The sequence below is a fragment of the Rhinolophus ferrumequinum genome, chromosome 9, assembly GCF_004115265.2.
Source record: "Rhinolophus ferrumequinum isolate MPI-CBG mRhiFer1 chromosome 9, mRhiFer1_v1.p, whole genome shotgun sequence".
Classification (NCBI taxonomy): domain Eukaryota; kingdom Metazoa; phylum Chordata; class Mammalia; order Chiroptera; family Rhinolophidae; genus Rhinolophus; species Rhinolophus ferrumequinum.
This window is the reverse complement of record NC_046292.1, coordinates 108,853-225,323: the sequence shown is the minus strand read 5'-3', so window position 1 is coordinate 225,323 and position 116,471 is coordinate 108,853. Positions and strand designations below refer to the sequence as shown.

The following is a 116,471-nucleotide window of genomic DNA, read 5'->3' as shown; positions in this document are numbered from 1 at the left end:
CCAGGGGTATGTCACTCACGTGTCTGGCAGCTGAGACCTCAACAGGGATGCCAGCTGCCATGGTTATCCCAAGCCTCTCAGGGCCACTTTGGGATCCCTCACAGGGTGGCATCTGGGTTCTGAGAGTGGCCCAAGGGAGCAAGGTGGACATACGGCATTTTTCAGATCCAGCCTCAGAAATGCTAGTGCCCCTGTGCTTGCTGGTCATTGTTGTCACAGTCTTATCAAGGACACTCCATAAGGGCACGTGGAGTGGAAGAGACTCTTGTGTCCATCTTTGGAAAATGCACTCTGCCCACCAGTGTCTCAGAACCATTTCCCCACTGCAGCCCAGAACCCTCCTACAGACCCAAGAGCCCCGTGGGACCCACTAGAGACTAAGTCCAGATGTGAAAGCCAGAGAGCAGAGGGATGGTGGCCTGGAGATACATACAGTGGGGGTGCAGCCCTGGGGGAAAGACACTTGGGGGTGTAGGTGACGACCCTGGGGAAGGAGACAAGGAACCAGGAGTAAAGCCTTAAGGAAATGAGGGGAGACCCCCCGGGGTCGTGTGACCTAGAGGGCTCCTTGCTGGGGCTGGGACTGCGGGGCCCAGACACCGGACTCTGAAGATTTTGGGTGGGAGGCACTCCTCCCTCTCTGGAAGATGTGTGAGCATGAGTGTAAGGAGCACGCAGACGGGAGGAGTACAGGCAGCTCCTCCCTGCCTCAGTCTCCCCTCTGCTCAATCCTCTCCCTCCGGCTTCCGCTTCCGCTTCCCGGACGGTGACAGCTGTAGCTGACATATACCCAGTTCCACGCACTTCCAAAGTGGGATCTCATTCATCCTTCCAATAACCCTGGGATAAACAAAGATTAACTATTGTAAGGTGAGGAAACAGGTACATCTGACAACTGTGAGGGAAAGAATGGTCAGGAACATGGTTCCTCAGGCCTGTCCTTCCAGTCCGAAGCCCCAGCCTGTCTGGTCTCCGCGGGAGGCTGGGGGCGGTCCAGAGCCCACCCAGACCGTGGCCCAGCGCCCTGGCCCTCGCTGGGCTCTGAAGGCTCAGGTCTGCAGTTTGCCGCGATGACTCCTTGCGGAGGGAGGAGGCCCCCTTGGCCACTGGGGGCGCTCGCGGGCGGGGATGGGGGCAGAGTGGGGGCCCCACTGTCGGGGGGATCCGAGCGGCCCTAGCGCCGGACCAACCAGTGTTGCCAGGACTTTCTGTGCTGGCAAAGTCCCCTCCGCAGATCCTGGCCGACCCCTGCGGCTTTCCAGCGCCTATCCCCTAATCCACAAGCCCCTCGGGGGCGGGCTCACCTCGGTGAGTGACAGCTTGGCCTTGAGACCGGTCCCGAGGCGCGCACCCCTACGTGGACGCGCGTGTGTGGCATGGAGGATCTGAGCCGCCTCCCGCTCCACCTGGCGCCCTCGGGGGACCGCGGAGGGATCGGTTTAATTCCAGGATACGAGGGAGGTGGTAGGTACCATACTTGGCACCAGACTAGGGCCCGACTTGGGACCTGTCTCTCACAACGGAATGGGTATTTTGTTTGTTTGCCGTCGCTTCCCGCGCGGGATTTGAAGCTCCAGGACAGGCTTCCCCAGCCTGAACGGCAGATGGGGCCCTGTGGGCCTCGGAAACATCTATGGGATGGGCACCGGCTGCAGCCAGGCCGTGGTGGGGAGGGGCCCCTGAGGACTCAAGACTACCGTGCCCCGTGACGTAATTCAAAATGAAAGCATCAAACACGAAATAAGCAACGTCCTTTTACCCACTGTGCAACTTTGAAATGAATAAATCTTAACAATTGTCCCTCATTTTTTTGTGAGCCCTACTTTGCTGGCGCTGACCTGATGTAAGGTAATCTAGAAGGATGTGACATCACCAGCCCCATGATGTTATCCCACCTGGCTTGTGTCGTCATCCACCTTCACTCTGAGACATCACCTCCGATTATCTGGTGACATCGCAAGTCTGTGACATTCTTACATTGTCCCATGACGTCATCCTGCCGGACTGGTGACATCACTTTACCTGCCTTGCCGGTATCACCCTCACTGGTTTTAAGTCATCATTTAATTGTGCTGTGATGCCGCCCTGACTGCCTCGTGACCTTGTCCAGCCGACCTCCCTCCTGTCCAGTGGCTGGTGTTCCACGTCCACAGTGTCACAGGTCTTGCCTAGATGCTGCAGGCGGTGGGGGTCCCCGGAGACTGAGCACGCGCGGCAGGTCCCATTCCGAGGCTGTGTAGAGGCCCTAGGCCCGGGCGGGGACCGGGGACGGCGGGGGAGGAAGGAGGCGTGTTGGCCGAGGGTCGCCCACTCCTTGAGGGCGCCTGACTCGGTTCCCCTCATGAATTTTCCTCTCCGATTTCCCGCGCCGCCCGCGTTGAGCTCTGCGCCCTACTCCGCCCTGGGCCCAGCTCAACCTGAAGGTGAGCCTCGCGACTCCGCCCAGCCCGGGGGGTCCGCGGCCCGGGCTAGCCGGGAAAGGCCTCTTCCTGGCGCGCCCCTCGGAACGCGGCGGCGATGGAGGCGGCGCGGTGATTTTCCCGCCTCGTGCAGGCGGTGCCAGCGGCGGGCGCGGGCGGGGTGTTCCAGCTTCCCTTTGTCGCCCGCGGGCTTGGTGGGCCGGGAGCCGACGCGTGACTGACAGTTGTCGGGGGCGGTGGCCGGGGGCGGGCGGCTCCGCGCGCGGTTGGGGGAGTGAGGGAGGAGCGCAGCCGCTCATTGGCTGGCGCGAGTGTGGGAAAGAACGCGGAGCCCAGTTCACACACCCCGCGGCCGCTCTTCTTTAAATAGCCAGGAGGCTGGCTACCCGCGCGGGCCTGACGCCTGGGACCCGCTAGATAGGGACAGGGGACGCCGCGTGCTCTCCCTCGGCCCTTGGCGGCACGCTCCGCTGGGCCCCGGGAGGCGCGGGGGCGCACCATGCCTGCAGACACAGCGGGGAAGCCGAGAGCTTCGCCGCTGGCAGGAGCGCCGGCCAGCGCCAGCCGAACCCCAAGCAAGCCCCGGAGCGCGGCTGAGCACCGAAAGGTGAGACGTGGAGGGGTGTGGGTTGGGGGGGTGTGGGTTGGGGATGGACCCACGCTGGACTGAGCCACTGCCCGACCCGCAGTCCTCCAAGCCGATCATGGAGAAGAGGCGCCGAGCGCGCATCAACGAGAGCCTTGCTCAGCTCAAGACCCTCATCCTGGACGCCCTCAGGAAAGATGTAAGTTGTGGGTGGGGGGTGAGATCGAGGCGCCGAGGCGAGGAGCCGGGAGTTTGGGGGCTCTACTGGACTGCAAGCTGCCCATACCGGCCCTGCCCCCAGAGCTCCCGCCACTCGAAGCTGGAGAAGGCCGACATCCTGGAGATGACCGTGAGGCACCTACAAAGTTTGCGGCGCGTGCAGGTGACAGGTGAGGCGCGGGCGGCAGCCGCGAAGGGGGGGCGGGGAGGAGCGCCAGACCACTGCCGCGGGCACCGACCACCTGTTCCCTACTGCCCCCGCAGCCGCGCTCAGCGCGGACCCCGCTGTCTTGGGAAAGTACCGCGCCGGCTTCAACGAGTGTCTGGCCGAGGTGAATCGCTTCCTGGCCAGCTGCGAGGGCGTCCCGGCCGACGTGCGTTTTCGCCTGCTCAGCCACCTGGCGGCCTGTCTGGGCCAGCTGGGGCCCTCGCGCTGCGCGGCCCCACCGCCCCCAGCTGCAGAGGTTCCGGCGCCCGAGGCCTACGTGGGCCGCCAGCCGCTGCAGGCATTCGATGGCCCCTTCCCCCTGCTGCGCCCCGGGGCCACCTTCGCGCTGCCGCTCCTGCCTGGCCTGACTCGGGCGCCCCACGCGGCCCCCAGGGCGGGGCCGCAGAGCCCCGGCGTGCCCTGGAGGCCGTGGCTGCGATGAGACCGCGGCCCTCGGACTGTGGCGGAGGCCGCCCCGTCCTAGGGCCGCGGCCTTTACTGAGACTGTTCCAGGGAATATTTATTTCCAGAGGCCGCGTCGAGAGTTTTGTTTGTTTTTGTCTTTTCTGTGAAGTGTAGTCCTGTAGCGCCTGCGGCTATGGTCCCTAGCGGTGGGAGGTGGGGGGTGGAGTGTCTGCTGGTCCTGGTGCCTGGTCCCGCCCCTTCCCAGGCCCCGCCCCCGCACCCCGCCCAGCAGGTGCGCCACCGCGTAGGTCCGTCCGCCGGTGGCGTTTGCCAGCACCTGCGCAGGAGCCAGCGACCCGCCTTGAGGTGGGGGTGCGAGGTTCCTCAGGAGGTTCAGGCTGGAAGGTGACAGTATCCATTTTTCAGAATGCATCCGTATTGGGATGCTCTCGTGCAGCCTCACTGGGCAAGTTCTTTTCAAAGCATCTTTCCACTCCCACTCCTGGGGACCCTAGACGGTGGAGACGTGTCTTTTCACGTTGTTGGCCCCGGGCCGCTGAGCTGTGCTGAGGGGTGAACATACCCTGAAGCTTCCGTTCTGGACTGGTCCACCTCCTGCTTTGTTCTTACGGTTCGGAACCAGGCCGCCTGTGTTCCCACCCACCCACCCCAGGCCAGCGTCTGCCCTGGAGGGAGGTGCCAGCAGGAGAGGGCATCAGAGTCTCCAAGGCAGGGGACTGGGGCGAGGCTGGCACAGGGCGCTTTATGCTGGGGCTCAGGGGTTGCTCTCCCACCAGGGTCCAGTCCTGTGTGGCCGGCCCTGCCCTGGGAGGGGAGAGCCTCCTAGCGGCAAGGGACTGAGATTTCATCTGTCCGTGCTTGTCCTGAGTACCTGCTATGTGTCAGCGCTACCATACCAGGCAGCAAAACTAGGCGGCATTGGACATTGGCCCTGGAGTCACTATCCTGCAGTCCCAGGTGTCTCCCAGTTGCTGCTGGGGGCTGGGCTCCAGGTGCAATGAGGGGGGATGGGAGTTACACAAGCCGAGACTGGAGTGTGTCATGCTGAGCACCCCTGAAATCGAGCCAACATCCGTTTCCCAGCCACCAGACAGGACCCATCAAGGAGGAGGAGGGTGAGTCACTGCCAGAGGCTGTTCTGCTGTCCTCCAACTGCTTCCGCATCTGTGCCATGAGCAGGGTTCACCTGGGCCCTCCTGGATGAGGCCATGCTCACCTGGCAGGGACCTCCAAGTCCCCACTAACAGCCACCCCCTGCTCTCTGGCTGCCATCTATTTCCCTGAGCGTCCAGGGCCTGGGTCAGTGGTCCTGGATGGTGGCAGCAATGTGGGCCAGGTGTGCACCCTTGGACAGATACACTCAGTGGCCCTGTCCCTGGGAGGCCCTCCTGAGCAGGAGCCTTGCAGAGGGTCTGTACTGGGGAGCTGGCAGCTCAGTGTGGCTGGGGGAGGGGAGCTGCTTAGGGAGGGCTTCAGTGCAGAAGGGGGTAGGGGGGCCTGGGGCTTTGTGAAGCCATTGGGGATAGTCAGGGCCTACTCAGAGCTGAGCCCCACACGTCCTGCAGGAAAACGAGGGACCTCCCCTCCTGTGTAGTCAAAGGGAGAAGGGCCCCTGGGAAATCTCTTGGAACTTGGGTCATCATGCTGTCCCTCCTCCCACAAGAGTGCAGCACCAGCTCTAGACCAGACCCCTGGCCTCCAGTCCCCTCCCTGCCCCCCAACCCTAAAACCCCCCTCCTGTCTGCCCCCACCCCATCTTACTCCCTGTTCTCCATAATCGTCATCGTTCACACAGTTGCCAAAAGGATCTTTGCAGCCAGGACACCCTCAGCCCTCAGGGACCCCTCAGGCTCTGGGGACCACACAATTCCTCACACAGGCAAGCTCCTTCCCAGCTCTGTCCCTTGGTACTCAACCTTCCCCTGGAATTCTCTCCTCACTTTCCCACCTCTGTGGCCTCTAGAGGCCAGGGCCATGTCTGTTCCTCACCTCTGTCCCTAGCACCCTCGTGGAACAAATGAGCTGTTCCATACTGACCTAATTCATTAATTTGAGTGAAAGATGGAGCCGGGAGATTTCGGGAGAGGTGTAGTCCTTGGTTAGATCAGAGAGGTCTGAGGAAGCACAGCCCTGCCTGAGGTTGGGCCCCTATGGTGAGGGGCTGTCTCAGCCCCCTCCCCAAGCTGCCCCTTCCACGCTCCTCCCCACACCCAGCATGGACATCTGCTCAGGCCAGTGGAGAGCTCGAGCGGACCCCGTCAAGGGCTTTTCTACAGGCCCAGTGGTGGGAGCTATGGCCCAAAACATGGGGTACTCCCCTTACACTGGGGTCTCTTCCTCCTCCCCACTCTTCCACCCATTCCTGCCTGTCCCCTGCTTCCCATGGGCTCTGGGTCATACTCCTTACCCCCACCCCTATTTTTATCTTGGCTTTTGTCTTGCAGACACTTCCTATTGAGTCATGGATGAAGCACCTTCTCCTGGCCCGGCCCTGTGTGTGTGGGGCGGTGGGGGGGTTGAGAATCAGGACTTTCTCCTCCTGGGGGAAGACCTGCTGGTCACTTCCCCTCTATGGCAGGCGGAGTCCTGTTCATCTTTGGCCTCCTTCCAGCCCATTCTGCAAAGACCAAGGGTCAACAAATGTTTGTGGAATGCAAGTGCACAGTCAGCTGACCTACCAGCCTCTGTGGGTGTGACAGCCCTGCCATCTGGGTCCGTCTGTCTGCCTGTGGGGCCAGGGCTTGGAGACCGGACAATGACAGCAAATCATAGGTGTTTGAAATCTGAAGAAAGAATTGGTCTCCATGGTGACAGAAGTCAGCCTGGCCAGGCCCTTGAAACTCAGGGTGGGGTTGGGCCTGCTTGGAGCCCTGGCTTGTGAGGCCTGAGGCTTTGGGTCCCCACCAAAGCTCCTTGGTCGCCAGCAACCTCCTGCCCTCCCCGACACCCTGGCTCCCTGTTGCTGTGCCCACTGCTGTCTCTGCTTCTTTAAGGAGGGGCTCTCCCTGTCATGGGATGCAGCCTCGGGCAAGGAGCAGGCCCTGGGCTCCTCCCAGGAGGCCCCCAACAATGCCTGTCCTGGGATGCAGCCTTGTGAATGTACCCAAGTTGCCTGTGTGACCCATGGGGTTCTGCAGAATTGATACAATGTGTCATTGAGATGAGGTTGCTAGGGCAGCCTGCCTCTGTCTGTCCGTCTGTTTCTCTCACATTCACTCAGGGGGAGACCAGATGTGCTTTGCTGTGGAGAGGCCAACATTTGGCCCTGGGGCCTCCGAGTGCGGCTTTCTGAGAGACCCTGAACCAGGCCCACCCAGCAGAGCCTCCTCCCAACTCCTGGCGGTCAGAAACTGAGATAGTAAATGTTTGTTGTTTTAAGCTGCTACATTTTAGGTTAATTTGTTATGCAGCAATAAATTACAGTAAATCTTATGTAAGATTCAAGATAAATATAAATAACAATAGCAATAAAGAAACAACTAACGAACTAACATGCCCATGGTCACCTAGGGCTCACCACCACTTGCGGTCATGATGATGGTTAGGGAAGAGGTGGTGTGAGGACTGGAATGGGGTGGGAGTAAATCCAGAAACAGTTCTGCAGCTGTGGTTTGTAGACTGATTTGGAGGTGGTTTCTCAGTGAGCCCGACCTGGGTGGAGCCCCTGCCGTGCTACTGTTCACCAGCCACAGCCCGTAGCCACAGGTGCGGGAGACACTCCATGCGGAGACCCCAGTGTCCACCGCCCTAGGTGGGCCTGGCCTCAGCTGGCCCAGCGACCCTCAGCACAGACACTGACATGCCCGGACCCCGCTGACCGTTTCTGCAGCCTGGTATCCATAGTTACCAAAAGCACCTGGCTGCCGTTGCCCCAAAGGTGTCACTTTCTGGTGCCCACCTGGCCCTGATACCCACCTGGTTACTTGGTGGTGTTGGGCTCACGTCTTGGGCCCCCACTGCGAGTGAGGGGTCCTTCCTGATGTCTGTGTGGGGGGTGCTGACTTAGCGAAATGTAGAAGGTCAGCGTTGGAAGCTGAAGCCCTATGTTCAGCCCTTACCAACCTGAGCTTACACAGCGAGGGAGGTGCACACACCTCAGCCAGCAATAGCTTTCCACTTCTGCAGTCCAATCCTTACCCACATAGTGGACCCAGAGCAGGGACCTCCCTAAGACATGGCTGTCCAAGCCAGAGTCTGGTGGGGGAAGGGCTTCCCCATGGCTCCTTCCAGTACCCCTTGCTCTGCCTAGCACAGTGAGGGGAAGGGCGCAGCAGCCCCAGATGTGGGGAGGTGCCATTGTCCTCTCCTGGCCCCCACCCCCAACCCCACCCCGCAACCTCTGAGCTGACCACAGCCTGGGCCAAACACCCACACCCAGAGGGCCTGAGCACCCCCAACTCCTGACCCTGCCTTCCCACTGTCTCCCAGGGCCCCAGGCCCTGGACATCAGCTCTCCCTGCCAAGCCAGGATCAGAAAAGTGTTATGAAGGCCCTGGCCAAGCTCGTTCCTCTGTCCGGGCCCAGAGGAGACTGGCCCCTAATGAAACGCTAGGTGGGATGGTGGTGCTGCCGTTTCCTCCAGGAATATGTCCCGAGGAACTTGGTCTGCTAACCTACGAGTTGAGGGTAACCCCGACTGGAGCTGAGCCACTCGGACTTGGCAATCTTTGGCCAGACTTTTCCTGATCAGAGACCAGGTGCTCTGGACGGACTGAATCCCCTGACAAATGCATCACCCCCAAGGTGACGGTGTGAGGAGGTGGGGCCTTTGTGAGGTCATGAGGTCATGAGGTTGGGGCTCGGGACACAGGTCAGACTTGCTGGCTCTCTGCCACGTGAGGACACATAAGGAGGCGGCCCTCACCAAAACCAGACAGTGCAGGCACCAGATGTTGGACTTGCAGCCTCCAGGACTGTGAGAACTCCTTCTCTGTGGTTGATAAGCCCAAACAGACTGAGATACAGGGCTTTGTGCTACCAGCCGACTGCAGGCTAAAGCTTCGGGTGGCTGGGCTGAATCTCCATTGTGCATGTGGCCCCTCTCTGGCACTAGGCCACATGTGGGGACTTTCCCCAGGGCACAGGCACACACAGCCAGGGGGCGGGGCCTGAGGACCTGCAGGAGCCTGGATAACCCCCCGTGAGCCTTACCCTCAGACTCCAATTTGACTTCCTGTCCAAGTCCAGCAGGGTGGGGAGACAGGCTGCACCCAGCACACGGCCTGGAACCCTGGGGAAAGCCTGGGCCACCCAGCCTGGAGCTTGGGAGCGCGTGGGGTGAATTAAAGTGCCTCTGACGTTCCAGTCCCCCTGGCGTGTGGTGCTCAGGGCCCGTGCTCTGACTTTATCTGTGTGTGTGACCAGGCCGTGGGTTTCTTGGCTGCTACCCACTGGAGTCACAGGTGCACAGCCCTCTCAGGTCCATGATGTGGTGTTGAGGGAAGTTTGGAGGATGTGGGGGAAGGGGAGCAGTTACCACCCATTCCTGGAGCTCCACCTGCCTCTGCGCGCCCAGGAATCAGCCCACTCAAACTAGGCTCACCTGGGCAGGTAAGTGAGGCCAACAAACATACAGATCCAGAGGCACAGTCATGGAAGGGTGAGATGCAGAGTCGGACACAGAGACCCCCGCAGAGACACAGACTCAGACCCCTTCAGTCTGCTCTGTGTCTGGGAAGTCCACAGACACATCTCTTGCACCCACTGCTGCAGCCTCATGCTCAGGTTAGCACACGAGTGTTTCAGGGAAGGCTTCCAGCACTGCCTGGGGATGACCCTACTTCTGTTGTCACTTAGTTGTGTGACCTTGGGCAAGTCACAGAATCTCAAATGTAACATGGGATTCGTAATACATCTGCCTTAGTGCCGGGTGGGTGAGACAATCAAATAAGATAAATTATCTGTGTGATTTACAATTGCTTTCAGCCAAGATTGATTAGCTGGGTCAGATTTACCGCCTGCTTTAGTCAACTAAAAACACTAGCAAATATATATGCAATAGCACGCAGTGAAAGACAGAGGTCCCTGAGAAGTGGAAAGCAGATGAAGGGAGCCATGTATCGCCCAGGCTGAGTCCTTAGAGAGGGCTTCCAGGCCATGGTGCAGACACAGGGGAGCCGGGGAGAGCAGGCAGCCTCCCTGAGCTGAAGAGCTGAAGGTGACAGTTGGGGGAACCAGTGCAGCTAGACTTCATAGGGCAGAATATCAGAGAGAAGAGGGATGCCAGATAGAGAGTTCCAGAGAACTGCAGAGGCCCCTCAAGTCTGATTGGAGCTGCTTGTGAGGGAACTCCTGGGAAACCAGGAAGGAACCACCCAAAAGGACTAGAGGTAAATGTCCTCTGAGTTCACACAGGATCAGACCTAGTCTCAGGTCTCCACCAGCCAGGATGGAAAACCTCATAATTCACAGGGCTCAGAAGGGCCTTGGCCCAGTAGTGAGGAACAAGTAGCTGCAGACTAAGTGCCATTCCAGTCTTGCCTAACAAAGTTTATAAACAAGCCCTGAAAGCATCAAACTGCTTCTAAGTAATTCAACCACACCCAAAACAAAGCTCAAGAATATTCACAGGAATACAAAAATATCCAGCCCCCAACACATTAAATTCACAATGTCTAACATCCAGTAAAAAATTACCAGGCATACAAAGAGGCAGAAAAATATGACCCAGAAGGAGGAGAAAAATAAATCAATTGGAAACAACCCAGAAATGTCACAGAAGATAGAATTAGCAGACAAGGACGTTGAAACAGTCACTACAGCCTCAATTCATGTGTTTCATTCAGAGGGAAGACTGAATGTGTTAGAGACATTGAAGGTACAAAAAGCCAACTGAACTTCTAGAGGCGAAAATTACAATGTCTGATATGAAAACTATATGGGAAGGATGGGAAGAAATAACAACATTTGAAGAAATAATAATTGACTGGAATTTTCCGATCTTGATGTAAACCATACACCAACAGATCCAAGAAGCTCAATGAAACTGAAGCACAAGAAGTTTCTAGAAAACTACATCAAGGAGCATTGTAATCAAACTGCTAGAAAACAGTGATAAGACAATAAAATCTGCTCTCACTACTTCTATTCAACAGTGTAGGAAGTTCTAGCCAGGTCAATTAGGCAAGAAAATTAAACAAAAGACAAGATCAATATTTTAAAAATCAATTGTATTTCTATATACTGGCAACAAACAATCTGAAAATGAAATTAAGAAACCTGTTCCATTTATAATAACATAAAAAAGAATAAAATCCTGGGCCGGCCCGGTGGCTCAGGCGGTTAGAGCTTCATGCTCCTAACTCCGAAGCCTGCCAGTTCAATTCCCACACGGGCCAGTGGGCTCTCAACCACAAGGTTGCCGGTTCAACTCCTCGAGTCCCGCAAGGGATGGTGGGCTCCGCCCCCTGCAACTAAGATTGAACAGGGCACCTTGAGCTGAGCTGCCTCCCGGATGGCTCAGTTGGTTGGAGCACGTCCTCTCAACCATAAGGTTGCCGGTTTCGACTCCCGCAAGGGATGGTGGGCTGTGCCCCCTGCAACTAGCAACGGCAACTGGACCTGGAGTTGAGCTGCGCCCTCCACAACTACGATTGAAAGGACGACAACTTGACTTGGAAAAAAGTCCTGGCAGTACACACTGTTCCCCAATAAAGTCCTGTTCCCCTTCCCCAATTAAAAAATCTTTAAAAAAAAAAAGAATAAAATCCTTAGGAATAAATTTAACAAAAGGAGTGTAAAACTTATACTTTGAACAGTGTTGAAGGAAATTAAAGAACACACAAATAAATGGAAAAACGTTCCATGTTCATGGATCAGAAGGTCTAACATTGTTGAGATGACAATACTTCCCAAATTGATCTCTAAGTTCAACTCAATGGCAACCACATTTCCAGCTAACATTTTTACAGAAATTGACAAGCTCCTCCTGAAACTCATGGAAATTCAAGGGACCCAGAATATCCAAAACAATCTTGAAAAAGAACAAAGTTGGAGGACTCAAGCTTCCTGATTTCAAAACTTACTTCAAAGCTACAGTCATCAATACAGTGTGGTACTAGCATGAGGTTAGACATATTGATTGAGGGAACAGAACTCAGTGATCAGAAATTAGCTTTCACATTTATAATCAATTGATTTTCAACATTAGCCAAGACAATCCAATGGCGGGAATGATGGTCTTTTCAACAAATGGTGCTGGGACTCCTGTGTATGCACGTGCAAACAGTGAAGTTGGACCCCTTCCTCACACTATGCACGAAAATCAACTCACAGTGGATGATACACATAAGTGTAAGAGCTAAAACCACCAAATGATTGGAAGAAAATACAGGAGTCTATCTTCATGATCTTGGGTGGTGAAACATCTTAGGCAAAGACTTCACAAATGTGATATCAAAAGCATAAGTGACAAAAAGTATGTATGTATATAACTGGACTTCATAAAAATTAAAATGTTTTGTGCTTCAAAGGACATTATCAAAAAAGTGAAAAGACACTTTTTGCAAAACATTTGGGCAAGGGACTTGTATTTAGAATATATTAATAACTCTCTCAACTCAATAATAAAGAGACATATAACCCAACTGAAAAATGGGTAAAAAATCTGAATTGACATTTCTCCAAAGATATACAAATGGCCAATAAGCACATGAAAAGATGCTCAAGGTCATGAATCATGAAGGAAAGTCAAGTTAAAACCACAATGTGGTGCCACTATACACCAGGGGTGCCAAAAAAATGTATGCAAGTGGACACTTTGGTCAACGTTGCTCAAGCAGTCGTTTGCCATAATCAGAAGTGTCTGGACGCTGATGGCAACCACTTTGAGCACCTCTTGTAATTGCAGAAGTCAAACGTGACTTGTATTCATCTCTTGTACTGCCCAAACGGGTACATACTGCGTGATCCCATTTATATAATGTTCTAGACAATGCCACCTGACTATAGTGACAGAAAGCAGATTAATGGTTACCTTGTGTGTGTGGGGGAAGGTATTTCCAAGGGCACAGGAACCTTTAGGGGTGATGGTTTCCTGGGGTTGCACATGTCGAAACTTAGAAAATTTTGAACTTTAAATATGTGCAGTGTATTGTATGTACATTATACTCATTGAAACTACTTAAAAAATTAGGTTGGTGCAAAAGTAATTGGGGTTTTTGCAGTTATTTTTAACCTTTTAAACCGCAATTACTTTTGCACCAACCTAAAAATAAAAAGCCCATAATCTGTGGAAAGCATTTAAGACTGTGTCATGCCGGGTAGCATGCGGGGTCTCAGCTCCCGCTCCCCACATAAGAACGCAGGACATGGTGAGGCCAAGAAGGAACACCCATGGAGCCACAGATAGGGGAGTCATACCACTATAGTCTCATTGGCGGCTGGGTTGGAGACACAGGAAGCAGGAGCCACACAATCTGCAATCTGCCGTGCACTTCTCTGTCAACCAACCCCACTTGCTAACTGCAATCCGCACTTGCTGGCTCAGCCACCACCTCCTTGCTAGCCCCCCTTTTTCTGCCAGCGTAGCTACGGCAGTTATATTAGTGGCCAATGGCTCACCGGTTACAGCTGACGGCCAACTAGCCACAGCTGATGGCCATCCAATCACAGTTGTTGGCCATTTACTACCTGAGCCAGCACCCTTCCACGTGAGGCTGAGAGCCTGGAAACTGCACTCCTGGCTCTGTCCCCACAGATGGCCTGGCATGTAATAGCTGCTAGTTGAAAGCTGGCTCTTATGTTTGAGTGCTTACTGTCTCAAGGTCAAGGCTCAAAGGCAGCTACAAGGCTTCGGGAAGGGGTCCTGGCACCTCAAGTAGCGTCCTTCCCCCAAACCCGGGCAGAAGCAGCGGAGCGGTGGCTCTGTTGGCTTCCGGTGGGGTCCTGGTGCCCTCTGGTGGCGATCAGTGGTACCGCAGGCTGCGTTCCCGTTTACCCCTCCCTTTAAGGTCTGGATTCTGCTGCCCACTTCGCCCCCGTCACGTGTCTCCCTGCCCATGCGAACCACCCACCCAATAGCTCTCTTCTCCCAGGGCAGCTGGGGCCATTGCTGCAAGCCCTCCAAACCTCCCCGTCTGGTGGCAGTCCATGCCTGCAGACAGATCCACACGTGAGCACCCCCGGAGCCAGCTGTCCACATGGAAACAAAAATATGTTACACCCCCCCCACCACCACCCACGGAAATCAAGACCAGGTGTGTCGCAGGTCTAATGTGGAAGGTAAAACAATGGAGCTTTACACCACGAGCAAGGCCATCTTCCCAGACTCTCCGTGACTTTGGGGCAGGCAAGTGCTTCAGGACAGAGAAAGTGACAACCATCCAGGAAATTGTTGATAACTTGGGCTGTGTTAAAATGTAACACTTGTTCATCCAAAGACAGAGAGAAAAGGCAAGATGGAGAAAGAACATACTCAAAGTCCAACAATTCCATGAAGATTCCTACCCAGAGTGTGTGGCAGATGCCTACAAATCAATGAGAAAAGTGGCAGAGCACTGAGGAGACACACATCTTCCCAGAAGAAGCCGCACCCACGGCCAGGAACTCCATTCTTCCTAAGGAAATGTGACGTTGAAGTTCGGGCGCTAGCCCCCGAACGCCAAGTGACAGAGAGGCCACCGTGGTGGCCAGGACCAGCAGCACAGATGCACCCTGGGTGTCCTACCGCTGGAGTGAAGGCACAAGCATGGGGACCACGATGGGTCAGGACCTTCTAGAGCTGACCGAGCACAGCCCGTGACCCAGCCACTCCCCACACTGCGTACATAAGTCTACCCGAAGGAATGTTCCAGAATGTTCACAGCATCACTGCTTATAACAGCTGCAAACTGAAAACGACCCAAATCCCCATCCACAGGAAAATGATGCCTCAGCCCCCGGGCCGCCTGGATGAGGCTGCAGGAAGCAGACGGTGAGACAACAGGAGGTGGGTGTGGTCTCTGCCCAGGTCCTGGCCCAGGGATCCCGAAACCCTTGTGGATTCCTAAGTGACGCAAGCACTGGGGGCATCTCTGGTTCTAATGAGGGGACTCTGGGTGGCCCCTGGATGAGGGCTGGTCACAGGACGACAAAGCCCTGAAGCTCGGAATTTTCAGTCCCTCCCCCATCCTCCCTGAGAAGGGAGAAAGCTGGAAAGATGGATCCCAAATGTGAAGAAGGCTCCATGAAACCACAATAGTTCAGGGTGCTCAGAGCTTCGGGTTGGTGAACGGGAGGCAGGGCGAAGACATGGACGCCGCACATCTCTCTCCTGTCTGGACACTCATCTGTGTTCTTCAGCACACCCCTTTACTACAAACTGGGGAATGTCAGTGTTTGCCTGAGTCCTGTGAGCCGTTCCAGCAAATTACTGCTTCTGGGCTCCCTCCTCAGAGAGGTCTCAGCCACCCGGCCACCCCTTCCCTCCACAGTGCTTCCTTCTTAGGATGCGTTGCTATGGAAATGGTATTATTTACCTGTCCATTTAGATGTTTGCTCTCTGACCCCACTACTCCCTCTGTGTGTCCCCAGCAGGGAGGCTGGAGATGTGTGTGTCACACTGACCTGCCCGAGGATGGGCAACACAGCCCCAAGGTCAGGTCAGGATGGCCCGGAGCACCCCCCAGAGCGGGGCCTTTGGGACCCAACCCTGCCACTTATTAGCTGTGTGTCCATGCACAAGTCACTAACTCTCTGTGCCTCACCAAGCTCAACCATGAAAGAAGTGTCCTCCTAGAGCCCCTTCTCGGGGTGGATGGGCTTTTGGAAAAGTGCTCTGGGGGGCCTTTGAGGGGCTGTTCTCCAGCCCACCTATCTCCTCTTGGTGACTGGTTCACCTGGGGGTGGCAGCACCAGACCCTTTCCTAGAGGGACAGACTGCACTGCCATCCCCATCTTGGAACCTAGGTGGGGAGTGACCCACTTTCCTCCTCTGACCCTCCCAGCCCTCCCCAGAGGCCCAGTTGGGGTGCCCGCCACCGAGAACCTTCAATGTCCCCGTGTGTCCCCAAAGCCCCATCGGCAGTTCTGTCAGGGGTGGGGCCAGGTGCGCCCCTTGAATCCAGACCAGGGAAGTGTAAGCCCTGCCCCCCGGGGTCTGTGAGACCCACCTCCAAAGACCTCTAGGAACATTCAGGAATCAGTCATTTCCCAGCTCATCACTCTAACCCTCTCTGTTATGCAGGCGTCAGGGTAAGGCCCTAAGACCAAAGGGCTGGACTGGTTTTTGGGGGCTGCTAGTAGGCGCGGCCGTGGGAGAGGTGAAGTCTGAGCTTCTACAGCGGTGGGGCCGCTTTTCGCAGAAAGGACAGCTGCAGCCAGGAGGCAAGGGCAGGCCCACCTTCAGCCTGGAGAAGGAGGCATGTGCTGCCGACTGCTGGTCAGCATTCTCTGGCTGGCACCGGACCCCGGACCTGACCAGGAAGGCGTCCCTCACGTAGCTGGAGGTCCCTCAAATGCCATCTATTTGCGGCCTGGACCCTGATGACTGGCAGGAGACATGTGACACTGGGATGGGGTATTTTTGGCAGTGGGGGTGGGGCCTGCATGATGAGCCCAGCACCATGCCGCTCTGGGACAGGCAGCTCGGACTCCCAGCTCCACTGCCCCGGCTGGCTGCAGGGTCCCAGGTATGACACCATCAGCCCCTCATTCCTGTCCTAGGGGGCCCCACAGGGGACAGCCCCCACAGGGACCTTCCCCAGAGCCAGACAGGAGGGCAAAGTTCAGTGGGTCAGGAAGCCACGGAGTCCTGGGCTCATGCCACCTCCCACTTAGGACTGGATTGGCCAGAGTGACCTCCCACCCCCTGGGTCTGGTGGTAGCTGACCAAAGACCAAAGGGCAGCACCCCCCACCCCCCCCCCACAAAGGGCTGAGAGGTTAGAGGCTCGGTGGGTCCACTGACATGGGGCAGAAGAAGGGTCTTGGCAGCTAGGCAGGCCTGGGTCAGGGGCACAGACCTGGGGATGGCCCGAGGGTCCCCTGGGAGTCAGGAGCCTCGTTTCCGTTCTGTGACCTCCTGCCCAGGCAGGGGCACAGCCAGGCTTTCCCTGATGACCTGAGTTCCCTCTGACCAGCACCAGTATGACCTTGGTGAGCTCAGAGGAAGCCCGGCAGCCTGACCCAGCCAAGCCTGGTGGAAGGTCATAGCCAAAGGTTAGTCACCTGCTGGACACTGTAGCCCCTCCCCCATGGCCAGCTGCCACTGGGGGCATGCTGGGACAGGCAGGGCTGACCACCACCAGGTGAACTGACCCCAGGGTGGTCTTTGACAGGGGCTTGGCCGCTCTGGAGGAAAGTTGGAGGGTGAGGCTGGCCCAGCTGGACAGAAAATGCTCGGTGATGTGAAGGAAAGCCACTTCTGGGGACGGAAACTCAAACACAAAGACCCTATTTCTTAGTGCACTTCACTAATCTAGAGCTTTCTTTGGTGGAAAGAACCTGACACTATGTCTTCCTAAAGTCACCATGTGGGCTCAGTTTGGAGACAGGGACATGGGGCTGTGGATATTCTGACCTGGAGGACGCCGCACGGCCCCCGCACCCCTGCTCTGCTTTCTTTCAGGATGGAGATGCTGTGCCAGGTCCGAGCCAGGGAGGAGGGGGTCCCCGGGGGGCAAGCGGGCGGTGGCAGTGCCTGAAGACCCTGAGCTCTGCTGCTCATGTGCCTTTGCTAACCCGAAATGGAAAACTTCCAGTACAGCATCCAACTGAGTGACCAGGACTGGGCCGAGTTCTCAGCCACGGCTGAAGAGTGTGGCCTCCTGCAGGCTGGCCTGGCCTCTGGGGATGAGCTCTTGTCCAGTGACATTGACCAAGGGGACAGCAGTGGCAGCAGTCCCCCCGAGCACCTGCCCCTTCTTGGGAGGCAGCTGGCTCCCAGAGGGCGTGGCTGGCCGGGCTTCGAGGAGGAGCATAAGGAGGCCACACAGCAGCTGGTCAGCAGGTCTTGGCAGGAGCCCGTCCTGGCTCTGGGGGCAGGTCAGCAGATGCCCAGCACGTCCGCACCGTCAGAAGCTCAGCCGTCTCTCAGCCCTGGAGACGCCCCTCCCGGCCAGAGCCCTTCCCTCCTAGGGCCAGTGACTTCCAGAGACGAGATGCAGAGGCTTCTACAGGGCCCAGCCGCCCGGGACCCTGCCCCTAGTGTCCCTGGTGAGACTCCTCGGAGCCCCGAGGCCCCTGGCCGCAGCACTGCCTCCCAGAAGCCCCCTGGCAGCCCTGGAGCCCCACCACGCAGCAGCCCTAGCCGGAAGAAGAGGCGGGCTGCAGGTACCAAGGGGGGTGGGCGCCCGGGTGTCGCAGGCTCGGCTCCCACTCAGCTGGGCTCCCCACGGCTCAGTGAGGCCAGGCCCAAGGAAGGCCTTGGCCCAGCTGGGTCCAGGGGGAAGGGTCTCTCATCTGGGACAGCAGAGCAGACAGCAGGACCCGGGCAGGACAAGCTTGGGCCACAGTCTGCAGGAGCCCATGAGCAGGTGGCCAGGCAAGGGCCCAGCTTGGATCTGTCTACAACTGAGCAAGGTACAGACTTACTTGGAATGACCCCCAGAGCTGAGCTACACACTGTGTCCATACCTGCCCAGGAGACTGGTCCAGATATCTCAATGGCTAAGTCAGACATGGCTCTGTCTCCACCTGCCCGCGAGCCCCAGGCTGACTCAGCTCTGTCTACACCTGCCTGCAAGCCCCAGGCTGACTCGGCTCTGTCTCCACCTGCCCGCGAGCCCCAGGCTGACTCAGCTCTGTCTACACCTGCCCGCAAGCCCCTGGCCGACATGGCTCTGTCTCTACCTGCCCTCAAGCCCCAGGCTGACACGGCTCTGTCTACACCTGCCTTCAAGCCCCAGGCTGACTCAGCTCTGTCTACACCTGCCCTCGAGCCCCAGGTTGACTCGGCTATGTCTACACCTGCCCACAAGCCCCAGGCTGACTCGGCTCTGTCTACACCTGCCCTCGAGCCCCAGGCTGACTCGGCTATGTCTACACTTGCCCTCAAGCCCCAGGCTGACTTGGCTCTGTCTACACCTGCCCGCAAGCCCCAGGCCGACATGGCTCTGTCTCTACCTGCCCTCAAGCCCCAGGCTGACTCGGCTCTGTCTACACCTGCCCGCAAGGCCCAGGCTGACTCGGCTCTGTCTATACCTGCCCGCAAGCCCCAGGCCGACATGGCTCTGTCTCTACCTGCCCTCAAGCCCCAGGCTGACTCGGCTCTGTCTACACCTGCCCGCAAGGCCCAGGCTGACTCGGCTCTGTCTATACCTGCCTGCAAGCCCCAGGCTGACTCGGCTCTGTCTACACCTGCCTACAACTCTAGACTGGATGCGGACCTGCCTGCGCTGGGCCCAGTGGTCAAGCCAGAGGTGGATTCATCTATACCTGTGTCAAAGGCCCAGTCTGAGGTGGGCGCATCCACATTTGCCCTCAGTCCCCAGGCCGAGCCTGACATGACGGAGGCAAAGGTTGCCCCATCAGCCAAACTGGATTTGAGCTCTGCTGTGTCTTCAGGGGGCCACCAGGAGAAGCCCAGAGGGCAGCCCTCTGCAGGTGACCCTGAAAACCACTCAGGGGAGCCCCCACCAGGCTCCATCCAAGCCCCCAAGAAGAAGAAAGTGCGATTCTCGGTGGCTGTGCCTAGTCCCGAGGAGCTGGGGTCAGGAGAGGCCTCGGGCCCACTCTCGCCAGCTACAGCCTGGCCATCTGCCCCCAGGACAGCAGCTGGGGCCCGTGGGGGGCCTGGAGTTTGGGATGCAGTGGCAGTTGGGCCCCGGCCGCCCCAGCCTCGGATCCTCAAGCACCTGCCTCCCCCTCCATCCGCTGCCTCCGGGGGGCCTGGGTACAGGAGCTGCTTTGCAGTGACCCTCCCAGAAGCCTACGAGTTCTTTTTTTGTGACACTATCACAGAGGAGGACGAAGAGGCTGAGGAGGCAGCCGAGGCTAGCCAGGTCCCCGCAGACGTCCAGTGGCCGGACGTATGCGAGTTCTTCTTCCGGGACTGCCAAGCCCAGACGTCTGGGCTCCGGGCACGCCGCTCCCCACCCCCACCCCCGAAGGCTGAGCCTGTGCCAGCCCCTGTGCCTGGAGACCCCATGCCTATCTCCATCCCTGAGGCCTACGAACACTTCCTTGGGGAGGGCAGGCTGGGGGAAGAGCTGGGGCAGGCTTCCCTTCAGCTGCAGGCTGCAGAGCTCCCCAGGCCGGCCCCCCAGGGAGTGGAGTCTGGCACCCCCACAGAGACCAGCCAAGCCACAACAGAGCAGCTCGACCTGGTGGTCAGGCAAGCAGGTGCGTGTCACGTGGGCCTGGGACATGGCCTGTCCAGGTCCTGGGAACACACTGTCCATGGATTTTTGCCAGCAGGGCCGTTGGGGAGGGCCATGCCAGGACCCTGGGTCATGAGCCAGTGGGGGGGGGCCTCGGGGATGATCTGAAAAGGAAGTAGCAGTTCCTGGCCATCCCAGGGCACAGTCCAGGGGGGCTGACCAGGCTAGGTCATCAGGGGTTTGGCTGTGCACTGACCCTCCCCCGTACGCAGGCCCAGATGGCACTAGTGCCCCAGACTCTAGCAGGGGAGGCTTTGCGGCCCTCGGGAAGATCCCTTAGGAACCAGGAAACGGGCCCAAGCCAACCTGACTCAACTATGCCACACACTGCCCGATGTCTTGGGACAGAGCTGTCATAGGGAAGATGTGACTCAGAAAATATGTCCCAGGTCAGACGTGTCCTCAGATAGATGTGTCCCCAGACAGATGTGTCTATGGCAGACATGTCCCCAGACAGCCATGTCCCCAGAGTGGAGTAGCTGGAACTCAGAGTATGCTTCTCTTTCCTAGGGGAGCCTCGGGGTCCCCTCACCGCCTTTACCTTCAGCCAGAATGACATGTGCCTGGTGTTTGTAGCCTTTGCCACCTGGGCTGTGAGAACATCAGACCTGCATACCCCAGACGCCTGGAAAACAGGTTTGGGGGCCCTGGGGGACAGGGAATGGTGCCCAGAAGTCGAGTGGAGGGACAGTGGTGTTGTGGGCCAGCAGGGATGAGGGGTGCTTGGGGAGGCACAGCTTTCTGCCCTGACCTTGCTCCTCCCATTGCTGACCCACTGCTCACCCCACTGGCCTCCTCCTGCCCTCTGAGGGCTATGCCAGTGGGCAGAAGTTGGTGATGAGGCCAGGGAGCTGGTACTCAGGAGGCCCAATGCTTTTCTTGCAGTCTTGCTGGCCAACATCGGCACCATCTCCGCCATCCGCTACTTCCGCCGGCAGGTGGGGCGGGGGCGCCCCAGCCCAAGCCCCAGCCTCAGCCCCAGCTCCTAGGACCCAGGCTTGGCCCAGGAAGACGCCAGACAAGGAAATGGCCACAGGTGCTCAGGACGAGACGCTGCCCTCGCCCTTTGACCCTTGTGTTCCACAGCGTCTAGGAAGGAGCCATTGTCCTCGGTCCTGGCTACTTGGACTGTACCTGAGGCTCTGGCCAGGCCGAAGCCAGAGCTGTACTCCACACTTGGGAGGGGAGATTCGGAAGGCTGGTGACAGGGGCCGAGCAGGGAGCAGGGAGCAGGGAGCTACTTAGTAAGGTTGCCAGATCAGCAACGAGAAACGGGGCGTCCAGTAAAACTGGAATGTCAGACATGCAATATTTGAGACGTACTTATACTGAGAAATTATTTGTGGTGTATCTGAAATCAAATCTCACTGGCCGTCTGATTTTATCTGGTGATGTAGTTGAGGGATAAGAGGCAGAACGAGGCATTGGAAATTAGAGAGTATCACAGCAGCAGCAAGGCCCCAGCTGGACATCTGGGCAGGGGGCAAGGGTGAGGGGACTGGGTGGCCTCGACTCTGGGACAGGGGATCCCAGGGACTCTGCCCTGTGCACAGTGGGCCTCTTTGACCCCTGAGTCACAAAGGCCTGTGGCCAGGGCCTCCTTGGCTCCTGCCTGAGACAGTGAGCAGGTATCTACAGGGTTTGTAGGAGGCCCAGGAGGGTGTGGGTCTACAGGGCAGAGCCTGGAGCCCCTCCTCTAGGGAGCCCTGGACGAGGGATGCAGCAGAGGGTAGAGGTATCGGGCAGACGGATGGGACACCTGGGATTGTCCCGGGGCTGAGAGGAGCCAGAGATGGGGCAGGAAGGTGGGTAGGGGGCTACCAGGCTAAGTGCACAGGGTCTGCGGGTGGCAGGCACCTCCTGGCTGCTGAGTGAAGGATGTGTGGACACAGCACAAATACAATTTCCTTTTCTTCTTTCCTGTTTACTCTCTCGTCAGTCTCTCTGGAACGGCCCCGCCCCACTCACAGGTGCCCAGGCAACCCTCCCACCTCTGCTTGTGATGCCTCAGACCTGCTGACCTCTGACCTCATGCCCTCTGACCTCATGTACTCTGACGCTCGCTACCCTGACTTTCTCAGCCCTCTGACGTCACCCCTGTGCCTTTCTCCCACTCCCAGGTGAAGCCCCCGTCACGTCTCCCTCATTCTTTCTTTGGGGGCAGGCCACGATTTGGCCCCTCCAGGCATCCCGTCAATCTGTGGTCAGCAACACCGGCCACGGCATCCTCAGGATGGGGCTGAGAGGACCCAGAGCCTAGAAAACTCAGGATTCTGGAGACTCCCCCATCTATCCCGCTGGGGTCAGACCTTGACTCGATCGGTATTGGGTCGGGGTGGTTGGCCTGTGGCCCCACAGAGAAAGACCCAGGCCTTGCTGCAGACCCCTCCAGGGTCCATGCCGGCAGGTGGTCCTGAGAAGCATCCATTAGATCCACTGGATGAGCCCCGCCTCAGCCTCAGTTGCTCCACGGGGCCACCGCTGGTTGTGGGGAGACACAGCCTTGTCCCAGATGTTGTCGTAGCTCCTGGGGGGACCACCATCTGGTGGAAAGGGCAGAGGTGCATGTAACTTCAGGAAACAACAGCCAGAGCTCCCTTCTCCCCCCAAAAGAGGTAGGGTCTCTCACTCACCTGGGGGAGGCGGCAGGGGGCTGGACGAAACCTCCCTTGCAGGGGAGACCTGGAGATCCCAAACACAAGTGTGAGAGCCAAGCTTCCAGGAAGACACGTGGAGACCAGCCCATGAACTGCCAGAGCCCATCCCCGCCTTTTCTTTGGACCCCTCCCCTCTCCCTGCTGGCCTCTCTTGCCACTGCCCCGTTCTTGGTTTCCACTGCGCCCGTTGTCCCCTGCCGCCACCTTTCCTGTTCCCCGCCCCCACAGCAACCCTTGCCCAAGGTGGGGGCTGCTACTCACGAGCTGAGGGAAGTTTGGGGGCCGGGACCCACGGCCCTTGGCAGAGCCCCGAGGCCGCTGAGAGGGTCGGGGCTGCTGGACCCCCTTCTTGGAAGGCAAGTGGTGGCCAGAGGGTCTAGAGCTGGGGTCGGAGACAGGCACAGACACGGGGATCGAGGGGGACGGGCTTGGGGTCTCGGGTCCAAGCGAGCTCTGCACTGCACTGAGGAGCTGCCAGGAAAGCATTGTTGACTGGAGGACCTGGGCTGGGGCCTCCGTGGAGCTGAGACCCCTCCCCCACAAAGCCTCTTAGTCTCTCATGGCCCAAGCAGACCACGGGCTGTGGGCACGTCTGACACCACTAGGGCACTGACCTCATCCAGGCCCTGGACGTCTGTGATCTTGTGGTGGGAGGTGGCAGGTGGAGTGTAGGGGTCGGCATAGAGCGGGGAGTGTGGTGTCTCCAGAGCGTGGTCTGGGGGCTCGGGGCCACCCTCCAGGCTCAGCCTGCTCAGCTGCAGGCAAGAGGCAGAAGAGAAGGGCTTCCTGGAGCTGCCAGATGCCCGTGTCCTCCCTTCTCCGTGCAAGAGGCCTCTGGGTGGCTCCCGGATCACAGAGGCCTAAGAGACAGAGGCCAGGGAGGAGGAGGGCATAGGGACAGCCAGGCCAGGCGCTGGGGTCAGTGTGCTGGGCCCACCTTGGTCAGGTCCAGCTGCAGTGGGGTGGCTGGGCCGGGCCCCTCACCCCGGGCCTTGCTCCTGGGTGACCGACTGCTGCCGCCTCGTCTCAGCTCTGCCTTCGGCGCACCCATGCTGGTACAGCCAGGGTTGGTCTGGTTCTGTGGGGATCGAGGACCTTCCAGAATGTTCTCTGTGGCCCTCTCCCACACAACCCTGAGGATGCACAGAGCTTCCTCCTCCAGTCTGAGTCCCCTCCCCTGAGCAGCTAGAGTCCCTCTTGGGATGGGGTGGCATGGGGACAAAGGCTCCCCAGTACAAACTCACCTCATGGCCCTCTGCCTCTTTCCCCTGCCCATCTCCCCCTAATACTCACTGGTGCAGGCTGGGTAGGGCAGCCTGCAGTGGACGGCACTGAGGACTCAGGGAGGGAATGGCTGGTGCGGGTAGACGGGGGTGCTGGGTACCCCGAGTCCCAGCTGGTTCGTCCATCTGAGGAGAGCGAGCCTCGGCCACTGCCCAGGGCCTGGGCCGCCAAGGGTGGGTAAGCTGGATGGCAGATGATGGGAACCCTCTCCCCACCTACCCATGCTCAGCCCCACCTTCTGCCCTGTTTGACCACTGCCCAGGACCTGAGCTGTGGGCAGCCTCTCCCTCTGCGGACCCCTCACCTGAGTAGGCACCCGCAGCTCTGGGAAGCTCTCAGGGCTGGGCAGCAGAGGGGCCCCTTCCCTGCGGGAGACAGTCTGCAGGCAGAGCAGCCAGTGGCTGTAGTCCTCGTAGCTGGCACATACCACGCGGATGGTATTGATGAGGTGGCCTGGCACACAGACACTGTGAGGGGGCCGCTGAAGGCTGGGGCACCCCCAGGCTCAGGAGCTCCCTCGGGGGCACCCCCAGGCTCAGGAGCTCCCTCGGGGACCTGGCCTCCACACCTTCAATCAGGAAAGAGCGGATCTGCTTCTCCTTCTCCTCCAGGTTGATGTGGATGGCGCCCAGCGGGAGCTCCCCCTGCAGGGGCAGCAAAAGTGGGGGGTCCTGAGCCTGGGGGCAGTCCTGGGACTCTGCCTGGGCCAAGAGCGAGGTAGGGCCAAGGCTGACACCCCTGAGTGGGGCCTTCATCAGCCAAAGGCAGACACAGACAGGTCTTGGGGGGCTTATGGGGACTGATCCCCTCGGTCACCTGCTAAGTCTGGGGGACTAAGGGGAAGCCCCATGTATGTTTCTGATCAAGTGAGGGCCACGATCACCTCAGGTGATGGTGGCTGAGGACCCTGTAGGATGATAGGGGTGCCCAGGCAGGGGCCCCTCCTTGCCCACATCAGAGTGGGGACCAGACTGACCAGGGCAGCAAGCTGGGTGGGTGGGGCCAGCATGCTCTGTCCCAACAGGCCCGAAATACAGGTTCCTCCTGAGCCACTGCCCCCTCCCACCCCCACATACAGGGCACCTCCCTGGGGCGGGCCCACAGAGGGGAGGGACCCACCTTAAAACAAAGCCCGTCAGCTTCCTCAGAGAATATGGCCAGGGAAGTCGGGTACAGGACCAGCAGCCGGTCCCACTGCTCCTGAGAGGGGCCCAAAGGGCAGAGTATGGTTTCCATTGGTGGGCAACAAGCGGCTGGCCCCCACCTGCTGCCTCCACCTCTCCCCCATGTCCTTCCACCACTCAACCCCTCCCCACCCCCTGCCGTTCCCCTCCCCTCCCCCATCTCCTCACCCCAAATCTCCTCACCCCTCCCCATCTCCTTATCTCCCTCATCTCCTCATCTTTTCCTCATGTCTTCACCCCCATCTCCTCACCCCTGCGTACCCCACCCACCTGTGATGGCAGATGCTGCAGCTTGACCCTTGAGGCACAGATGGCACTGCCCACCACTTGGGTCCCTGAAGCTGTCCGCAGCCGGGTCAGCCTGCGCTGCAGAGTCCAGGGGAGCTCATCCTCAGGGGGGCCCTGGTAAAGGGGTGTCAGGGCAGGCAGAGGAGGGGGATTGGAAAGGGGTGTGGGAGTTGCTGGCACTGACCTGTGGGGGTGCTGAGTTGCAGCGCCGGAGCCCTCCCACGAGGGCCATCTGCTTTTCCAGGTGGTACAGCCAGCGGTCCAGCTCGGCCTGGCTGGGGCAGAGCACCAGAAGAGGAGCGGGAAGCGGGCCTATAGGTGGAGGGGCAGAGCAGGCTGGGCAACCCACAGGGAAGGCCTCTCCCCAGGGCCCCACGTGAACCCCAAGGCTGGAGTTTGGAGGAAGTTATGGTGATGTCCAAGACCTCTGGAGGCCCCACAAATTGCTGCCCTCCATTCCAGCCTGGCACTTGCCCATGAACCCACTGAAGAAAAAGGAAGGACCCCTCAATTCACTCATGGTCTTGCCAGTGTCCTGGGGCCCAGTCAGAGGCCAGGCCATGGAGCAGCCCTAGCCCTCTCGCCCTCTGGGGCTGGGACCGCTCATGCCCCCCACACACCTGTGATCTGGAAGGCATGTTCTCTGGACCCCTCCAGTGGGCAGATACTCAGCTCCATCAATGGTAACAGCCCCTGCCAGAGCACAGCCAGGAGGGGAGGGCTGGGGGACCCCGGTAGGAGAGCCACCCGCCTCCCTGGGCCTTTCTCCCCCTCCCCCTAGTCTCGTCCTCAACCCATTTCCCTCACCTGGAACGTGAGTCCTTCAGAACCGTGGGCCTGGAAGTAGAGGTAGGAAGGGAAGAGCTCCAGATAGCAGTCGCTGACGTCCTGGGGGAGAGCAGGGCCGCCGGTGTGAGGGCCTGGGGGGCAGGCCGTGGGCTGACCCCTGTACCACACCCACCTGGCACGCACCTGACTGTGCTGGAATCTCAGCTGGACCTTGGCGTAGTGCAGGACGCTGCCCAGGTTCCTCACGGGCACCCTCCGCCGCCCCCTCTTGAACACACTGAGGAACGGCTGCTCCAGGTGGTCTCGCTGGCTCTCCAGGCCCGGGAGGTCCTGGGAGGAGCAGAGCTCAGGGGAGGGGGTCTGAGCCCCAGCCCACAGACACACACCCACAGTCACCCAGTCCATAGGTCAGGGACACACACACTGTCACACGTAAGGACAGAAGCCTGCACACACAGCCTCCTCACATGGAAATAGCGGCAGAACACACGGGCGTGCACGTGACCTCACTGAGAGTCACAGAATTGCATGGTCTGTCAGAGAAGACGATGATGTTTGCACTTAACGGAGATTCGACCCTTATCTTCACTGTTTCCTAAGCTGTGTGCCCTTGTTTTGGTTACTCAACCTCCCAAGATTTGTTGGTCACAGGGGTTTTGGATGTCTGAGTAAGACGAGGCTCAAAACCCTCCTGTACGTCCACTATCAGCTAGTAAATGTTTAATATTTGATTCTAAAAAATGGGGAGATTAATTTATAGCATTTGCCAATTTGGATGGTGTACATCCTCCTGCCATGGCCCATTTCAAGGAACCAACGTGACGTGAGCAAGTGTGGAGCTGGGGAGAGAGGCATCGGATCAGCTCTTGGGAGCTTGGGCTGGCCACTTCAGCACACATTGCCTGCCCTACTCTCAAGTAGGGAAGGCCAATGTCCTGGCAGTGGCCCAACGGGTCCTCTGTGATCTGCCCCCTCCCCTGGTCCTCTCCCCTCTCAGCAGACACACGCCTGTCTCAGGGCCTTTGCACTTGCTCTTCCCTCTGCCTGTACCACTCAGCCTTGCTCTTTGCACCTCCTTCAGGGCTTGGCTCAAACATCGCCTCCTCCATGAGGTCCCGTCTGGGTACCCTTCTCACGTGCCAATCTCCCCTGACCCCTCTGCACACCTTCCCTACTTTTCTTCTTAGTGCTAGCCACATCTTACTTATTATATCTTTTAATTATTTGTCTTGTCATCTGGCTCTGTCACAGGGATGGGGACACCGTAAGAACAGGGTCTTTGTCCATTTCCCCCACTGCTGTGTCCCAGGGCCAGGACAGGCCTGGGATGTGATGGGGGTTCACTGCCTGTCTGCTGCAGGGAGGGAGCATCGGTGCCCGCAAACACTCAGCCAGTCCTGGCACACAGAGAGTCCTCTACAAATGGGAGCTTGATCATCAGGTTGGGGGTCACACTGGGATGGGCGTTACCTGGTGCTGGAGGGGCTGAGGTCTGTCCAGGGGCTCAGGGGTGAGTTGAGGAAGGGGCCATGTCTCCTTTGGGAGCTGGCAGGGGCTGCCTGATGGGCTGCTGTGCCAGGCCAAGCTGAGCCGCCCTTTAAATAAGCCCAGGAATGTGCACAGACACACAGTTTCCCGGCCCCCCGCCTCTGGGTGGAGCTTCCTGCACCCACGCCCAGTGCAGAGAATGATGCTGGGATGGGACCCATGAAAAATAGGCCACGAAGCAGGAAGGGCCATGCAGCTGGTCCTGTGGCCCAGGCTCAGCCTTAGGGCCCAGGGAGGAGTCGGCTCAGAGCTGTGGCAGGGCCGGCTCTGTGTGGGTGCAGAACCCAAGGAGAACTGGCTTCTCCAGGGCCCCACCTCCTGAGGTTCAACATTCCTGGTCCCCTCTCCAGCCACCATGTCCTGGCAAGAGAGGACCACACAACTCACAGGATTCCACCAGGGTCATGGGATACGTCCTGGGCCTGAACAGAGGGAGCTGAGGTCTGAGATGTGGCCACTTGGAGGGACCCCCATCCCTGCCCAGCCAGGCCCTGGACACAAGTGGCTTGTCCATTCCTCTGAGGCAGCATGGTTTCCGAAGCCAGCACTTGCCACAGGGAGCGCTGGGACTTCAGAGGGCAGGGAGAGGCTGGGCCCAGGACTTCCTAGCCTGACGGGACCAGTTGGAAAGGTGGGCTCCCCACACCAGCTGCCAGGCCTGTAAGGGACGGTGTGAGGACTGCAGGTGGAGCCCTGGCCCACGTTCCTGGCATAGTCACACATGTCCGTCGTTCCCTGTCCTCTCCCAGATGCTCCTGAAGTAAGAACCTGGGGGGTCATTTTCGTCACATCCAGGGGCCTCAGTGTGTACCAGCGCCTCTCTTCGACCCAATGTCAGCCCTGGGGACAAGGGCTGGGGAAAAGGGCTATGTCTCTCCCCCTCACTAACTCAACCCCACAGGAGCTGGGTAGAGGGAGGGGATGTTTTCAGCTCAGAGGTGCCCCAATATGTGCTTGGCAGGCAGTCCTTGCTATGGGGCCTTGGCCAGGGGGATACAGGGTGTTGCTATGGGAGGAGGCAGTGGTGTGTGCCGGGACACACCCCCTGGGAGAAACTGAGGCCTGGAGTAGGTGACACGCTGGCTCACGGCTCACCTGAAGCCCCTTAGTCAGAGTAAAGAGGGGGTGGAGGGGTTTCATAGCCGTAGCACCAGCATGACATCCCTGCACACACGGCAACAGCTCAGATACCTGCGCTTGGTCCAACCGAATGTGCCTGGACATGCTGTCCAGTCCAGGGGCAGGCTTGGGTCCTGGCCACAGTGCCCCTGGGGCAGCAGAGACTCCGGAGTCCCCGCCCGCGCCCGCCCCTCCTGGTGCTAGCTCACCCACTGACTCAGTCGGGTCTCAGTTTCGCTCTCCGCCAGACTTTCGGCCAGATGAGCTCCCGAGGGTGGGGCTCCGTCTACTTCCTCACCTTGTTTTAGATTTGATTCCCAGGCTGACCTGGGAGACCCTGAGACCACCGCCGCCGCGCCCCTGCGCGGCCCGCACTCACCCTGGGACACGCCCACCCGCCACTCACCGACCCCGGGATGTAGTGGAAGATCTTGGCGGCGGTGGTGTCCCCGTCAGGACTGGCCTCCGTGCCGAACAGGCCAGCCAGCTTCCTTGTGCCATCCTCTCTGGGGAGGAGGGAAGGGGGGCTCACAGCCTGGTTCCCGACGCCGGTTGAGGGCAACCCTGTGACCCAGCGTCGAGTCCGCCCCCGCGCCGCCCCCTCACCTATTTCCCCTCAGCGAGAGCTTTCTGGAGAAGGACGCCCGGAGCCTCTTAGGGGCCTGAGGGACGCAGTGGTTGTTCCCCATGGGCCGCGATCCGTGCCGACCCTAGCTGAGCAGGTCGGCAAGTCTGGGTCCCTCTGTCCCGAGCCTCCTGTCGCCACCTCCCGGGGGCGGGGCTTTGCAACGTCTTACCCGGTGCCCAAGGGCCGGGGGAAGGTGGAGCCTTTCTGGGAGGGACCGGCCCTACCTGAGCCCACGCCTTTCAGTTGCCTGCCCTGGGTCCTCCCCACAAGCAGGCCAGCTGGGGCGGGGTTGGGGGCTTCCCCACTGGCGGAGCCAAGAGCGCCCACCTCAGCCACCAGTACGTTCGGGAGGGGCCCCAAAAGCCTGGTCTGTGAGTGCGTGACCTGCCCACCTGCGCGTAAGCTGGGGTGCCTGGGGTAGAGCTCTGTGAGCCCAGGGACCCCCTCCCACAACCCCCCCACAAAAGCACACATCCTGTTTCCGCCTAAATGCCAGTCTCTGATTCACCAGTGACTGTAAGGGGGCATGTGTTTGCTGTCAGAGCTGCAGCAGGAGTTTGCAACACTGGGGAAGGGGAAGCCAGGACCCTTCCCCAGCCTCCTCTCCTACCTTGGCCCAACCCTCACCCCGGGCCAAGGTCAGGGTCCTCGAGGCTTAACCAGAATCCAGGAAGGAGACCACAGCCATCCCAGGTGCATCTAGGACAGTCACGGCGAAGTAGGGGGAATGCCACCCGTGTCCCTCTCGTAAGAGCCTGGGGTGAGACAGGCCATGGGGGCCCCTCAGGACCACGCTGGCAGCAGCCATGCTCATGATCAGGCACTCCTCCAGGACATGACAGCCTGTCCCGACTGGATGAGACGGTGCTGTCTCAAAGCCCCCAGATGCCAATGCAGTGCCTGAGCCCAGCTGTACACTTGCCCCCAGACCCTCCCAGTCACCCCAGATAGGACCCCAGAAGGTGGAGATGGACCTCAGACACAAGCCCAGAGTCCAAGAGATGTGTTTATTGTTCAAGTTGGTTCATATTGCTGTGAGGAGTCTGTGGCACGCATGTGTCCCAGCTCAGTGCAGGACCCAGAAAAGACACCACACTCACAGGCAGGAAGCCCCCTTCGTGCCCTCTTTGGGAGTGTGCCTGGCCTGGTGAGGCAAGGGTGGTGTGCAAAGCGAAAGCTGGGGGTCTGCACCTGCTCAGAAGCCCCCCCACCCCAACAGGCCGCTCTGCATCTGCCCTTTGGTCCCTCCAGGTCTGCAGAGTCCAAGTTGGCCCTGCCCCACAGGCAATGAGAGTGTCCACCCCATCACTCACCAGTGCCCCGAGTGTGGCGGGAGAACACTAGGAGGGCAGCTTGGTCCCAGCCACACAGGACACTTCCAGAGTAAACGTACGAACTGGTAGCTGCAGCGCTGCTCATCGATCAATAAATACTGAATAAATAAACGAGTAAATAAACGGTACACACATAAATGAGCACTGAGGAATGAACAGAAATGGGCGGCCTCAACACACAGAGACGTGGACAGACGGTGCAGGACATCCCTGGCGGGGGGCCGAGGAACCCACCCCTGACACACTGGTCGAGGGGAGGGAGGCGCTGGGGCCCTCTGCGGGGCTTAAGGCATGTGGGAGGCCGCAAGGTCCGGCCTCTGTGCAGTCCGCGCCGGGGTCAGAGGCTGGTGGAAGACACGGACAGTGTGGGCGAGGAGGGTGGCGGGAAGTTCAGCAGCTCGAGCACCGCCACCCCCACACTGCTGCGCCGTGTGAACATGCAGGATGCAGCCACCCACTTGTTGGTCCTCGGGTTGTACTTTTCGATGGAATTGAGGCTGGAGCTGCCGTCGTTGCCTCCCACAGCATACAGCCAGCCGTCCATAGCCACCAGGTCATGGGTGCTCCTGGGGGCGGGGCAGGCGGGCATAAGCCCATGGGGTGGAGCCCCGGGGGTGGTACCCGGGGGCCATAGGAGCCGCCCCGGGGGTGGGGCCGCCTGGAACCTCTAGGGAGGCGCACAGGCCAGAAGGAGAGCATGGGTGGGGGACACACTATGCAGGGGTGAGGCCATGGGACACATTTGTCAGTCTCTGAGGGGGGCAAACCCACTGTGGTAGTGACGGGGGACACTCCCAGTCTGTGTGCTGGGGGACAGCGCACCTTCGGATGTTCATGGGAGCCACACTCTCCCAGGCACCAGCCTTGGGGCTGTATCTTTCCACAGAGTTGAGGCAGCTGGTGCCATCATTGCCACCGGCCACGTAGAGAGCCCCCTCCAGCACCGCCACACCAGCTGAGCTGCGCCGGCTGAGCATGGAGGCCACTGGCGTCCACGTGTTCACCTGTGGTTGAGGGGACCTGCTGGGGGCAGACCCATCACCAGCCCCCCTCCACTTCCTGTGCAGACCCCTGCTCCAGGGCGGTGTCTGTGGGACAGGGGTGGGACCTAAAGGGGAGGTGGGTGGCCAGAGTGATGACCTCAGGCAGCCCTTGGGGAGGGGGATTCATGGGATTGGGGCATTTCGCACCTGGGGCTCATACTTCTCCACTGTGGCCAGGTGAGATGAGCTGTCGTAACCGCCCACGGCATACAGGTTCCCATCTGCAGGGTTCAACATGCCCATGTTGTACCTGCTGTGTGGGGTCTCTGGGGGGGCAGGTAGGGGTGGGTACTACACCAAGTAAGTTATCACCCACCAAGCATGGCCACACGAACATATCGCCTCCGGGTGCTCATGGCGGCGATAGACGTCCATGTTCCCGTCAGGGGGTCATAGCGCTCGGCACTGCGGACACCAGGACCACCGCTGACCTCGAGCAGTGGCAGATGAGGACTTGCCTTCCCCTGGGGAGTGACTCAAATCCCGTGCTGGGATGTCACTGAGACTGACCCCAGAGTCCCACTGGAGCAGGAGGCAGGCCTGAGGGGTGCACACGGGCCCCCAGCTGCGTGGGTGATCCTGGGTAAGTGTCCACCTGGGTGCAGCCTCTGGACTTGTGGGAAAGACCCCAGAGAGGAAAGGAAGGGGCAGGTGGGCTGGCACAAATGAGGAGGCCTATGGGACCCTGGTAACTCAGGCGGGATCTCTCTTTGCTCCCCTCGAGGTATGACCTCTGTCGTCCTGATGCAGCCACAGCTGCTACCAAGCCCACCGCGAAAGGCCACTACCTGTTGAGGCAGGAGGCCCCATCGTAGCCACCGGCTGCGTACAGGAGCCCGTGCAGGGCAGCCACACCCAGACAGCTGCGCCTCGTGCCCATGGACACCTCGGGCTGCCAGACGTTGGTCACAGGGTCGTAGGACTCTACAGTGGCCAGATCTGACGTCCCATCGTAACTAGGGGAGGGGTCCAATGTTAGTCATGGCTGGCCCGGTGGGCATACACCGAGCCCCACGAGAGAGCAGCCTCCACGCTTACCCGCCCACAGCATACAGCCGGTTCCCAACCGCTGCCACGCCCACCCGGGCTCTGCGTGTGGACATGGAGGCCACCACATGCCAGCGGTCAGTACGTGTGTCGTAGGCTTCACAGTCCCCATGGATGGCGAACAGGCTCCCACCACCTAGGGTGGAGGATGTGATGGGGCATGAGGAGGGGCCCAGGAAGGCCACAGGCTGCGGGCTCCGGCACAGTTCAAGGTCAAGGGTTTGGGGCTCTGGGGGTAGGGATGGGTATTTGTGAGTGGGTCACACCACACAGGGTCTTCCCAGTGGGATGGAGGAGCAGGTGTGGGGAGGGTGCAGGATGTGATCAGCGTGGGGTGGGGCTGGCTGGCGCTGGGCTCATGGGCAGAAGTCGCAGGGCAGAGGCGTGGGGGGCCGGTGGGATGGGCGCACCAACGGCGAAGAGCACAGGGCCTGCTCCCTCGCAGTGCCGGGGCCTCGTGCGGCTACTGCCCAAGACACCTCTCTGCTCCGGTAGCAGGTGGAACTTGAGCGCTTCGATGAGCAGGTCCTTGCAGTCAGGGTGGTGCCTCACCAGGCTCTCGGCGTCCACGTGGCCCAGCAGGAAGTCCCGGCTCAGCAGGGGCAGACGGACACACTTCATCAGCTGGGGTGCAGGGGCGCCAGTCAGGCAACAGGTCGGACCTGTGGGTACACCTGGCCCGAGCACTGAGACCCCCTCAGACAACGGTCCACCTGTATGCTGGGCCCTTGTGGAGACGTGTGCCTGCATTACACCCACGGTGTCCCTGGACACAGAGGAGCCCAGGCACAGCCAGGCCCTCAGCCACTGCATCCTCTCCTGGATACAGTGCCGGCCCTCCTCCCCACCCAGGAGCTGGCCTCACCCGTGGGACGTGCTGCCTCCTAGCGTCCACGTCGTGCTTGACCCAGCTCAGGACGGCACGGTAGACGTCCTCCTCTGAAGGCACGTTTAGGCTGTCGCTAGAGACCAGTTCCAGCACCTGGGGGTGGGGACCCTCGGATCTGAGATCTGGGGAGGGTCTTGGGGGCCCATGGAGCCCTGAAGATGCCTGGGAGGGGGAGTCCAGCGGGGGGCCCAGTGTTCCTATGAGGAGGGGCCAAGCAGGTTCAGGAGCCACAGATTCGGTCCCTGGGGACCTGGGCCCAGAGCAGCCCTAGGGACTCAGAACCGTGGGTTGGGGTTGCAGGCTGGGATGTGCTCAGGAGTTGAGGGTGAAGGCTTGGATGGGGTCAGAAAATGGGCGCTGGAGGAGGCAGGGATGGGTGGTGGGGCCGGAACGTGGGTCAGAGGCTGGGAACAAGGGAGAGGGCCGCAGGGGCCCGGTCTCGTACTGTGCAGGGCCCAGGGTCCGTGTGAGGGCCCAGGCTGGCATTACCTGCTTCAGCGGCAGCAGCATGAACTCCTCGGTCTTGGCCACGTCCACGAAGTGCTGCAGCACGTACCTGTGCGCTGCCTTCAGCAGGTCGCTGCACGAGTGCGAGTCGGCAAAGCCCCGGATGCCCAGGCAGTTGGAGGGGTCCAGCTGGCTCAGCAGGAACTTGCAGCAGGCGTCACGGACGCCGTTCAGCTGCAGAAGGCTGGCGGCGGGGAGCAGAGTCTGTGGGGCGAGGAGGGAGAGGGCCAGAGAAGCAGGATGTGAAGAACTGAGGGGATGGGCCGGAGACACAGGCGACGCTGGGGGAGAGGGGAGTGCTGAGGCAGGAGGCGGTGGGTGCTGGACGTGAGGGGTGAGACAGGCTCACCTGCACGTTACCTTCGCCCACCACGATCTCAGCCGTATAGGCAAACTGCACCAGCTGGTCCAAGGCCTGAGGGTCGATGTCATGCAACGTCACGTGTGTCTGGCGGCTCTCACTCATCTCATCTGTGGGGACAGCAGGTCAGGCCAATGCCGCCCTGGGAGGTCTGCAGAGCCCCCCCTTTTTTCTCCCCCCAGTGTCCGGGCTGGGTGGGGCAGTACTTGCTTGTGAACATGGCGTGGAAGTAAGGGCTGCAGGAGGCCAGCACCACCTTGTGTGCTCGGATCTCCTTGGCGGCCACGTGCAGGACGATGTCACACAGGAGGCCTCGCTGCCGCATGCGGCTCATGGCCACAAAGGCATCGTGGTAGTGCCGCTTTGAATTGTGGGACACGGTGTGGCCCTCGCGGCTCAGCAGCTGCACCGCACCTTCCATGGGGGCCGTGGAACGGGCCTGCCGGGTCCGTGCCCGCTCCGCCTCGGGGCTGCAGAGGCAATGCCAGGTCAGATGCGTCTGCAGGGAGCTGCTCACCTGCCCCTGAAACCCTGGGCGGGGCCTAGCGCACCCAGGAGGCCACTCCTTCCCCAGCAGACCTACCTGGGTAGCCCAACAAGGACCTCCCCTGCCGCCGAGGCTCCGCCCCCCTAGGCTCCCTCACCTCCAGGAGCCTCCCTGGAGTCCAGCAAGATTCGGCTCGCACCTTCTGCTAGCATGAGGTCCACTGTTGAGCCTGTGCGGCTTCTTCTGCACCCCACCCACAGCACCACATCCCAAACTATCCCCGAGCCCCCTCTGCCTGCGACTCTCAAAAAGAACTAGGCTCCCTCTGTCCATCGTTGGCCACCCTTTCCGTGCCTGCTCCCAGCGGAGTCCGGTGTCCTCAGCACCAGCTGGCACACAGGAAGTGCACGAAGTGAGACTGGTCAGTGCTGTCAGGCGGCTGTGAAGCGGATCCCTGGGTTCACCAGCAGGTGTGACCTCACTTGACCCTCCTGAGCGGCCCCGCCCCCACATCCCCACCCCTTTCTGCAGACCAGCCGCTGGAGTGTCAGAGCCGAGCAGCCAGGATTCAAGGGCGGCGGGAGGGGACAGCCTCCCGGAGCAGCCACCTCTGGACGCCCTGCTCCCCGTCCCGTGTGTGCGCGGATAAACGGAGGGGGGTGGGTTGGACTCACCAAGGGCGGCCCGACCCTTGGGTTGGACTTGCCGGGCGCTGAGGCCGACCCTTCCGGCAGCCTGCCAAGGCACGACCCTCCCTCCCTCCGTCCGGGACCCACTCAGCCCCCGGCACACTCACGCCGGCGGCTGCGGCGGCGGGAGCGGCGGAGGCGCCTCGGGCCCGGGCCCCGGGCTGCCGTGCTCCGGGCTTTGCGTCCTGCCGGCCGGGCGCTCGCTGCGCGGCTGCATGGGCTCGGCCACCGGACTCGCCGCCGATCCCCGGAGGAGGCACAGACTAACGGAAACACGGACCGCTGGAGGGCTGCTCGGCGGCGGCAGTGGCGGTCCGCTCAGCGTCTCTGGCTCCCGCTGCCTGCCTGCAGCCGCTGTTTCTCGGCGCCGCCCGCCCCGCCTCCCGCGCTCCCCAGCGGCTTGGGGCTCGCAACGTTGGACACGAGTCCTCTCTGTGTCCCGGCTCCCCTCCCTTCTTCCTCCAGGAAGCCCCCGGTCCCCGCTGTCGCTCATCTCCAAGAAGCTTCCCGGACCTATCACCCCCGCTAACTTATTCAAGAAGCTCTCCACCCCACCCCCGTACAAGTACCAGGCTTTGAGCTGGGCTTTGGCTGAAGGGGCGGGGGGGGCTGGGTCCTGACCGGAGCCTCGCCGGCGCCCCGGGGGCTGTGGGGTCCACTGTCGTGGGGTCTGGCCATTCAGGTCCGAGGACCCTCGCCCTCGGGAGTTGGGTCCTCCGAGGAGGTAGGATAGGACATAGACTGGTTCCTCCACCTCCTGCCTTCCCCCAGGCGTCCTTCCCGCCTCTGGACCTTTGCACCACCTGGCAGTTTCCAAAGTGGCCCGTCTCTGCCCAGCCCCGTGCTGTGGACTTATGCAGATGTATTCGTCGGTGAATTCCCAGAAGAATGAGAAGTGATTGGCCTGAAGTATGAGGCATAGTACTTTCAGGTAGATTTGGCCAAACAGGCTTCAAAAACAGCGCTTCCCCCCTTTTCCCCACCACAGGTGCTGTGGGACTGTCCCGTGAAATGCAAACGCTCTCGTGGTTCTGATCCTCCTTTGATCAGAGCGTGGCCGGCCTGGCCATCAGGCCGTCATTTATCTTTTGGCGAACATCTAAAGCATCGTGGTTTCTAGTTTGGCTGGTTTTCCCTATTAGTGTTGGCTTTTTATTCTTGATTTGCAAGAGCTCTCTGTATAGGAGCCCTCTCTGACGATGGCGTTTTGTCCATTTTCGATGCGTTGAAATCCTCACAGGCACACGTCTACGGAGCCCCGGGTAGGCTGTGGGCAGACGGGGCGAGGGGGCCCCAGACCCGACCTTCCTCCGGGGCAGTAGTGTTATCACTGTCTTACGCAGAAGGACCCAGATGATGAGCGGCACGTCCTGCTTGGTGCTCAGGTTCTGCAACCCGGCACTCGGCGGATGCGTGCAGGAGCCGACTGAACCAGGCCTGCGCCAGGAACCCGCATCCCGCGTGCCATCGACTTGGGAGCCCTAGCGCTACCCGCAGTACAAAGGATTAGAACGCGCCCTCCCGCTCACACGCCGCCGGAGCCACGGTTGGAGAACCGTAGAGCCAGCCGGCAGGCGCGGCCGACCGGAGGAAGGACGCCGAGCGCTCGGCATTCTGGGGCCGGAAGTGGGGCGCACGCTGCAGGCTGGCAGTCATGGCGGCGGCGCGGAGTCGTAAGCGGTGAGTTGGAAATCTGGGGTCCGAGTCGGCCTCCCAGCGGGTGCTTACATGCGAAGGGGCTCTCCGTGTTCCTGGGGCAGCGGGGCTGGGACACACCTGGCTGGCAGGGAGCCGTGACTTGGGCGTCGTGACCCGCAGGCGCCTGGCAGAGTTGACTGTAGACGAGTTTCTGGCCTCGGGCTTTGATTCTGAGTCCGAATCCGAGTCTGAAGGAGCCCCCGAAACCGAGACGCAGCCAGCGCGCGGAGCCGCGCGGAGCCCAGACGAGCCAAGCGGGAACCCCTCGGCCAGGTGAGCGGAGCGTCTCCCACGGGCCGCGCGTAAGCAAAATCCCTCCTCTTCCTGGTCCCCTCGCCCCGCCGCGAGGGTGCTGAGCACGTCTGGGGTCTCAGGGCTGAGGCCTAGGGACCGTGGACCAGCTCCCCGCCAACTGTTTGGCTTAGCCTAGCCGTTCTTTCATCCCGTGTTTATGAGCGGCCGCTCTGTGCCAGGTCTCCTTTTAGAAGGTGAGCATGGGCTGATGAGGGATAAAAAAAGTCACTTTGTAGTCTAGGAGAGCTCATTCAGTCTTGGGTAAACCACGGAGTGTGGGAATGTGGAAGAGGTAAGTGCTGTGACAGAAAGGAAAAACAAGGGGCCAGAGGGACGGGGAGCATAGCCGGGGCATCAGTTGCTGTGTTAAGTGGAGTGGAGGCCTTTTGAGGAGGTGACCGTTGAGCAGAGACTTTGAGAGGGTGAGCCGTGCAGACAGCAGCAGAAGAGTGTTCTGGTGTTTCACGGAGCAGGCATTGCAAAGGCCCCGACGTGGGAGCCGGCCCTTCCCAGAGGGAGTGTGGCTGTGGCGGAAGGAGTGAGGGGGAGAGTGGCAGGAGGTGACCCCGCAGAGATGAAGATGGGGCCCTTTATGAGATATTCCAGTAAAATACTGGGAAGTCATCTCAGGGTTTTGAGCAGTGAAGTAATGTCACATGACAGACAACACAAAGGGCCACTCAGATTGCCTAACATAATAGGGTGTACGGAGTAGGGGTGGCGATAGGGAGAGACATTACGGTGAATGAAAGAATTGAGAGGAGGCACAAGAGCTCCGGGCAGACTGCACGCTGGGCATGAGAGACAGGTTTGCCTGGAAAAGTAGCGTTACCAAACATCGAGATAGAGCAGGGTGCAGGCAGCACACGTTTGGGGGAACCACAGTTCAGTGTTGTATGTGTTGGGTTTGAAATGCACATGTTGGAACATGTATAGAGGGGCTGTGCAATACATGAGTCTGGAGTTTGGGGCAGAGAGGAATCTGGTGAAAAAGTACTCCCTGAAAGTCCCCTGCCTCAGTTATCAGTAGTTGTAGAGGGAGCAGACCAAGCCCCACGTCTTCTCTGAGGAGGCCAGCAAGCTGGCAGTGTGGAGGACAGGAAGCCTCACTCCCCCCAGCCCCCACTGGCTCTGCCTGTGCATCAGACATGATGACCCCCACCTTTCCAGCCGGCGTAAAGGTTGTGCCTCTGAGCACAAGGACCAGCTTTCTCGGCTGAAGCTCAGAGACCCGGAGTTCTACAAGTTCCTGCAGGAGAACGACCAGAGCTTGCTGAACTTCAGCGATTCGGACAGCTCTGAGGACGAATGGCAGCAGCCCCACTCCCTGCCAGAAACGCTGGAGGTGAGGGCTGGGACTAAGCTGGCTGGGAGCTGGGGCACGCTCGTGGACCCTGCGCCCTTTTGTAGCCTGGCCCTCTGTGTTTGGTGCAGGAAACAAGTGAGGAGGGAGATGAGGATGAGGATGGGGTCTCCAGAGGGCTGAAGGGGAAGAAGAGGGATTCTGCTCCTGTGACCCTTGCCATGGTTGAGAGATGGAAGCAGGCGTCAAAAGTAAGAAATGGCATGGGATGGGCGACTGCCAAACTTCCCCCTTCGGTGTCTGCCCTTGCCTCATTTCTGGCCCCTGGGGCTGCAGGTGGGAGGGCCGCTTCTCTGAGTTGTGGCACTATCCTGTTCACTACAAATGGTTCTCGCAGGAAGTACAGTATTCCTCATGCTCGGGGCTTCAGGACGGTGTCTTCCTTCAGGCAGAGGTTCTAGGGGCTCTGCCTGCTCCCGTGCGCTCAGTCTCTCTCCTGGGCTCCTTGTTCTCCGAACTCTCTGTGCCTGTGCCAGTTTGTGGAGCCCCTTTTCTCAGGCTCTTGCAGTACTTCCTGCACGGAAACGAGAGGACAGAAGGGAGAGCTCCAGGTGCTAGCCAGAGCTGGGCATTGGCTGGGTCTGGGACCCTTGGCCTCCCAGGCGACCCCATGGTCCCTGAGCTGGGCTCCCTGCCCTCCCAGGATTCTGGACTGTCTTTTTGTTCCCAGCACATGGCTCAGTCACACTGCCCTCACCTCAGCCCTGTGTCTGAGGGTGGGCAAGGGGTGCCTTTCTCACAGGTTCCTGGAGCCCCGCTGCCCTCCATCCTCCGTCCTACATGGCCAGATGCTCACCAATGTTTTGGGTCCTCTTGCCCCTGCAGCAGCACCTTACTCCAAGGCTGTTCCATGAGGTTGTGCAGGCGCTCCGAGCAGCCGTGGCCACCGCCCAAGGGGACCAGGAAGGTGCTGAGGCCAGCAAGTTCCAGGTCACAGACAGTGCTGGTGAGCTGGGGCACGGGGATGTGCGGTGAGGCTCTCTGTTCCATCTTCTGTCTGTTGAATGGTATGTGTGGTCCCCGTGTTGCAGTGTTCAATGCCCTGGTCTCCTTCTGCATCCGAGACCTCCTTGGCTGCCTCCAGAAGCTGCTGTTTGGAAAAGCCCCAAAGGGCAGCAGCAGGTGAGAGGGAGGAGGGTGGGCGGGGGTGTGTTCAGGGCCCTGCTGTGGAAGGCAGGGGCCCCAGGCTGGTCCTCAGGGACGTGAGGACAGCACAGGTTCTTTGCAGGCTGTGGGGAGGGTCTGGGCATCAGGGTCAGTCAGAGGCCCCATCCTTTTCTCTTTCTCTTTTCTTTCTGAGAAGGGAAATTCTCTGCATAGAATTTCTAGGGCTGCAGAGTAGGAGTTTGGCTTTGCTCCCCCATCGTCCCAGGTCAGGACTCTCTCTTCTTCGTCTTTGGATGAATAAGTCTTGTCCACTCTCCTTGCCTTTTGCTTTGTGGCTGGTGGGTGTGTCTAGAGGTGGGGGCCTCGATGCTGAGGTTGAGAACCTTAACTCCCACGTTAGAGGTACACTGAGCAGAGAAAGCTGTGTGCAGTCTTCAGAGGGAAGCAGCAGATAACTGGGAGAACATGTGTTACATTGGGGCTGGGAGGGCCATGCAATCACATGGAAGCAGTAGGGGCCTTGGAGGGTCAGACTCACCCCAGACACTTCAAAGGGAGAAAGACGTCTCCATGGAGTGGCCCTGCTGTCACCAGGTTGGGGGAGGCGGTGGACCTGGAAATGGGCAGACCTCGGCTTCAGGCCGGCAGTCAGGGCTGGACTGATGGGTCAGGGGGCTTCGGCTGTGTGGAGGCAGCCGTCTCGTTGGGACTGGCAGTGAGTGAGTGGGCACAGGTGCAGTGTTGGCGGGGCCTGTGAGGGGCCACTGCACTGAGCGGAGCGGTCACTGTGAAGGGCGGGGCTTTGGGTGAAGTGGCGGGAGCTCCTTCCTGGGTCAGGGCACGCTGGCTGCAGGTGCCCCTGTCCTTTGTCCCTTTGCATCAGAGCAGGTTTTAATGAGCACCTACTGTGCTGAGTTCCGTGAGTGCTTTTGAGGGGTTCTGCTGTTGAGAAACTTCCGAGAAAGGTAGTCGCTATTGCCAGGTGTTTCCATTTTTCAAAAGAGTGGTGAAACTAAATTGTAAACGTGGATGACTTGTTTGGGTGTTTTTTTAAGTATGCGTGGGCCAAAGAAAACCAACTTGCAGTGGTAGTTAGCGATGCCTGACTTGGGTCTCAGGGTATGGCTGCCTCTGGGGACTCTGGGGCAAGTGGCCAGCCCTGGGCTCAGACATGGAGTACAGTTGCTCTTGGCCGTCTGTCCTGGCGCTGCTCCTCCTCACTCTTGAGAGGGTCCTAATGCGTCCCTGTGTCAGCCAGTGGTAAGGGGCTCCTGAGCTTTTCATAGAGAGACGGGTGGTCTCCCCGGGGCCCATGTGCCTCGTGTCCTGGAGACTGCACGGACGGAGCTGCCTTGTGCGTAGTTGGGGGTCTCAAGTGGGCGGGCACTGTGTCCTCTCTGCAGGGTACAGCAGCCGTCCAGCAGCCCGCTGTGGGGGAAGCTCCGGCTGGATGTGAAGGCTTACCTGGGCTCCGTCATACAGGTGCAGTGCCAGCGGGAGGGTCTGCCGGATCCCACAGGGCCTGGCCGCAGGCCGTGGTCCAGTCCTTTGCATCTGGCTGTGAGTGGGTTTGGGGCCTCACTGACCTCTCCTGCTCCCCCAGCTGGTGGCCTGCGTGGCAGAGACGACAGTCGCAGCAGCCCTCCTCCAGCACGTGGGCAACTCCGTGCCCTACTTCCTGACCTTTCCTAGGCAGTGCCGCATGCTGCTCAAGGTGGGCATGATCGGGATGCAAACACGCCCCAGTTCTAGCCTCTGCGCCCACCCCTACCCTCAGGCAGCACAGCCCCGGCACGTGCGGATGGGCTTGAGGCTGGGGCTGTCTCGCAGCAGTGCCCATAGGGGCCTCTGGCCGGACAGGCAGTGACGTCCTGCTCTCTGCAGAGGATGGTGACCCTGTGGAGCACAGGCGAGGAGACGCTACGTGTGTTGGCCTTCCTGGTCCTCACCAGAGTGTGCCGGCACAAGAAGGACACCTTCCTGAGCCCTGTCCTCAAGGTACTGAGGCCGTGTGGCTCCTGCCTGTGGAGCTGTGCTCTGTCCATCAGGCTCTACGTTGGAAGTCTTGCCGGAGGGCTGGGCAGGCTGCCTTTGTGGTCAGTGGCCCTCCCCTGCACTGGTTCCAAGCAGACCCAGGCCCTGGTCACTGTTTCCTCCCTGGGCCGGGGGTGGGGGGCAGGGGTGGGGAGGCGCGGACACAGTGATAGTGACCAGAGCGTTGGCTCCCCTGGGGCTCTGTGGACTGCACTCCCAGCTCTCCCCTCAGTGGACGAGGATGTCTGCTGCCTGGCTCCAAGCCTGGGGTGGCCTGCCTTGCCCTGCATGGGGACCCTCGGGCATCCCCCTGCATAGAACTGCACGCAGCAGGGTCTTCTCTGCTTCCCTCCCAGTCTCTGTGTGGTGTCCCTGCTACTTCCTGCAGTTCACACTGGAACTCACCCCTCCCCAAAGGCCCCTCTCCTCGGCATGTAGCCTATGCCAGAGGTTGGTGGGTACACACGGGGAGCAGGGCCGTGCACAGGGAAGGGCCTGCAGAGGCAGCAGCTCTGAGCAAAAGGCCCAGGTGTCTGGTGGAGGGGCCACGGGCCCTGGAGCTCAGGTGGCTGTGATCTTCCCGGCAGCAAATGTACATCACGTATGTGAGGAATTGCAAGTTCACCTCCCCCAGCGCCCTGCCCCTCATCAACTTCATGCAGCGGACCCTGACCGAGCTGCTGGCCCTGGACACAGGGGTCGCTTACCAGCACGCCTTCCTGTACATCCGACAGCTTGCCGTGCATCTGCGCAACGCCATGACCACCCGCAGGAAGGTGAACACTCGGCGGGGGAGGGGTGCTGAGCCCCCTTGCTGGGCCTCCAGGGGGATGGGTGGGGCTGAGCTGGGGGCTGGGCCTCCTGGGGAGACACCCCAGCAGCTGTGGACTGGGGTGGGGGCAGGGCGTGGTGCTGTGGATGAGATGGGGACCCTGGGCTGACCTGGAGATGGAACCCCACCAGGAGACATACCAGTCTGTGTACAACTGGCAGTTCGTGCACTGCCTCCGCCTGTGGTGCCACGTCCTCAGCACCGTGTGTCCCAGCGAAGCCCTGCAGCCCTTGATCTACCCCCTGTCCCAGGTTGTCATTGGCTGCATCAAGTGAGTCAGGGCTGGCGGGGTGGCTCAGAGGGCCAGGGTCACATGGGTCATCCAGGGAGGTTCCAGGAGGTTGCTCTGGAGGTCAGGGTAGGGCCAGGCTTACAGAGACCTCCTGGAGGGCCGGAAGAGGCTAATTTTCCAGGAGGATCTGGGCAGTGCTCCCAGTGGCCAGACCTGCAGGGTCTGGGGTCTGTGACATGGCAACAAGGCTGGGGCGGGGGGACGTCTGTGACTCATGGGCAGCTGGGCTGCTCCCTAGCACCTTGGTCCCAGGACACAGCACACATGTGCATTCTGGGGGTGCTGGGTAGGGGGCTGTGTGCAGTTTGAAGGGAGTTTGGGTTTGCGGGGTTCTTGGACAGAGCAGGTCTGGTATTCATTTAGCATTGGTCTCCACATGTGGCCTGATGGCTGTTGGCCAGGAGGGGGCACCCCTGTCCTCCTGAAGGGGGAGCCTTGGATGCCCGCCTCAGGGCAGAAAGATAGACTTGAATGAATGATCGCCCCCTCCCCCATAACTGAGCAGAGAGGCAGGTCCTTAATGCGGGACTTCCTGTCCTGTTACAGCTGAGGAATCCGTTGGTGCATGTGTGGCCTCTAACCCTGACAGAAGTGACAGGAGGGGCTCCCGCTGAGGTTGGGGTTCCCTGTGAAAGGGTCGGGTAGCTGGCCAGCAGGGCGAGGCTTGTTTAGGGGTTTTTGAGTCTGGGCCTCTGCTCACTTACGTCTTCCTGCGCCCAAGGTTGGTCCCCACCGCCCGCTACTACCCGCTGCGCATGCACTGCGTTCGCGCCCTGACGCTGCTCTCGGAGCGCACGGGTGTCTTCATCCCAGTGCTGCCCTTCATCCTGGAGGTGAGCAGGGCGCTGGGGCGGGGCGGGGCGGGGCTTCTGCTGTCCTGGCGGCGCTTCCTGCTTTACCCAGAGCCTCCGAGCTCTGCTAGGTGTCGCTCTCCTGAGCGTTGTTCCCTCACCTGTGGACACCTGCACTCCGTGCCCTGCTACCTGCCCAGGCTGGTGGAGCGTGTTGCTTGGCAAGAGTGGCGGCGAGGACGAGGACAGCTGTACTGCAGGGTGGGCCTAAGGGTGCTGGTTTTAGGGCACGGACTTGGGTGGATCTGGACATTTGCCCAAGATTAGAGTGAGCAGGAGAGCTGGGCTTGAAGCCCAGGTCTGATTGCAAGGCCGCAATCCAACCTCTGCACACCCCCGTGTGTGTGCGTGTGCATCTGTGTTTGCATGCTCACATGGCACAGGTGGGGAAAGGATGTGGTCCAAAGCCCTGAAACCCACTGGCAGTTGGGCCCCAACCCAACAAATACTCAGTCACGTTCCCCATTCGAGAGGCCTCAGCACCACCCACGGGACAGCCCAGAGGACTGTGTCTGCATGGCCACTACAGTGCCGTGCTCCGCCCTTTAGCACGGAGGGGAGGGAAGGGAGCCCCAGTCTCCTGGTCTTGTGAACGTCCTGTGGAAAACATCCAGTCCCCTGGGATGCCCTCCCTCCCAGTCCTTGGCGTGCCTGCCGGCTTGTTCTGGGTACCTGTCTCTGTCCCCTTCTGCCCATGGTCTCCTGCGGACTCCTCTTTTTCACAGCCCTCGTACTCACCCTACCTTGGCTTGCCATAGCCACACCCCATACATCCCTCTCACACCCAGGGGTGCAGGCCTCTCCTCTCCAGAGAAAACCACAGCCAGAAGCCAAGCTCTGTGCCTGCATGAATGCCCTGTCCCCCACCCCCAGATGGGAAGTCAAGCAGAGCCAACCTAGGGAGAGGGCAATGCCCTGCCATGGAGGCATTGTGTTCTCACCAGCACCTCGTTCCCTGCAAGGGTGGTGGGGACAGGTCCTTGGCTGGGAGACCAGTCACGGGTCCCACTGTGCTCCCTGGGCAGTCTTCAGCCTTGGCACCTGGGGGAGGCTTTCTCTGAGAGGCCACAGCAAACACCAATGTGCGCAGCCTGTGGTCCCTGCAAAGGACGTGGGAGGGGGAGCCGCCCGGCCCCTTGTCTGAGCCCTTGTGTCCCGTGGCATGCGACTCCTGGAGCTTCAGCCCTGGGTGAAGATGATATAGACACAGTGGCCCTGCACAGCAGAGACCCTTTGTCTCCAGATACTGTGGCTCTCTGTCCATCTTTAGGAGAGGGTCAGCAGTGCACGTGTGTGTCCTTGGTCCTGCCCCATTCGGGGATGAAGGGACTCCCACGGGGGCTACCAGAACACTGGTAGGCGAGCAGACTCTTGGGAGGGGTGCGGGGCTGGCACTGCATCTGGCCCCTCGTCCCTGCTCTCAAGGTGGATCTTCAAGGAACCAAGGTTGTGGGCAGGGAGTGGGGTGCACACAGGGTTCACTGAGGGTGGGGTGCAGGTGGGGTATGGTGTACTGGGTGCAGTGGGGGGCCGTGGCCTTGGGGCACCACCACCTGGGCTGATGGGGCTGGCCATGCAGGTTTTCCAGCAGGTTGACTTCAATAGGAGGCCCGGACGCATGAGCTCCAAGCCCATCAATTTTGCTGTGGTCCTGAAGTTGTCCAAGGTCAACCTGCAGGAGAAGGCCTACCGGGTGAGGCGGTGTCTAGGCCTCCCAGGGAGGGGCCTGGGGTCATGTCAGGATGTGGCAGGGCACTGAGATTACCTGCGAGATGATTGGAGGCAGATGAGTTGGACGGGAGGGGGCTTGCCATTGTCCAGAGTATAAGTGTGGACCCTGATGGGTCTCCTGGGGTGGGGTGGGGGTGGGGAGCAGGTACTCCTTGGCCATGGACCCCGTGAGCCTGAGTGTGGCTTCCAGGGAGGCTATGGGGTCACGGCTTCCAGATTCCCGCCTTGGAGAGCAAGCTGAGCTGAAAAGTTGGCCTGGATGGAAGTGGTCTGAGCTCCTCTCCCCCTGCCCCCGCCCATGCTGCACAGGACGGCCTGCTGGAGCAGCTGTACGACCTCACCCTGGAGTACCTGCACAGCCAGGCCCATACCATTGCGTTCCCGGAACTGGCACTGCCCGCTGTTCTACAGGTATGTGCCCGATACCCAGCTCCCCCGCCGCATCCATGCTCCTTGGTGGCCTGTTTAAAGGCAGACTAGACTGCCTTACTGGGCTCAGCTCCCCACTTACACAGAGCGCAGGAAGGCAGCCCTGGCAGCTAAAGCCCGGGGGTTGTGATGTGGGGAACACAAGCTGAGGGGTGGGGCTGATCTGGGCAACTCAGCAAGGACCCCAGGACCAGACTGGGCCATGAGGTCTTTCTGGCCCATGAGGTCAAATGAGCTGTGGGTCTGACCACACGCTTCCCCAGGGGGTCCTGGGCCTGGGTGAGGACATAGGGCCAGCTTGGGCAGCACGAAGCCCTGGCTGGCCTGATGCAGACCCCACCTCAGCTTTCCTCCAGACATTACTGGGGGGTGGGGGACAGGTAGGCATCCTCCCTCTTGGAATCCCTTTCTGGGCCCCCCATGGGGCTCCATTTGCTTTCAGCCTCGGTGTGTCCCATCTTGGGGAGGCCTGTGCCTCATGGGGGAGTGAGGGCTGTCTGTTCCTGTGTGGCCCTGGGGGCTGAATCAGCCCCACCAGTCAGAGGCCTGCTTGGTGGGGGGGGGGGGGGGGGCTTCTCAGCCCGACAGCACCTGGCTCAGAGGCCAGTGCAGACACAGGTGCAAGAGTGCAGGGCTCCATTTCTGAGCTCAAAGTCCCAGGGATCACGGTCTAAAACAGGTCAGCAAATTCTTTTGGTAAAGAGCCAAATGGTATGTATTTTAGACTTTGCAGTCCTCGGTTTAAGATTCCACAGCTGCTTAATTCTCCTGCCGGAGTACAAACCCCCAGGAATATGTAAACGAGCGTGGCTGTGTGCCTGTACAGCTTCATTCACGGGTGGGCAGTGGGCGTGTACAGCCTCAGGCCGGGCCATCCGGCCACCCCCCGCCACACACACACAGGCGTGTGCACTGTGCCCCCCCCCCCACCCATGTCCCTGCGGCCACCTCTGCCTCTCACAGGCCCTGGCCAACGGCAGGTGCAGCATGGTCCTGGGGCTGGAATTGGCTGAGCCCCTTCCCTCCACAGCTCAAGTCCTTCCTCCGGGAGTGCAAGGTGGCCAACTACTGCCGGCAGATGCGCCAGCTGCTGGAGAAGGTGCAGGAGAACGCCGACCACATTTGCAGCCGGCGCCAGAGGGCCTCCTTCGGTGTGTCCAGCCAGCAGGCAGTGGTCAGTGGGGAGCTGACGCCCAAGGGCAAATCACTGTGTGGCTGGGGTTTGAGGGTTTGCCAGGGTGGGCCTGACCCTGCACGTCCCCCCACAGGATGCCTGGGAAAAGCAGACACGAGAAGAGGGGACTCCACTCACCAAGTACTATAGCCAGTGGCGGAAACTACGGGACCGAGAGATCCAGCTGGAGATCAGCGGCAAAGAACGGGTGGGGACGGGGTCAGGTTCGGGGCCTGGGCACAATCTAGCTGTTGGGGAGACAACAGGCCCAGGGACACACACGGGAGCTTGGGGGCTGCCCAGCTGTGTCCTGCCCTGGTGCTGTGGCTGCTGATGGATGTGGCTGTGCCTCAGGTGGCACTTAAGTGTGTGGCTGGGGCTTCCTCACTTGCCTGGTAGGGTGGCTGTCCAGGAACCTTCCCAGTGATGCTGACAAGAAGTCATAGAAGTGGCCCAGCAGGGTCCTTGTGTGGTGGGAGAGGGGCATTGAAGGGGGCGGGGAGGAGGGAGCATAACACTGGGTGTGGGGGACACAGGGACACCGCCTGGCCAGGGTTCCTGCTGATGACTGCACTGCAGTGGCTGGGGTGGGTGGGTGCCCAGTGCTGCCTGCCCTCCCCTCACCTGCTGCTCTGGTTCTGGGGCCTCCAGCTGGAAGATCTGGACTTCCCTGAGATAAAGCGGCAGAAGCTGGGGGACAAGAAGAATGAGGACAGGGTGGAATTCAAGGATCTGTTTGACCTGGACAGTGACGAGGATGACACCGTGGACTTCTCAGGGAGAGGTGGGGGCCTGCCATCCTGGTCACACGCTCGGGGAAGGGCAGGCGGTCCTGGGAGGTGTCCCCAGAACTCCCAAGAGCCACAGGGGCTCCCATTCCCACCTCAGCGCTCCGGTTTGTGGGCCCCTTGTCACTGGCCCCCCTCTGCCCCTTCGCTTGCTTTGAGGTGCAGTCCTCCTGGAATTAGAATACGTGTCCCCAGGCTCCCTTAACCCCCCCCACACACACACTACTTCCCAGGGCGGTTCTGAATCCCCATGTGCACGAAGGAGCCCGAGCACAGGTTGGGTGCAGAGCTGTGAGCCCAGCTGTCCCCGTGTGCATGGGCCTGCTCCCATGGTCACTTCTCCTTGGTCCCCAGGTACGCCTGGGTCCTCTGGAGCTCAGCAAAGGGCAGAGGACGAGGATGAGGATGGCAACAGTAGCAGTGGAGAAGGCAGCCGCTTGGAGGGTGAGTGGTTCCTGGGGTTGAGGGCGCCCAAGGCCATCATGGGCCTGCGTTAGAGGAAGGCTCTAGCTGAGCCCTGGGGACGCCGGGCCAGCTGCCACATTCCTGCTGCTTCTGGCAGCAGCAGCAGTGGCACCGGTAAATTAAGTAGTGCTGAGTGACCCCAAGGCTGGCTTCTTCCTGATAAAGCAGGATTTATGCAGCCTCGGTCCCTCCCTGCAGATGGAGGCCCAGACGCGGAGGCGGGGCTGCTCCCCCTGGAGCTGTGGCTGCTGGCCCAGGGGCCGGAGGATGAGCTGCAGGATTTGCAGCTCTCGGAGGAGGACTGAGGCCCCGCGGGCCTGTGGGGGACTGATTGCTGTGTTCCTGTCTTGCCAGCAGTCGGCCATGGGCCTGCAGCTTCCTGGCGTGGCCGGCATTGAGCCCAGAAGCCCTGAGGTCAGCACCGTGCAGGGGGAGGACGGGAGATGGTGGCGGGGCTTTATTTTTACAACAAAATGACCAGAAAGTACCAAGCGCTGTGCTGATCCCTGAAGTGGTGGCCTTGGGGTCGAAACTTGTATGTGGAGCCGCCCACCACTGCCCCAGAGTGGCAGGTCCCGAGAGGTCTTTGACCTCTTGCCTGATGTCAGGACGCCGAAAACCTCCCAGCAGCCCCAGCTTGAGCCAGGAGCACAGCCTGGGCTCGTATGGCCTTTCGTCTTTGGTGTGCAGAGCCCCCCAGCCGTCTGCGTCGGGTTCCATAGCCACCCCGAGTCTTTGGAAACACGTTCCTTTCCTCTTAAGTCACGTTTTCCTTTTTAAAATTGTTTTTGCATCCAAAACTGAAAGGAAAATAAACTGTGGGGGGAGGGTCCTTGGCATTGGAATGGCCAGCATGGAAGGGCTGGGGGGCCGAGCAGCCCGCCCCCACTCAGCACAGAGGCTGGGGGGCATCTGCCGGCCCCGGGAGCAGAGCCATGGTACCGTTCTCTTGCTTGGGAGAGGCTCGGCCAGCATAGGGAGAGGGGGCCATTGCCGGCGACAGAGGCTGCTCCCCGGAGAGAAGCTCTGGCTCTGGGGCCCGCGGGGTCGGTGGCTGAAGCGGCAAAGCCACAGGGAAACTGGCCGTGTAGAAGACCCGGCCCAGGCGCTTGGCCACCTGTGGAGACATGGGCCAGGTGGGGCCTACAGCCATGGGGAGCCCTGCTGCTGCCCCTCCCTTGTTGGGGACCACCACCCCCTCCAGCACTCACCTGGGCCCGGATCTTGAGAGCCGGTCCTAGCTTCAACCCCATGGTGGTCAGGAGGTGCTCCTCAGTCAGCAGAGGCAGGGTCTCCCCGTCTATGCCCTGTTCTCTGAAGACCTGGGGTGAGGCAGGGAGCTTGTCAGGTCCGAGTGGTAGGCACAGCGCCTGACCACCCTGCTGGACCCCTCCGGCCCAGCAAGGGCCACATCCTGGGGTTGGTCAAGGCTCGCTGGAGAGCAGAGCCAGGAGGGTTGTCTGAGCGGCTAGGAGAGAACAGTCTCCTTTGTGTCGGGCGTGTGTGGATGTCGAAGGCAGAAGCACTGACATGGCAGGGTGATAGGGGAGCATGCACCAGTGTCTCCCCCATCCCACTTTTGAGGAGGGGAAATTGGGGTGAAGAGAGGTCCAGAGGGATGGGGAGCTCGGGCAGGTGTCCCCCTCACCGGTGCATATTCTCCACAGCCAGACAGGCCCCCCACAAAGCTGCAGACATCGTCCACTGTCCATTTGCTGACATCCTCAGGGGCTGTGGCCTCCTCCCCATCAGTGAAGAGTCCCCCCATGGCACCTGAGTGGGGAGGGGGTGTACTAGGACTCGGGCCTGCTAGTCCCTAGGCTTCCACCCCACCTGTTGACTTTTGCCCTAATTCTTCAGAGATGTTGCATGGTGACTTAGGAGCGATTGTTCTCCCGGTGGATGCCCTCCCTGTGGTGGTAGGTGGGAGCGGGGTGGGTCTCCCACCCCATGGAGGGACGAGAGCATTGGGGTTGCCCACCTGTGTGGAAGTAGGGGCTGACGGCGTAGGGTAGGCCCAGGGGCAGTGGAGGGGGCAGCACAGATCCTGGGAGAAGCCCTTTCCCCTCTGAGCTGGGCTCTCCAGCTGTGGCCTGGCCCGGGGTGGGGCCCTGACCCCCAACAGCCAGCATCTCAACGTCCTCTCCGTCCGAGTCCTTGGGGGGCTCATGTTCTGCTCCTGTGGTCTCCTCATGCTCGCTTGGCCGGGTGGAGGCCAGACGGCCCCCCCCCTTCCGTGGGACTCGGCGGGTGGGCTCCCTGGGCGGAGTGGGGGGGCCTGGCCCAGGGTGACCCTGCGGGGGCAGGGCCAGCAGTGGCGTGGAGCTGTGTCTCAGCACCAGCATGGCCCCACGGCGGTGCAGCTCCTCCACGCCATCCGGTGGGCGCAGTGGGGCTTCCGGCGCCAGCAGCTGAGGCCGGTGCGCGCTCTCCAGCTCCTTCTGACGCAGCAGCTCTGCGGACATCTCCAGCCTGGACCGTGGGGAGCCAACAGCAGAGGGTCAGCCAGCTTGGCAGTGCCACCACTTCCCCATGAGCTGCGTCACCTACCTGGCCAGGTTCTGCTTCCGCAGGAGCTCCTGCTGCCGGGCAAGCATCTCCGCCTGGGCAGGGGGCAGGAAGCCATAGCCTGGTTGTGAAGGGGACAGAGATGAAGCTAGGTGGCTGAGTGGGCCAGGGCTACCCAAGCCACCTCCCCCCATCTGTCCATGGCTTCAACAAGTGCAGGGTGGGTCCTATGAGGGCACTCGTGGGTAGCTCGGGCAAAGGCACACCGGATGGCCCCACGCATGAACCGCTCCCCCAGGACAAAGGGCTCCAACACCCGCCCACTCCTCACCTGGGGACTGGCACAGAGCCGAGGGCACCCCCAAAAGGGGAGGCCTGAGGTGGGGGCCCAGGGCGATATGCGGGGCGTTCTGAGACGACAGCAAGGGAGGCGGCTGTGACAGCTCCCTGTGGACGGCAGGGCGGTGAGCTCCGCGCGTCCCCTCCATTCCCGGAACTGCCCCGCCCCCACTCCGGCCGCCTCTGCTAATTGCCCGCCCCGCGGGCTGTCGATGCGCCGCTCGCTCCGGCTTCGGGTCGCGCGCCGGCACCGCCTGTGCCCCCACTGGCGGCGCCAATTAATCTCGGCGGCGGCGAGGAGGCGCTGACCCGGCTGGCGGCGGCGACTGTAGCGGCGATTACCGCCGGGCGCGCCGGGGGCGGGCGCAATTAGCTGCGATCCGGGAGGCGGCTGCAGACACGCCGTGGGGCGGGGGTCGCGGCGTTGTTGGGTCTAACAGGCAGAGAGCGCGCTGTAGCCCTTTCCGCCCCCTCCTGGGGTTTCCGGGCCCCGACAAGCCCGGGAGGCCGCGTCCGTGCCACAAAGGCTTGTGTCTGAATCGGTGCTACTGGGGGCAGGGCGTCCCCGCCCCAGCTTCCAACTTTGGGGTTCCCAGACCTCACGCTGCTCCCCTCTTCTGCTTTCTGCCCCCTCTACATCCCCCTCTCCACGCACGCCCCCAGTTTGCATCAAGCACCCTCACTACCTGTTGGGGAAGCAAAGCCTTCAGCTGTCTCAGGGGCACCCGGATTCAGGGGGTCCCACAGGTGTTGCAGAGGAACTGCCCTCAACACCCTGTCCTGAGTGGTGGTCGCCCCACACGTTCTGCCCCAGGATCACTGTCCTGGGCCTCCGCCCAGCTCAGCGGGCAGCAGGTCCCTTCTGCACAGTAGGCTATGAACTTAGCACAGTGCCTGGCACTCAGTACCTGCAGGGCTATGTGGCAGCGATGGCAGAGGAGTGTGCACGAGTAAGGTGGCTGACAAACTATGGAGGGGTAGGCTGTGGACCTCAACCGCGGAATCCAGGAGTAAGTCTGCCCACCCCAGAAACAAGCACAGAAAATATGGGGGCCTCAGATATGCAGGTGCCCAGTACCTGTCTGAGAAGGACGGGGTGCCAGCTGGAGCGGTGCCCTCTCGGAGCTGAGCCAGGCCCTGCTTCCGACGTTGACCTGCCGTGGACGAGGGCAGGTGGACCTCCAGACTACCGGGGCTCCTCACGGCTGCTGCTGCTGCTGCCACCTCCTGCCGGACTCTCAGGAAATCTGAAAGGGGGTTGTGGGCAACAGTAGTGACGCAGAGGCCAGCCTCCCCCGGGGCTCTCACTCTCCACCAAGGACAAGACCAGGAGCCCACGAGAGCACAGCCTCACGCCCTGGGACAAAGATGAGCAGGCCGCAGGGCAGGAGACAGAGCGCAGTGCAACAAGCTGAAGGACGCTGGGCTGGGGTGGGAGGCACCACCAGTCCAGGGAAGCCTTTGAAAGGGATATGGGGAGGTTAGGAAGCCTGTGCGGTGGGCATGTGGCGCGTGAATGTCCATACTGACGGGTTCAGGAGCCCTGAGGGGACAGGGTGTGCAGAGGCCCCAGTGAGGGCACAGGCCTGCTCCTGGAGGGCAATGTGACCAGAGTCCAGGAGCTGGAGTGGGTCTCGAACCCTGGACTGAAGCTGCCCAGATGACTCCTAGGTAACACGCGGTCTGATGCACTCTGCCGCCCATCCGTGTCCCTCCATCCTGCCTTGGGTCGGGCCTCCGAGTACCCCCGCGGCCCCCCACTTGTGCAGGCTCTTGCCGCCGCCTGTTTATAAATTAATTACCCGAAAAGCGGAGGTGGGTCCTGCCCGGGCCAGGTGCCAGCCCGCAGAGCCCAGTCGGCGCGGCCGCCTGCTTCGATCCCAGCGGGGCCTCCGCGCCCCCGCGCGCGCCCGGCGGCCTCGATTATTTACAGTCGGCTCCGCAGCGGGGGCGGCGGCGCGGCGCCGTGATTGACAGCCCAGCTCCCGGCGCTGCTCCCCGGCAGCCGGCGCCCCCTCCCCCGCGCAGGCCAGCGGAGCCGGCCCCAGGCAGGGCAGGGAAAGCAATTAAAAAGGAAGATTTTTAAATTATTAACATTTGGTGAATTATTCAGGCTCTCGGTGCCTGAGACTGCCCTGGGGAACAGCGCCTCGTGTAAGGAGAGGAAATCCTGCCCCTTTCTCAACAACCCCTCAGCTCCAGCCAGAAAAGCCAAGCCGCCCCAGACTGGGCTGGGGTCTGCAAGGTCAGGATGCAGCTGGGCAGGGCGCCCCCGCGATGGTGGGTGGGACTTCTAAGTGAGAGGAGGCTTGGACAGATGGCTGGAGCCGGTGCACAGGATGGCGACGGCGCCTCCAGCTGGGGCCTCGGAGTACCATGGAGGTCCTGGAGGCTAAGTCCCAACTGCCTGCCCACTCTGCCTTCTGGACGTCCACCAGTGGACTTTTGGGGGCTGACTGCTCCCCTCCTCTTGGCCCCTCCTACCCGAACAGCCACGGGCTCCCTGGAAGAGGCGCCCTGACCTGCAGCTGGAGTGGGAAAGCTGCAGCACACAGACTGGGGTCCGCGGGAGACAGCTTGGACCGGTTCAACCCCCACTTCCCACTGTCACTTGGGCTCACCCGAGACTCAGTTTCCTGCCCTGTGAAATGACAGTGCCTACAAGTGGTCCTGCTTGGTGGGAGACAGTGGGTGTGGGGCAACAGGAGACACAAAGGGGGACGCCCAAGATCTACCCAGACAAGTGGTTTCTTCAGGCAGAAGTGGGAGGCTCACGTCTCCCTGCCCACCTACAAGGGGCTCCTGGGGGCTGAGGGGCCGCCAGACCCGCATCCAACCTCAGCCTTGGTGTCAGCAGTCAAAGACCCCAGGGCTTCTTTTCAGGGTGAGTAGCGGCCTCCAGGAACAGGGAGAGCCCAGGCACATACCATGGCTGGGGAGGCCCAGGTGGTAGAGACGCTGGGGGTCCTCCAAGGTGCCCGCCTCACTGAGTGCACACACCAGCCGGCGGTACTGGTCCTCGGGGGCCATACTGGGCCCTAGTTCCGGCAGCAACAGAGTCTCTGTGTTGGGGGAGCACACGGTGAGGGGTCTAAGGTACACCCTCCCGCCTCCAGGGACCGCACCCCACCCCCATCCCCCCACCCCCCGGTAGGGCTCCCACCTTGGGGAGACTTGCTTCGCGCCTTCTTCTCCAAAGGGTAGTCACTGCTGATGTGGGGGGAGCGACCCAGCCTCTTGCCCAACAAGTCACCTGGGGGAGGGTAGAGTGAGCCCCACCCTGTGTCTCAGGCCTGGAGGGGATGGAAGCTGGGAGGGACAGGGAGGCCCCAGGCTGGCCCCAGGCCCAGCTCAGCCAAGAACCACGGCCATCACTGCTCAGGCGCCTGGTCGCATCAAAGCCTTGCCAGCTGGAGTCCCAGGCCTCCTGCTGGAGGACAGGAGTGGGGCTGGGGCAGGGAGAGGGCATAGGACAGTGCTGACACTGGTCTGGGGAGGGGGTAGATGCAGATCTGTGCTGACAGCCTCAGGTTGCGACTCAGGACCCCACGGGTGCCCTGCTGTGCCCACCCAGCCAGACTGGTCTGTGCAAACGAAGAGGCCCACTCAGCACCCTGGAGAGCACAGGAAGGCTTCTCATTTGACCGGGCACTACTACCTTCTCCTCTCAGGACAGGTGAGGACCAGCAGGGCAGGGTCTCAGGCTAGGGTGCCCCAAACTCTTCCTGCTCAGGGAGGTCTCTGGGCTGTAGGACCCCGAGGCCACCTCAAGGCCCCTGAGGTTGGGCCCACCTGCCACATGCACCACTCCCAGGCCCTTCAGCCTGACCACACCCCTCGCTGCCCACAGAAGGCCTGAGCCACCCGGCCTTGCCTATCACAAGCCTGCCCACCTGCTGAGCGAGCTCTGAGCTCTGGAGGGCGCCCTGAACAGTCCACAGTTGTGCACAGCCCCCACCACACACCTCCCCATGGCAGAGCAGTGGGGGAGCACAGGCCCTGCCCCCCTAACCTCTCAGATCCCATATCCAAACCATACTCATCCATCTGCCAGAGCCAGCCCCTCTGCACCCCAGCCCCTGGCACCCTGAAGCCATGCTCTGTCTCTTGAGCTCAAAGTCTCAGCTCAGCAGTTGTCCTGCTCTCCCACCCCGAGCCCCCTGTTGGCCCCCAGACACCGGACCCCTCTCCATCCTGACGAGGCTGTCTGGGAGGGTGGGGTAAAGAAGCCACCTCCTCGGTGACCCCAGCTCGCTGTGATACCCGGGTGAGGGGGTTCTCCAGAAGCCCTGCCATTAGCTCCAAAGCCTAATTCTTTTTCCTTATTCCCTTAATCTGTCATTTTTATCAGACCGGGAAGTGCAGCACGATCAATCTCCACTTTACAGCTGACAGAATGGTGCTAATAACTTATCGATCTCGGCCACCTTGCTGCCACTGGCCTGGGCCCAGCAGCCAGCCCCATGCCCTGCCCGGTCCCTACCTCAGGGACCCACCAGGAGAGGGGCGGGCACCACCAGCATGAGGCCCCCCGAGGAAGTCCGAGCTGGCCCCCCCAGCCCCAGAGCCTCAGGGCCCCAGTCAGGAGGGCCGACACCCAGGGTGGCTGCACACTCCTTTCTGGTTTACAATGACCCAGGGCTCGCACTTCGCCATGAAGTTTCCCATTTTCACAGTGGGAACAATCCACTTTCTGTTAGGGGTGGATGGGGGGTACAGTGAGGTCCTGCACCCGTGCTCGGTGAGGACCACATTCACTCAGGCACACAGCCATGCAGCCACAAGCAGATAGTGACCAGAAGCCAGCATGGACCCACTCCCGGCCCTCACTACTCAGGGGCCAGGACAAGGGCCAAGGGACAAGAGGAACCTACATTCAGTGCTTGCACGGGGCACTTCCTGCCTAGCATTTGAGCCAAGGAGCCTCCATGCCTGCCCTGGACCTCAGCATGAAGCGAGAGAGGGGGCAACACCCTGACACGGAGTGTGGCACGATGACACCCAGATTCGGGGTGCGGGCCATGCTGAGGCCCAGGCACACAGCTCTGGCTGTGAGCAGGGCTCACGTGCTGCTGTGGCACACGCACAGAGTGCCAGGCGCCTGAGGCTCCCACGTGCGGGAGCAGGGGGAGGGCCGGCTCAGAGCACCTCAGCCATTGCGGGGCTCCTCCCGGATCAGGCTTCTCCGATCGATGGCGCAATTAGATTTTATCAGCTGCCTGCTCAGCTGCCTCCCACCCCACCCCCACACGGCACAGGCAGGCCTGGGGGCCTGACGGTAGACCACCCCTGGCCAGCCTTCCTGAGAAGGCAGCCACTGCTCAGCATTCACAGGACAGCAAGGGACCTCCACAAGCTCCTTTCACACCCAGCCCCCTCAGCTGTGTTCTACTCTGCCGTCCTCCAGGGGCCCCGTTCTCTGAGCTCCTGGGCCAGCTCCCTCTCCCCAGCCCCTTCTCTCAGGTGACAGACCCGGGCTCCGTGGGTGCCACGCATGGCATCTCCAGGCACGCGTTTCTGAGTGAGTCGGGCCTGCACATCCCTCCGTCCTGTCTTCCTTCCTCTGTCCCTGTGAGGAGTGGCTGGCGGTGGCTTCAGCCACTCCAAGCCCATTCAGCAGCAGCCATACCACGTCTACCCGTCTGCCCAGCTGGCGGCTGGGATTAACACAATTACCATCACACGGAGCCCCCCCCCCAAGGGGTGAGAAGCCGGCCTCGCCTCCTCCCACCTCCTCACTGGCCTCCCTGGCCGCCTGCCAAGGCTGCTGGGGGTGGCAGCACCCTGACTCGCTGAGCGCTGAGCGGAGACACTGGGTGGGCAGGCGGGCTGTCCCCCACCGAGCTGCTGTCCCCAGGCACCTCACCTGCGGCCCCCAGGCCGAGGTCCACGCCGCCTCTCTGGAACTCACAGCGGCTCTGATGCTCGGGCATAACGAGGTGGCCGCCGTGACACAGGCTGGAGACGAGGGTGGGGAGGTCGCTGTCCTGGCTGCAGCAACGCGAGAAGGGAAGGGAGACCCTGAGAGGCCGTGTGCGCAGCGGAAACGTGTGCCTGACCGAGCACAAGTGTGCAGCGCGTGGCACCGGGGCACAGCATCTCGGTGTGGTAATGCCTCTTGCATGCCCCTGCGTGTGGCCTGTGACACCACGTTTGTGAACGTCCCCTTAGCAGGTCCCAAGAGAAATGTCTCATCACCCAGGACCTGCCCGTTGTGTGCTCTCCGTCCCCAGGGAAGGTCTGTGTGCAGCCTGGCCACACTGTCTCCAGCGCCACCAGCTACCAACTGCATCCCTGCCGCCTACTCAGAACGCAGCGAGGCACCCACCAAGGGAATAGGCGCCCAGAGAGTGCACCTGTCACACTCATGTCCTACATCACTACTGCACCAGCTGCTTTAGGAAGAACGCCACCCATACTGTTTCAGTTAAAACTAGCAACCACCCGTGGGCCCCCAACTTCTTCAAGTCAGGAACCCCAGGGTCAGGCCAGTCCAGCAGCGGAGGAGATGCCAGCTCGAGGACACAGGGGCACAGACGCACAGACAGGCAGGCACAGCAGACGGGAGCCTGGTCCCCTGGTGTGCTTATGACACTGCTCTCTCCAAGGCCACCCACTTGGAGCCAACACATTTTACTGCTTTGCTCCCACACTTCTGGCCCTGCTAAATCAGCTCAGTCCTACATCACAGAACCCCAGGCAGGAGAGAAACAAGAAAAGCCCCGAGCGATGGGGGTTCTGAGAGCATGTCCCTTAGCACAGACAAGGGTCACCTGCCACCTTGCAGCCTGGAGTCCCAGATAGTTAGTACAGGACGGACAGCCCGGTGCCCCACCAGCTAGCCCCTCGCTCCCTGGCCCACCTGTAACAGAGCAGCCCTCGGCCGCTGCCAGGGGGACCTCTGTGGAGTGACCTGGGAAACACCCTAAGCCTCATTAAATAGCCCCAGGCCTGGGCAGCTGCCGCTAATCCTCGCTGGCACCTAAGCAGATCAGTTTCAGCACAGGGCTTGGGCTCCCTCCCCATCCCCCCCAGGAGAGACAGGCAGAGGCCGGGTGGGAGCAGGTCCTCCAGGGTACTAGCTGGCAGCCCTCCCACCCCCTCATCCTCATCAACGCGGGGGAGTCGGCGGGGGAGGGGGTTCAGAGGGCTGCTGTCTCAGCACCAGGGAGGGGCCAGGGCGTAGAGGCAGGATCAAGGTTGCCCTGAGTTCTCCCTTGAGGGGACCTCCTTCTGGTGTCCCCAGACTCCTGGAGGAGGTGAACCAACTCTGGGGAGATGGGCAGGTGAAAACAGGCCCCCTCAGTTTGTTCCCCCCGAACCCTCAGCCCAGCCCCACACAGGAACTCCCACGATGGGGTCTTTCACTTGCTGGTTGGTCATTCAGGCCCCCACTGGGTGCTGTGGCCTCATGGAGGTGATGCCTAGTGGGGATCAGGATACCCTGCTCTCTGCCTTGGGGGTTCACCTGGCCCTGCCCAGGAAATCCTGCTCTGGGCACTGAACAAACTGTGCCGGAAAGAACCACAAAGAAACTGCTCACACCAGACAAAGCGTGTGAGCCCTGTGCCTGGCACCCAGTGGGAGGTTCCCACAGCCATAAAAACACCCTCACGTCACCTGCAGGGAGGAGGCCCACCAGGGTCTCAGAGGCTGCCCGTGGCTCTGGGGGGCAGGGCGTGGGACAGCAGATGACCCAGAGGTTCAGGGACAGGGGTGAGTGGAGGAGGGTATGCTGGGAGGCTGGAAGGAGAAGGACCTGACCCCAACTCGCCTTGAGGGGACCCTGGGCTCCTTCAGGCCCCTCAGTGACCACCACGCTGTCCAGTCCTTGCCCATCTCCTGGCCAGCTAAGGACGGCAGGGTCCACGGCGCCTACCTGCTGCCCCACGCCTGGGGCTGAAAGGGGAGCTCCAGGCAAGCAGACTGGTCCACTATAGGGTCAGACGGACAGAGGGACGGGGATGAATAGACAGATGATGGACAGATTGATGATGGAGTTAGACGAACAGACAAATGGAGAATGACAGACGGAGATGGACAGACAGATGGAGTGAGCGGTGGTGGCAGACAGGCATTATGGGACAGATAGACGGGGCCCGAAGGACAGACAGGAAGAGATAAACACGGAGAGTGTGGGCTGTGTGAGGCTGGGCTGTGTGCCCTCCCTGCACAGACGGGCTGGGGCACACGGGCTGTGTCCTCTTGGCCACACCCCCACCGCAATCTCCCCTCTGGAAAAATCCAGAAACTCATCTATGGCATTTCTAGGGTCTGTGTCTGGACACTTAGGACCGTGTCCCACTCGCCAAGGCTGCAGGCAGAAGGAGCAGCCCCTGGTCCCCGACAGCTTCTGCTGACAGGTCATCCTGGGGCTTCCCAAGCACAAGCCTGGTAAAATGTCACCAGTGCTCATGACAGTTCATAAAACCATCCGCTGAGCGGGCACCTTCAACATGGGCTGCAAATAAGTTTGAAGATGTTTCATTGTAATCTGGTTCCAGGACCCAGGCGTTCTCCCAGACACAAATAACAATACGCCTGGCACAGAGCCAGGCCGTGCGTGGGGAGGAAAAGCCTAGAGAGCCCGGCCAGCTGGCCAGTGCAGGAGGCTCACTGCCCACTGGGCCCCCTTCCTGTGGCCGCCCCAGAGACCCAGGGGAAGGCTTGATCCCACTGACCAGAGGCCACATTCTGGAGACCACCCACGACGGACCATCCCGTCTCTCTGGAACACGGAACCTCGGTCTCCCCAATGCCACGCCCCCCAATCTCCTCATCAGATCCCTTCATTTTTATCTCCCTCCATCCTGCTTCCACAGCCTTAATAAGAATGGACTAGAGCAACCCCCCAACCGGCTAGGCAGAGCTTCCAGAGGACCTTTTCAAAACATACCTGGTCACGCTCCTGCTCAAGAACTTTCGGTGGCTCCCCACTGCCTGGAGAAGTGCACAACAGGCCCACCATCCAAAGCCCTTTAGTACCTAACTGAACCACACCTGGTCGCCTCCCTCTCCTCCTCCCCTCCCACATCCCCGACCCTCATTTCTCAATGTCTTTGCAGAAACCTCACTACTTCCCTAGTGAACTCCTATGCATCCTTCAAGACCCCTCTCCCATCATCATTCTCACCTCCTGGTGGGTCTCTGGGAGGGTGGGAGGGGGAGGTCACGGCCTCATCTTTGGGCAGATGGGCTCAAATTGCCAGTCTCGTGTGGGAGGGGGAATGCACTCTGGCTCCAGGGTTGGGCTGCCCAGAATCCACAGCTGTGCTGCTGTGAAGACCTGGGCACAAGTTGACAAACGGACGGACCACAGACTAAGGAGGGGAGGAAGGGCGGGAGGCTGGAGAGATTTAGAAGCAGACCAAGGGGAAGCGGAGCAAGACCATCCTGCCCGCACAGGACCCTACCTGCAGGACGTCTCTCGGAAGGAGATGTTCACGTCCCAGTGGGTGTGGACTCTGCAAGGAAAGAAGCAGAGAGTCAGCGTGGCCTGCAGGACCTGGCCCCTGGACAGCAGGGTGAGTGTGTGGCATGTCCCCATCTGCCCCAGAGCACCGGCACCGAAGGCACTGGGCTGGCTCGGACTGTCTCCAGGGCCATCTGGTACCAGTTCAACAGGCCAGCAGCTGCCACTGGGACAGGCTCACGGGGCAGGAGCCAGCTCCAGACCTCAGCAGACAAGGGGACTGGGACACTTTGAGCCGAGGCCGCCGTATCTCTGCCTCTTGTTGCAGGGGCCCAAGGGGGCTCCCATGTTGTGCTTCCTCTGCATGTGAGTCATGAGACTGAACCCAAATTCCTAGTGGCTAGAGCTGCCCCAGCTAGGCTGGACCCAGGTCAGGCACTGATGGCTGAGAGTCAGCCCAGGTGAGTGTAGGTCCCCAGGGCCCAGCTGCTGCCCACTCGCCTCCCGAAAGTGACCACCGCATAGCGGAGGCAGTAGGAACGCCAGGACTCGGAGCCAAGCAGGAAACAGCTGTGCCCTGTGCCCACCTCCACCCACAGCAGTGTCCCTGGAAAGAACGATGGGCTGAGGGAGGGCAGTGGTGCCTCCCTTTGGCAAGCGTGAGTGTGGGGGCTGGGAGGGCCAGGAGGTGTTCTAGGGTGGGAGAAACGGGGACATGTTGAAAGACTCAGCAGGAACAGAAAAGGCCTGTAAATTCTGGGGACGTACAGATGCGGATGGACAAAGAGGTGAGTGGACAGAGGACGTTTCTCTGCCATGAGGGGAGCAGGTGTGAGGTCAGAAAGGGGTGGCCCCAAGCCTGGAAGGGACAGTGAGGAGCCAGGAGAACTGCCAGCTGTCGAGGAACGTGAGCTTGAGTGTCTGAGGGCGGCTCCCCACATGTTGCCTGCTGTGGGGGGACCAGGTACCCCTTCCTGTGTCCCCCCGACTGCCGTCCTCCTGAGCCCCTGGGCGGAGCCCCCTCCCTACCTCACACCAGCAGGCCTTCCCCACATGGAACCACATCGACCCCTCCCTGGCCCACCACTGGTGGTGCCCACTCCCCAGCAAAGCAATCGAGTCCTGGCTTGGCCCTTGGTTCCCATGTGGGGGCAAGGTGGGCTCTCACCATGGTCCTGTGAAGTCCAGGCTTTGTTTCAGCTGCGGCAGGTGCTGACTTCCCAGGGCACAAGCTAAACTCAGGCCGTCCCCAGGGAACCCCCCAGGCCTGGACTTGCCTTCAGCTGCCTGGAGCCCAGCCTGGATGTCCCCGCCCCTGCCAGAGCCCGTGTGGCCTCCACCTGGTCCTCAGTGGAAGTACCTTCTCTTCATGATACGAACGGGAGCGTCGTTCTCCTGCTTCAAACCCAGCTGCTGCCCACAGGCCGGGCCACTCCCATCACTGTCTCCATCACTGGCTGAGAAGCTGGGGGTCAGTTCCTTCTTCAGAACCCGCGCAGGGGGCAGGGCAAGTGTCCTCTTGTCTGCCAACCGCCCCCGGTTCTGGGCAGAGTGGGAAGAGGAGAAGGTTAGGCTCCTCAGGCCCTGGGTGGCTGGCACCCCAGGCCTGACCCCCAGGCAGTGTACAGGTGACCGAAGCCCTTGCTCAGATCAAACAGGCACAGCCACTGGCCAATGGCCCCCACTGCCTGGAGTGGAGGGGCCTCCAGCCTCCAGGACAGGCTCCAGGGCTGGCAGGAGTCACAGCTGACCAGGGGCCAAGATGAGAGCAGGAAGGCCTCTGTCGGTCAGAGCCCTGCACAGACCACCTTCCTGCTCAACCCACCCTGGACCGCAGACCGGGCTGAGGCTGGGGCTGTACCCCGGTCAGGCTGCTCTGGGCACTGCCTCGTCTAGACTGCACACTGCAGCCCAGCTCCCTCCATACCCATCAGCCTGAGTGTGGGATGCCCACTTTCCCAGCTCCTGTCACTGTTCAACATGTACACCCCCGATGTGCACGTCTGCCTGGCGACCCCACTGAGATTCTGTGAAGCCCCAACTGAGACCAAGTCCGTTTCTATTCTGTTAGTGCCAGCAGAGCCCAGCTCAGAGGGGGTCCAAAGCCTGAGGCCTGAGCCTGCCAACCCCTTTCAAACTGCAGGCTGAGGGTTCACAGGTCAGCTGGCTAGGAACCCGGACCATCCAGATCCTTTGTGCCAGGAGCCCTGAGAGACTCAGAGATTTTCCCATTGCCCAGTGAGTGTGTGAGTGCGGTGAGACTCCCAGACATGGAGAGCAGAGCGGGAAAGCATGTCCTATGCATGGCAAGGTCCCCACGCACCACGGGACCCGCCAGTATCTCTAGGTCCTGCCACCCCAGGGGAAGAAAAAAAGTTGATGATGACTTTCTGGTGGGCAGGAAGCTTTTTCGTATCTAATAACAGGTTAGTGGCTCAGGGAGGTGGCAGGGGCCTTGGGATTCTCTCATCTTTCCAGTCACCAGGTCCTCCTTTGAGCCCTGCTCTCCTGCTGCCAGGACTCAAGGAGCAAAGGGTCAAGGAGGGACCGGCTGCTCCCTGGACTGGTCCTCCTGAACCTGAAGGGCAGCTGTACAGCCATCATGGTTCTGTCCTCTAGAGTAAAGGCTTTCTTCAGACCGACAGCCCATCCCAGCCCCAGGAGCCACCGTCTCCCTAAAACTGCTCCAAGAACCTCCTGGGACTCCCTTTTCACTGCACACACTCCGTGGGTTGGACTGAGCAGCCCTGGGGCCTGGCAAGGTCTGAGGGTAGGAGTGGGCCAGCGGTGGCCCCTGCAAGACCCTGGCCGTGGCTCTGTGCTACACCAGCAACAGCGGAGCATGGCTGAGGCTGCAGGCGTGACAACCCATCCGGTCCCTGTGCCTCTTCCTGCAGCCACTGGGCTCCACAGTCCTCCACCTGTGTGGCGTGTACTCTGCTGGGAAGTCCGCTCAACTCTGCTTTTCTCTAGCCTGCTGTAGCCCAAGCATCAGGACCTTCCCCCCCTGCCTTTCGGTTTTTGTTAAACTCTCGTAAGAAGAAAAGGAAATGCGTGGCCCTCTGCTTCTCATCTGTAGGACAGGAAGGAGAGGGAAAAGCTGGTGGTTGAGGCTGCCACTTGGGATGATGGTAGACCAAATACTCTGGCCAGGGTGGTTTTGGGGGGTGCTCCCATGGGAGGGCCTCCGGACGAGGGACTGGAATGGACAGCACTGACGTTGGCCAAGGATAGAAACACAATGCCTGCCATGTACACTGGAGACCTCAGCCCTCACCCCTGCTCAGCAGCACAGATGTGAACGCTGGGAGCTGAGCCTCTGCCCCAGCCACATGCTGGCCCCTCAGACTTCAAGGGTGTGCATGCAGAGGCCGTTTGCATGGCTGCAAGACCCCTGTGCCACGTGCACCCCCAGTCTGCCCCGGGATTCTCTGTGAGTGTGCACAAACCTGTGGACCTGGCTGTGGGGTGGGGGAAGCCAGTCTCTGTGGGAAAAGTGGGGGCTGGAAAGACAAGGGGGTCCAAGAAGCCTTCAGGGAGGGGTGCAGAGGCAGGTGCGGGAGCCACCCCTCATGCAAGGCAGGCACCTGGGAGCCCCAGACAGACTGTGTCCCATGTCCCTGTCTGAACCCCCCCTCCAAGCAGTGCCCCCAGGGGACTGATGCGTGGCTCAGGCCAGCTCCTCCCACCGAATGGCCTTGAGGGGCGCAGAGGACCCCTCTGGGGCACCATCTGCTCAGGAAAGAGCAGAGGTGGAGAGAGAACCGGGCCTCTTGCCCCAGGAAGGGATGGGGGACTGTAGGCCTGTGCACGGTCTGTCTCCGGAGCTCCTGCATTGGACAATGTGTGGGGTGGGACGCGGCTGTCCCCTCCCCCTGCCCAGCTTGTGTGTCTGACCTCGTGTCTGTCTTCACAGTTGTGTCTGTGGCTCCCCAGCTTGCTCAGGGAACCCGCCCCAGGGCCCCTGCGGACCCCAGGACATCTGCCCCACCCCACTGCAGAGCCAAAGAAAACAAGCTCAGGCACGGCAAGGGGCCCTGGGTCCTCTCAGGCTCTGCCTGTCCCACCCCTGCTGAGTGGTGCCAGGAATGGCAGCACTACCCCCACCAGTAGCCGCAGCTCTGACTGCCTCCCCCCCCACCCAGTGGCTCAGAATCGGTCCCTTCAGAATGCAGCGTCCTTCTTAGATCAGTCCTCCCGGAGAACAAGCCCCCCAATCTCCCCTCCTCCCGTAGGCCATGAGTGGCTCAGTTGGGCCTACACGGGCCGGGGACACACTAGCCTCTCAGTTCTCTTGATACCAGAGACCCACACTGCAGAGATGATGCCCCAGGCACTCCTGGGCATCCAGGGCCCAGCCCTGGGCATCCGAGACCAGACGCACCTCACTCACACCCAAGCCTAAAATACACATCCGGGCCAGCGAACATTGTCACGTCCCAACAAGCATCACTGTAGGACCAGCCCCTCTTCCTACCTGGGCTGGACAACATGGTGACACCCCAGCCTTGCGACAGGGCAGAGTCCCCAGGCCCCATGACTCCAGGGAGGATGACTTCGGGAGAAGCAGCTCCAAGGCTCCGGAGGGAAGAGAGGGGGCTCCAGGTGCCCCAGGTTGCCACCCCCTATTTGCCCCGGGGGCTCCCTCCTGCACAGGGGTAGGCCTGAGGCAATGCCTCGGATCCCACAGCACACACACAAACCCCACAGACCCGGAAACCCCAGTTTTCTCTCACCACCGGGGAGGATATCCGACAGCCCGGACAGTCGCAGATCGGAGGATGCACCTGCAGAATCCCCTTGGACATAAGCGTCTTCAGACTTTTCCCTGCGAGGAGAGCCGCGGCGGGACGGGTGAGGGAGCGGGCGGCGCAGCCGGAGCCCGCGCGCGCGCGCGCACACTTCCGGGCGCAGCCAGCTGCAAGGCCGGCCCCCTCCCGGCAAGTGCACGAACACCCACCTGTGTCCGACTTCCGAACCCGCCACCCAGCCCTGCCGCCCGCTGCGGTGATCTGCAGAGCTCAGAAACTGACGAGGGGCGGCCTCCTACCCCCTCCTCCCGCGCTCCACCCACTCCAAACGGCCCGCGAGGACCCGGACCCAGGCGGAGGAAGGACGAGCCGAGCGCAGGTGGGCCGCGCCGTCAGGACCTGGGGCTGCGCCTGACCCTGCAGCGGGAAGAGGGCGGCCACCACGGAGCCACAAACCCAAAGTCGAGCGACACTGGGTCCCCAACTTTCTAACTCCCCCCATCCCGGCGCCTGGCGCTAACCGCGCTTCCCTCGCGCGCCGGCTCAGGCGTCTGCCCGTCGCGCCTTTGGAGCCAGACTCCTGCAGGAGCCCAAGCAGGCTGCTCCCAGCCACCGCAGCTCCAGCTCTGTGCGCGCCCTCGCCCCGACGCGCGCCCCCGCGGCCCCTACCTGCCAGCGCCACCCCTACGCCTTGCCCTTCCCTCCAGCAGTGCGCACCCGCACCCCGGCCGCATGGGTGCCCCTCTTCTCCCGCCAGAACTGGTGGCTCCGCGCCCGGGTGTGTGTGTGTGTGTGGTGGCGGGGGGGTGTCCTGCCCAGCCGGCCCCCGCCTGCTCTCCCGAGTTCCCATAAACTTCCCCTGAGCCTCAGGAATCCCGCAAAGACCTTCGGAGCAGAAGGAGCGGCCAGCTAGTGCTCATCAGAGAGCCAGGGCACCGCGGCTGGAGCCGGGGGAACCGTGGAGGCCGAGGGCGCTCTGCCCGGGTCCACCGAGGCGACTGCGCTGCGGCGGGGGGCTTGGGGGTGGTGTCCCTGCGGCAGCCCCGGAGTCACAGCGCCCTCTCTGGGCGGTGATGGAGTCTCCCAGGTGGCAGAATGAGTGGGGTCCGGACCCACGGCTCTCCGGGAGCAGAGGGGAGGGACGGTAGCGGCCCGCGTCCCCACCTCGGGCGCACCTTTGTGGCGGATGCTGCGTTTCCAGTCCTTGGCCGTCTCGCGGCCGCTGACGAACTGGAACTCGTTGGGTGTGAGCCACTCGCCGCGGTGGCGGATGGACGGCCCCTTGCTGCCCTGGCAGAGTTTGCGCACGTAGAGCAGCGCGCGGTTGGCACCGCACTCCACCTCGATGCACGGCTCGCCGTTGTCCAGCAGCGGCTGGAAATCCGGAGCGGCGGTCGCAGTGCCCGAGAAGCGCTCGAGGGCCAGGGGGTCCCGGGGCAGGTGGAAGTGTGGGGCGGCCTCGTGCAGGCTCAGGTAGGCGCGCGGGGCGCGGAGCGGCGGAGCCAACAGCGCCTCGTAGCCGGCGGTCGCAGCGGGGAGCGAGGCGGCAGGGGGCAGGGCGGCCACGGCGGGCAGCGGCGCCAGGTAGCCGGGCAGCGGCGCCACTGGCAAGGCGGCCAGGGTCGGGTGGAAGGTGGCGAGGGCCAGGGCCAGGTCTTCGCGGCCTGGGAGCTCCTTCTTGACCGCCGGCATGGCGGGCTACTGGTCCTGCAGCCCGGCTCTCTGCCGCCAGCACAACTTGTTCCGGCCCAGGTCGGAGTTGGGTCTCGAGGGCGGGGGGCCCGGGAGGTGCCTGGCCGCGCGCCCGCCTTTCCCGCTACTGCGCCCCGGCGCCGGCAGCCGGGCCACCTCGGACCGCTGCCCGGCCGGTTGGCGGGGCCTCTGCTGCCCGAGACATGGTGCTACTATCGATCCCGAATCGACGTGCCGGAGGCCGCAGCTCCAGGGCCCTGGGACTCCACGGGGCGCCGGGCCACCTACGCCCGCGCCCCCTGGGGCGGCCCCGCGCCCCGCTCGCTGGTCCGCCCGCCAGGCCGAGCAGGGCAGTGAGGAGTCGGGAAGTCTCGGGCCCCGCGCCCCGCCCCGCCTGGGGGTCCCAGGCCCCGGACCAACCCCGCCCCACCCCGCCGCCCGGGCGGCGGACCCGCGTACACTGGCGCGCGCCCGCCCGGCGGGGACTTGGGAGACTCCCGCCGCCGCCGCCGCCACAACTTGGCCCATTTAAACGTCCCCGGCGCGGCGGGCGGGCGGGCGCGGGATGCAGCAGGGGGTGCGTGACGGCCGACCGGGCTCACACGGAGGGCGGCAGGACAGGGCTGCACCCCCGCCCCTGTTTTCGAGTGGTCGAGTCTGGGAGAAAGGGAGACCCAGGGTCGGGGATGGAGGCGGGCTAGCGAGGCTCGGCCCGCACCGAAAGCGCCCTATATAGAGGTAGTGCGGGACTCCAAGTGTCCCGGCGCAGGACCAGGACCGGGAGTGGGCTCCTGCGGGAGGAGGGGATCCGGGATTGGCCTGGCCCGCAGGTTTGGCGGGTGTGTGAGCCTGCACTTTTGGGTAGGAATGTGCACGGTGGGTGGTGAGGATGGCGTGGGGGGTCTCTGCACCTACAGGGCGTGGGCCGATTTGTGGTGTGTGGGTGTGGTCGGCGTACGTCTGCCCGAGAGGGCTTGTGTTCTGTGAATAAGAACCGTCACAACTCTGTGGATTGTTGCCACCTTACTATGCACTTGACAGGTCTTAGTTCAAGACCAGGCCCTCCCCATTTTATAGACGCGGAAGGAGAGACACAGAGAAGTCTCTGTGAGATCTGCTGATGTCACAGCTGTTTCAAATCCAGGCTGACTTGAGGACAAACGGAATCTGAGCCATGGTGTGGGGGCAGGAGAGTGGGCTGGACCCAATCTGGGTGAGAAATGGGGGCGTGGGGAGGGCAGCCAAATGTGGGGTTTCCTACGCAGAGCAAGTCTGGGGAAGGACCTGCTACCCCCATGTCCACCTCAGTGCTGTGGGAGGGCAGCTGAGCCTCAGCCCAGGCCTGGGATGAGGACGACTTGTGCCCTAGTGGTCAGCCCACACCTCCCTGCAAGTCAGCATGTCAGCTGTGCAGTGGGAGAAAGAAGAAGACAAGCCAAGGAACCTGTGGCTTTGGTGACACAGGCTGTGTTTCTCTGGTATGTCATTTTGGACAAGCTAGAAAGTGGTCTCAAACCCTAACCCCTGCCCCTCTGAGCTGTACCTTGGCAGGGCTCCTGTGTGGGCATCTCCTGACCAGGTTCTGAGGCTGCATCACAGGAGTGCTGGCACAAGCACCTTGTGCAAGGGAGGGGCTGGGAGTGGGGACACACCACTAGCACCCACCTCCTGCCAGACGCCTGCCACCAGCTGGGCGACCATTCTGCTTCCCCTCACTGACACACGCTTCTCACATCATCCTCAACTGAGACACCAGCTGACCCCAAGACCAGCCTGGGGAGTGAGCTCTGGGCTCAGAGCAGGAATGTGTGTGGGAACCAGTGCACCCCAACCTCTGCACCCCCCTTCTGCTTCCTGCATTCCTTGTACATTGTCTGCCTGGGCTTAAGGGCCAGATGGGAGTGTGGGTATAAATGTGAGCGCCCCCTCCTTGCTTCGTCAGCCACGGCCCATTTCCCCACATGAAGCCTGAACCCCTGCATGTGCCTGACCCCAGGTGTAACAGTTTGGGAGCTCCCCCCACGGCCACCCCTGTGGCCTGTGTCTTGCTGTGCTGCCTGCGTGTCGAATGGCTGCAGGAGGCTGTCCCTGTCCTAGAGCCAAGGCACACAGAGAAGCCGTCGTGTCCATGCAGAGGCACTCGGGGTTCTGCTGGGGGCCAAGTAGGAGGCCCATGCACCCACTGTCTGGCCACAGCCCCGACACTGCTGCCAAAAGACCGTCGGCCGCACCCAGCTTTTCTCATGCTTGCTGCACCTTCCCTTCTGAGCCTCGGGCCTCCTCACCCGAGCTTCACACTGGTTTGGGGACAGAAGGCTGGTGAAGCACACGGAGATCTGAGCCGGTACCACTCGGCTGCCAGGCCAGGTGTCCTCCAACCTGAGCCTGTAGAGGGGAGCCTACCTCACCTTCTGCAGGACCTCTCACTCATCACTGTGGTTAGGGAGGACCATGGGGGGCCCAACTGTGGCTTTCAGAGGAGGAGTTCAGCTGGCAAGGTGTGGGGCTAACCTAGCTCACTCAGGACACCATCTGGCTCCACCCCTCTCTAGAGAGCCAGGGTCCCTTCAAGAAAAGAAGGGACTGAGTCCAAAGCTCCCAGCCGGAGCCCCTCCCAAAAGGCCACTCCCTGACTGCTCAGAGACCGACCCCCTCTAGGGGCTGTCCAGGGCCTTGGCTGATCAGGGCAATTCACCCCACCTGTGTCCCCCTCTGCTCTTTGTGGTCAGAGCCACTTTCCCACTGGGACGAGGCACTCGCACTCCCGGACATCATACCCAGGAGGATCTGCTCACTTCTTCCCACCTGTCCACCTGTGTCCTGTTCTGGTACCTGGGCCCACAGGTTCCTCTGCACTTCTCAGTCTGCAGCCAGAGGCTAGAGTGACAGAATTGTGGCGCTGGAATTCCCCCCCCCCCACCTCCTGCCTGGCGCACCGCAGGGAGAGCAGGTGGGGTCTGCGGCCACAGCCCTTCCTCCAGCCTGCGGAAGCCCCGCCCCCGCTCAACGGGCCTGGGCGGTGCTGTCGCTGCTCGAGGTCCCCCTGCTCAGGGCCCTCCGCCGCTGGGCCGAGGCCGGAGCCGCTGCTGCCGCCAGGGAGGGGGAGGGGGGTCATAAATAACCCGCGGGGCTGCTCGGGCCGGAGGTGCAGACGGTGACCCGAGACGTCCCCAGGGAGCGCGGGGGCGGCCTGCAGACCCTGCTGCCCCCAACCCAGGCTCAGCCGGGCTTGACCGACCCCTCTGGCGCTGCTGACCCCATCCACAACTGGTGCGCCTGCCAGAGCCCTCCTTTCCACTCTGCAGTGCCTGCCCATGCCTCTATCCAGACTGCACCCCTAGAGCCCCATTTTCATCCATTCCTTCACCAGTCAATCATTTATTGAGCACCAGATGTGGTACAAACCGGGGAAGAGAGATCCAGAGGGGAGGGTGGAGGACGAGAGTCCCTAGGACCACAGGTGCTGAGGTGGACCTGGCTGGCCCTCACCTGTGCTCATCCAGGGTGACCCAAGGGGCTGGAGACAGGCCTAGATGCGCCCAGACACATGATGACATGCAGGGGTCACACTGGCCCCACAGGTGTGCCGTAGCTGACACTGAGCTGTGAGGAAGCACACACACGCGCCCACACAGCACCCACAGCCACCAACAGACACATGCATTCTCAGAGGACACAGCAACCCACCTGTGTACTCACACCTAGACACCCCCGTGTGCATGACAGCAGCTCCAAGAGCTGGATGCACAGGACAGGCGTGCACAGATGCTGACATCACCAGAAACACGCAGTGTGTGTGCTAACTTACACAACACCTTACATGCTTCCCCCACACGTGGGCTCAGCGTGCAGGAGCTGGGGGATGGGAACCACAGGATAGGAACAAGCGAAAGGGGGCATGTGCCCTCCACGGGCCCAGGGAGCAAGACAGTCTATGGGCACGAGGCTCCACCCCTCCTCCCTGCAGACACTGCCAGCCTGCAGCCTGGACCTGGCCTCAGCTGTGAGTGGGGCACGGGAGGAGCCCTGGAGGTGGCTGCTGCCCTGCTGGGTGGACATGGGCATAGAGGCCTGTGCGGTCCTCATCCCTGTGGCACAAGCCCCTGCAGCACCACGATTGTCCCTGTTTCAGATGCCAGGTCAGGGTGACAACCAGAGCTGAGGAGCAGAGCTGGTGCCCAGCACACAGCCTTGGGCACCAGTCCTATTCCACCCCATGTCCCTGGGATGTGCCATCTGGGGCCAAGTGTGAGGGAAGAGCAGGTCCAGACCTGAGATGGAGGAACACCCACGTGCTCAGGTGTGTCCATCCCATGTTCAGCAGATGGCCCTGCTCGTGTGTGCCTATGCTGTCCTTGTCCTGTGACCAGGCCTGCTGTCCACGTCACCTTATGCTCAACACAGATCCTGCACGAAAGCACTGGTGACCCATGTTTCTCATTGTGGGGTCTAGGCCCTGGAGAGTCCATCCCAACCGTGCTGGCCACACATTGACTTTGCATGTTTACTGGTCTTGGCCTGGGCAGACCTGCGAGCACTCAGAACCCACCACAGTCACAACAGCAACACAAGGCTGTGCCGTCCTCTGAGCCACAGGGCATCATTCAAGACCCCTGGGGCTCAGGTGGGCTCTCAGGTGGAAGTTGAAGAAGAGGGGACATCTGGGTGGAGACCCTGGATGCAGAAAGCCTTGAGGGAAGCTGGCAGGAGTCGAGGGGCTGGGGGGAAGAGGGTGGCCAGAAGTGGCTGCCCCCAGGCACAGGCTGCACAGGGAGCTCCCTGCCAGCAGTTGGGTCACTGACAAACCCAAGTGTCAGCATTTGAGGCTGCACACAGGGCCGTCCCAGTGAGGCCCCTCGCCGTGGCCTACCGGCACCCATGGCCACAGGCTTCTTGAGCAGGGAGAGCAAGCTCATAAGCCCAGGAGACTCTCCTCGGGCCCAGACTGGCGCTGCCCAGGCTGTCAGAGGTTGGAGCACAAGGACAAGCATGGTGCTCTGTTCTGAGGTCCATGCTGGCAGTGCTGGGGTGTCTCAGAGGCCCCAGGATGGCTCCCCCTTGCTCCCATGCCTGCATGAGGAAGCAGATGCAGACTCATGGTGAGGTCTGGAGATCCTGCACCCCAAGTCCCAGCTGTGACCGCCCGGGCATTCAGGCCCCTATCCCGTGCTCCTCCCACGAAGGGCCTTCTGGGAGCTGCGTGCAGGCGTCATGGGGCATTTTGTTCTCCGTGGCCTTGGAGTGCAGAACTCAGGCACAAAGGAAGCTGATGAGGAGATTCAAGATACAGACACGCAGCTTGAGGTTCCTGGAAACAGCTTCCTGGGTAACGAGTCCAGGCACGGGTCCCAGCACACACCTGGAGCCCATCACATGTACACTTGCCCGTGCCCCAGGATGGCCTGTGACACAGAACGGCAATGTCCACAAAGGACACAAGAAGGGTGCACCCCTCACGCCCCCACCTGCCGCCTCATGGCCAGTGAGTGGGGCCAGAGGTATTGAGCTCAGGAAACTCCTGTAGCTCTGGCTTCCCACCCATGTTTCTTTATTTAATGAACGTGGCACCACAGCAGAGTTGTCAGGGGTGCCCTGTGCAGGTAGCTATATGTTTTGGGGTTGGCACACCCATGCCCGTAGGGCTGCAGCTCCCCACATGCCTGGTGGCGCGGGAGGGGGGAACAGGCGGGTGTTCTGCCTCTCTCTCACACACAGTCCCACCGGCAGGGTCACTGGGAGGGCCAACACTCACTTTGTCACCTTATTTGTCATGTCAGAGATTTTCAGAAGTTGCAAGCTGAGGTGGACAATGAGTTTTACCCCATCCCCACCATAGCTCTGGCCCAAGCTGGCTTTCTGAGGTCACAGACTTAGCCTGACCCCAGGCGAGGCCAAATCCAGGACTCCCACTGCCAACGGGCCCATTCCCCCACAGGCAGGTTGAGTACCATCCTGTGGGGTGCACTGATGTCCGGGTGTGAGGGCCCGGTATTACTGGGACCGGTGAGCCATCCATGGGGCCATCTCGCCTTCTGTGCCTTTGTAGTGTTCACAATGGGGTGGCCCTGCACTTGGTGCCATGAGAGCAGGCACTCCAGAGTTATGTATGGTGCCCCTGCTGTGACCCCAGGAGTGGGTGGGCTGAGGGCCACAGCCCAGTGTTGGTGGACACCTTCAGGGTAGCCCACGTCATAGGCCAGTCCTCAACCTACCACGGGCAGTAATTCCAGGCTCCATCCAAGGCCACACTTTCCCCAGGGTGATTAACAAGGTCCCAGGCTGGCTGTGGGGACGTCCCACCTGCAAAGTGGGGAACTGGGCAGACTGAGTGGAGGCCCCTGAGAAGTGGGAGGAGAAGAGGCAGGTGGTGGGAGTGGGGCTGGTGTGAGGGTGGTTTTAGTTCTGCTGGAGGGGGTGTGGCACCCGAGTGTGGGGCCCTGGTGCTCTGCCCACAGAGGAGCCCGTGCATCGATGCTCTGTGTACAAGCAGGTGCCAGTGCTGTGGGCTCCTCTTCCAGAACAGACCCTCCTTCCAGACCCGGTGGCTTTGCCAAAGCATGCCAGTTTGCGCGAGTCAGCAGCTGAGTAGCTGTCTGAGATCCAGTGGGTGAGTGTGGGCTCCTGTGCCCCTGGGGCCCAGACACATGACATGTGATTTCCTAACTGAGGGGCAAGGTCAGGATTGGGCTGGGTCATCCCATCCTCCAGCTGGGACATGGCCTCAGTGAATTGGATGCTAACTTCTGCTTCCTGCTTCTGCCCCATTCGGGCCTCCACACCTCAGGGTCCTGTCTTCCCAGGTGGTGCCTCACTGGGTATGCAATGAGCTGCTCGCACCCTGAGACCCTCCTCTCAGAGTGGCCATCTGTTCTCTCACTTCTCGTTCCTTCCTTCATGCCCTCTTCTGCCTCACCCACCCTGAAACATTGGTGGGGGGATGGGAGTTGGAATGATGGGTAAGTAAATGGGTGGGAGGTGGGTTCCACCCCAGGCACTCTTCTCTTTCGTAGGTACTTCTGCGGTTTTCTTTACAGATTATGGCCCCAAATTGCTAGCTTCAGTCCAGACACTCAAGAGTCTACAGTCTGCCATATGCGTCCCCCTCACGGTCCACAGTGCCCCTTTCCCACTGCTGTGTTGTCATCACCATCTGGCTTTCAGTCACCCAGAGAACTGGCACTGTCTCCTGGACTCCTCGTTGACCAAGCTGCAAGCCTCGGGTGTGCTCCCTCCTAGATCGCCATCTCCATCATTGCTTCCATGACACCCAGATTCTGCACCAGTTCACCCAGTGCCTGATGGGCACGTCTGGCCTCCCTGGGGAGCAATCCAGGCTCCCTGCCCTCCAGGCCTGCCTCTGCCCCCACTTTCCATCTGTCTGTGCCCCTCTGTCTGAGCACACCTGAGTGGCTGCCTCTGCCAGGAGCCCCAGTCCCCAATATCATTGTTCTGACCCTTCTGCCTTTGTGGGCCCCTCCTTCACTGAATGTTTTTAAATCACATTGTATAACTATGTTGTTATAAAGGCGAATGTAATCCATGCTACATTCATTATTCGATATTTGTTATTACTATATTCTTTTCTCTTCCTTAAATTTTTTTTTTTTTTTTTGGTCCCTAAAAATACTAGGGGTCCAGGTGCTATGCCTGCTGTGTCTGGTGGCAGTGTCAGCCCTGCTACCACCTGCTGACCTGGAAGACTCAGCAACACCCCCTCCTCCAAGAAACCTCCCAGGATTGCCTTGTCCTGTTCCCCCCCCAAGCCCACCCCACCCCTGACCCTGCACCCAACACGTCAGTACATATTCTGGCCCCAAAGGTTTCCTGACATGCTGCCAAGGCCCTGGGCAGACCAGGGTGCTCAGAGACACTCCAACTGAACGGATCCTACAGTGGGTGAGAAACAGTGGCTCCGAGGGGCCAGGTGGAGCTCCCTCAGGGGTGCTGATCTCGGCCTCACTGACAGGTGATGCTGGCAGGCTGGCCCAGAAGCTGGCTGGAAGTGTCGGCAACCGGGGAAGGTGCTGTTGGCAATGACTGCGTTTTTGAAGCAAGACATGACCTCTAGGGAGGCCCAGGCAAGGCCGGCAGATATCGCCCCAGTCTGGGTGGGTGGCAGGAGCCCATGTCCAGGGTGGCCCAAGCTCCCACAACCTCCCCTTGTCTGCCTCCGGGGACTCTGGAGACAGTGTGCCTGCCGTAAGTAGAATTCGTCTCTGGAGCCGGGGGCCTGAATTCCCTCCCTCTGGTGCTCTTCTTCCAGCACTTTGGCCCCCAGGGTTCCCAGGCAACTTCCCAACCCCAAATGCCACAGTCCACTCTGGCTCTGGCCAGGCTCCCGAAGGTCCACCATAGAGGGCGGGGCACACGTGTACACATGCCTGGGAACCCTCAAGTGCCCATTCTGGCTGGCCAGCAGTGGTGCTGTGGGGGTGGGGGGATCTAGGGGTGGTTACCGCCATGCCAGCAGGAGGGGCCTGACCCCCCGGGCCCGGCAGGCCCCTAACAGCAGAGGGTTTGCAGAGCAGAGTACTCTGTCCCCCACCCCCCATACTGCCTGCAGCACCGAGGCCAAGACTAATAAAACACCCACCTCACAGGAGACAGCTTTATCTTGTTCATCGGAAGTCTGCCAGCCCAATTTATGATGGAACATAAGCTCTCCAAATCTGAATTTATGCGCTGTAGGATAACGAGAGGTCAATGAGATTAAAAGTGGACTCAGGAGAGGGCCATGGGCCGCTCACGCCTCCTCGCTGTCACAGAAAACCTCGCAGCCCAGGGGAGGTGACAGCCCAGCCCAACAGCAGGACAGGAACTGGGAGGGCAAAGGAGAGACCAGCCCATGGGGATGGGGCGTGATGACAGAGGGGGCAGAGGACAGGAGGTGTGGGGCCCGGCCATGGCCATCAGCGCCATGAGGTGGGCACCTGGCAAGAAGGGAGACAGTAGAGGGCCCCCTCCCCACCCCCAAGCCCTAGGCCAGCCCCTGGCTCTGAGAACAGGTGGAAGGACAGAACCCCAAGCCAGCCCAGGGACCCACTGACGATTGTGGTAGAGGCAAGCAAACCCAGGTCCTCAGCTCAGGCCCCCTCCCTGACCCCTCTGCCTTCATCAACCCCTGGAGTCCTGGGTGAGGTGAGGGAGGGGTGAACTCTGTGCAGCCGGGGGCCTGGGCACACAGCCAGCATGCAGCTGGTTTTCTGAACTCAGGCTAGACCCTGACTTCAGAATTTATACAAATAAATGAAATGAAAAGTGCTGGCAGCCCTGATCTGATTAGAGTCGTTCATTCTCTGGTCGTTAATAATTTGTGCAATAAAGGATTGCGGCTGCTGGCGTGAGGAGGAGGCTGGGGCCCAGCCTTCCCCCGGCGCCAGGACCGCGGGAGCCGGCAACATAAATTATTAGTTTCTTATCGCGAATGCTGCCAGGGGTCCCGCCTGCCTCAGCCTGGCTCTCAGCTGCTGCTTGCTTTGGAAACTCTGGGTGGAGCCCCTCATCGTCCTCACCTCAGCCACCCGGTGGTGGTGGCGGGACCCCCAGAGCCAGGCCTAGGCGTTAAGGCTGCAGCTGGCTCTGGGGCGGGGAGCTTAGGGTTTCAGCTGTTGTGCTCTGAGCCCCACACCCTCCCGCTGTCCATGAAGCCAAAGCATGGAGCCTGCTGAACCTCACATGCCTGGTCCATGGCACTTGCTTCGTAAGGGTAGTGGTCATTGCCATCAACACAACAGAGGCCCACAGGCAGATTCCGTCCACCCCTCACCAAGGGAAGGGAAAGGTCTGTGTGTGGGTTTGGGTCTCACCTGTACCTGAGTGCACCTGCAGACATGCCATTCATTCCCTGGTGAATTCTGTCTGCCCGTGTCCATGTCCAGCACTGGGCTCTGGGCAAGACGGGCAGGCGTGGAGCAAGCACCACTTTGGTGCTGACAGAGGCACTCACAGAAGGTGAGGCTGGGAGGGGTGGCAAGGCAGAAGTGCTGTGTCCCTGGGCCATGCATCCGTACCTAGTGGGGCAGCTGCAATTCGCAGAGGCTGCAGCCCAGGTTCAGGTGGCTGCAGTAATCACAGAAACGAGACCCTGGGGCAGGCCCTGTCTACTGAGGTTCCCTGGCTCCATCCCCAAACTGGGAGGCTGAGGCTGAGGCAAGGGTTGGAAATTGGATTGGGGGCTGCAGACTGCAGCCGTCTTGGACAGAGGTGTGGAAGGAACTGGCCAGCCTGGCTGTCACCTAGCGGTAGCGGACGCCAGGCCTCCAACCTCTCCTGCTGGATGTTGTGCCAGGAGGCCTCCTGTAGGTCCTGGCCTCGGTCCCCTCGCAGAGTCGCAGTCTGTCCATATCCACTCTCTCCACTCTCTTCCCACCACTGCATCTTCTTAGCAGCGTTCTCTTGTGATCCAGGATGTCCCCACTCCACACGCTCAGCCTCTGTCCTCTGGCTCCTTGGACACCTGGACCCAGTGGTAATGGGTGTTCTCATGTCCTTGCTGTCACCCTGTCATCCAAGCCATTTCTGGGTCAGCATCATGTGACTGCTTTTTCTTCTCACCATGGGGCGTGTTTTCCTGCGTCCTCACGTGCCTGGGGACTTTACTGGGTGACCAGACTGAGCTTCCTTGGGGGCTGACTGGCCCCGTAACTATCCCTGCAGTGTACTCTGGACACCAGGAAGTTACGTAGAAGCAGTGCGGTCTCTTCAGGTCTTGCGTTGAAGCTTGGCTGGGAGACCAGAGGAGCATGAGGTCTACGGTTAATTGTCCTCCTTACTTTGGCAGGATCGCTTGGTCCTTTGTCCCACTGAGGGGAGGTCGACCAGTCTGGCCTCTGGAAGGGCACTGGGCAGGGCCCTGGGTGATCTGGACACACTCCCTTTGATGTCCCTGGTGGGTCTTTGCTCGTGCGCACGTGCTCCTCCACTCTGCGCACTCCGGGGCTCTCTCCTCTCCTCTCCGTCCTGCTTCATCTCGTCACCTTGGCTGCCCAGGACTCCCAGCTTCGTCTCTTCCCCCAGGGACCCCTGAACCACCTGGATCCCCTCCCTGTGCCACAGCTGGGACATTGCGAGACAGTGAGCTGGGTGGTCACAGGCTCACGGGATTGTTCCCGCCTCTTGGGACTCCCTCCCTTCATCATCTGCCATTGTCTTCTTGAGGACTCTGGTGTTGTTTCCAGCAGGAAGGGAAGTCTGGCTGCTCTGTCTTGTTGGAGCACCTGTCCCATGAGTGTGCCCTCCCTGGTGTGGGGCCCGGCACAAACGAGGCTCTCCTGGAGTCTTGTGAGTGTTCCTCGGCTGCTCGTGCGACCCAGGCCGTGTAGCCCTCGGCCCTTCACACCACTGCAGCCATGGGCAAAGCTTTAGTCCAGGGAGGGGGAGCGGAGGGGTGCATTGGTCAGGGCCTGCAGCACCCCAAGCCTAGCCTCCACTGGCCACTTGTATCTCCAGGACCTCAGGCCAATCCGTGCTGCCTGGGCAGCTGGTGGCTTTAGCATGGGAGCAGGAGGACAGGGAGGGAGGGAGAGAGTCGTCTGGGTCAGTTGTGAAAGCACAGCACACGCCTGGAGCAGCAGGAGCGGGAGGGGAGACTGAGTCTGCTCCGGGGACTGGGAATCCATCACGCAGTGGGGCAGCTTTGGGACCAGTGCCCCAGACGTGGTGCTGCCAATGGGCGAGGAGCACAGCCTTGAAGACGCAGGGTCTGTTCGTTACCTGGAGGGTACTCTGCAGGCCCAGGAGTAGCAGCCTTGGAAACTGAACATGAGGCATGGGCAGGGCTGGCCGTGTCTGGCTTTGGCTTGCAGTGGACACTGTCCGAAACAGGGGCGGGCTCAAATTTTGGCCTGTCTCTGCCCGGCGGTGGTAAAGACAGCGTGTCGCTGACATGGGGAGCTTGTGGGGAACTCTCAAGGGCTGGCCCTCTGGCAAAAGGAGCATCCTGGGGCATAACCTGGAGGAGACGGACATGTGACCTGCAGGCAGACCTGGGCCTTGGCTCCCAGCTCCGCAGATGGCATCAAGAATGGCATGTCCAGACCAGGGTGGAGGGGTGGTGGGTAGATTAGAGCAGAGGGGCAGTGAGGGTGCCATCCAACCGGGTCCTGGTCTTAAACTGGGCTCTGTTTCTTCTGTTTGGGGGACAGGTGGGACCCAAAGTCTCCAATGGGCCAGGCATTCTTTGAGTGGTAGGTAAAACTCTTTCTCACAGAGAAGCTTGGGAGATGCCAGTTCAAAATGCCCTCAGCCAGCAGCAGGGTGCAGCCTCTGAGAACCTCGAGACAGAGGCCTATGTGGGTGCGATTCTGCCTCCAGCCACCCCCAGGGGAGCATGGAGGACAGTGTCACTCCTGGGAGGTGGCCTCCCTCCCCGCCAGGCATTGTCCTCAAACGCAGTGACTTTAGGAAGCTCAGTCCACAAAGAGCACAGACACCACAGCCCCTCTTCCCAGGCACCCCTTGCCCTGGTCCCACAGGGTCCCTGAGTGCCTCGCCTGGCCTTGTGGGCGACCCTCCCAGGCCACTGCTGTTTCTGCACGGGCCTCTCCCACGCTGCCTGGAGTGGTCAACCTGTCATTTCCTGACTCATTAGCTCCATGGCTCTGCTGTCTGCAGGGTGAACACACATTCATTATTTCTCCCTGATTTGTTCAACCCGCACTGAGTCTGCCTCTGTGCCAGGCACAGGGACAAAGGTGAGCGACAGCCCTTTCTTCCCATCCTGGGAGTCCGAAAAGCTACCTGCAGCCCTCCAGGTGTGGCAGGCAGACCCTCTGGGGACACACCCCAGGAACGATGGGTGGGCTGCCTGCTTTGCAGAACTGACTTTGACAGCAGTCCCTTCCGTCTCAAATGCCACTGCTTCTCTGAGGCTTCTGGGATCTGTAGTCACAATGAGTCCATTGACCTGGAGCTTCTGAGCACACGTCCCTGAACTTCCCACTCACAGGAGTCAGATGTTCCTCCCTGAGCTGTGAGCCCGCCGGCCTGCCCTCAGGAGGCCTTGGGATCACGTGTCACAATGACTCAGCATTTCACCAGCATGATCTTACAGCAACCTGTGAGTAGGTGCTGTTTTTCCTTCTTTTCACAGGTACCAGAGTAGGTCGGAGGCCTAGTCCCCTGGAGACCTGAGCCTTAATCAAAGGAGCCACGGGGCTTGCTCCTCAGTTCATCACTCTGAGGACTAATTAACCCTTAGTTGTCAGCTAAGGGCTTCTCAAGGATTCCTGCGCTGAGAGCAGTAGGGTCCAGGGCTACAGAAGAACCACTGGAGGTCATCTTGCTGCCCGGGGCTGGTGCTGAGAGTTGCTGACCTCCGGGTACCTCAGAGTCTGGAGGCTCCAGGCTGGAGGGGCAGGGGCTTTGCCGGGCTGACCTGCACCCACATGGGCACCAGTCACGCTGCCTGCACACCCACAAGCTGCCTGCTTTCCTCCCTTGGCTAGGCTCCCAGACACCCAGGCCCTCCTAGCGTCTGCCCAGCACCCCAGTCTGTGGCTCACCCCACTTTTCTGACTCCTGCAGCCCCTTCCCCTGTGGATATAGCCTCTCCTCTCTGTGACCTTGTCAGACCCTGAATCCCAGCTGGCCCCCACCCCACCCACACACACAATCACACACACGTTGTTTTACCAACAAGAGAACACATAAGACACAGAAATCCACTAACGTGGCCCTTGCCAGGCCCGGCTTTAACAGAGACACAATTCACCCAGTTTCCCTCACCCAGGCCCAGAAATCCTAAATGGAGCGCCCCACCCCCACGCTGTGTGGTTGCCTCTAGACTGATTCATTTATCACTGGGCAGGGATGAGTAATTTTATTGTGCACCACAGTTCAGGGTGATGATAGATGAGGGGGCAGGCAGGTGATGGCCTCACCGCTTCCCACCCCTTGGAGGGGGGGCTGGAAGGCGGGTCCTGCCTGTTTGCGAAGGGACAGCAGCTCAGGAGGGGGTGGAGAGAGGAGCCTTAGACGGGGCAGCTAGCCAGGCCAGGGTGAGGTGGGGTGGGGGAGGCTGAGGACACAGAACAAGTCCAGCCCCAACCCACGCTCAGGGCTGAAGTCTAGAGGGTCTGGGGCAGCGCCGGGAGGGAGGTGGTTGGCCAGGCTCCAGACAGAAAAAAAGGGAGAAATTTTTTCCTGAAAACTGCCTTTCCCCCCACCCCCAGGAGTTTTAACCCCACCTTTTATTTGCAATGGAATTCTCTATGAATTGAGGTTTGTTTTCAATAGTGCCCATCTCACCAGCGTGAGCAGACCTACACTTTTCAAAACAAGACCAGAGACTCTATCAACTCTTGCCTCTCACACTGGGATTTTCTGCAGCATTTTCGAGGTGCTCCTAGTAGGGTCCCGGTCTGAATGGCTGCCCGTGGTCGTGGAGTGGGGGTGCTGGCCTGCCCACCCTGCCAAGGTCCCTGGCCACAGTGGGATGGCCGCGGGCTCATCAGCAGGGTGCTGGCAGCACACAGTGCCCAGGAAGCAAGCCTACCCTATCTGTCATGGTATGTGAGGTGCCTGGGGTGCTGGAGGCCTCAGGAGAGCTTCCAGACCCAGCCCTCCCCCAGGGTCCTCAGCCAAACCCATGTGGTCAGCTACAGCAGGGCCCCCAGCGCCGTGGCACTGGGCAGGTTGCCCTATGGCTGGCTGGACATCAGGACAGGCAGAATGAGCTCCACAGGAGACTGGGACGCTGTCGCCTGTCCTCGGGAGGGGCAGAGGTGCTGGCAGGCTGGTGGGCGCTGTCGCTTACGGCAGGAGTCCGGAGGCGCTGACAGCCGCGCTGTCACTGCAGATGACGAGCACCGAGAGAGACAGACCCCGCCGCCCCCAGCCCGAAGCAGGAGACTGGGTGGGGGCTGGGGGGCTGGCGCAGGAGTGGAGCTGTCCCCAGGCAGCCGGGCAGCGCGTCCCCGGAGGCCGCCGGCGGCGCAGCCGAGGCGCCAGGCGCGTCCGGGAAGTCTGGGCGGCTGTCCGCCCGCAGCTGCCCCCGGGTCCTGCGCGCGGGCCAATCGCGGCGACTCGCCGGCGGCGGCAACTCCCCCACCCAACCCCCACCGCCGCGGCAGCGGTTTAACCCTTCCCTCCCCGTCCTGGCCCTCGCAGCGGGCACGGAGGTCCCAGGTGATCAGCCTGGATGCTGGCGCCGAGCCAGTGGGGATCCGGGGCTGAGTCTGGCCCCAGACCTCCAGGTGTCCACGGGGCCTGCTTACACGGCCCAGACAGGGACCCTGGTGGGTAGCCCCAGGGAGCGGCAGGTGCAGGAACACCCAGCTGGGTCCTCTGGCCCAATTCTCCGTCTGTGCCGTCTCCAGGTCACTGAGGAAAGCCCCCCCCCTTGGTCCCACACTCCTCCCTGCCCTCTCGCGCGCACACCCACCAGTTTCTCTGCAGCCACATCTGCCCTCCTGTCCTTCTTCCCACATCACAGGGAACAACAATGACAAACCAGTGACAGTACCTATTTTTACTAGGATTACTAGTGTGCCAGACACTGTGCTGTTTGTGCAAACCTGGAGGCTAACGGTCACCGCACTGCCCCATGTTACAGATGAGGAAACTGAGGCCCAGAAGGCCAAGGGCATGACCACAGTCATAGGGAGGAAGCTGAGCTGCATCCGGCCTCCCGCCTCAGGCCAAAGTTATAATATAAATGTAAATAAACCGTCATATGCATGGTCAAATGATCTTCCACAAGGGTGTCAAAAATACAAATGGGGAAAGGATAGTTTTTTCAACAAATGGTGTTGGGAAAACAGTATCCACAGTCAAAAGAATAACGATGAACGCCTGCATCACATAAAAAATTAACTCAAAATGAACTAAAGATCTAAACAGAAGACCTGAACTACAAAACTCCTGCTTGAAAACAGAGGAAAAGCTCCATGACATTGGAATGGGTGAGGATTTCTTGGACATGACACCAAAAGCACAAGCAACGAAAGCAAAAATAGAAATGGAACTACATCCAACTTAAAAACTTCAGTGAAGCAAGGAAACAAACAGTAAAAAGGCAACCTATAGAATGGGAGAAAATATTTGCAATCCATGTCTCAGATAAAGGGTTAATACTCACATAATGTTCATAATATAGACTCCTGATACGGAATATCTTTGTATCTGTAGACTCTTGTTTCTTTGTAACCCCACAGACTCAACACATCACCACACACACCTTTCCAAAGTCCTGCGTTTCTTTCAACCACACCTTGTCTCTCTTCCCCATTTCAGCAGAACTTCTAAAGAATTGTCCACAGAGAACTCACTGTCTCATTGCTTTTGAACCCCACCTGCTGCCCTTACCAGCTGGGAAGCCGCCTGGATCCTCCACCTCCCCGCCCCGTTGTAAGACACGCTCCTAAAGTGCCCTCAGTGCTGGGTCTCCAGCTCTGTCCTGCTTGCTCGTCTGCACCTGCTGCCCGGTAACTTTGACAGCCCTGTATGCCCATGGCCAGCTTTCACTGAGCTCCTACTGTGTGCTGAGTCTGCTGGGGGCTGGGAGATTCCTGCTGCCTGGAGCCGGGGATGGTGCTAAGTAGTAAATAAGAGAAAGACTAGGCATTGTTACCTGGAGAAGCAAGGTGGGGCCCGTTACAGGGAAGTGCTTCTGTGGGGCTTTTTCACTGGGCACCTGTCTTCAATGTTGACAGTGAGCTGAGACTTGGCCAGAGGGGGGCCCCTTCAGTAGAAGGAGGGGCCCGGGAATGAGACAGACCTTGGTGGGCAGGGAGGGGTGCAGGGACTCTGAGTGACCACACTGAGGAGGGTCGGTGCCCCCATTGCTGGTCAGGACAGAGGGCGTGCGTACTTCCAGCACTCGGCAAAGAGAGCTGGTCTGGGGGCTTCTGGAAACTGTTGGAGTGTCTGTAGGCATTGGACTCCCCTTGTGGTGGGGTTGGGGGTGTCTGTGGATCTCATGAGAGGAAGTGCCAAAAACCCGCTAAGCCCAGAGACTATGGATTCCAGCAGCTGTTATCAGGTGAGACCCTCGACCCCTACTTCTCCTCCTTGACCCCGCAAGGGCAGAACCGAGTCCCTCTGCAAGGGGCCACCGTGAATGCTCACACAAGACCAGGCCTTTTAACCACTGAAAGGAGGCTTTTAAAATGACTGAGGAACAGAAGGCTTCAGTTACTGGAGACTGACCAAAGTCTTGGGACTTACCTTAGATTTCACCGACGACAGGGAAACCAGACGCCACGAAGTGGGGCTCCCCGGAGTTGGTTCTGTGGACCCAGCTCTTTCACATGGTGGCACACGTAACCTGTGCTCCACAAGCCTTCAGGCTGGGTGTCCAGGCACAGAAAACTGTGGAATGAGTGTGTTTAATGGGGAGATGGCTGCAGGCTCAGGAGGGGGAGCTGGTGATCCTGAGAAAGGCCACCGGGAACCTGAGAAGACAGCACTGCAATGGGTCCCTTGGAGCTGTCACTGTGGAGATCAACCTGTGAGCCCCTCTTGCTAGGGGTCTGGCCAGGAGTGTCAGAGAGAGGACCAAAGTGGAGAAGAAAGTTATTCGTGGGAAGCTGATCCCCACCCCCTTGCAGATGGGAGTGACCGAGCGCTCAGGGGCCAAGGGTCTGCCTTTACAGGCAGGGGTGAAAGCCAGGAGGAAGCAGGATCGGAGGAGCAGGGTCAGCCTGAGGTGGGAGGAGGGCCTGGGGGCGTCAAGGCTGGTGAAGCAGGAGGGCGGGCAGGCCCAGAGCTTGCCCTTTGGTGGCTGAAATCGGGTTTTGGAAGTGGGGGTCAGGGGTGTGGGTGAGGGCATATGAGATGGAGAGAAGGTACCATTGGGACATGGAGGGGCCTGCGGGTGGGGGGTGGGGAGCACCATACGCCAGAGCCCAGAGCAGCAGACAGCGGGGCTGCTGGGATACTGTTACTCCAGGCATGAGGGCTGACCTTTGTTGGGTGCATGAAGCCAGCTTGGTTTATTTATGCATTTTATTGAGGTAAAATTCACATTCTGTAAAATTAACTATGTTGAAGGGAACAATTAGGTGGCATTAAGTACATTCACAATGTGCGACCAACAGAACTCCTTCGTCACCCCAAAGGAAACCTGGTACCCACTACTCAGCTGTCCCCTGTCCTCCCCCCCGCCCCGCCCACCGCCCCAGGCCCTGGCCACCAGTCATGTACTTTCGATCTCTGTGCATTTGCCTGTTCTGGACATTTCATCAGTGGACTCACACAACACCGGACCTTCTGTGTCTGGCTTCTCATGTTTTCCAGGTCTCGCCAAGACACTTAGTGTCTGCTTCATTCCCGTTGGGGTGAATTAACATTCCACTGTGTGGAACCATCAATGTTTAGCCGTTTGTTTGCTGATGGACACGGGTCGATTCCACTCTTTGGTCATTGTGAAAGTGCTTCGATGGCATGCATGGACGTGAATCTGAGCACCACTGGTCAGTTCTCTGGGGTCCATCTCAGGCCTGGAATTGTGGGGCCACGTGAAATCCCATGTTGGATCTTTTGTGGAACGACTGGAGTGTCCTCTCCGTGCCTGCACCAGGAGTGCCGGAGGATTTTCATTTTTTCCTTTGATTATAGACATTCTGGTGTGTGTGTGCCGAGAGCCTGGCCTGTTTATTTCACGCATTTGTGTGCTCAGCTCAGCAGTGGCTTCAGAAGGCACCAATATATCAGTGTGTGTGTGTGTGTGTGTGTGTGTGCAGCGGCCTGGTGATGTCGTGGAAACTGCACACTTTGCCTCTGATTGGCCCCAACAACCCTTCTGGGAGGCACTATTATGTCTGTGATAAAACAGCCTCAGGTTGCCGAGTCACTTGCTCGGGGATATGTAGCTTCTTACTGGGGAAAGAATTTGCTGATTCCAAAGTCACCTTCTCCCCTACTTATTTCCTGGTGTCCCTACAAGGCTGGGTCTTGGGAACTAGGCTGGTCCCCAGAGGAACTGCAATGGCCAGTCCTGAACCCTGTGCCAACAAAACCCCACAGGCATCCACCCAGAAGTGGGGAACCTGGGGTGTGTCACAATCAAATTTCTATAGGCACTTCTTTGAACATCAGCTTCTGTACATGAATTTGGGGTCCAGGATAAGATCAGAACTTTGGGGACCTAGCCATTGGTATGATGTTTGTTGTCTTGGTAAACCTTCCTGTTTGCGCCCCTATTTCCTTGCGTCTACTCTCTGGACCCCCTTTTAGCAGCGAGGCGGCCCTTCAAGAGGAGCTGCGCCTCCTGGTGACGGCAGGCGTGCTGTGTGCTGTGGGGGTTAGCCAGGGCCCACCGCATCGGGGCACAGGACAGGGATGCACGCACGGTGGGAGGGGCACCAGTCATCCAGGTGCTGGAGCAGGCAACACCCAGGTATAGGCAGCCGCATGGGCCCAGCACCCCAAGCCCCACAGACTGATTTTCTGGGCTCTTAAGGGGGTGAACGGAAGGGGCTTGATTTCGGGACAGTTCCTTGACACAAGGAGGGTGATGGGAGGTGGTGTCAAGGGTCCCTAGTGCCTCACCACACTCCTGAGAGCAGGGGCCTCTGGACCTCACAGATCTGACCGTGGGAGAGGACCGCTGCCTCTTATTCTCTAGGTCCTGGCTCTAGAGAACGGTGGTGACCCTGAGCTCTGCTGGGACTCCTGAGAGCAGACTGCTGACTTAGCACATGAGGGCTACAGGAGTGGAGGCCTTGCTTCACATCATAAAACGTGAGACCAGGGTTCCTGGACTCACACTGTCTGGTGTGGCTGGCACAGCGCTCATCCATAAACCCCCGCAGCTTTGCATGGTCCAGTGACTACCACTGCTCAGGTGACATTGCAGTGGCAGGGAAGTCAGGCTGCAGCCGTCTAGACCACAGCCACACCTGTCTGAGGGCTTGGACTAAATTCCAGGTCCCCTCGCTTAGATCCAAGCTCTGCAGAAAGGGCTACAGGACGTGCTGTATTATTTGTGGCAATTACTTCTCTCCCCTCCATGAAAATTTGCCTGCCTCACCCATCACTGGCCTGTGGCATTTCTGAGTTTGGAAAAGCACGTGGAAAGCAACCTGTCAAAGGGTTTGAGATTCCACGTAGCAGCCCTTGTCCTGGTCCTTGGTGCAGCCAGATTCGGGATCTCCAGGGACAGCAGGGACCCCCGGAGCCCACTCAGATATCTGTGATGGTTGTGGTTGGAGTTCATTTGTTCAACAATGTGTATTAAGCACTTACTACAAGCAGGCAGTCTGGGGACACTTAGCATAACTCTGAACGAAGCAGACACAACCCCTGGGCCTCAGTTCTAGTCAGTGAGTCAGGCACACTAGACGCCACTCGCAGGTCCTGTCCACCACCCAGCAGATCTGATGCCCTTGTGGCCTCCTCTACATGTGGAGGCCTCTCCCCACATTCTGACCAGGCTGACCGGCCACAGGAAAGCCTACAGAAGTGAGTGGTCTTTGGGTACAGAAGGAAGGCTCCATGGGGGAGAGATAGTAATTGTCTGTGCCTCATCTGGAAAATGGGAGCAGTGGGTGAGATGAAGCCTGTGAAGAGCCTGAAACAGGATTTATCTCACAGTGAGCTCAATCGCAGGGGCCTGGATTCTCATTTTAATGCGGGTGAGAAAGGAAATGCTCTTCTCTGCTGCCATCTAGTGCGAATTTCAGGAATCACACCCGTTTGTGTCACCAGGAAAAGTTATTCTCTGCTGCCATCTCGTGTGCATCTAGGGAATAACACCTGAATGGAGGTCAGGAGAAGCTCTCTCTCCAAGGGCTTCTGAGCCAATGTGTCAGACCCAGGGCTGTGCCCCAGGTACAGTCATCTGTGCCCTGGCAGCTGCCCGCTGGAATGTGGAGTCCTGGAGGTGAAACACGGCACAGGGCTTGGCACACCTGAATTAACTACCTTCTAGCCTGGCTCTTATCTATGCTGCCTCACGCTACCTTCCCCTCTTGCTTTCCTACCTTCCTGGGGGCCCATTTTTGAACTAACAGTGTGCTTAAAGAGTCTCTGTAAGACACCACATCTGGGAGCAGTGGGGCACAAACCAAAGGTTTATTTTGCATGTAAAAGAGGCAGCCCAGGAGGACCAAACCAAAAGGAACCCAGGTCTGAGAGATGAAAGTCTGGGTATGGAAAGACCAAAGGGAGGCCTGCATGGGGCAGACTGCAGCCCCCAAGGAGAGCTGGGGAGGCAGGCTGTGGTGGGATCCCAGGCTCTGGTCTGGGGACTGGGGCGGAAGGGGCCTTGGGGACTCCACTCCAGGTGCAGCATTTGCAGGGGAAGCTGAACATCAGGCTCCTGGGGCAACTTTGCTGGAACAGCCTCCCCTGGACCTGTCCGATAGGTTGGGGTAGAGTCTGTCAGTTTTACCCTGGCATAAGGTGTCTTGCCTAAGGCTGGGTCTACTCTCAGGTCCAGAGGGCTGGCCTGGTGTGGGAACTAAAGGGGGGGGTGTCACGCGGGGCGTCTGGCGGGGTCTCTGCTCCTGCTCCCCACACAAGAACGCAGGATATGGCTAGGCCAAAAAGGAACACCCACGGAGCCATAGGTAGGGAAGTCATACCACTATGGTCTCGCTGGGTTTACACGACGTGCGACCTGCTGTCCGCTTTGCTGCCAACCGACCGACTCTCCTCCACTCTCCTCCACTCTCCTTCAGTCTCCTCCTCTCTCCTCCTCTCTCCTCCTCTCTCCTCAACTTCCCTCCGTAGCTGCAGCAGTTATATTAGTGGCCAATGGCTCAATGGCCACAGCCGACGGCCAACCAGCCACAGCCGATGGCTATCTACTACCTGAGCCAGCACCCCCCCACATGAGGCCGAGAGCCTGGAAACTGCTCTCTGGGGCTCTGTCCCCACAGGGGGCTAAAGGCTTAAATGGAAGACCTGGGAAAACAGGGAAGAGTCAGCCAAGGACACCCCAAGATATCCCAAATCCACAGGTCACACACACAGTCAGCGACCTTGGGCTGGCAACAACTCAGCACCCCACACCCCACATTCTCCATCTTTTTCTGTCCCTGTCTGACCTTCTCCTTCAGTCTCTGTCAACATCTGTCTGTCTGACTAGGGACCTTACTTCATCCCTAGCTCAGGATGTCCTATCTACCCATGTTCCCTTTCTGTCTCCCTACGTCTCCTGCACGTTGGGTCTCTGACTCTCTCCTTTGTGCAGGGTTCCCATATATATGTATGAAATCTGCTTATTTTCTCTTGCTAATCTGTCTCATGTCTATTTGATTATTAGAGCAGCCAGAAGCCTAGGGGTAGAGAAAGTTTCTTCCTCCCCCACCTAAGCAAGTAATTAATAAAAGATAATTAATAAAAGGTGAAATTTGGGGATTATCTTCATCACTGCATCATGCAATAAGACTCAACAATTTAGACTAACTTGTTCTCAGGACTGAATGATTAGATCAATGTAATATAGGACAATCTACCAATTTAACTTCTGGATGTGAAACTTTTATTACTTTCAAAAGCAGGAATGAAGAGGACCAAAAGTTTTGCCTTTGGACATATTGACTTTAAGCTGGTTGTTAAGAAAGAAGACTCACAAAAAACCTTTGACCTTCCCCCTTTCCTGCCTAAGAGATTCAATGGAAAGACCTGATTTAGAAGGGGAGCCTTGGCATAAACTCTTTAGCATGAGGTGGGAAGACGCCCTAGTGGAGCTGGCTGACCACCCTTCCCCCATGTCCCTTTATGTTCTGGGTTGTCTAACAACAATCTAGCTTCCTAAATGACCTGCAAAGCACCCAATCTTACCTCACTGTCTTTGGAATTTTTACGTGTATGTGAATTCCCCATGTGCAAATATTACAATTAGTTTTTATCTTATTAATCTGATTCTGTTAATTAGCTCAGCTAGAAGTTGTTACCATAGGCAGAGAGAACAGTGCCTCGGGGAGAGAGGGGAGGAAAGGAAGGAAGATGTGAGGGGAAACAAAGAAAAGAAAGATGAGATCATTCCAAAAAAAAAGGTGCAGCTACAGCTAATTGTACAGGGTTGTAACACTATTAGCATTGCAGGCAGGGGGAAAATCCCCCCCCCTCATGACAGTTCCTACAAGGAAATCCCTTCTCCAATGAGAAGGAGTCGTCAGCAAAGACACGCCCTGAAAACGCCCTGGAAACGCCCAGAAATCACCTGTGACTCCACCCATGAATATTTCGCACCCTCATTCAAATATAATTCTAAATTTTCTGTTTGGGTGCAGTCTCTCTCCTCCTGGGCCTGTCCACTCCTGCATGTTGGGAATATATTTTCTTTTTAAAAAATAAATCCTTGGCCTGCTTGCCTTTGTTCACGCGAGGTTATTTCTACATCCTGGAATGCCTTCCTGTGATGGCTCAAAGATCCGCTCTCCGATAACACAGTTAAAAGGTGAGAGCAAAAGAATTAAATTTTTTAAGCCACCACAGTATTGGGGGGCCTGCAAGGAGAATTACTGGCTGGGGCACTGCTAGTTCCTGGAAATCGCTGCCGCTGAGAGCTCGGGGATGTCTGCCAGCAGAGGTAAGCGGTGTTTTTGTTCACCTTGTCAGCCTTCCTGGTCTATTTCTGCAGGGTTGGGGAGAATTTAGAAGTACGGCATGTCCTTTTCCTCTTCTACGTGTAGACTGGCAGGAAAATATGTTTGTGAAGCTAGCTTGTCGGGAGTAGCGACTCACAGGTTTTCTTTATTGAATCTTTCCTCCCAGAGGTGGTCATTTTTTTTTTGTCTATGTCTCTCTCTCTCTTTTTAATTTTATTGGGGAATTTAGGGAACAGTGTGTTTCTCCAGGGCCCTTCAGCTCCAAGTCATTGTCCTTCAATCTGTTGTGGAGGGTGCAGCTCAGCTCCAAGTCCAGTTGCCATGTTCAATCTTTAGTTGTAGGGGGTGCAGCTCACCGGCCCATGTGCAAATCCAACCGGCAACTCTGTTGTTCAGAGCTCGCACTCTAACCAACTGAGCCATCCGGACACCTCCTGTCTATGTCTCTTCTGTCGTTTGTCATGACAAGGAAATACCACAGGGACAGAAAGCCTTTGGCTTCCTTGGTTAAGCTGTGAAAAGGCTTTTTGGTTTGAGTAGCTGTGGTGACAGAGCCAGGAGTGCAGTTTCCAGGCTCTCGGCTTCACGTGGAAAGGTGCTGGCTCAGGTAGTAAATGGCCATCAACTGTGATTGGATGGCTATCAGCTGTGGCTAGTTGGCCGTCAGCTGTAACCAGTGAGCCACTGGCCACTAATATAACTGCCATGGCTATGCTAGCAGAAAAATGGGGGCTAGCAAGGAGGTGGTGGCTGAGCTAGCAAGAGCGGATTGCAGTTAGCACAGCGGATTGTAGTTAGCAAGTGAGGTTGGTTGGCAGAGAGAAGTGGACGGCAGGTTGTGCATAGTGTGGCTCCTGCTTCTTGTGTCTCCAACCCAGCCGCCAGCGACAGTATAGTGGTGTGACTCCCCTACCTATGGCTCCGTGGGTGTTCCTTTTTGGCCTCACCATATCCTGCGTTTTTATGTGGAGAGCGGGACCAGATACCCCGCGTGACACCCTGCATGACAGTAGCTATTAAAATCGTACCATCAGTTGTCAGAATATGTATCCTTTGAATTGGAAAAATTTCTAAATTGGAAAATGTGTTAGAGAACTCTTATGACAAATAGCTGTCTTATTGTATCCTAGAGAAAGACCATACTTTTTTTTTTTTAATTTATTGGGGTAAGACCATATTTTTAATACAAACGGATACAAGGAAATGTAACTATACTTAAGCGTTTGAATTAGTTATTCAGCTTCTTGGGTCTTATAGAAGCTAATATCAACATTAGATTTTAAAAATGCACAAGGGAAAATCAAGAAATTTGCAAATTTTAAAACACTTTATGAAGATATAAGATTATGAGAACTGGTATGGTGGAACAGGTTTTAAAGAATTTAATAACCAATCAGAAACTTGAAAAAAAAAAAAGAAACTTGACAAAAATAGAAGCTGATTTTTCAGTCTGATAGAAATTAGAAAATCTCAGCATCTGCCTCAGGCCCTCTCTGCCGAGTAGATCTGAAATGTAAACAGCCCACAACTGCCCCATGCCCGCTGAGCTAAATAATATAAAAATTGCAAAAGGGGCACTTTTAAAAACACAAGCTTCCCCTGTCCAGCCTGGCTCCCCTTTTCCTGCCTCCTTAAAGACTGTGAAGCACAAATAAAACCCTGAGCACAATCCCCTTAGCAGTAGACAGGAAGACTCCATGCAGGAGCCCAACAAAAAATTACCTGCCATGTGTGTTCAGCTTTTCCAGAATCACCTGTGAATCTCCCATTTTTACATTTAAAATCTAAGAGGCCCCTCCCATCCTTGTCTAAAATGTCATATTTACCTGATTTCTCCTCACTGTCTCTGAAAATTTCATGCTTATGTGAATTCTAGGTGTGCATGTATTACAATTCCTGGTCTCTGTGGGGTTGGGTAGAAGTTAGAAGGGGTGCGAGGCCTTTGTCTCCTTTCTGAATTTAAATTGGCAGAAAAAATATTTGTGTAGCTAACTTCTTGCACCTAGAGACTCTAGAGTTTTTATTCTTTCCTCCCAGAGAGGAAAGAATGTGTCTTGTGTGCCCTTTGTCCTAAGAAGGAACTACCACGGGCACAGAACACAGGCACAGGCACCCTTAAGCCTGTCCTTAGAGCCGGCCCCACAGGCTGGGGAGTTAAGTGGTTCTCTCCAGACCAGTGTCTGCGGAGACAAACTTTGCTGTGGGTCCCTGTCTAGAAACCTGTTATGCGGGGCGGCCTGCGGGGCCTCCTGTCCCACTCCCCACATGAGAATGCAGGATATGGCTAGGCCAAAAAGGAACACCCATGGAGTCATAGATAGGGGAGTCATACCACTATAGTCTCACTGGAGACTGGATCCTCACAACCTGCAACCTGCTGTCCGTTTCTCTGCCTGCCAACCAACCGACCAACCAACGCAGCCACAGCAGTTGTATCAGTGGCTAATTGGCTAACTGGTTACAGCTGACGACCATCTACTACCCGAGCCAGCACCTTTCCACGTGAGGCTGAGAGCCTGGAAACTGCTCTCTGTGACTCTGTCCCCACAAACCTCATGAGGTTTTTCTTTCTTTCTTGTGTTGTGAACTGGGAGCTTTGCTTTGTGACCAGGGAACCTAATCCTTTCCTGTCCCCACCATCAGTCAGGTGCACTTACTCCATTGCACCTAGTAGCCAGTGGGATAAACTGGGGTTCCCAGTGCGCCTCTGCCTGGCTGTGCCAGCTCCCAGGGGAGTGTGTCCTGAGGGGCCTCTGCCTATAAGGGGCATCTGTCCCCCCAGCCTTCCTTACCCGTTGGTGCTGGACAGATCCCAGTCCAGTAGTACCTGCCCGAGGCCACGAATTAGTGGGTTTGGGGCTGGAGGTGCCTCACATTTTGTGGGAAACCTGAGACACCCTGTCCACCCCACCATCCCTACTGCCTGGGTGAGAAGGTAGGTGCTTTCTCTGTCTTTGGGGGTGACCCTTTGGCTGTGGGAAGGCTGCTTCCTCTGCACTTGGTGTGGAGGGGCCTCTTGCTTCCTGGCCTGAGCTGTAAAGAGGCTGGTTGATGTCTCACTATTTAGACCTCACTGTCCACATCAAGACGATGGATCCTTGGAATGGGGAAAACTTATAAATTTACCTTGTTATAGAGCTCTTGTGACAACCAGCTGTTTTCTTGGTAAAACATCTTGTATGATTTCTGTAGTTATTACTAATTCTGTTAATTTGTGATCTCTATCTGGAATGGTTTTTGATTATGGTAAGATGTTTTCTAGCTCCGGATGGGGTTAACAGTTTGTAATATTTGACCGGCTTGCACAAATGAAATATTTATATAAATTAAGGAAATACAAACCAACCCAAATGCTCTTCAGGATCAGATGATCTGGTGAAATATTTGATATCTGGTTTTAGTTTGGTTTGATTACTCAGTCGTCTTTGAAAATTATTAAAATGTATTTTTTTACTGGGTTTATAAAAATAAGTTTGTCATGTGTGTTACAAAATGTGTCAAGAAAATAGCTTCGGTAATAATTGACTTTGAAATCTCTAAGTTTTTACTAATTATATAAAATAGATACAATTAAAGTAAAAGATATCTAGGTAAACTTTTTAGTGATAATTACATTGTATATATACATTGAAAAGATTTTCTAGGTGTCTTTGGTAATTTGAAACTTTAAAGTTTTGTTATGAAATTAAATGATGGATATTTATTGAATGTCTACAATATTTCCAAATAGGAGAATAATGAAACACTAATTACTTAACATAGATTTATCACTTTTTGCTATTTATTGTAGAGGAACTAAATATATTTGGGTGTATTAGTAAACATGTCTTCTGCCACATTATAATTTTTTGTGTGCTATGGGGAAATATATTTCTAGAAATTATTAAATATGTTCATAATTATATCAATCTAAAGAATCCTGGTGTAGCTGCACAATTGCTCACTTAATTTTCACTATACATTAAGATGGACATTTGATATAATACAAAATAGTTCACCTGAAATCTATGTAACTTTACTAACAATTGTCGCCCCAATAAACTTTAATTTAAAGAAAAAAAAAGTAGATGGACATTTGGATTGTTTATGTGTCTTTGCTGTTGTGAACAGCACTGCTGCGGATTCAGGTATCAGCTTTTCACACCTGTTTTCAGTTTTGGGGGGTATATTTCTAGAAGTGGATTTGTTGAACCACATGGGATTTTTTTTGTGTGTGGTGGAAATTTCAAAGTATTGTATGCAGAGGCCACACCGTTTTAATTTTTAACAAGCAATGCTTAAGGGTTCTAATTTCTCTACATTGTTGCTGCCATTTGTTTTAGTTTTCTGGATTACCGCAGCAGCTAGTGTGTGTGAGGGAGTATCACATTGTGGTTTTAATTTGCATTTCCATCATCCCGAAGGATGCTTGACATCTCATTGTGCTTGTTGACCATTTGTATGTCTAATCTGGAGAAGGTTCTATTCAAGTCCATTTTAAAATTTTAGTTGCTTGTCTTTCTGTTCCTGAATTGTAAAAGTTCTTTATCTACTCTGGATAACAGACTCTTGTCAGATATATAACGTGTATCTATTTTATTCCATTTCTTGGGCTATTTTTTCACTTTCTTGATAGGTCCTTTTGACGCACGTATGTTTTTAATTTTGAGGATGTCCAATTTGTCATATTTTTTGTTGCTGCTTACATGTGGTGTCATATGTAAGAAACTGTCGTTAATCTAAGGACATGAAAATGTATCTCCATGTTTTGTTTCATAGTTTATACTTTTACCTCCTGTATTAAAGCCCTTCATCTATTTTGAGTTAATTTTTGTTGGTGGTGTGAGGTTAGGGTCCAGTTTCATTTCTCTTCATGTGGATGGCCAGTTGCCCAACACCATTTCTTGGAAAGACCCTTGTTTACCCAATGTCATGTTGTCTGTCGTGTATCAGAAATCAACGGACTTAGATGGAAGGGAGCTGCTGTGAGCCCTGCGGCTGCCCTCTGTGAATGGGAGCGCCACGTCTGGGCCTGGCCCTGGCCCTGCAGCTCTTCCGGGAGTGAGGCACCACCTTGCATGGGAGCAGGAAAATTGTGACCAAGCTCTTATTTCACATCAACTACAGACAGCTGACTATGAGGTACCCAATTTGCTGAGCCCTGTATTGCGCGTGATAATTTCTATCTATAGCCATACGAGGAACATAATATTGTACCCCCTGTAGTTCAAGGAACTAGAGTTTTGAATTTTTAAGTAATTTGCCCAAATTCACATAGCTAGTAATGCTGTAGCTTCAATTATAAAATAAGTAGCAAGTGTGTGGCTGGTCTCAACATGATATTGCTTGGCACATGGCAGGGCATCTTATAAAATTAGCTCTTCTAATACAAAAAGTAAATATGCCTTACCTTTGTTATTCTCTCCAGAGAAAACATCACTTAGACCTCCCTCAATTATTAGTCGTCCTCTGTCTCCCTCTGTCATTGTGTTGATGCAGTAACTTAAAAAGACACAGCTATTAAGTCAAAATTAGAAATTCAAGGGAAGTAATTATGTTTAAAACGTCATGTGGCATGCAAATTACATGCACCAGCTCATTTAAATTTCACAGTAAATCTGTTCATATGTATTAACTTCCTTCCATTTCATGAGCTCAAAGTGACCTGTCCCAGGTTGCACAAAAAGAATAAGAGGAGCCAGGGTCCAAACCCAGAGCACTTTGGCTCTAGAATCCAGAGGCTGCACTATTTTCTGCAACTGCTTGCTTCCTCCACATCTGGCTGAGGATATTGGTGGCTTCCTAAGAGGAATGGGAAAGCCCTGAGGAATTTAAAAAACCCACTATCACAGTCTTCAAACCTACACGAGCACGGGAGACTCAAAGTATCTTCTTAACATTCATCCCTTCATTAAGCACACACTGATGAAACCTGTGGCATAGGCTTTCCTGTTACACGGCAGGAAGTGAAAATAATTGATTTAGTTAACTTTGTTCTTAGCTAAGATGAAAACTATGTTTCTAGTGTCTCAGCACCTGTACAGGAATCAGGTAAAAACAAAGCAATGGTGTGTATAAGTAGCTATTGGTTGTGGTTGGCAAGTTACTCCAAGAATTAAATAAATTTAAGAGATGGATGGCAAGGGCATAGAGATTGCACAGATTTGGGGCTTCAATCGGTTTGAAAAGCCAACTGCTTTTGGCTCCATCCATTTAGGAGTCACATTTTAAATATTTTTAGTGAGAAATTTCCCTCATCAAACAGCTGTATGGAAAAAGATTAGGTTTAGGGTGTATCACCTTACAAATAAATGAATTCTACCTTGATTACCTGTTATGCATTCAATTGTGTCCTCCCAACTCATGCTTTGAAGTTATATCCCCCAGGACCAGAATGTGGAATTTTTTGGAGAAAGGGTCTTTACAGAGGTCATCAAGTTAAAGTGAAGTCATTAGAGAGATCACCAATCCAATATCTCTGTTGTCCTTATTTTTTTTAAAGGGGGAAATGTGGACACAGACACACATAAAGATGATGTGAAGACACAGATAGAAGACAGGCATACAAGTCAGGAGACAGGCCTATAACACATCCTTCGCTCACAGCCCTCAAAAGGAAGCAATGCTACCAACACCCTGATTATGGGCGTGTAGCCTCCAGAACTGTGAGACAATACATTTGTTTTTTAAGCCCACGCTCTGGTAGTTGTTACAGACGGCTTAGGAAACTAAGACACTGCTCTGTGTAAAATTGCAGCTACCTCATTAGCACTGCCAATCCCCTTAAACTTACTATTTTTATTTTTTCCATAGTACTTGTCACTTTTGAAAAATTCAATGTCATCCTTTTCAGAACGCCGTGAAATTTAAAACTTACAATTTATTTCGTGGAATTTGCCATGTAATATTTTGGACCGAAGTTGACCATGGAAAGTGAGAAAACACGGATCAAGGGGACTCCGGTATTCACACAGTTGTGCAAATATCACCACTGTAAAGTTCTAGAACATTGTCATCACTCCAAAGTGAAACCCTGTCCCCATTCACAGTAACTCCATTCCTTTCCCTATCCCCTGGCTACCATTATTCTACTTTGTGTTTTTAGAAGTGTACCTAATCTGGACATTTCTATATAAAGAGAATCATAGTACAGGTGGCCTTTTCTATCTGGCTCTCATTTAGCATGTTTCCAAGGTTGCTTTCTGTTTTTCTGAGCTTGTCCGTAATGATGCTGTTGCCTACGGATGCCTGGGGCGCTTGTTCAGGCTGTACTCCTTGTGGTGAGCCCCTGTAGACACCGTGTTTCCTCGAAAATAAGACCCAGCTGCAACATCAGCTCTAATGTGTCTTTTGGAGCAAAATTAATATAAGACCCAGTCTTATATTACATTACATTATATAAGACCCGGTCTTATAGTAAAAATAGGACTGGGTCTTACATTAATATTTGCTCCAAAAGACGCAGTAGAGCTAATTGTCCATCTAGGTCTTATTTTCAGAGAAACATGGCATTTCCTTGACCAGACCCAATGTGGCTGGACCGGCCCTTTTTCTTACTATGATTGCAAGGAAGACCTCAGTAACAACTGTCAGGGAAGTGTGAAAAAAAACACAAGGTTTATTATTCACAGGTCGTGGAGGGGCCATGGCTGTCCCAGGCCACATGGTAAGGTCCTGGGTAGAGAAGGAGTGCATGTGCAGACCTGAGGTTCTGCCTTTATAGGGGAAGATGGGTTTCATAGGCTCACTCAAGCAGGCAGAAATTTAGGGCAACCTGGGCTTTTTTAAAGGGGAAGTTCATGGGTGAGGCAGCCTGGCTGTCTCTGTGACTGTGTAGCTGGCCAAGTACATTTGAGATGGATGTTTTAAAGTTGATGCCTCAGCAATCAAAAGCTTAATTCTAGACAGTTACAATTCAGTAAAACAAAATGAAATAAAACAAATTTTAAGGGACTTATACCACAAAAGTTCATCTTTGTAGTTATAGTATTTATCAGTACTTAATTTTTTTATGGCCGAAAATAGACTTGGTGTAAGGCTTGCGGCGAGATAATGAAGGTATGAGTCAGGCAGGTTGAGGAAAGTGAGTGCTGTATTCTGCGTTCCCGGGCGACGTTCACCAGTCCCACAGACGGGGGCGGCAGGTGGAGGGAGGGAGGCATATATGCAGTTTTTGGGGTGGGGGTGGGCTGAGTGAGGTGGCAGATGAGCAGGACCCCCAGTGCAGATCGGGTGCGAGCAGCTGTGTCCGGAATTGCTTATCACACCAGCGGTCTGCTGCCTTTTCTGGGAAACACCAGGGGCCCTAGTTTCCATCATGCGGGGAGGGGTCTGACTTGGCAGAGGGGCATGACTTGGCTCCTGGGGACGGGTCTGACTTGGCAGATTTTTGGCTCCTGGCCGCTTTGACCATGCCCGTAGCTGACCTAACATTCCGTTCTTTTTGGTTATAAAGGGGCGGCGAGGTCAATCTTACTGCTTCCTGCTGACAACGGGGCGGAGCGGGGTACTAGGCCTGGTCAGCGATGGGAGGACTCGTGGGCAGCGGGAGTGTGGGTGGAGTAGAAGCTGGTTCACTGTAACTCTGGACATCTCGTGGAGGCAGTTCTGTAGAAAGTTTAAAAAACAGGGGGCCATTAGAAGCAGGAGACTGATTAGGACGAGTGGGCCTATTAGCGGCACTACCCATGTAGTCAGGGGTGATTGCCACGAATCTGAGGGAGGGCTGGTGGACCCTCTCCGGCGCCCGAGCTCCTCTTGTAACTTATTCAGGGTCTGCAGGTTTTCCTTGACCAGTCCGGATTCGTTGATGTAGGAACAGCATTCTTCCCAGAGGAAGAGGCAGGTTCCTCCTTTCTCAGCGGTTAGCAGGTCCAGAGCTCGTCGGTTCTGCAAGGCAACTTGGGCTACAGAGGTTAGTTGTCGCTGGAGCGATGCGATGGAGGCTGAGGAGGCCTCTATGGCAACCTGTAGGCGTGTCTCCAAGTCCTGGGCAGAGTGGACGCTGTGCCCTAGAGCACCAGCGCCCAAACCGGCAGCTACAGAGGAGGAGGCTAGGGACACCCCTAGATTAAGGGATAGGAAAGCAGCCCTCTTTTGAACAGGAGTGGAAATTTTCTCGTAGTGAGGCTGCAGTTCTGTGAATTCAGCTTGGCTGTAAAGCATTAGTTGGGGTGCTACGTTATCGGAATGCAGGGGGTAGGGGAAGAGGTATTTATACACTTGGTGAGAGTCTTGTTGCACCAGAAGAATGTGCCAGAGGGAGCCTGAAGAGTGGACGAGAGTGGTCGGGTTGTATTGCATGAGGACTGGTTAGAACCACCGTAGCATATGGGTAAGGTGAGGTTAGGTGGGGGAAGGTATAATGGTATCTTGGCGATGGGGGAAGGGCACTGTCCTGAGTTGTTACTAGGGGCGAACTGTGTTAAAGGTACAGCCGCCAAAAGGGGGCGTTGCAGAGACACACAGAGAAAACGATCAGTTATGTTAGGAAATCCAGACATATTAAGGAGGATAGCCGGATTAAGAGAGGGAGATTGGGTGAGGGTAATATCAGGGTTTTCCAGAAATAGGAGGTGGAACTCTTGTGTCCGGGAGGAGGCAATGAGAGAGAGAGAGTGGTGGGAGAGCAAGTCCTGTAGCCGATGGGTGGAAAACACCTGCAATGGTTGTTGGAGGCAAATTTTTTGGGCCTCCTTGGTAAGAACAGCTGTTGCAGCCAGGGCGCGGAGGCAAGGCTGCCACCCCCGGACCGTGGGATCGAGTTGTTAGGACAGGTAAGCTACTGGGGTTAAGGTAGGGCCTAAGGGTTGGGTAAGGACCCCTGAAGCAATACCTTGTTTCTCATCAGTATGTAAATGAAAAGGTTTGTTGATGTTGGGCAGAGAGGGGGGGGGTGAATTTAGGAGGGTGTCCCTGAGTCGGGAAAACCCTTTAGAGACAGTAGAGGGGGATGAAAGAGGGCCAACAGGCATCTCTTTAGCGGCTTGGTAAAGAGGCTTTGCCAGTAGGGCAAAATTTGGAATCCAATGCCGAAAAAATCCAACGAGTCCTAAAAAGGACAATATCTGTTCGGCACAGGTGGGAAGCTGTAGGTCCCGTAATGCCTGTGCCCGGTCTACTGTTAGACCTCGGGAATGGGGAGTGAGACAGATTCCTAGATAGGTGACAGTGGGCTTGGACAGCTGTGCCTTGGCAGGGGAAACACGGTACCCTTTGTCCCCTAGGAAATTAAGGAGGGCTGCTGTGTGCCTTTTGGATATGTCCAGCGAAGGGCCACAAAGGAGGAGATCATCTACGTATTGGAGGAGGGTGCTGGGGGCCAGGGGGCATTGCAGAAGGTCTTTGCTAGGGCCTGGCCAAATAGGTGAGGGCTGTCTCTAAAGCCTTGAGGCAAAACTGTCCAGGCCAACTGTTGGGAAGTCTGCGTGTCAGGGTCTTCTCAGGTAAAGGCAAAAAGGTGGTAGGAGTCTGGATGGAGAGGGATGGTGAAGAAGGCATCCTTGAGATCTAACACCGTGAAGTGGGTGGTACCAGGCGGGACACACGAAAGGAAGGTGTAAGGGTTTGGAACCACTGGGTGGATAGGAATGACGGCCTCATTGATTAGCCGGAGGTCTTGAACTAGCCTATAGGTCCCGTCTGGTTTCTTGACTGGGAGGATTGGGGTGTTGCAGGGGAGTTAATGGGTATGAGGAGTCCTTGACTAAGTAGCCGGGTAATGAGGGGCTTGAGCCCTTGGCGGTGTGTAAGAGAGATGGGGAACTGAGGACGAGAGGGGAAGGAAGTTGGGTCTTTAAGAGTAACTTTTACAGGGACGTGATGTCTTGCCACTATAGTAGAGGTGTCCCAGCCTGCTGGGGCGACTAAAGATGAAGGGGGGGGGGTCAGGATTTCTGTGGGGAGAAGGGGAGGGGAGGAGAGTAAGGAGTAGGGAAGTCGAGGGGCCGTGGGGAAACTACAGCGTGGCCCCAACCTTGGTAGGGAGGTCCCAGCCTAAGAGGGGGACTGGCCATGAAGGGAGAACTAGGAATGAGTGGGATAAGGACTTATCTTCTAGGAGACAAGGAGGGGGTGCAGTGGCTGGCGGGCAGGTGGGCTTGCCGTCAGTACCTATGACCAAGATTGTGGAAGGGGAAAGGGGGCCCGAAAAGGAAGGCAGGACAGAGTAGGTAGCCCCCGTGTCAACCAGGAAGGAGATTGACTCACCGGCTACCTGGAGCGTTACCCTGGGCTCGGCAAGGGTGATGGGGGTCGTCGAGTCCTGGCACTGTCAGTCTTCAGCCAATCCCAGCAGGGCCAGCGGCGGGTCGTTCCCTGGAAGAATGGTCCCTCCGCGTTGAGGCGCCGAGAGTCCATTGTTCCTCCAGGGGCAGTCACTTTTCCAGTGACCGCTCTGACCACATGCCGGGCAGGGCCTCGTGGGGACCCGAGGCTGGGGGCATTGCCTCGCCCAGTGACCATCCTTTCCGCATTTGAAGCAGGCTCCTGGTGGTGTTCGTCCCCCCAGCGAACCCCCACTGTGTGCAGGTCCCCTGGGGTTGCGCACGCACGCCTGCCTTCGGCCGCATTGCTGCTACCAAGGCTTGGGTTTGCAAATCTGTCAGAGGCGTGTTTCTCGATTTGATTCTGCCTGCTCCTCACGAGCATTAAAAATTTTGAAAGCCATATTCATTAAATCTCGGACTGGGGTTTGAGGGCCATCTTCTGCCTTTTTTAATTTCTTTCGGATGTCAGGGGCTGACTGCGTAATGAAATGGGTGGCCAGTACTGTGGCGCCTGCAGGGGACCCAGGGTCCAGACGGGTATACTGAATAAGGGCCTCAGTCAGCCGATTAAGGAAGACTGCAGGATTCTCGTCTGGACTCTGGGTAATCTCCCTAAGCTTGTCAAAATTGACAGCTTTGTGGGATACTGCCTGCAGCCCTGCCAGGAGACATTGGAGCATCTGATCCCTGTGATGACGCCCATCTCGACCTTCAGGGGTTCCTATTTGATAGGTCCAGCCTGGCTCTTGGCGGGGGACTGCCTGGGCCCCAACGGGCATGGTAGCATCTGTGAGATGGACCTGGTCTGCATAATGGGTGGCTGCCTGAAAGACTCTTTCTCTCTCATCTGCGGTTAGGGTAGAGGAGCAGATGATGTGTATATCATGCCAGGTGAGATCTTATGCCTGGGCTAGATATCGGAATTCTTTGGTGAAGGTAGTAGGGTTTGAGGAAAAGTACCCTAAGCGCTTTTCAATTTGTGACAGGTCGGTGAGGGAGAAGGAGACATGGACTTGGACTACCCCTTCCGCCCCTGCAACTTCACGGAGTGGGCAGACAAGGGGGGGCCGAGAGGTAGTAGGAGGAGGATCGTGAGAATGGGTATGGCTACTGACAGGCGACACGAGCGGGGAGGGAGTGGGGATGGAGTAGGAGAGGGAGGTAAGGGTAACACAGGAGGAGTGGGGGTTGGAGGTGTTGGGGGCCTTGTATATGGCGGAGGACGGGAAGGGGGACAAGACAGGTTTTCGGGAGGCTCGGAGGGAGGAGAGGGGAGAGGAGGAGCGATAGAGACAGTGGGTTTCGGTTTTTCAGAGGCCATGAGGATTTGGATTGTGGAGCAGGTGGAATAGAGGGAGGGACGGGAGCGCAGGTCCCAGAAAGCCTGAACATAGGGGACTTCAGAGCACTTCCCGGTTCGTTGGCAGAAATTATCGAGGTCCGTGAGAATATTGAAATCGAAAGTCCCAGTTTTAGGCCACTTGGACCTGTTTTCCAAATCCTATTGGGGCCAAGCGACAGTGCAGTAAAAGATCAGGCGCCCAGGGCGAAGATCCTGATCAAGGCCCAATCTTTTAAAATTGAGGAGGAGACACCGAGTGGTGTCTGAGGGTCAGGTTTAGAACTTTGGTTTCCCATGTCTGTTCTCAGGGATCAATAGTCAAGACCAAAGACCAGCGTCCCAGTAGTTTGGTCTGGACTACGGACAGGCAGAGGACCCGAGGAACAACTGGGACGTCTCCACAGCTGTCCTGGGTCTAGGGCAGAACGGAGGACAATCTCCGACGCGGCCGCGACTTTACGGACGGAGACGTAGGGGGACGATCGCCTGAGGCAGACACGGGGCGGGACTTACCTCTCACACGGCCAGAACCGGGCGGAAGGTCTTAGGTCCTGAGCCGCAAGGGAGGAAGGGAGGGCGGCCCAGCACCACCAGCCGCTCCCTTCCCGGGTTTCGGCACCAGGTGTCAGGCTTGCAGCGAGATAATGAGGCCAGTCAGGCAGGTTGAGGAAAGTGAGTGCTTTATTCTGCGCCCCCGGGCAAGGTTCACGGGTCCGCAGACAGGGGCCGGCGAAGTCGCGCCCAGGGTAGAGGGAGGGAGGCATATATGCAGTTTTTGGGGTGGGGGTGGGCTGAGTGAGGTGGCAGATGAGCAGGCCCCCCCAGCGCAGATCAGGCGCGAGCGGCTGTGTCCGGAGTTGCTTGTCACACCAGCGGTCTGCTGCCTTTTCTGGGAAACGCCAGGGGCCTCAGTCTCTGTCATGCGGGGAGGGGTCTGACTTGGCAGAGGGGTATTTTTGGCTCCTGGCCGCTTTGACCATGTCCGTAGCTGACCTAACACTTGAACGCACCCTTCTCCGGAGAAAACACAAATATGATCAAAAGGCACTCCAACAGATGTTAAACATTAGTCACATAAATGCAAATTAAAACCACAATACGATACTTCTTTCACACACACTAGAATAACTACGCTTTTGAAATTACTGGAAAGTCAGTTATAATTCTAAATAACCATGTCAATACCACACCAGCATAGTGGAGAAGACATCCCAGTTTGTTGCAGAGCACAAGCCCCCCAGCAGACCTAGTTTTCCCAAGCAGGTGAAGCTCATCGCCCATGGAGTAAGAGGCACTGTCGGGAGACCGTATTAGTGCCTTGGGCAACGTGGATGACCTGGCATGTGGGAGACACAGCAAGATTTCTAATTCCAGTTTTCCAGATCACGTTTGCACAAATCAACTATACTGCCAAAACAGGGTGGTACTGTCATAAAAACAAACACACGTATCAGTGGAGCAGAATCGAGCCCCAATTTGAAGGAGCAGAAACGAACGACGCTGGGAACACTGGACAGCTGTACACAAAAGAACAGCACTGAACACTATCTTACACCACAAAGGGAAACCAACAGTTTTCCCTACTACCGTGTTTCCCTGAAAATAAGACCCAACCGGAAAATAAGCCCTAGCATGATTTTTCAGGATGCTTGTAATATAAAATAAGCCCTACCGTATTTCCCCAAAAATAAGTCTGGAATTTATATTAATTTTTGCTCCAAAAGATGCATTAGGGCTTAGTTTATACTATGAGCACCCTGAAAAATCATGCTAGTGCTAATTTCTGGTTAGGTCTTATTTTCAGGGAAACACGGTATGTCCTTCCTCTGCTGGGTCCTCTGGTGGCCAGTGCCCTTCCCGCAACCACTCAGCAGAGTTCAAGTATAGAAGCGTCTCCTTTTCTTTGGCTCTCGTTCATGCCTCCTGGTGAGACAGAGAGGTAAAGCAGGTACAGAAGGACATCCCATGTTGTCTCCTAGTTGGAGAGCCTTCAGGGCAGATGCAGTGAAGAAACCAAGTTCCCTCACAAAAGATGCCGCTGCAGGACATGAAAGCCATCATAGCGTCTCTTGGAGGAGCGTCTGCTTTTGTGATACTCTGGCCCGTCTCTCGAACAACCCTCTGCTCTTGCAAGATTGTGGCGGCCATGTGTATCGCGCAAACCCTTGCTCTCATGAGATTCTGGCAGACATGTGTATCACGCACCCCCTGCTCTCACGAGACCCTGGCCACGTGCTCTCGTGAGACTGGCGGGCATGGCTCTCACGTGGCTCTCTGCTTTCAGGAGTTCCTGGCCACTGGCTCTCTCATCACCTGTTCTTGGTGGAAGCTGCTGCCCCCCCTTTTTGGCACGAAAGTGGCTCTATTCCCCAGATTTCACGTGAGGCTGGCCCCCGGATCTCTGCGAGGGTCTTCACCTCAGGCTCACTGAGTTCTGTGGGAAAATGATCCAACAGGAATTGCTCACTTAAATTGTGCCCGGAGGAAGTGTACATGGGAAACAGGCTATAGGATGTACCCACGTGAAACCAGTCTGAAGAAAGTGCTCAGGGAAATTCCCACAAGCTGACACGCTCCCTTGTCCCTGGCACCCCGTCTCTTCACACACTGGCTAATGTGAGAAGCTGGGTGGAGAAATCACCTCTAAGTTTCACCATACACCTGATCCAGAGCACCCCCCTGTCCTGCAGCCAAACTGGAGACATCACCTCAAGGCACCTTCTTGTCCCTTGCCCCAGAAACACCTCTGCCCTTCACACCCTGATGGAACTCACAGTTCAGATTTGCCTCCAGGTCTCACTTTATCCATCTCCCCAGGATCGCCTCTGCTGCCTCACATGCTGGATGGAAATTTTGCATCCATGTGTCTGTTTACCATTTACCCCTGTGCCCCTCACATGCCAAATAACACCCATGTAAGCTCTGAGAAAGAAGACACCTCCTTAAGGGTTATGGCTGGCTAATGCCTGAAATTGTTAGACAGGTAGACTAGCAGCCATTTTCACACAGAGTCTTTTCACACAAACCACACTTCAGGGAGAACCTTGCAATAAACCACCTGTCTGCCTCCCACAGTGCACTGCGTATGAAAGATATCTCTGAGGGACACAGCAGACAGGACCAGACAAGGCTGGAGCTCATGGAGCAATGTTGAGCAGAGGTGTCTAGAGAGGGAACTCTCCTTAGGGCCTCGATGCCCCATAATTGAGCTGTAACACCACAGCTATGCTATTCTCACGGCAGTACTGTATCACAATAGAGCTGTTTGCACTGCATAAAGATTCTATCTGCACTGCAACCCCAATTTGGGGATTCCTGTTGACACTGACTTAGGGCCAGGGACCATAGGTTGACAGACACCTGATGCCGGAGCCAGATTCGGGACACAAACCGTGGGCTGTAAAACCTGGACTCCGGACCTGACCATTTTCCCAAAGCCGGACCACAGATCCTGAGACATCGATCCTGGAGCAGAACCCGTAGCCTAAGTTGAGCCAGTCCCAAAGCCAGAACACAAGCACGGATGCTAGACACCAACCACCAGAGCCTGACGTGATGCTGGAGCACGGATGCTAGATTGCAGGCATCAAACCTTGGAGCCAGAGCTGGGCATATCCCACAGACGTGGGCTCCAGACCTGAAGCTGGACCCAATCAGACTTTGAACCCCAGGCACCAGATGCAGAGTCTGACTAGAAACTGAACCTAGGAATCTGAGTGTAGAGAGAATCTACAGCTATTGAAAGTTTTCCAGACTGGTGAAATTACTACATAGCAATCTATTTGAAACAACCATGTCAATACCACGCCAGAAAAACAGAGCACATCCAAGTTTGTTATAGAGGACGAGACCTATGCAGACCCAGTTGTCCCAAAGAGGTGAAGCTAATCCCCCTTGTTAATGTAAAGCACTGGTGGGAGACTATCTTAGTAGCCTTGGGTGACATAGATGACCTGGGATGTGGTAGACATAGCCAGATTTTTAGTTCCAGTTTTCCAGATCACTAGACCACAAACTATAATAGCCAAAACAGGGTGGCATTGGCATAAAACCAAACACACAGATCAGTAGAGCAGAATGGAGCCCAGGATTGAACTCACATAAATGATGTTGGGAACACTGGACCATTTATTTGTGTGTTTTGCCACACGCAAAACAACAGCACTGAACAGTATCTGATTCCACAAAGAAAAACGGATTTTTTACACCAAGCCCTTTCTCTGTCAAGTTTCCTGATAACTGACACCGCTCCCCCACCCCTCAGCCGAATTCATGCACAGGAAGATTCTCCTCACCTTTTCCCTCTTTGTCCACACTTCCTGGGGAGATACTGAGGTGAAGCCGGTACAGAAGCATGTTCCGCCTTGTCTTCGAAGCCGTAGCACCTGCAGAACAGATACAGAAGTTTAACAAGTTCCCTCAAAACATAGACCAGCACAGGATGTGAAAGGCGTGATGGCAGCTCTGCCCCCCTGGCCATCGCACGATACTCTGGCCTCCGTCTGTCAGGCAAAGCTCTGGCCCCTGGCTCTCATGAACACTAGCTGCCTTCTGTGTTGCCAGGCTGGCCTCTGGCTCTCCTGCCAGACTCACCCTTCCTTCTCACCTAGTGATCTGAAAAAGTGGTACCACAGGAATTGATCACTTTAAATTGTGACCGGAGGAAGTGTACATCAGAAACCAGTTTGGAGGAAGTACTCACATGAGACCAGCCTGGAGAACATGCTCAGGAGTAACTCCCGCCAGCTGACATGCAACCCTTATCCCTGGCACGTCCTCTGCTCCTCAAACACTGGCTGAAGCTGGGATAGAAACGTGAACTCCAACTTTCACCAGTCCCTTTACCCTGGCCCCCTCCCACGTCCCTCTCACAGGCTGGCTCAAGCTGTGAGAGGATGGAAATAGCTCATCTACCTCTATCCTCGCCCTTTCCCCCATGCGCCCTCCCGACATGCTGCCAGGAGCCAGGATGGAGACATCACCTCCAAGGTTTCTCCACGTCTCCTGCCCAGGACCACCTCTGCCCTGCGCACCCTGGTGGAAGCCAGAATTCAGATTTCTCGCCAGGTCTCATTTCACCCATTTCTCCAGGCGCCCCCTCTGCTCCTCACATGCTGGATGGACATGGGATGAAAAACTTGCCTCCAGGTTTCTCCACCATTTACCCCTCTGCCCCTCACACTCCAAATAACACATGTGTAAGTTCTGACAAACAAGACACTTTCTAAGGGCTCCGGCTGACCAACTGCTCAAATTAAAACAGGGAGCCTAGCAGCCATTTGCACACAGTCTTCTCATGCAAACTGCACTTCAGGGAGAAGCTTGCACGAATGGGCCTGCCTCCCCAACTGAACTCCATATGGAAGACGTATATGAGGGGTAGAGTACAGCATTCAGGACTGGACCAGACTGGCACTCATGGAGCAACGCGGAGCAGCTCTGTCACCCCACGGTCACCTCACCCCAGGGCCCTGATGCTCCATACCTGAGCTGTGACACCATTGAGCTGCTCCCCAGCTGTGCTGTCCTCTCAGCCATGCTGTATCACAACTGACCTGCTTACATGAAAGTTTCCATTGTCAGTGCACCCCAATTTTGGGATTCCCGTTGGTGTCGAATTAGAGACAATGACCATCAGTTGACAGGCAACAGATGTCAGAGCCACAGTCAGAACCCCAGACAGAGATCCTGGAACTGGGACTGCAGTTTTTACCCTGGACCCAAAGCCAAACGACAGACCCTAAGGCCTGAGCTCTGGAGCAATCCCTGGACCCTAGCTGAGCCACAGTTCCAAAGCAGACACCCAGACCATGGCTGTCAGATACCAGATAACAGAGCCTGACATGGGATGTCAGATCATGGATGCTAAATTCCAGACACCAAACCCTGATCCAGAGCTTGACCTTCCCCCCCAGACATGGACCCCGGAACTGAAGGTATATATGACCAGACTCGGAACCCCAGACACCAGATGCAGAGACAGATTGTGGATTCAAGTTGGGGCCCCAGCCCTTGGAGACTGACCACAGAGTTATACCAAGGATCTGAGAGCTGGAGTAAGGAGTGGGACCAAAACAGTGGACCTCTGTGTTCAGATGACAGAAGACACAAGTGATAAACCATGGATCCCATGTGCTGACCACTGAAACAGACCATTGACCCGTAGCCGGACACCAGGGCCTCCCCAGGACCACTGACCGAATCTCCAACCCTGGCCCTTACCCCAATGCCCTACACCTGTATACCCCCGAACCCGTAACCATTTACCATATGTAAACATGAATATCACTGCGAAACACCTTGAGAGTAAATGCAGCATATGTAAAATGATGCAATGAAGAAACAGTAGCTATCAGATGACTGAGGCTGCTGCCAGCATAACCCAGTGTGTTACAGTGTAGGAACTTCTCATTTGGTTTGTTCTCTACACAGTAACACAGAAAAATCACACAGCTCAAAGGGAACCTTGAATAATTTATCATTTTGGTCTAGATTCTCAAAAAGCCCAGAGAAAAAGAGTGACATGTCTCCTGGTTTGGATATTATCTAAGCTGAGATGTTAAACTGTTGTCTCCTTTGTTGAATACAAGAGCAATTTTATCAGTCTCTTGCTTTTTGACAGTGGTGCAAACTACACAGTCCTGAATCTAAAACATTATAACTCAGATTTCCCTTTTCTATCTTTTGACTTAAAGTTGTATATCATCCACGGTTTATGTTAAATGTGCGACTAAAATATATTATTAAAAAGTTTTCACGTCTTGAAGTGTGTATCAGTTATCACAGTAAGGTCAAACCCCCATTTAACTGCCCCCACTCTAAGTGCGCGACAGTTGCCAAGAAAACATTCAAAAAGGAGACATTCTCTTCATAGATATTGTCACTGGTTCAACATTTTCCAAGTCCAGCTAGAATAACCCATGCTTCCTACTCCCTGCATTTGGTTCACTATTTTTATGGGAGCATCACAGAAAGATCACAGACCACTTTACACCGTGTGTGAAGCAGGTCATGATTTGCCCTTGTGCATTTAGACGTGTCTGAACTACCTGTACCATTTTCTGTAACTCATTTACTACAACCTAGGGGGGAGGCTCTATGAATGTATATGGCCCTGGGACTTCATTCTCCCATCACCTATTCCCGCTGCACTCATCTGTCCACAGGGACAACTCCAAATATGGACATTTTCACATTATGCACATTTTTCATCATCCTGTCTGGTGTTGATTGCACACATCATTGCGTCCGACATTCATGTAACTCCAGTGTGATGAATAAAACTCCTATAACATGCTCTATGTGAAAAACAAAAGTAGTATGCTGAGCGGGATGACTTATGTCTCATATTAATGGGTGTTCATTCTATTTATAGGACTTCTAAAACAAGGACATCTTTACTAACTAAGGTGAATACAAGTACAACCAACATGAAAATAATGATAAAATTGAAATCCATACAATAAACGTGAACATAGTCATTTATCATCATCAAGCACTGTATACTGTAAACAACTGCAGGCGTTACCATTTTAGATGACAGGCAGCGCTGTAGGATTTATATAAGCATCACCACAAACCCATGAATGATGCCTTGGACTATATTAGGACAGCTATGACGTCTCTAGGTGATAGAAGATTTCCTGCAGCATTATAGGCTTAGTGGTCACGGTCTCTACAATCTCATTGACAGAAACATCATTATGTGATGCATGTGTAGAGATACAGGTGAATGCAACTGAATGAAGAGCTCAAAAATTAATGCATCCATCTTCGGTTATTTGACATAGGAGCACACCATTAATTTATGTAAATAGTGTTTTCAAAAAATGTTGCTGGGAATTGGAGTTTCCACGAGTGGAGGAATTAAATTGGACCCTTACCTGACACCATAAAATAGTGACTCGAGATAGATTGAAGTCTTACATGTATGAGATTAGATTAAGAAAGCTAAAAGAAAACATCGTGATGAATGTCCGACCTAGGACTTGACCATGGTTTCTTCAATCTGACATCAAAGCAGAAGTAATGAAATAAATCATGGACAAATGATGTTTCCTCAATATTAAAAACTTTTAATATTGTACCAACAGAAGCTGTGCAGCTGCACAATTTGTGTGCAGAAATAGTATCTAATGCTATTGAAAGTTTTCAGGTTGAAATTATTGGAAAGTAAATTACAATTCTACACAACAATGTCAACACCGGACCATAAAAGCAGAAAGACATCCATTTAATAGAGGCCAAGCCCTATGCAGACCCAAGTTCACTCAAGGAGGTGAAGCTCATCGCCTTGGGAGCAGTCGGCATGTTATGTGAAAACTACATTAGTAGTTATTGGTCCTTGGGTGATGTGAGTAACTTGAAATGTGTTAATAGACAAAGCAGAGTTTTTAAATGTCCAGGTCACGCGACAAAATACAAAACATAATAAGCAAATCAGGGTGGAATTGACATAAACCACTGTCATGCAGGGGATCCTGCCGACTACGCCAAGTGTCGTGCGGGGTGGCCTGCGGGGTCTGTGGGGTCTCTGCTCCCGCTCCCCACATAAAAACACAGGACATGGTGAGGCCAAAAATGAACACCCACGGAGCCATAGGTAGGGGAGTCACAGCACTATACTCTCACTGGCGGCTGGGTTGGAGACACAGGAAGCAGGAGCCACACAATTCTCAACCCTCACTGTGTCGCTTGCAGGCTCAGCCACCATACTCTCGCTAGCTCCCCCTCTTTCTGCTAGCGTAGCCACAGCAGTTATATTAGTGGCCAATTGCTCACTGGATACAGCTGACGGCCAACTAGCCACAGCTGATGGCCATTTGATCACAGTTGACGGCCATTTACTACCTGAGCCAGCACCTTTCTATGTGAGGCCGAGAGCCTGGAAACTGCTTTCTGGGGCTGTGTCCCCACAACCACATACATCAATGAAGCAAAATGGAGCTTAAAATGAAACCTACGTGAATGGCACTGAAAACAATAAACAGCCGCTCGTAGAACAATGACACTAAACCCTATCTTGCTTCACACAACAAATATCAGTGTTCCACACCAAGCCCTGCCTCTGCTCTGTCCGCTGGAGCTCAACACCCCCCTTCAACGACTCAGCAGATTTTGTGCACAGGAAGCTCCTCCTTACCTTTTCTTCCCTTGTCCAGCATTTCTCTGGGAAATACTGAAAGAAGCAGGTACAGAAGGACGTCGATGCTGTCCCCACAGCAGCAGTGTCTCCACGGCAAATACCGAGGGAAGGAAAGGTCTCTCAAAACAAACTGCACCTCCGGTCGCGGGTACACATCCTGGCGTCTCTCGCTCTCGCTTCTGGCTCTCCCTTGAATATGGTCCGTGGCTCGCACGCAGGGCTCTGGATCTCGCTTCTCCGTGAGATTAGGGTTAGGGTTAGGGTTAGGGTTAAAGTTTACAGTTTAGGGGTAGGTTTAGGGTTAGGGTTCGTGTTTGGTTTTGAGGTTTTGTTTCAGGGTTCAGGTTCCCGTTTTCAGTTCATGTTAGTGTTGCTGTTCGGGGTTCAGGTTTTGGGGTTCAGGGATTGCAACTTCGGGTTCAGGTATCAGCGTTTGGGTTTGGTTTCAGGGTTTGGGGTTGGGTTGGGGGCTGTTGTTTGGGTATGAGGTTTAGGGTATAAGGGTTCAGGGTTCGGGGTATGGGTGTGGGTTTCGGGGTTCGGTTTTCCATTTTGAGGTTTAATTTTGGGGTTTGTGTTAGTGTCCTGTTTTGGGGGTGCATGTATTCGGGGTACAGGTTTTGGGGTTCGGGGTTCCTGGTTCAGGTTTACAGGTTTGGGTTTGGTTTTGGGGATCCTGTTCTGATTTGAGTTTCTAGGTACATGATTTTGGGGCTCGCGGATTTAGGGTTCGGGTACGGAGGTTTCAGTTTCAGGGCTCGGTTTCAGAGTTGTGTTTGGCTCTGGTTTTGGGGTACAGTTTTTTTCGGTGTTTGGGGTTCAGGGGTTCGTGGTTGAAGTTTAGGGCTTTGGGTTTGGTTTTAGGGATTTGGTTTGGTATCGGGTCTCTTGTTCGTGTTTGAGTTTCAGGGTACAAGATTTTGGGGTTGTGTTCAGGGTTCGGGTATAGGGGTTAAGGTTTTGGGATTCAGTTTCAGGGTTCATTTTCGGGGTTTGTGTTTGGGTTTGGGTTTTGGGTACTGATTTTCAGGGTTCAGTGGTTCCAGGTTCAGTTTTGGTGTTTGGCATTTAGGTTTGAGTTCAGGGTTCACGTTTGGATTCAGGTTTTGGAGTACAGAGTCCAGGGGCTTGGGGTTAGGGGTTTGGGTTTTGAGGTTCGGTTTAGGTTTCTAGCTTTGGGGGTTTTTTGGGTTCGAAGTTCATAGGACAGGGGTTCAGGTTGAAGGGTTCTGGGTTGGGGTTTAGAAGTTTGGGTTTAGGAGTTATGGTTCGGTTTAGTTTTGGTTTTGGGGTTTGGAATTTGGATTTGAGTTCAGGGTTCACGGTTCTATTTAGGTTTCGGGGTACAGAATTCATGGGCTCAGGGTTAGGGATTTGGGTTTATGGGTTCGATTTCAGTTTCGGGGTTTAGCATATGTTTGTGTTTGGGCTATGGTAGAGGGATGTAGATTCAGGGGTTCTGGGTTAGGTTTTGTGGTTTTGGGTTAGGGGTTCAAGTTCGATTTCAGGTTACAGGGTTCAGGTAACACTGTTTTGTTATAGGGTTTAATGATCGGGGTTTTCATCCAGGTAGGTTCAGGTTTCTGGGTACACAGTGGTTTAAGGGCTTGTGGTTAGGAGTTTGGATTTTGGAGGGTACAGGGTTCAAAGTATAAGGGCTTGGTGTTCAGGGTTTCAGGGATTTCATGTTCGAATTTGGGTTTAGGGGATCGGGTTTAGTTTCAAGGTGTGGTTTCATGGTTCGTGTTCCGTTTACAGGGTATGGGTGGCATAGGGTACAGAGTACGGGTGAGGGTTAGGGTAGTGATACAGGTGCAGGTTAGGGTGCGGGTCAGGGTATGAAATACCGTCCAGGTTTGGGTACAAATTAAGGTACGGGTATAGGTTGTGTTGGGGTTTGCGTTAGGTTAGGCCTAGGGTTAGGGGTAGGGTCTAATGGCTAGGGCTGTGGCTAGGGGCTAGGGTATGACAGAATATTTTCTCTTCAAAAGTTCTTACCTATAAACAAGCTGCTAGAACCTTAATGAGACCTTGGCGAGACCACAGGGTACGAGGCCAACATACAATAATTGATTTCCGCTCTATATAGCAGTGAACAGTTTGCTAATGAAGTCAGAAGTACAGTCCCATTCACAATGATACAAAGATGTGAAACGTTAATGAAATGAGCAAGGTCTGTACGCTGAAAAGCATAAAACTTTGCTGAAGTTCAAGAATACATAAAGACTACATAATAAACACATGATAAAGGGAGAAATACACCATGGTCACGAATGGGAAACTCAATGTTGTTAAGATAATAATTCTCCCAAATTATTTTTTAGGTTCAGAGGCAGCTGTGTGAAAACTGACAAGGTAATCCAAAATTTATACAGAAATTTAAAGGACCTAAGATAACCAAAGCATTTGTTTTTTGTTTTCGTTTTTGTTTTGTTTTTAAGAACAATGTTGGCGGGCTTACCCAACCCATTTCAAGGTTTACTATAGGAGTACACTAATGAAATGTTGGCACGAGGAAAGATATATATTAATGCAACAGTCCATAAATGGACACATGCATTGTCAATTAAATTTTGACACAAGTGCCAAAATAATTCAATGTGGAAAAGATAGTCTTTTAAGCCAGTGGTGGTATAACAACTGGATAATTGTGTGGGGAAAAACTCCCCTTACATGACATTACATACAAAAAATTCAAAATCACAAACCTGAATGTAAAAGCTATAACTTTATAATATGTACAAGAAAATAGGAGAAAATGTTTATGGTCCTGGTCTAGGGAAAGATTTCTTATAGCACAAAAAGCAAGAATCATAAAAGAGAAATGATTAATTGGACTTCTTAAAAAATTAAAAACCCCAGCTCTTTTGTAAACACCATTAAGTACATAAAAAGGCAAGCCACAAAATAGTGTATATTCACAATACATTTATTTGACAAAGACACGAATCCAGCATACAAAGAACTTTTATAAGTTAGGTAGTAAGACAAACAAAATATGTTACCAGATGCTTCACTTAAAAGAATACATAGGGCTGACTGTCCATTTAACCCATGTAAAGAGGCTCAACATTCATTAGTCACTAGGGAAATGCAAATGAAAACCACAAGGAGATAGTACTTCACAGCCAGTAGCACAATTAAAATTAAAAATATAATAATTGATGAGTATTGAAGCGAATAGAAACCTCATTCATTGCTGGTGGGATTATAAAATAGTGCGGCCTCTATGGAAAACAGTTTGGCATGTTTTTAAAATGCTAAACAGACAGTTACCATATGACATCAATTCCATTCCTTGAATTGAAAACTTATGTCCATGTAAAGAACAGATCTCCTGTATAATAATTCACAACATATAAATGGATAAACAAATTGGGGTATAGCCATATAATGGAATTCTACTCAGCAATAAAATTTAACATTTTATTGATACACCCAATAGCACGGTTTAATCTCAACAACTG

General features: G+C 57.2%; 6 protein-coding genes and 1 long non-coding RNA gene across 16 annotated transcripts; 3 read left to right on the top strand and 4 right to left on the bottom strand.

Moving 5' to 3' along the window:
* The first annotated feature begins 1,782 nt into the window (after nucleotides 1–1,782).
* HES4 (hes family bHLH transcription factor 4) lies at nucleotides 1,783–7,341 on the top strand. The gene is made up of 5 exons (XM_033115746.1): nucleotides 1,783–3,027; nucleotides 3,110–3,205; nucleotides 3,308–3,395; nucleotides 3,490–4,974; nucleotides 6,304–7,341. Exons 1-4 carry the CDS (start codon nucleotides 2,920–2,922, stop codon nucleotides 3,873–3,875), a joined length of 678 nt encoding a protein of 225 aa, XP_032971637.1. The 5' UTR covers nucleotides 1,783–2,919; the 3' UTR covers nucleotides 3,876–4,974; nucleotides 6,304–7,341.
* A 9,056-nt stretch (nucleotides 7,342–16,397) lies between these two features.
* PERM1 (PPARGC1 and ESRR induced regulator, muscle 1) lies at nucleotides 16,398–22,075 on the top strand. 2 transcript variants are annotated; one of them, XM_033115695.1, is made up of 4 exons: nucleotides 16,398–16,467; nucleotides 17,405–20,118; nucleotides 20,667–20,792; nucleotides 21,042–22,075. In XM_033115695.1, the coding sequence occupies exons 2-4, from the start codon at nucleotides 17,523–17,525 to the stop codon at nucleotides 21,143–21,145; spliced, it is 2,826 nt and encodes a 941-aa protein (XP_032971586.1). In that variant the 5' UTR covers nucleotides 16,398–16,467; nucleotides 17,405–17,522; the 3' UTR covers nucleotides 21,146–22,075. The 2 variants fall into 2 exon arrangements, with proteins under 2 accessions (XP_032971586.1, XP_032971585.1); XM_033115694.1 differs by lacking the exon at nucleotides 16,398–16,467 and having other exon boundaries at nucleotides 17,115–20,118.
* Nucleotides 22,076–22,097: 22 nt separating this feature from the next.
* PLEKHN1 (pleckstrin homology domain containing N1) lies at nucleotides 22,098–29,771 on the bottom strand. Of its 4 annotated transcripts, none has more exons than XM_033115696.1 (16): nucleotides 29,632–29,771; nucleotides 29,432–29,531; nucleotides 26,542–26,688; nucleotides 26,377–26,457; nucleotides 26,190–26,262; nucleotides 25,754–25,881; nucleotides 25,552–25,683; nucleotides 25,217–25,297; nucleotides 24,666–24,741; nucleotides 24,402–24,550; nucleotides 24,107–24,256; nucleotides 23,751–23,891; nucleotides 23,428–23,568; nucleotides 23,075–23,284; nucleotides 22,790–22,838; nucleotides 22,098–22,699 (listed from the first exon to the last, which is right to left on the bottom strand). In XM_033115696.1, exons 1-16 carry the CDS (start codon nucleotides 29,712–29,714, stop codon nucleotides 22,584–22,586), a joined length of 1,857 nt encoding a protein of 618 aa, XP_032971587.1. In that variant the 5' UTR covers nucleotides 29,715–29,771; the 3' UTR covers nucleotides 22,098–22,583. The 4 variants fall into 4 exon arrangements, with proteins under 4 accessions (XP_032971587.1, XP_032971588.1, XP_032971589.1 ...); XM_033115697.1 differs by having other exon boundaries at nucleotides 25,217–25,291; XM_033115698.1 differs by having other exon boundaries at nucleotides 25,552–25,647.
* Nucleotides 29,772–30,646: 875 nt separating this feature from the next.
* Nucleotides 30,647–37,015, bottom strand: KLHL17 (kelch like family member 17). Of its 4 annotated transcripts, none has more exons than XM_033115787.1 (13): nucleotides 36,632–37,015; nucleotides 36,118–36,273; nucleotides 35,045–35,304; nucleotides 34,823–34,944; nucleotides 34,456–34,677; nucleotides 33,943–34,059; nucleotides 33,488–33,701; nucleotides 33,069–33,213; nucleotides 32,819–32,986; nucleotides 32,347–32,435; nucleotides 32,178–32,251; nucleotides 31,810–31,991; nucleotides 30,647–31,553 (listed from the first exon to the last, which is right to left on the bottom strand). In XM_033115787.1, exons 1-13 carry the CDS (start codon nucleotides 36,928–36,930, stop codon nucleotides 31,325–31,327), a joined length of 2,277 nt encoding a protein of 758 aa, XP_032971678.1. In that variant the 5' UTR covers nucleotides 36,931–37,015; the 3' UTR covers nucleotides 30,647–31,324. The 4 variants fall into 4 exon arrangements, with proteins under 4 accessions (XP_032971678.1, XP_032971680.1, XP_032971679.1 ...); XM_033115789.1 differs by having other exon boundaries at nucleotides 35,996–36,273; nucleotides 36,632–36,825; XM_033115788.1 differs by lacking the exon at nucleotides 36,632–37,015 and having other exon boundaries at nucleotides 36,118–36,530.
* NOC2L (NOC2 like nucleolar associated transcriptional repressor) lies at nucleotides 36,805–49,829 on the top strand. Of its 3 annotated transcripts, none has more exons than XM_033115793.1 (20): nucleotides 36,805–36,941; nucleotides 37,354–37,690; nucleotides 37,829–37,981; nucleotides 39,173–39,347; nucleotides 39,437–39,556; nucleotides 40,191–40,311; nucleotides 40,397–40,487; nucleotides 41,876–41,954; nucleotides 42,076–42,186; nucleotides 42,357–42,470; nucleotides 43,094–43,282; nucleotides 43,470–43,609; nucleotides 44,352–44,463; nucleotides 46,061–46,174; nucleotides 46,522–46,623; nucleotides 47,672–47,815; nucleotides 47,910–48,023; nucleotides 48,467–48,599; nucleotides 48,958–49,047; nucleotides 49,267–49,829. In XM_033115793.1, the coding sequence occupies exons 2-20, from the start codon at nucleotides 37,665–37,667 to the stop codon at nucleotides 49,371–49,373; spliced, it is 2,235 nt and encodes a 744-aa protein (XP_032971684.1). In that variant the 5' UTR covers nucleotides 36,805–36,941; nucleotides 37,354–37,664; the 3' UTR covers nucleotides 49,374–49,829. The 3 variants fall into 3 exon arrangements, with proteins under 3 accessions (XP_032971684.1, XP_032971685.1, XP_032971683.1); XM_033115794.1 differs by lacking the exon at nucleotides 36,805–36,941 and adding an exon at nucleotides 37,113–37,272 and having other exon boundaries at nucleotides 37,357–37,690; XM_033115792.1 differs by lacking the exon at nucleotides 36,805–36,941 and adding an exon at nucleotides 37,133–37,272.
* SAMD11 (sterile alpha motif domain containing 11) lies at nucleotides 49,511–68,016 on the bottom strand. The gene is made up of 14 exons (XM_033115786.1): nucleotides 67,254–68,016; nucleotides 66,064–66,155; nucleotides 62,688–62,869; nucleotides 61,329–61,379; nucleotides 57,782–57,906; nucleotides 55,079–55,168; nucleotides 54,843–54,977; nucleotides 52,994–53,162; nucleotides 51,908–52,023; nucleotides 51,619–51,697; nucleotides 51,050–51,540; nucleotides 50,717–50,841; nucleotides 50,280–50,390; nucleotides 49,511–50,185 (listed from the first exon to the last, which is right to left on the bottom strand). The coding sequence occupies exons 1-14, from the start codon at nucleotides 67,768–67,770 to the stop codon at nucleotides 49,958–49,960; spliced, it is 2,511 nt and encodes an 836-aa protein (XP_032971677.1). The 5' UTR covers nucleotides 67,771–68,016; the 3' UTR covers nucleotides 49,511–49,957.
* Nucleotides 68,017–69,287: 1,271 nt separating this feature from the next.
* LOC117027732 (uncharacterized) lies at nucleotides 69,288–83,957 on the bottom strand. Its single transcript, XR_004423957.1, has 4 exons — nucleotides 83,849–83,957; nucleotides 77,577–77,780; nucleotides 76,364–76,452; nucleotides 69,288–72,840 (listed from the first exon to the last, which is right to left on the bottom strand). It is a non-coding gene; the product is annotated as an uncharacterized LOC117027732 (long non-coding RNA).
* Between the last annotated feature and the right edge of the window lie 32,514 nt (nucleotides 83,958–116,471).

Bases quoted from the DNA above. Each gene is read 5' to 3' on its own strand.
- KLHL17 (XM_033115787.1), bottom strand. From the start codon at position 36,930: ATGCCTCATACTTCAGGCCAATCACTTCTCATTCTTCTGGGAATTCAC. The intron at 35,305-36,117 runs GTGAGTGTGCCG...TTGCCTCTGCAG, and splicing joins CCGCCGCCGCAGCCGCCGGC to CCCCGAGGCGGAGCGGGCAC. The intron at 33,214-33,487 runs GTGCGCCCATCC...CCTCCACCCTAG, and splicing joins CCCTGTGCTCTTCGCCGTTG to GTGGTGGGAGCCTGTTCGCC.
- NOC2L (XM_033115793.1), top strand. From the start codon at position 37,665: ATGGCGGCGGCGCGGAGTCGTAAGCG. The intron at 40,312-40,396 runs GTGAGCTGGGGC...CCCGTGTTGCAG, and splicing joins CCAGGTCACAGACAGTGCTG to TGTTCAATGCCCTGGTCTCC. The intron at 46,175-46,521 runs GTGAGGCGGTGT...CATGCTGCACAG, and splicing joins TGCAGGAGAAGGCCTACCGG to GACGGCCTGCTGGAGCAGCT.
- PERM1 (XM_033115695.1), top strand. From the start codon at position 17,523: ATGGAAAACTTCCAGTACAGCATCCAACTGAGTGACCAGGACTGGGCC. The intron at 20,119-20,666 runs GTGCGTGTCACG...TCTCTTTCCTAG, and splicing joins CCTGGTGGTCAGGCAAGCAG to GGGAGCCTCGGGGTCCCCTC. The intron at 20,793-21,041 runs GTTTGGGGGCCC...CTTTTCTTGCAG, and splicing joins CCCAGACGCCTGGAAAACAG to TCTTGCTGGCCAACATCGGC.
- SAMD11 (XM_033115786.1), bottom strand. From the start codon at position 67,770: ATGCCGGCGGTCAAGAAGGAGCTCCCAGGCCGCGAAGACCTGGCCCTG. The intron at 57,907-61,328 runs GTAGGGTCCTGT...GCGTTGCTGCAG, and splicing joins TTCCGAGAGACGTCCTGCAG to CCAGGACAGCGACCTCCCCA. The intron at 53,163-54,842 runs GTATGTGCCTGG...ACCCCCTTTCAG, and splicing joins CCTGGGCCTCCCCAGCCATG to ATTTCCTGAGAGTCCGGCAG.
- HES4 (XM_033115746.1), top strand. From the start codon at position 2,920: ATGCCTGCAGACACAGCGGGGAAGCCGAGAGCTTCGCCGCTGGCAGGA. The intron at 3,206-3,307 runs GTAAGTTGTGGG...CCCTGCCCCCAG, and splicing joins TGGACGCCCTCAGGAAAGAT to AGCTCCCGCCACTCGAAGCT. The intron at 3,396-3,489 runs GTGAGGCGCGGG...CTGCCCCCGCAG, and splicing joins GCGGCGCGTGCAGGTGACAG to CCGCGCTCAGCGCGGACCCC.
- PLEKHN1 (XM_033115696.1), bottom strand. From the start codon at position 29,714: ATGGGGAACAACCACTGCGTCCCTCAGGCCCCTAAGAGGCTCCGGGCG. The intron at 24,257-24,401 runs GTGAGGGGTCCG...TTGGCGGCCCAG, and splicing joins AGCTGCGGGTGCCTACTCAG to GCCCTGGGCAGTGGCCGAGG. The intron at 23,892-24,106 runs GTGAGTATTAGG...CGATCCCCACAG, and splicing joins GCCCTACCCAGCCTGCACCA to AACCAGACCAACCCTGGCTG.